The sequence below is a fragment of the Gopherus flavomarginatus genome, chromosome 8 (assembly GCF_025201925.1).
Source record: "Gopherus flavomarginatus isolate rGopFla2 chromosome 8, rGopFla2.mat.asm, whole genome shotgun sequence".
In the NCBI taxonomy this organism is placed as follows: domain Eukaryota; kingdom Metazoa; phylum Chordata; order Testudines; family Testudinidae; genus Gopherus; species Gopherus flavomarginatus.
In genome coordinates, this window is record NC_066624.1 from 71,249,572 (window position 1) to 71,393,750 (window position 144,179).

General features: G+C 42.5%; 2 protein-coding genes across 6 annotated transcripts in view; both read right to left on the bottom strand.

Moving 5' to 3' along the window:
• Positions 1–16,786: 16,786 nt before the first annotated feature.
• Positions 16,787–66,993, bottom strand: ITM2C (integral membrane protein 2C). Of its 3 annotated transcripts, none has more exons than XM_050964156.1 (6): positions 66,590–66,990; positions 32,405–32,545; positions 28,397–28,585; positions 25,942–26,052; positions 21,869–22,019; positions 16,787–19,803 (listed from the first exon to the last, which is right to left on the bottom strand). In XM_050964156.1, exons 1-6 carry the CDS (start codon positions 66,689–66,691, stop codon positions 19,712–19,714), a joined length of 786 nt encoding a protein of 261 aa, XP_050820113.1. In that variant the 5' UTR covers positions 66,692–66,990; the 3' UTR covers positions 16,787–19,711. The 3 variants fall into 3 exon arrangements, with proteins under 3 accessions (XP_050820113.1, XP_050820112.1, XP_050820114.1); XM_050964155.1 differs by having other exon boundaries at positions 28,397–28,594; XM_050964157.1 differs by lacking the exon at positions 21,869–22,019 and having other exon boundaries at positions 28,397–28,594; positions 66,590–66,993.
• A 60,392-nt stretch (positions 66,994–127,385) lies between these two features.
• CAB39 (calcium binding protein 39) overlaps positions 127,386–144,179 on the bottom strand; it is a 65,945-nt gene continuing 49,151 nt past the window's right edge. For all 3 annotated transcript variants that reach the window (XM_050964108.1, XM_050964107.1, XM_050964109.1), the window contains exons 3-9: positions 144,089–144,179; positions 139,639–139,757; positions 136,647–136,815; positions 135,810–135,869; positions 135,049–135,114; positions 131,787–131,930; positions 127,386–129,955 (exon numbers count right to left, since the gene is read on the bottom strand). The exon at positions 144,089–144,179 is cut by the window's right edge and continues 74 nt beyond it. In XM_050964108.1, the coding sequence (XP_050820065.1) occupies positions 129,767–129,955; positions 131,787–131,930; positions 135,049–135,114; positions 135,810–135,869; positions 136,647–136,815; positions 139,639–139,757; positions 144,089–144,179 (838 nt within the window). In that variant the 3' untranslated portion in view covers positions 127,386–129,766. The remainder of the gene's footprint in view (positions 129,956–131,786; positions 131,931–135,048; positions 135,115–135,809; positions 135,870–136,646; positions 136,816–139,638; positions 139,758–144,088) is intronic.

Genomic DNA, 144,179 nt, shown 5'->3' on the forward strand with positions numbered 1-144,179 from the left:
AGAGATACATTTCTATTTTTGGAGAATAAAATTATTAAGCAGCAAAAAAGTGCAGAAAATTATGTGCAAAAGCCACAGGCAATGCAATACAAACTTTTAACATAAATAAATGGAGTGCAACTTTAAAATTGGAAAGGCGGCAAACATTTCTGCCCATTTCAGTGTACTAATGTCATCCTTTCTGACTATACAGATACCAACCATGGTTCTCACAGCTCACTGGATATGAAACTGTGGTTTTCCTTGCTGTCCTGGAATGTTAGGGGTAAGGATGTGGCCTGTGATGTCACGTGGTATGGTGGGCAGCATAGGAAGCTGCTACCATGGCATTCTCTAAGGACTGAGTCTGGGATTTTTAGACCTGTAGGTCAACCATTTCTCTTTGCTGCCTCAGACCCATTATGTCCTGGTGCATCTTCCCCTCCTTTTTCTGATGGGACTTATGGGCCTCCCTCCTGTCTGCCATGCTGGCCTTCCAGGCTCTTTGTTCATGGTCCAACAAAGCCATGACTTGCAGGATCACACTGAACATGTCCTCCCTAATCCCCATCTTTATTCTCCTCCTCAGAGTCAAGCATTCTGTGAGTGTGGACAGGTCAACCCTGAAGGCAACAAAAGCAGAAGCTACTGATAAAGGTAGACAGAAGTATCATGGGATTTACAGTCACAACGGAAGGGGGAAAAAGAAGCTTCAAAACTTCCTTCCCTTATTCTCATGAAACTTTTAATAAGATACTCTTATTGACACTTCAGTTTTGGATTGTCTCTGCACAGCACTCCAGTACCTGCCAGGGTGAGTATGGCCTGCCAGGGCAGGCAGGGGAGAAATTTCAGTTGCATGAAACAATATAATTTCAGCCCCTATTCCATGGGCACAAGTATAAGCCAATGCAGCTGAACACTGGCACAAGTTTGCACAGGTAGTGGTGGTTTTAGCTAAAGTCTCACTCCTGAGGGTAACAAAAGGCACAGAAAGCAGAGCTGTTACTGGTGTCCTGAAGCTGCCCAAAGCTGTATGCTACTAGACTGTTCACTGCAATGGTGCCAGCTGAATTCATTGCAGAGTGGCATGGGAAAGTGTCCTACCACAGAGGAAGAAATGAGGCTGCCGTTTCTAGAAACCTTCAGGAGCGGATTGCAGAGTATCAGTCTGAAAGTTGCACCAAGATCTCTCAAGAGATTACACAAACAAACAAACTGCGCTTCATGCACCACCTAACCCAACAGGGGAATGAAAAGCGGCTGCCAACTCCACCTCTTTGTTGTACTGCTACCTCTACTCATACAAGTAAAACAAAAGTTGATGAAAAGTCTATGTCTGTGTCTTGTTAACTCAGGCACCATCTTTACATTTAAACATTGCATACACACACCCAAGGTCCCTTCCCTTCATTGGGTTCGTCCATGCTCAGCTGGCAGGACTGGCTAGACTGTACTGGAGACCCTGGCTTGTGGCATGACTGGGTCCCACCACTGAATCTCTTCCCTCTTCCTTCTTGCTGTTCATGGCAAGGGTCTCTGTCTCAGGCTCCTCCAAAGTACTCATGGTAGTCAATGGGGTACTTGTGGGGTCTCTGCCAAATGTGGCATGCAGTTGATCGTAATAGTGGCAGGTCTGTAGCTCAGCTCCAGATCAATTATTGGCCTCCCTGGCATTGTGGTATGCCTGGCACAGTTCCTTCACTTTCACACAGCACTGTTGCTGATCCCTGTTATACCTTGTTGCCTGCATCCCCTACATAATCTTTTCAGAGATGTTCACATTTCTACAACTGGCCCATAGCTGTGCTTGCCCAGTTTTTTCATCCCGCAGGCCCAGAAGATGCAATACCCAGGGCTGGCGCTTCCATTTAGGCGGCCTAGGCAATCGCCTAGGGCGCCAGGATTACTGGTGGGTGGCATTTTGCAGGGGCGGAGGGCGGCAGGCAGCTCTAGTTGACCTGCCGCAGTCATGCCTGCGGAGGGTCCCCTGGTCCCGTGGCTCTAGTGGAGCTGCCGCAGGCATTCCTGCAGACAGTCCGCTGCACCCTTGGCTCCAGTGGACCTCCCACAGGCACGAGTGCGGCAGCTTCACCGGAGCCGTGGACCAGCGTGCGGGGCGGCGAAATGGCCGTGCGCCTAGGGTGCTAAAAACATTAGCACCGGTCCTGGCAATACCCTGTCTAGTCCAGGCAGGAGCGTATCTAGTTCCTCTCTGAGTGTGGAGCCGGGCTGGTTGGTTGGGCAATTGCGCATAAAAAGGGAGAGCTGCTGGACATATTCATCAAAGCAGGCAATCAGGAAAAGACATTTCAAAAATATGCTGAAGAGTGTAGTTTCCAGTCTCCATAACCCATGGGCAGTGGAGTTTATAACTATGACCAGGCTGGTCCCTGTCACAAGGAATAGTGCATTGTGGGACAAATTCTGGAGGACACAGGTCATGCAATATATACTCTTGCATTGTGTTGACCTCAGCTGATTGACCATGCGGTGACAAGGTTCTTACATCGGCTGGAGACAAATTTTACAAATGCACCAATAGATTAATGCAAGGCGACTTATGTCAGACTCACTTTGTAGTGCACACCAGACCTCCATGTGGCATTTGCTTATTTTACATTGTGAAAAATTTGGCTCACTGGTGAAAATAGCAAAATGACACCCTTCACTAGATCTGCATATTCTTGAGAAAACATGCACAGTTCTCAGGTTTTCTGTGCAGCAGATGCCATAATGGAAGGTGCCGCACTACAGCTCCAGTTACTTTGCCCTACATGGTATTTGATTTGCATTAGACACGTCTCCTTTGAGTTCTTATACTGCCACTGTGTGACAGTAAACAGTAATGCATATACAGATGGCCACAGCTGAACTGTCTTCTCTGTCAGGTGAGAACTCATAACCAGATGATGGTTAACTTATCGCCATTATTATTATTTGTATTATCATAGTAATTAGGAGCCCCAGCCAGGGACAAGAACTCCCATTCAGTTAGCCTCTGTACAAACATTGAGCAATTCAGCTTTCAGCCCCTGCGGTTAGGAGGAGATAAGGAGAAATGAGGACTCCAAGGGGAGAGAGAATATGGGAGGTCAGCCAATAGGGTAGCAGGAGAGAGAAAAAGGGAAACACCCACAGGGTAGGCCTAGAGAAGCCCGGAGAGAACAGAAGAACAAAGGGACGCTAGGAAAAGGAATTCCTACACAGTGCCCTTCCCACTGTTCAAGGATAGGGGTGAAAATACCCAATGCTGTCCTCTGACATGTTGCTAACAGCAGACGGGTGACTAGTTTTTTCTGGGTGTCTCCAGAACCAGGCCCTCAAAAAGCCCAAGGTCATATTTGCATACATGTGAATGCCAATTCCTACCCTCGTTGCCCCAATGGCAAATGAAGCATATTTTCACCTCTGTATCCTTGGGGCAGATGACAAATGTGCTCCCTCCCCCACACACAGCAGCCACAGGGCAGCTCATTCACTGTCTGTGTGAGGCAATGCAACTCCCTCACTCTTCCTCTGGGTTTCTCTTCTCTCTCCCTCTTGAGTTCCCTCATCTTACTGTTAATATTATTATTCATCATGTATTGAATGGTAGCATCCAATTACCTCTGTCAGGATCATGGCCCTGTTGTGCTGGGAGCTGGAAAAATATGAAGAGGCAGTCCCTTCTCTGGAGGGCTTCTTCCTCTATTTCTCTGTTCCCTCGCCCTTATGTCTAAATCCCTGTTAATTATATCCATCCAATATTATCTCCTGTCCTTTCCCTTCTAGCTTGCTGCCCTCACTGTTTATGTTCCCTGGAGGTCTCTTGTCTTTGTGTCCCCTCTTTGAGAACTAGAGACTGAAGTGGGAGATGGGGATCAGTGTTGTTGATCTTGTCTCCTCCTCATATGCATCCACTGCAGGCTGTGTGGCTGGCCAGGGAAGGGAGAGGGGAAGTTCCTCTGGCCTGCCCAACCAGCATCCAGAAAAGCCTCTAATGACAGCCAGTAGGCAAAGCACTTTCAAGAAAATCCATAAAAGAGCCAGAAACACTGCAGTAGGAAGGGCTGTGGGCAACCAAAGTTAAGATCAGAAAGCTGAAGTCTCCAGCCAGATGCAGAAGTTAGATAGCTCTCCGTTCCCCCTTCTAACCTCCCTACTGTTACCCAAGGGGAATGAAAATGAAGAAAACCCTTCAGCTCCCCTCCCAATATCCTTCCAGTGCCCAGTGGACAATATGTGAAGAGAAGCTCCCAATCTCATAGGACCCTGACCTGGTACCTCTCCTCCTACAGATGCTGACACCTATCTGAACATCCACAGGGTCCTTATCCCAAAATATTTCACTCACTTTGGAAATCTCTTGGTGGGCCTGGAAGCCATTAAGTCTTTTCAGGTATTGCCAGCTCTCATGAGTCTCACAATACTTGGTGTTTTTCTTAAGGACCCCAGCTCCTGGAGTCAAGGATTAACCGTAAATCTCAGCTTTCATTGAAAAACAAGTAACTTTCTACACATCATAGTTGCAGAGAAAAGCCTGAAAACATGGCTTCTAATGGTTCTAATCAAAGCAGATAAAAAGAATCCGACGTATTTTTTTTTTAAATCTCATGATTTTTAAACCAATCTCCTATTTTTGGGGCCTGACCAATTGAATGTTTGAGGTTAGCAATACAATCACAGAAATTATGACAGGAAGGGACCTCAATAGGTCATCTAGTCCAGTCCCTGCACTGGGGCAGGACTAAGTACTATCAAGACCATCCCTGGCAAGCATTTGTCTAACCTAGTCTTAAAGATGTCTAATGACGGAGATTCCACAACCTCTGTAGATAATTTATTCCAGTGCTTAACCACCTTTACACTGTTAGAGGAGCTTTACTTAGGGCGAAGGATTTAAAGTGATGCTAATTTCCTGGAAGTAGTAAGTTTTCACTCTGTGCCATTTTGTATTTCTGTTGTTTGGCTAGCACTCTTTGGATCTCACTCCCACTTCCTGGACCATCCTTGGAGCAGATCTGCTGATAGAAGGGGCAAACATACTCAGTCTTATTTTTACACTCATTCTTGTATAACCCTTCTGCCTGTCTAAGTTGGCAGGAACAAGGGCCGGGTTCAGTATCTAGGGGTTCCGTTTCAATATCACAATGCAAAACCAGCTCGAGCCCCCACCCAGTGACCTGTGACAATTACATACCACCGCCTTGGCGCCTCTAAGAGGCAATACTTCCCCTTTCACAAACACAGAGTCTGAGTGTAGCAAAATCTTTTTAATAAAGGAGGGAAACAATGTGGCATTATGTTGGGGAAACACCACAAACAGGATTCAAAACACAAACCATGAGCAAAAGATCCACTCTCAAGTAAGTTTGGCAGTGTCCTTTTCCCCTCAGGGTCTCAAGTCCATCAACCCCAAAATCATCCAAAAGTCCAACAACCCAAAAGTCTCTGTCCCTGGTCAGTGCAGCCCTAGAGTTCAAAAGTTTATCTGCAGTGTTTTACCTCCCATGAATCCCGGGTGGAAATGGGAGGAGGGGGGCGCCGGGGTGTTAAGGGGCACCTTATGTGGTCCGAGACCGACTGCTCTGCCTCTCCGTGGGGTTCTGCTGCAGCCTTCACTGCGAGCCACTCTGCTCCACCAGCCATCCTGTGAGCTGTTCCAGCCATCCCGCAAACTGCTCTGCTCTGCCAGCCACTCCACCAAACTCCACTTCACCAGCCATCCCATGAGCTGCTCCAGCCATCCTGTGAACTACTCTGCTATGCCAGCCTCTCAGCAATATATCTTCAGCACCCCCCATCCCCACTCGGTGATTTCAGCTCTTAGTAATTTTAGCTCTTTAGTGATTTCAGCTTGTAGTAGGGGAGCCTCAGTGCTGGTGCACCATTGGCCCAAAGTGAATTCAGCTCAGCAACCTGTAACTAGAACCCTAATGGAATCAAAATTAGCGCTGATATTCCACAGTGGAGAGAGAAGGAGATGCAATTGCTGTTTCAGGCCCTCAAAGGGGGCCCATACCATCCAGTAAAATGCCTGTCCCCAGCCTCTCTCAATTCACTGGGTTTTGGACCCCATGTCCCTTGTCTAGCAAGTGCTACTTAGTTGACGGCGAGTCCCTCTGTCATAAAACAGTTCCACTGTCATTGATTCAGGTAATCAGGGTAATACCACTTTATTCTTCCTGCACCAACAGAGAAACCGGGGATCCTACAGCAGCCAAAGTGACCATTTAGGACTGCTGTGGGCTCATGCTAGGTGGGGTGGGTGTGTCTATGCAAATAAGACCAGCCCCTGGAGTTCTTTTCCACAACTTGCCACAATTCACCACCAGATTTAGGGCAGAGCTAATCCTGACTCTGCTTACACTTGCTTATTCTATTCTTGCACGTTATCACCACACTATAGGGACTATTCCTCCTGCTGTCTCCATCAGATGATTAAACAACACACTAAACTACAAGCTAGGATGCTAGGAAATCTGCTATAGCCCTGCACTTTGTTGCAATGGTCCTGTACATTATGGTATTACTGTTAGTGAGTCACCCTTAAGAAAAATTGTGACGTATAGGGAAAGGTAAGAAGGCGTATGTGCATATGTCTGGCCACAGGAGGGCAGTGTTACCTAGGCTTGACAGGGGTAGTGCACTAGTGTAGCTGTGTGAAAAATGCATCTTTACAGTAAGAACCCCTATACCTAGGAAGAGTGGCTGTGTGAAAGGATTTAACAAACATATTACCACAGGGCACAGGCAAGTGGTATTCATGGGGTTCCAGTAACTGGCTGAAACTTCTGTCTTTAAGGAAATTACTCCAAGCCATTGGTAATCAGAAGAGACTTTCCTTTTATATAGAAATAGCCTCTTAGAGAGACAGCAGAAAAAGTCAGCACCTCTTTACAGTGAATTTCTGCTCAGAGTGAACACTTATTTTCCATGTGAACACTTATTTCAGACATCCAGGAGCTCCAGAGACACCCAATGTGACTGAGAATGTATTCTAAAAACACCATCACGGGCCTTCTGAGAATGGCAGCAGAGTCCTGCTCTGAGCCTCTTCAGTTAGTGCTTGGACAACTCAGTGGTTCTCAATCTATGGCCCATGGGCCACTTGCAGCCGAATCAGCACAGAGCTGTGGCCCATGTAACATCCCCAGGGCCATACTGGTAGAATTGGATGCCTCCTACATAAGTTAACACACTGTGGTCCACATATGCAGCCCACAATGGTAAATAGGTTGAGAACAACTGGCTTGGAGCAAGTCAGTCAGGTATTACCAGAAGGGGTCTCATGATGTCATTAAGACAGTTCTGCTCTGATCTCCTACCTCTAAAGTGTCCACAGCTCCAAAATGATACAGGCCAACAGACAACTCCTGCAACAGAGTCTTATTTAGATCATTGTTAAACATTTATCTGCTTATCTTTCACAGGCAACAAGTGAGATCAAACTAGATTTTCAAGGTCATGTCTAAGCCCTGAAGCAACAGAAGGGACACAGAGGCTGGCATCAGGGACTCAGGACCATGGGAGCGGTCAGAAATAATAATGAAGAGGCCCAATTAGCTCTCTCCCCTAAATGTATCCCTATTTTTGGGAATACTCTTTAATTAACTGTAATATTTTCATGGCCTTTGTAGCAGAAGCTGCCTTTCTAGTCATTTTTTTAATATAAATTAGAATATCATCAAATTTAGAGATGGGGAACACATTAACCCCTTGCTCGTGCCACTACAGGATTGTTCAGTACAGTATATTCTCTAGTTCCTTGTTCAGTCTAGTTGCCTCTTAAGCAATGAGATTTCACCACTTCCTTTAGAAAAGTCAGTTAAAAAATAATTTTCTGAAAAGCAGCCTAATTTATCTGTTCCTTAAATTCATCACATCACACCTAATTATAACCCCCTGGAACAACCCTAAACAATTCCTATGTACATTTTAAATACCTTGTAGTTAGGGATGTTGTTAGGTTGGGTTCACTTTCAGATATTTTGTAACTACAAGAATCCATGTTGGTTTATTTCTCCTGAAGTTCTAAACAACTTCCAGTCAGAATGGTTTTTTTTCTCTTTTCCTAAGGGGCTTCCCACCTTTTCTAAGGGGTTTCCTGGGCAAGCGTATAAAAGGCTGCCCCGGACAGGGCCTCAGGGCTGTCCATCTGAGTGGCAGTCAGGAATGGTCACAGGTCTTACCTGCAGGCATTTATCCATCCTGGTGGTAGAAGGGTTAGGGATTTTCTCCAACAGTTTCCTCGCCTGTGAAAAAAAGAGAGAAAGAAACAGCATCTCCTGAGTGTCCCATCTGTTCTGCTTTCCTGTGATCCCAAAGGAACATCAAGGGACTCCTTGGAGCGCCTCTCCAAAGGCTTGCCATTAGCCAGAGGATTGAGGTCCCAAGCACCTGCTGTCACTTTGATCTATGAAGATTTTTTAAAATTTGTTTATAAGGTTGATTTTGAGGGGGTAATCACTGTATCGTGCCATTTTGCTGTTTATTCCCCCTTTTATCTGCACCACTCTTTGTTAGGAGCCCTTCAATACACTTTATTTGATTTTACCTTTATGAATTGACTCTTCATTATTTAGGGTGGGACGGGTCCTCTTTGCAGGGGAAGGGATCCTACCAGATGACAGATGCTGGACAGGGAGGTCGAACCTAGGGACACAAAAAGCATAAGGGTCTCTTGTCTTTATACACACACACACACACACACACACTCCTCCTTTTGCCTTTCCGTCCTTTTTCCCTTCTAACAATGTTATTTGGCAAAGATACATTTCATTAGCAGTATATGGGTCAAACAGTAAGTATTCATAGTCAGGATATAGTTTTCAACTCCAGGTATGTGAAATATTTAGGGATTCAAGATTCAGATCAGGATAACAACGTAAATAATTCTTCCCAATAGGTCAATGAAAACCTGTGGGGAAAACCACAGAAAACACAAAGATCAACACCCCACCATCACCCCTTCCAACCATGTATAGATCCCTGGGTACGGAGAAAGAGTACTGCTCATTTCTTAGGTGGGGAAGTGGGAAGCAGCACATCATTATTTTTATTGTGGGTACAAGGACACATAAATTCAACTTCAGAGGGGAAAGCTACACTACATGACTGGGGTTTAACCTTGTGCAGATGCCACAACTCAACTATGCTAAAAATCCTCTGAGTCACACTAACTGGGGAGGAAAGGGCCAGCATTAGTGTCAACCAAAAGATGTGACATACAGCTTTGACCACAAGTGCGACCCTTCGGCCCAATCTGTAATTGGGTCCAGTGAAATAGCTGAGCAGAATTCAACAAGTTATGTCTCAGGACCATCCATGGAAACATTTGAGTGTCCATCCAATTCTCTCCTCTTTCTGCTCAGAAGGGGGGATAAACTTACTTCTGCCTAGCAGTCCCCATTGTAAGTACTCATTATTTCAACTGGGGCATCAAGGCCATCACCACAAACAGCACATAGATCAGTATCATTTCTAACAGGAGTCCAAAGAGGAAAAGATGGGTTTGTGGGCAGAGCTTGGGAGAATACCACTAACTCTGTATATTCATGCCACTAAAATGAAATGCTTCTCACAGTACCTTGTATAGATCTTCATAATATGGTTGGCCCTTTTATTTCTTGGGAGTTTTGATCAGCAGGGCAATAGTTAACAATACTGACATATAAAATATCATAATTATGCTTCAGAACCATTGAGATGAATTGGAACAGTTCAGACCTCTCAATGTGCAAAATGTACATTTAGTGTGGGGTTTGCTTTGAGCAGGGGATTGGACTAAATGACCTCCTGAGGTCCTTTCCAACTCTGACATTCTATGACTCTAACAGGATTTCACTAGTTTTGCATTGATGTGGCATGTCAGATGGTGATTTGTGTCTCATGTAGAGTGGATAATATTAGATCAGACAATGGGTATTGTCTTGCAGTTCACCACTACATAATCTCTTCAACTGAATGGGTCCTGTATACTTCCAAAGAAGAATAATTTTCAATTTCATAAACTGAAACATCACGGACTGCTCAATTTTCACATGTGTATTAGGACAGCAATTTCACAGGTTAATTATTTGCCACACAATACATGTTCATTCTTCAAACTGCCTGAAGGACCCACATCCTTCACCCTGAAAACAGATGGCAAAATTGGGGGAAACAAACATGCCAATCCATGGAGAAATGCTACAATGATATCATTATACATCAGACTTCTGACATAATTAAGGCCTTTTTCATATGCAAATTCTTTAGAAATGAATAGCACTTCTATATGATGGTAATTGGGTGCTTTATAAATGTCTAGACAATCAAAAGAGATATCGCAGTGGAACCTGTGACAATGAAGACCACGTACTAGATTTAATGAAATCTAAATTAGTATTGAACTGGACAGGATTTATAGAATACACCAGTAAAAGGACTTTAATGAAACACTATGAGTTCACATTTTAACAGAGACACTGCTGAAGTTTCTTTGTCTTAAAATTAATCTTGTTGAACACTTATCTAATTTTGAAGCTCTACATAAAGGCTTCCAAACCAAGCTGGAGTTTTTAAGCTGATACCAGTTGCAGTGCAAAAAACTTAAACAGAAGCTTTAAACTCACTTTGCATTGCACTGCAGGGGGAAGTGACAATCTCCAATTCTTATTGCAACATGTAGTCTGATGGATCTATTAATCAAAGGGTAAAACAAATTGGATTTTAGCTGTGACCATACTAACCCTTAGTTTTAGTGTTTAAATTGGCCTGTTGAATGCTTCAAAAGCCATCATGGTAGATTTGCTTCCTATCCTTTTCCATGTTCCTGCTGTTAGTTCAGATAAAGCAGTTTCCATCTGGCAGACACACAAATTAAAAAGTAGAATTGAGTTAGAGTCTAAAAGTAGCCAGGGGCTATTCACCACAATAGGGAACCAAGCCTGAATGTTCTAAGAAATCACTAAATGAAAATACACTTTAAGTATATTCAGGAAACACCAAATTAAAGGTATGTCGCATCAGCACATCCATATTTAAATGGACAAGGGAAAACTATTTACCCATGTAACTGTTTCTTTGAGGACAATATCCTCACGGGACTCCCACTCTCAGGTCCCAAGCCTTGTCAGGAAAGCCTAAAGTGAGATGGCAGCACCAAGCCCACTCCACACACACATACCCATTCCAGTGGTGAGTGGAACGGCTCAACTGCCTCCACCAGTCAGTTCCCTTATCGAGTTAAAGATTGAAGTGCTGATCAAGGCCAACCTGTGTTGTTAGCCGTAGAGGTTGTAAGCATAGCAGCATATCCCCAGTCAGGATAAACACAAGGCAATACATGATATCTGTGACACATGACACTCCCTCACAGGGCAGAGCCCCCAAATGAAAGGGAAGGGAGTCATTTTTCTTATTTTAGAGATATCATTACCCCAGGATTCTCACTCTTGAAGAGTAAGGTCTGTGAGATTTCCCACAGGAACAAAGTAAACACAAGCACAACCCTGGGTGGTATGAGGAAGGCAGAAGTCAACATAAAATACTTTGTTTTGTTGGTTGGCTAGTTTCTGTTCATCTGCTTCAGAAAGACAGAGGCCAAAGGACAATTCTTTGCTATAGGTTGAATCCAAGAAACAGAGTTTGGTCAATTTTGGAGCACAGACTTCTTGGCAGCCTGCAACTGAAATGTCTCTGAGGAAGGATGCTCTTCTTTGGATAGGAAGAGACTCAAGATGACCCACGGAGTTTAAAGTTAACCAACTCACAGCACTGCGTAATGAACAGAGTCAGTCATCCAGATGTGCTCATCTCAGTGACAGCACTGCTCTGGGAACTGGTGCCAAATGAAAAAAACAACCAACCAAAAAACAGAGTGAACTTTCTAAGGGCTTTAGTCCACCCCAAGGACCCTTAAAGTTGAGTGTAGGTTTGGAGGGCTGTACCACCTCCCCTCCATATGCCCTCCAGTACCTACATATTCCCATGGCGAGGAGTACAGTCCAACTGACATTGCCACCAACTGTCAGTTCCCTTAGCGGGTGAAAGGTTAAAGTGCTGATCTAAGCCAATTTGTGGGGTTAGCCGTGGAGATTGGAAGCATGGCAGCAAGTGTCTGCAGTTGTATATTTGTCCTCAGCGAGGCAGGTGTCAGGATAACATTGGCAGGTCGACAGGGTTGCCTTGGGATACAAATCCCAGCTGAGTCCAGAGCTTCAACCTATCCATGTCAAGCTGGATATAGGCTTCACTAGGGCCTGGCTCACTCTGCCAGATGGCATCACTGCCCCCAAGAAAATGCCCCCCCCCCCATGCTAGACACTCAGGCTCAAAGGAAGAGTGGTCCAAAGAAGCTTTCCTTAGCTCTACAAGGACCACACATTAATACCCCACAACACAGGCTGGGGACTTAAAGAGGTGGGGGTCCAAAAGCATCAAGCCTGCGTGAGCCTGCACAGGGTGATGCAGACACACTTCTCCAGCCAGTTCCTGCTAAGGTGAAGTTGCTGCCAAGTGTAGCTGGCTGAGGGTATCCTGGAAGACAGCCCCAGAGGAGAAAGGGGGCTTTGCATGGGAACTGACAAGCAACCAGCAGTCTGCTAGAAATGCTGCAGGAACCTTTAGGAAGGAGTAGCGAGAAGTGGGAATGGCTGTGGCTGCTCCCAGGGGCAGCCAGAGGGAGCTCCTATCCATCAGTAATGGAATGGGAACTGACAGTTGGACCATACCACTTGCATGGCAGTATTAGAATGTTCCAGCAGCTGGGGGCAGGGGGCAGCCACAACCCTCACTCCTCTCCCAAAAACTAGAGATGCCACCCTTCAAGTAACAGTCCAAACCCTCAGTGAGATCTATTATTCATTCCCTTGGGGGTGACAATGGAGCCTCCAAGCAACTATTTGACCATTCCAGCTGCTCAACAGATCAGTCTAGCACCTCATTTCCCATTCCAGACACAGAAGCTACTCTGGCCACAACTGACTTCTCACTTTGGGAAAGCTTCTGGAATGTACATTGATAGCTTCCCTGTGTAACCCCAGTCAAAATCCTTGTGTATTACCATTCATCTGCTCACATTCCCAGATAAGCAGCTATTCTAAACCGGAGTTAAGGTTGAACATGTGTGAGTAACACATTTTGGGGATCACTAGCATCAGTATACTTATGAGTAAGGTAACATTTAAAACAAAACAAAACAAAACAAAACATGTTATGGTAGGGAAATGCTCAGTTAAGGCACTCAAACTGTAACACTACATTTGCTTGGTAAATCTCTTTTACTTGCTCCCTTCCCAATTTTTCTGTCCTGCATCTTTCCCTCCTCTCTCTCACAGTACAGCCTTCATCATCCCCAGATCTCTTAATCCATGGACCCCAGTCCAGTGTATACCATTTTCCCAAATTCCCCTTATCCCATCTGCCCCATTCTTTTCACTTCATGCCCTTCAATGCTCCATGGTCCATCATCTGTCTTGCTCTCTACCTATATTTTCTTTCCCCTCTATCTTCAATAATCTCTTACCTTCTGCCCTTACCACTTATTACTCTCTTGCCTTCTGCTCCCCCCTCCCCATCAAACCTACCCCCAACCCTACCAGGCCATCCAGAATCCCCAGGTCCAATCCATCCACCTCTTGTCTTTCATCCATTTTCTGTCCTTTCAACCTCAGTAGTCTTCTGCCCCAACTAATTTTGTCCTCAAATCCATTGTTTTCTCCACAAGCCTCTCCATTCACTTCCCCCCGCCATAAGAACACAATCTAGCTTCTGTCTTCAACTCTCCAATGCATCTTCTTTCCCTGCAGTCTTCCCAGTTCCAGCTCTATGCCCATCATTCAGTTCCCTCCTACCACCCATCTGAATAATTGTCAGGCTCCCCAGATCCTCCAATCAAGTTCTGCCTGAGACAGCCCCCTACTCTGTCCTCCCCCTCAGCCTACAATCCGCCCTCTAGATTTGGCCCATTCTTTGCCCATCCCCCAGCTCTGCCATTCAACAGATGCTCTACTCCAGGTGTTCTCTAACTGGGGGTCAAGATGCCTCAGGAAGTCATGAGGTTATTACATGGGGGGGGGGGGGGGTCACAAGCCTCCACCCCAAACCCTGCTTCACCTCCAGCATTTATAGTAGTGTTAAATTTTTTTTTTAAAAAGTGTTTTTAATTTATAAGGGTGGTCATACTCAGAGACTTGCTGTGTGAAAGGGGTCACCAGTACAAAAGTTTGAGAACCACTGTTCTACTACATCTCAAACCACTGCCTCCAGTCAGCACCCCCCACCCCTCAGCACTTCTCTGGCCTTCAGCATATCCTCCACCCTGCCAGGCCCATCAATCCATAGTCTGGTCCCCACTCAACCCATCCTTTGTGATGGGTTGAGTGGGAACCCAAATGCTCACTCAATCCATCCTTTGTGACTCCCTGCCCCCACACTGTATATGTCTTCTCAGTCTCCTGGAAACTGATTCTTTTCCTCCTGGCAGCCTCCTCATCAAATTGATTCTTCCTTCCCAGGCTCCACAGGACTTCCTACAATTGGATTTCCCCTACCTTTCCATTCACCACTTGGGGGAAGGAGGGGGTTCCCCATAAATAGATTTGATGGTTTAATGCGATGACAGCAATCCTGTGCTGGACCCTAAGTGTCTTAGGCTCAAGCAATGGAGCACTTCTTCCCCTACCCTGTATGGAAAGGGGCACAGACCATCTCCACAAAGTTATGAGCCTGGTAAAATCTCTGCTCCCAGACCACACAGGGACAACTCATTGCTGTTTAAAAATCTATGGATATTCATCTGATCATTCCCTTTGGCCATGTTTGCACCTCCCTTCCGTGTTTGTTTTCTGGTCCACTTCGCAGGCACGAATGTTTGGATGAGAGTGAATATTGACGCTCACCCTGTGCAACCACATAACTCATCTGACCAATCGCAACTAAGCAACACAATTCAAATTTGCAACATTCCTAACTTGTACAGAGAACTACATTCAAAAATACATTTGTGGAATAAATTCAGACATTGGGATTTGCTTGCTGATATTCTTTGAGCGAAATGGTTGAATTTGTTGAATTAGTTGTCTTGTGAATTATATACTCTCTCATATTCTTGACAGACTCATTAAAAGTCCATTGTAACAGGATTTTCCAAAATTTCTTTCTTTATCCTTCAAATGTCATTCTGCCAGCCATAAGATTTAAGTAAAGGCCATAACAGAGAGACTTCCAGATGCTATGAAAACAATCAGAACATACTGATTTCTTATTTTGGTCAATATTGAGATTTATTGTCCCAAGATACAAATATTGACCTCCACTTCTTCTCAGTCAACAGTTACCTTAGGACAATAAATTGATATTTGTCGTAAAATCTCTCATTATAGCGCACAGCCCAGACTTCAACTTCCACTAATAGTTCTCTTTTTCAGAACTGCAGGAATTTCCTGTCGTCTGACCGCAAAGGAATGCAGTAGAAAGCTTCATCCAGAGGAATGCCAGAAAGTCAACTTTGTAAAAGTATAACATTTTAGCCTTAGTTTTGGAGACTGCAGTTGTTACAAGATACATCTTTTCTACTGAATTCTCATAGTTATAGTGAATAACCTGGTGAGGAGCAGAGTAAAAGAATCTAAATGGAAGAGAATAAAAAAAATCAACTACAGTACTTCAAAAATTGATCAGAATTTGGATTTAGAAAGAGGAACAATATAGTGAAATACAATTCTGGACACCTCATTCAGGAAATAAATTGGATAGAGTTCAGAGAAGAGCAATAAGAATGATTAGAGAGCCAGAGCAGCAGTGTCCAAATATGAGGACATATATTACAGAAAAGTTAGTTGGCCACAATCAACACTTGAGGCAGATCCTCTGCTCTGTTGTTGTCCCAGTGCACTACACAAGCAGGAAGAAGGGAGCAGAAAATACCTCCAAGTCCCATTGTTGAGGATTCCCTTGGTAAAGTCCCCAGCAGGTGTACACAGAGCCAGCACAACCAAGTTCCACGCCACTCACCTTGCAGTTCCAGGAGCTGGAGATGGGAAAGTGAGCTAGAGTAATTTTCTATTCTAGCTATCCCCAGCTGGCACAAGTTAAAGTAGCCCCTAAGACTGGGGCATACTATCAGGGAGACATAATTGGTTGCTACTCCACGACACTCAGCTTCTCTTCTTTCCCTGCTCTTCTGGGCTACCCTTTCTCATCCTTTGTCAGGTGCTCCGTAAATGTCAGACAGAGCCAACTGAGCTCCTACCTTCGCTCTTACCCCACTGGTAACTGTATTTCTCAGTCACCCCTCCAAACTAAGGAGGGTGGCGCATTGGTATAGCAGCTTCCCACTGCTGCTATCTGTGCTTGATCTGTTCTGGGACAAAATACACCTCTACTCGATACGTGGTCCTCAGGAGCCAAAAAATCTTACCGCCTTATAGGTGAGATGGTGTTATATTGGGTTTGGTCCGGTATGCCATGCCAGACTAGACCAGCTTCCTCTGCGCGGATTTAAAGGGCCCGGTGCTTCAGCCACTGCAGGGAGCCCTGGGCCCTTAAATCACTGTCAGAGCTCTGGCACCGGCGCTTGGGCAGTGATTTAAAGGGCCCAGGGCTCCACATGAATTCAGATATAATGTGGTAAAGCAGCGGGGCTCGGGTGGCGCTTTAAAAGGGCCCGGGGCTCCCTGCTTCTTTATTGTGTTATATCCCAATTTGTGTACTATCGGGTTGCATTCTATCAAGGTAGAGGTGCAGGTGGTTTCAGTTTCCATAGCTAACAATCTGGTACCTCTCAAACAACCGCGTCAGAGAACAACCCAACCCTGTAAATAAAAAAACAACTAAGAAATCAGAGGTAAAAGATTTTATTAACAGGTCAGATTTCTCTAAGAGACAAAATATACAAAGCATTTTAAGTTTTGTTACTAGACAACTGCTGTTTTGATCCTATGAACTGTGATTACTTTAGTTCACGCTAAAGAACTAAGGCCTTGTTCTTAAGTTCACGGATTGCACATAGTTAGCATATTTAATGACCAGTTAAAACATGCAGAAACAGAAGGAAGAGGAAAAAAAGTTTATATTTCCACCTGAGTGCAGGTTGGCTGAAATTCCTAAAAGCAAAAATAAATGCAGGGCTTAAATTTACCAGTTTGCTGTATTTGCATCAAGCAAACTGATATCTGCTCGTTTCCCTCCCCCACTCCCAATATACATTAGTGATCCACTTTGCAAAGTAGGGTTAGAACAAAAGAGACAGAATTTTGTTTTTTGAAAATTTAATTATACATAAAGCTCATACCCTACTGGTGTTGGGGGAAACATACCTTACTAAGCTGTGTGAGTTGTACAAGACTTTTCATTTTCCATAAACTTAAACATTAGAGTAAGTCTAAAAAGTCTGCATTCTGATAGGTTAAAGTTTAACAATTCCTTTCATAGGCTTATATAAAAAATAACCCTCAATCTCTCAGGACAGACAAATTACTGTTGTGCTGCATGCTTGCTGAAAACTTCTGCTTTTGGTTTCATATAATTAAGTCACAGCATTACTACTTTAAAGTTGTCTATCACAAAACATCTCTTTTTCTGGTTCGGCTGAGTTAATGATTGTACTTGCTTTTACTTTATCTTTCCTCTTTCTAAAACATCAAGCTCATTTCAACAGATGGGGAACAAGTCCAGATTTGCTGGAAACCAGTTAAAAAGATGGTGCCAATTTGAAATTCACTCCATTCACACAAGCAAAAACAAAAACCTGTCTGCGTTTCAAGGGCCTACTTAATTATATTCATGGAGCAGAGGGAAAAATACATAATCAGTCTACAATTTTTTTCTTTTTGCTGATCAATAGACATGAGTTCAGTTCATACTATTTCTATGCATATATTGATCAACCAAATCTTGGTCTTGTTTCAATGTCTATGCAAGGATTCCATCACATTTGTAGTTCAACATTTTAAATATAGGTGTTGAGTGGTCTCTTAACATGCCAGTTAATTCTGCAAGATTGTACATGGCTAGACAATACTTATTGGCATAAAAATAGCCCACATAAGTGCTTGCGATGCTACAAAAGGAGGACTGTTTCACACTATACAAGAGAACTCTCTCAAAAAACACAGACTGTTCACGCTGATGTTGCTACTTCTACAAGCTCTGAAGCTGGGGTCACTGCTTGTGCTTGTAAAGGGCCAGGGAACATTAAAGATCCTGGGCAGGTTAAAGTAAGGAAAATGAATGTAAATAAACCACCACTGAAAAAGCTGCTTAACTAGTATATTAAGATCTTCAAAGTCCCCAAACAAGCAGACCCCCTTAACATGCCACTTGCATAGAAGTGGAGGCAGAGAACTCTGCCAAATTTCAATGAAGGGCTGTTCCTTGCTCCTAGCATACAACCAATTAGCTGGTCTGCCTCCACGTCCCATGAAGAAGAGGAGTACCCCATAGCTCAGACTGTCAGACAGAGAAGGGACATGTGAAATGGGATAGGACCACAGGCCTGATAGTGTGAGACTAGTGGAGACATTGAGACAGAAAATTGGCCTGGAATCTTTAAAAAAAAAAATATGGATTTTAGTAGTTAGAACTGTATGCGGCACGTTCTTAGCTGGTGTAAAGTTTCACAGTTCCATTGACTTCAAGGATCAGTTAAAAGGACTGCAATGGAGTGATGGCAGTTTACACCAGCTGAGGCTCTGCCCCTTTATTTACTTCAGGAAAATATATGGAAAGTGAAGGCCTGTCTGTTCAGTATAAAAATATAAATGTCTGTGCTCAGTATGTCAGGCTAACTGCTGAAGAAAGTGTCCTCCTGGTGAAAATATCACAACGTGCTATCAAAAGTCACCTGAAGTTGGGCCCATTATTTTGCTGGGATATATACTTGTGTACCATTCACTTCTTTGTGGTCATGAAGCAATGACACTTGAATCAGTCTCCATTCAATTTAGTCACTCTTTTTTGCCTTTGGCTCCTTTCAGAATCCACCCTCCTCCTCCCCACTCTACCCCTACCTGCAGATCAGCTGAGGTGCACAGAATGGTCAAAGGGTACAGAATCAGATAGTCCTTGCTCAGAAAAGTACACTGTGAGATCATTTCAGAGCAATACGCACAAGAAGTGTGTAAAGACTCCATCTGGTGTTTGTGAAATAGGCTCTTAGCAGGCACGCTCACTGGATGACTTAGAACAAGAATTTACACTAAGGGTAATTAATTAGTTTGGCAGAAATTCTCTATGTGCAGAACTTCCCTAGATGCAGCATTTGCAAACCTCAGACCTGTATTCTTACTGCATCTAACAGCATTCTGCTAGTTACTACATCCAAATGGTAACCCACCTTTAATGGCATTATTTTACTTTGGCTTTTCTGTGCCAACATGATGTCTGCATGAAACCACCTACTGATTCCAGCAGAATGAAACATTTCTACATTGCAGGCTATTTCTTACCCTCCGTTTCCATCCCCACACTTCCCGGAGCACGCATCTTCCATGACGGGATTCCTGTCCTGCTGTGTTCACAAATGGCTGAGTCTATTCTGAGTTGCATTTTGGTTTACTGTGTAAATTTAAGCCCAACAAAGAGTCCCAGGTAAGTAGTACATACTGTACAGAGACAAGAGTCCAATGTATAATCACAAGGGATCTGAGAAGTTAGTGCTGCCCAAGCAGGGGAGAGAGTGAAAAAGTAAGACAGATTATCACTTCTAAGGACATGATCCATTTGTGCAAGCAAAGCAGAGGAGGGTTATATCTGAAGAGCTGCTTCATGACTTTTTGCAGATAACAGTTTCAACCACAAAAGTGTTTTCAAAGTGGTGAATGTGATTACAGTTTCCAGCCTCACGTCGATTGATACCTAAAAGAGACCAAAAACAAAAGCCAAGTTAGGATGGTTGCATTATGTAGGTGTGTCTGGGATGGGACAGAAAAAAAAATCAGATGAGATGCAAACGACTCTAGCATGCTGAAATATAACAACTGTATAGCAACAAGGAAAGCCCTGCAAATTCACTGCCCCTGGAAAACAGATTGGTAATAACCAGCCCACAATCCTGCAATAAGAACCAAGTGAGTGGAATCGCTTCTCAGCTCCTTAGAGCTCTGGCCAAGTGTAGTATCTGTTTTTATTAGTTTAATCCCTGCACCGGAGTGAAGCCCTTACTACCCAGTTCATTCACTAGACTAGCCAGGGAAAGTGACAGGGAGTAATGTGGAAAAGTTGATTTCAGTGTACAGCTTCTTAATATTAGCTCAAGAATCAAGAGATAGTATGACTCAAAAGAGACAGTATGACAGGGCATCCAATGAAGCTAATAGGTGCTTAAATAACTGCCACCCCAGTTTAAGTTTCCATTAATTCAACTGTTCTGGAGTAAGTTTGAGTCTCCTCAGAAAACAAATATTGCACACTCCAGCATTCCTAATACCTTAACAGTCTTCTGCACTGCAGAAGCTATTTTCCATTATAGTTTTGCATGCCAGCTATCCACACTGCTGCAACAAAGCATGTGATTACCTATTTTTGTATCTATATCTATCAGCATTTCTAGAATCATAGAATCATCACAGTACCCATTTACCCTTGTTGGTGCAGTAAGTTAATTGAGATAGGAAGCAGGAAGTGATAAGTGTATTTTGTTCCAAAAGAAGATGTCAAACAAATATTTTAACGCGTAGATGAGGGAAGAACCAAGCTGAGACTCCCTGGGATAAATGGAGCCTCCAGCTATGGAGATTCTAACCAACATGCTAAAAGGCTTGCAAGCCTCCTCTTTTCCAGCCTGTCAAAAATCTAATCTGATCCAATCAAACAAACATATTACAACTGTAGGAGAATAAGGACTTTGGATAGTGAGGCCTTAGCTACACTGGTGTTTTACAGCGCTGTAACTTTCTCGCTCAGGGGGGTGAAAAAACACCCTCCTGAGTGCAGCAAGTTACAGCGCTGTAAAGCGCCAGTGTAAACAGTGCCCCAGCGCTGGGAGCGCGACTCCCAGCGCTGTAAGATAATCCCCTCAGGGAGGTGGAGTACCTGCAGCGCTGAGAGAGCTCTCTCCCAGCGCTGGCACCGTGACCACACCTGCACTTCAAAGCACTGCCGCGGGTGCACTTCCGCGGCAGCGCTTTGGAGTTTCGAATGTAGCCAAGCCCTGAGTAAGTTAAAAATGCTGGGGTTAAAAAGCTTTTGTGGCTACATTAGCTTTGAATATAAGGCACTCACAGATGAATTTCTTCACATTGCCTTAGGGACTAAAATAGTTTAAGGGCTTGTCTATACCTGAAAATAAATCCAGAATAAGGTTGGGTGTGATTTTAAAGCAGATTAACTATTCCTGACTAATTTGGTGTACAGAAGATTTTATTCTGGGATCAGTATGCCTTACTCCAAATTAGCTTAAAACACTTCCAAAGTGGAATAGTTAATCAGGAATACCTATTCTGGAATAAATCCCAACACAGACAATGCCTAGTGCTCCCTATTCACCACTTCTTCAGTCTCACTATTTTATTAGAGGTGTAAACCCCAGAGTAGGGCTCAGTTAAAGTCTATTTGCAGATTTTATCTGCTCTCAATAGCTACCACTGAAGTGGGTTTGTATTAGAGATGCATTGCTAATACTAGTTCAGTCCCAGAAGCTGTAAACAGACAGCTGGCTCTTACAGGCATTTTATCAATTTCTCTATTAGGCTAATACACACACTGGTAAAAATTCCTGCAGCAGCCAGTACACAATTACACTGGAGCTTCCAATGTCACTAATGGGGTGGAGATGCACAGGTATTTGCAACAGTGGGAAAGTTTTGAAAAGCTTGTGGCTATTCACAAAGAGTTTGTACCTCTCATCACCATGAGTCAATCACAGCAGTTGTGAAACAGTGGAAAACAGGGTTAATACAATCAAGCACCACAAGGATCTTACGTCTCCTAGCAGTCCTCCGCTTCAGCCTGTAAGTCTCTTTCCCGCTGCACAGGCGGTAGATAAAGGAGCCAAGCTGCTCCATGTCATTGACATGCTCTGTAACGATCATCTCCTCTTGGATTATGTATGTCTGAGGCAGGTACGTTCCTTTCTGAAATTACATTTTTTTCCAAAAAATAAATAAAATCAATTTGATAATCCAATCTGAGCCCCTGCTGCCTGATTTTTAGCGGATTAATATTAATGTTTTTTATAATAAAGATAATGGGCTCGCCAATTGATCTGTTCAGATCTTGTCCCAAAACAGAGTTTTCCAAGGACCCTCAGTATGTATGACAAGGACACTGAGAACAAAATACAGCCTTAAAGACTTTTACTGACTGTCAAGATTTCTTTCTCCACTCTGAATTTATGGGTATAAATGTGGGGACCTGCCTGGACACTTCTAAGTCTAATTACTGGCTTAGATCTGGTATACACTGCCACCACCCAGAATTCCAGTGTCCGGGGCACTCTCTGTTCCCCCAAAACTTCGTCTCTTCCCTGGATTGCCTTGAGGGACTTCACCTATTCCCTGGTGAACACAGATCCAAAACCCTTGGATCTTAAAACAAGAAGAAATTTACCATCCCCCTCCTTTCCCTCACCAATCCCTGGTGAGTCCAGATCCAATCCCCTTGGATCTTAACACAAGGAAAAATCAATCAGGTTCTTAAAAAGAAAGCTTTTAATTAAAGAAAGAAAAGGTAAAAATTATCTCTGTAAAATCAGGATGGAAAATGCTTTACAGGGTAATCAGATTCCTATAGACCAGATGGGCCCCCCCTAGCCTTAGGTTCCAAAGTTACAGCAAACAGATGTAAAATCCTTCCAGCAAAAAGAAACATTTACAAGTGGAGAAAACAAACATAAGACTAACACGCCTTGCCTGGCTAATTACTTACAAGTTTGAAACATGAGAGACTAATTCAGAAAGATTTAGAGAGCCTGGATTGATGTCCCATCCCTCTCAGTCCCGAGAGCAAACAACAACAACGATAAAAAGACAAACAAAGACTTCCCTCCACCAAGATTTGAAAGTATCTTGTCCCCCTATTGGTCCTCTGGTCAGGTGTCAGCCAGGTTTACTGAGCTTCTTAACCCTTTACAGGTAAAAGAGACATTAACCCTTAACTATCTGTTTATGACACTGACATAAATGGAATAGTAATCAAATGGAAAACAAATCAACCAGAATGAAAAAGGAAATAGTATTGTTCTAGAGGTACATGGTATTATTTATTATATAAACTTCCAAGATTAACATAGTCATACCCTTCCTTAATTACCAGGTGGTAAGAAACAAAAGGACCAACCTCGTCTCTGGCATGCCAAAAGAGTGACAGTTCAGGTTCCTCAGTTCTCAAGTGGAAGATGAAAAACTCAGGAGAAGTGAAAGAGCTAGAAAGCTACAGAAAAAACCAAGAAAACCTAACCTAAAACTAACAACTCAACATGGTGGCTTGCCCCTCTTATAGAGCCTGAGCACTCTGTGCCCCCGTTTCCACGTCCAAACTTAATTTCCTCACCCACATAATATTGGGGGGCATTTAATCCATAAAATGGCATATTCGTACATATTAATGACAATTAGTTCCTTCTCACATCTGTTATTTCTAGCCTGAACTAGGTTGTGGTGGTTATTTCCATGTTCTTTGTGGTGGACCTCTTAAGTGCAATTGGCAGGTCACTTATCTAAGCTAAAGGTCACAAATGTATGTATGCTAACCTGATTTAGCTCATACAGGATGTGGCATGTATGTTCCTTGCATTACTGCCAAAAATACCCTAATGCAAAGCTATACATCTATTATAATAAAACAAACAACAAACCCATACAAAAGGATATAATAAAGCTACACCCCCTTTAGAGACAGCCGTGATATCATATTGAGGAATGATCAGGTATTTGTGTGAGAGCTATATTGGCAATATAAGAGATCAGGAGGAAAATTTGCTTGGGAGCTTCAGAACACAGACTCAAAGTTAACTGTGCCTTTATTTGAAGATTAATTTTTCATTCATTGTGACCTTTCACTTAAGTCCTTCATTCAGTCTACATTAACTCTTTTTAAATCCTCTGCTCGCCATCAACCCTTACTTCTACAAACCTGATAGAGGCCAATTTAAATGTGGTCAGAAAAAAATCAAGCAGTGATAGTGAGTTTTCAGATCCTAGGCCTTTAATTACCACTTGCCAAAACACTGGTTATCTCCTTAGAGAATGAATGGGAAACAGGTCATCTTAACACAGTGCTGTGCTGCTGGACTGGCACAGTTTACTGGATCAATAAAACTCTCTTGCAATACTGCAGTATCAGTCATTTAGTGGAAGTTCTTAAATGCTAACACAACAGTTCTATAAAAAAGTTAGGTTATTGATTCACCTGCATTAGAGGAAGAGAAAGAGACTGCATGACGGGTTCAATTACTGGCACAACTATCATGTTAGTATACAAGGATGGAGAGCAGAATTCCTCTTGTCCCCAATGTGTGGGAAAGAGACAGTCAATCTAGTTTCTTCAGTTTTTAGATTTAGTTATTTGTGGGAGCTAAAACAATTGAGCACCATTGTTCCTCAATCCTAGGACTTAATTATGAGGCCATGACATTGTTACCCATTTCTTTTCAAAGGGCTGCTTATAAGAGAAAAGACAAAGACAGTTTTATGCATCTTGCCGTAGGAAAAACAGATCATCAGGAAATGTAGCTATTCTGAAGCTTTCAATATGCAACCACTTGGACTGACAGGTTCTTTGTTGGTTCATCTAGATTGATCACTGCAGCATGGCAGGGGTACTTTGCCACAGACATTTCAGTTCCGCTCCTCTAACTAGAGGAGGGTTCTTAGATTTTCTCTCTCTCTCAATCTACACACACTGACCTGGAGAGACAAACAGAGAGGACACAATGATAATTTCATCTCTTTGCCCATTCAATCCTAGCCTATCCTGTGAGGCAGCCAATTAGTGCCTTTTTGTTGACTGATTTTCACGTAGACATCAGTCTAGGAACCATACTGGGACCCCCAAACTTGTTTCACAGAGATCCAAAACAGTCATCAGATAACAACAAGTTTTGGTCAATGACGACTTCAGCTGGACTCAGATCAGCAGACCAGATGTAAAAGGCCGTCCGCCCCAGGACCAACCTGAGTCATCCAGTTCCCTCAGTAAGGATTTTGAAAAAGAGAGAGCTTCCTGGAAGGGAGGGGGTGTTCCAACATTTATCAATCCAATAGGTCACCAAGACAGGTGCTCACCCAAAAGGGAAGGATTTAAAGCTGGGCAAACCTAGGTCTATATTTAAAACACACGTAGGGCATCATTTTAAAGATACACGTGCAAATGCACATACAAGTCAAGCATCTATCCGGGCAAATGACTGATTATTCAGCTAAAACAGAGTTTTACACACAAATATCCGATTTGCACATAGTTTCATTCACATCTTGAATGTCAGACCTTTAATCTTGTGTAAGAAAAAGTATGTTACTGCCTCTGTAATTTAGCTATATGTAATGTAATTTGGCATTTTCGTTGACTAGATTTAATACTAGCTTTTCTGTTTCTCTATTGTTTTGTTATGCAGTCAACAATGCTGGGTCCTCCTTTTCCTTAGACTCTTATCAACATACGTAAGCTTGTCTTTTCTGGTTTTTTTTCTACCCTTGGGACTGGTTACATTTAGTGATAAGAGAATATAATAGGGAAACAAACTAAACTGTCCTTGAAACCTGCTACAATTATATAATCCATAAAGGGTATCAGAGCATTTCCTCTCTGCTCTTAACAGATACAAACCTAAGTAGGGGGAGATAAAAATAATCTTATACAAATTTATACATGCCTGAGTTACCACACTGTCTGCAAAAAAAATAAGGTTTCAGTTAAACTCTGAAACCGTAACTGTACACAGAAATATAGTCATATCCGACGCCTGTTTTCACAGACACAGCAGTTTCTTTTCAAGGGAAAATTCTAATTGACGCACAAGAGCTAATTCAACAGAAGTCTGTTAAAAAAAAAGCATACCTTCATGTTAGCCAGCAATTCCCAGAGATTGCGAGGTGGCATCACAATAGTGGTGTTCAGTTCAATGACATAGCATTTATCCAGGGCTATGTCATGATAGGCAGTCAACCCCTAGATCCAAAACAGAGAGATCTTTCTGATTAGTCCAAAGGGAGAGTGAACTAAAAATTACAAAACCCTACAAAATGGGGTGGAGTAGTGGCATCATCCACCAATAGGATCCATTAAAGACTAAATTCATACTATTTAACAACAAAAACAAAAAAACACCCACTTACCACAATGATCCCCTTTGGGGCAAAGCCCCAGATTCAAGTTATCTAGAAAAATGTTACTTAAAATAGACATTAAGTTTTTGCCTCTCTATATATCTTATCTGTCCACAGCCTTGACAATCCCTTACTACACTTCCCTTCTATAACATCCAGCAATAAAGCCCTTACGCACGGGCGTAACTTTAAACATGTGCTTATACCTACCCCTGTTCAGCAATGCACTTGAGCATTCACCAATAAAGAGCACAGAAGCTTGGTTCAGGTATACAACAAACACATTAAAGTTAGGCAACACTAGCTCCTGTGGTGTTTACTAAAATGGTATCTTCCATGCCATCAAAAAGCACCTTATCTCCATGTGCAGTTACTATTTCTTTAAAGCTTCAGCAAAAAGTGTAGCAAACCAATGAGGCAGAAAAGAAATGTCTAGCTTCTTCTTAAGGCAGAATTTAAGTGCATGCATATGTTGGTGAAGAGGGGGGTCGAGGTGGGTAGCAGTAGGATACTATGGACTACACAACCTCAGACAAGTGTTATGTGTAGAAAAAAAACAGATGTCAATGTCATTATGTTCCTCTGGACACTTACAGATCAGATCCTCAAGCTATGGTAAAGCAAAGCTCTAATGACATCAATGGACCTACAGTGATTTACACCCACTGAGGATCTGGCCCTTTATCCCTTGAGTTGTTCCGGAAGTTGCTCCTTGAATTAAGTCACCATTTAGGTAGAAGGGAATTAAAACAAACTTGCAACACACTGCCAACACACTCAGCCACGAAAACAGTAACAATGTGAGTATTAGGAAGGGCAACAGTCCCTCTCATTGTAACAGTCACCAGAAGGAAGCTGAAGATACAATACGAGGAAAGGACGGCAAGTTGGAATTGAGGATGTGTTACTGTAAAAGGGTTATTTTGAACCCTGCAAAACTAGGAATTCTGCGAAGAAAACTCAGCGCATCCTTGTGGTGCGTTATGCTATTACACACACTAGTGGAATGCAGGCGAGTGTGAGAGCAGCCTGGGTTTATACCAAGTCATTAAACTTCAGATATTTGACATCACTGCTTGTGCAGCTACCATACCACCTGCTGCATTAGCTATTTGAGCAGTAATTACATAAAAACATGAATATCAGAGGGACTCATTGATCCCAGACCATTCCTAAGCCTGACTTCTCCCATTACTCCACAGAACACGTCTCTATTTGGTCTCTCTCTGCACTGTGGTTTGATCTACATACTCAAGCAGGGCATGGCTGAACCAAACACTTTCAAAGAGTTAGCCTTATATACTGTATGTGGGAGGTTAGTGAACTGGATCATTACTGAATTTATGGGATTTAGAGAGACCCCATCTGTACAATCTAGTCATCTGACTCATTTAACAGCGGTGGCTTTGCACAGCCTTATGTGAGATACAGATTCAATGTCCAGTTATGTGTTACTTGTGCTGCTGGGGTTGGGAGTAAAGCAGAAGCGACTCACTTAAACCTCAAGAAAGAGGCTATGCAATGCAACACTTGACAGGAACCTCTGGTCAATTATGAACTGATGCCAATGGACTTGAAGGATTCCTGCCCAGTAACACTCAGCTGAAAAGATGGTGGTTGTGACAGTTCCTTCAGCAGGTAAAGCAATGGAAATATTGGGGGTTCTTAGAACTCCAACAGAACCTGGAGGCACTTAGACAAGAATCCAGAGTGTGCAGCTCCTATGAATATGGCCACGATGCTATACTTAAGTCTTAAAGGTGCATTCAGAAACCAAAGCTGAGTTATGCACTCAAACTCATAACATCAAAAGTAAAAATATGAAAGATAATAAATTACTTTGAGCACCAAATTAGGCCATGGAACTCAGTGCTCAGGACATTGAACCAAACAGCTTGGGACATTTCACATAAGGTCATACGTAGGAACAATATCACTTCTCGTTCTTCAGGGCATAACATGATTACCAGCAGATGATTAGGAACATCAATGATCAGGAACAAATTTCCTGCATGGTTTAGTATTACACAATTAGGTGATTAATATTTTCTGTGCCTTCCTCTAAACTCCTGACATTTCCCACATTCAGGGGAAAGAGTCTGGTGGATGATTAGTCAGTGCTGGTACGGCAGCTCTCATGTTTTAACAATACTAACGAAAAACCATTGCCTACAGAAATTCCTCACCTGCTGGAAATCGTGGATTATATCTGCAGGGTCACTCCCCCCAAACTGGGGCACTGGGATGTTGATCTGCTCATAGTTCTCCTCAATGTAAATCTTCACATCCTCATGCAACTCCAACTGCCCCTTAAATGGTGAGTAGAGAGAGTCTTCGAAGAGGACCCCACAGTGGAACACGCTCTCCCGGGGAAGCTGTGGAAACTAGAACAAAGTGGAGATGGAACATACACAAAACCCATTATAAATCTCATCAAGAAACAATGCTTTGCATGGCACTGAAGGAGGGCACAAAGAAACACCACTAAGCTTGTTTCAGAGAACATGTCCTTGAGAACATTTAGGAACAAGTCTGTCAATGTGTTTTATTGGTCGGGTCACTGAAGTGCAAAAACACCCCTCATTAGTAGCTGTTTTCTAGTCCTATAGAAGCACCAGAGCCCTCCCACCCATCATACAAACCCAAATGGAACAGTTTACAGCAGTGTTATCTTCCTCCATAGAACATAAGCAGAGAGGTTCAATCTAACTGGACTTGCAGTTTGCACACTGCAATGCACCAAAACCATTAGGAATTTTCGACTTCACTGTAGACATGGTTTCACTCTACCTCAATTCATTACAAACAGGCACCACTGGACCCCGTTTGTTCATTAACCCATGGCATATAAAAACAAAAGAAGGATAAAAGGATGTCTGATCACCGTGACCAGATGGGCAAACTGCAACCACCTAAGACATTGCATACACAGCCTTGATGCCAGGAAGCACCACTGTCAATGTTCAATGGGCTTCTCTCTGTTATTGGATATAAACTATCCTTTGCTTTTGCATGCAGCCAGGGGCGGCTTCAGGCACCAACACGCCAAGTGCGCGCCCGGGGTGGCAAGCTGGGGGGGGCGCTCTGCTGGTCGCCGCAAGGGCGGCAGGCAGGTTGCCTTCGGCAGCATGCCTGCGGAGGGTCCGCTGGTCCCGCAGCTTCAGCGGACCTCCTGCAGGCGTGCCGCAGAATCTGCGGGACTGGGGACCTCCCGCAGGCAAGCCACCGAAAGCAGCCTGCCTGCTGTGCTTGGGGCAGCAAAATACCTAGAGCTGCCCCTGCATGCAGCACACAATGAAGATGTCCAACGTAAAGCCTTGAATGGATCATCTTACACTTAGTGCTATTCAGCAAGCAGATCACCTCCTTTTGTTCAGATGTTGTCCATCACCCAGTCAATGGTCAGCTTAAATGTTATGCGACATCAGGCTTTTGGAAACCAATCCTGACGTAAAAATAACCCCAGCAACTGTGTCTACGGGTAAGATGTGAAAAAATGGTCAGAAATTTGTCACAGGGTTTAAAGCTCACTTATAAAGACAGGTGGAAATAATTTATTTGTATACCTGAAAATGAAGATTAAAAATTAATTTTGCAGCAAGGAAATGTATTGAGCAAGGGAGCATACAGAAGACTAAATTGCTGAGTGGATAAAAGCTGGACACACAGATGCTGCAGTCCTCAGAGAATTAATTTGGTAATAGCTGTTCAACAGACAGCAGGCCTCATCACAAAGCCCTTATACAGCTATGACTGGATGTATTTTTGGCTAGAAGTTCAGCTAGCAAGAAAGCTATGCACACTGCCTCTTAAAATGAGGGCAAGGGATTTTTCTTTTTTAAACAAAGTATGTGAATTCAGTGCTAATGAAAATGGTTGGGGGAGGGGAAGTCCTCCTTTCTGCTTCAGCACAAGCACAGAATGTCCCACAAGAGCTCCATCAATGCACTTCAGTCTGGAGTCTTTGAGCAGAAACCATCAATCACACACAGATCTGCGTTCTTATTTTATATGGACAGCTTAGATTGTGACCTGAATGGGGATCTGAATCTGGGTCTGGGGCACTAATCTACTGCAATTTCCCCTCACCCTGCCTTGTCGAGCGTCTAACCCTTATCCAGCCATTGCTGTCTCCTGAGCAATCACCTCTGTCCTTTCTTCCATGCCACATGCTATGTGTGGTCTGACCCACCTGAATTATCCACAAGGCTCTACTCCCTCAACTTTTAAGATCTCTTTTTCAAAATCCCACTTTGAATATGCTACCTACAATGACTAGATGATTTGTACAGAAAAATCCCTTTGTTGTTCCTCTTCCCTGACTTCATTTACTTGTCTGTCTCATTCATTGACTGTGACTCCTCAGTGCAGGGGCCATCCCTTCCTGTATATTTGGAAAGTACTTAGTACATCAGGGCACTACCACCAAGCAGCAACAACTGGCCACCAATGGGGTAAAAATTTTCAAGTCAAGATTGAAAGAGCTGGCAGGTTTTGCCCTAGAACTGTAAACTGTAAATAAGCTACATTCCCTCCTTCCCCAAAGCAACTGAATTCTGGTTGGCCCACCCAGCACACCATCCTAAAAGTCAGCAAACGTTATATTTTACAAGTCACATTTTCAACAAAAGAATATGATTAATTCGTCATCCTCAAACATTTCTATGGAATCATTAGATAATACTACTTATTTGCCACAATATAGAAGAGCTGAACATTCAAGAAGTTTCAGAAAGAATCCAGCTTTCATATTAAATAGAATTATATTGGGAAGCAGTGTTGCCAAGTGGTTAGAGCACTCAACTGAGACTCCAGAGGTCTGAGTTCTAATCCAAGCTCTGTCACTACCCTGCTGAGAGACCTTGACCAAGTCATTTCACATGTCTGTCCCTGGTTCCCTTGTCTATTTAGATTTAAGCCCTTTGAGGCAGGCACTGTCTCTCTCATTATGTATCGATAAAGTGCATGGCACAATGGGGTCCCTAGGAATTACTGTAATATTAATAATACACCAATCTCTTTCTAGAGTTGAGGGCAATCTGACCTACATAACAGAAAACTCCTCTCCCCTACCCCCACCCTCAGATGCATTTTTAAAGGGGCCCTCACGTGTATATTCTTTGAAGTGTATTGAACAGCTGCTGTTTAACTGCTGTGCACTTAGACTAGGAAGGAGGCACCTAACAGAAGGCACTCAATTCACCTAACTCCTGCAGGCTTCATGGAAAACCCACACTGATTTTCCAATAGCATTTCCTATTGTGCTTTAGTAGTAGTATTTACTATGTGTACTGCAGCAGGGCCAGAAACCCGAGTCCCATTGTGCTAGGTGCTGTACATACAGAAAGTGTCTCTTAAGATCTGTGTTCTTTCCAACCTCTTCTGTTCCTTCCTAGCAAAAACACACTTTAAAAATGGTTTATGACTAAGACCAGTAAACTTATCTTTGTGACATAGGAGTGACAGGATATTTACATATACCCTGGAAAAACAAAAGGCTTCTGGACTGTGTATTCCTGCTATTCCGTATACAGGTCAGATTGTATAGAGCCATGCTTATTTTGTGTCCACCCAAGTAAGTGCATTTGTAGGTGTGAACACACACACGCAGCCCAACAGGAATCAGCAAAAGCCATGTGCATTTGCATATAAGCCCAGACTAGCTTCATATATTTGCCTATGCATCTACTTTGCACATGCACAATCACATGCAGACAAATGCACGTGAATCTACTTGCTAGAAATCAGTCTCAATTTTGAACGTAATCTTAAAGCAACTTCGTGTATAAAAGACATGTACTGCTCCTGCTGTGTGTGTACTGAATGATACAATGGGCTATATCAAATGTAACTGCTAATCACAAGACAGAGATATGGATAGCTTAAGCAAAGCCAGTTATATTGTGACATAGTACAGAAAAATCAAAGAGAATTGTGTTAATGTTTTATGCTGCAAGAAAAAGTTCTGTTGGTTTTGAAAAGTTTTCATGTACTCTTCAAAGCAGGGACTGTCTCTTATTGTGTGTCTGTGTAGTGCCCAGTGCAATGGGGCCCTGATCTAGGCTGGGACAGATAGGTGCTACCATAAAAAAGTTTGTTTGTTTGTTTTTAAATAAATGAGGCAGGTGTTGTGGCTGCTTAAATGTATTTGGGGAAGAAGGCAGGAGAACTGGAATTTTCAGATTGTATAGTACCTGGGTAATGAAGAAATATCTGTAGACATACATGGATGCAAAAACAAGGCCCAGGAGCAAAACAATGAGGCCCACAGTCAAGTAGCATAACCCACTGAGAGACAACCTCCTTGTTTGCACTGGGGGAGACTGCTCCTCCTCCTGTGAAAAGAAAGAACAAAAACATTAGTCAGATGATGTAGGAGGCTATCGGAAGAGCAACAACATGTTGTTTAAAGCCCACGCATGGTAATATGAAGCACAGCTAATAAATGCAGATCAGGGTCTTTCAAGGTAATCTCACATGGGTATCCTGGGAACCTTATGTGACAATATCATTCCAGTAGGGATGACAAGGGCACATTTCATACTGTTTCCTATATATATGTACACATGTACACACACATTACTCTCAGCAAGCTGGACAGATTTCTAGGGATTCACCTTTTTTATTATTTGTGGTAAGTCTCAACAACAAAGCAAACAGGAAAATTATATAACTAGAAGTTATGAAATAAAATGCCTGATAAATGTAAGTGCATTTCTCCCATATTTGTGCACAAGTTCCTTTTAAAAAATATGAAAATCAACTGAAGAGCTGAATTTTTCAGGGACAGTCCTTGGAGTAAATAAAATAGAGGACAGCGGATACACTTGTTTTAAGGAGCTGCTTAACGATAGGGGTGCAATGATTTTATCAACCATCTGTGTTCAACACATTATCCTAGCTCCCACGAATCATATTCCAACACACCTTTAACACACACTCAAGGTACATGGGACTTGGAACAAAAGAGAAAAGTGTTTGGAAAGGAAATAAACTCATGTTTCAGGGCATTAGTCAATCTCTGACAGAGGTCGGAATAAACTTTCCCTAAGTATAGATTATTCAATTTCCCACTTCAAGGACTTTAGCACTTTCCTGTGAAGCAGCTGGCTCTGGCTGCTTTTGGATATTTGACCTGATGGACCAATATTCTGATCTTGTATGACCACCAATCCCTCCCTCCCCACTCCCCCAAAAAATCTCTAGAACCTTAAGATAGAGGACATAAGGACACTTAGAATCCTGAACCAGGGGGATGAAAATTGACAGGCAGGTTTAGAGGTGCTCAGATTTCCAAAAGGAAGAATGTAAAGCTACATTCCAGGTAAACAAGCAGATAATGCAGATTGGAACTGTGCACACACTTTATTTGTGATAAGGAAGGGATGGAATCTCTCAACAGAAATAAAAACTGATCCTAAGCACTTAAAAAAGGACTGACTTTGGTTGGTCTGAAGAGTGTTACAACTTGTAGGGCAATACGAGACTAATTATTATTATTTTTTAATAAAAATCTAGCCCCTTTTTGTATCTAGAACCTAGACAAAATCATAGAACATCATGCTCTGTGCTCCAGGGCTGGTTGTGCAGAAGAATGACCGAAATCCTACTGACAAGTACGTGCCAGCATTTTATATTCTCTCACATGTTGTTTACAATCTTGTTTTATGCAAAATGTCATGTTAACTTCAAAATCCATTACAAATCCAAAGGGAAAAGGTGAGATTTACCAAACGGTAGTTAGTGGGATGATTAGCCATGCAAACAGAGGAGTTGCTTCTTCTTTTGTATGGCTGGTATAGGGCACCAACTACAATGTCACCTGAAGTTGATTGTGCTAGATGACTACACCAGGAGTAGCAGAATTTATTGCAGAGATGACCAATATGTCCGTGGAATGTCAAACCCAGGAACCTTCTATGTGGGATCCAGCACAAGGTACTTATTTTTAAAGTCTTGTTTAGCCCAATCTGCTTTCCAAGCCTTAAGTCCTGCAAGTCTTCATGCTTCATGCAATCAGGCTGTGATCAGAAGGCAGCTTGAAAAGCAGATTGGGCTAAACAAGCCACAGCAAGAGCTGTCCAAGTTCCTTCTTCCCCACCAGAGAAATAAAAAGCATTTTGACTTTGACTTGAGACCCATCCCCTCCCCTTCGTCCACTACTGAACTGCAGTAGAACCATCTCAAGCCTTGAACCCATAGATCTTCCTTCCCCAAAGGCAAAAGTGGTCTTCCTGGGCAAAACCTTTATAGGCCTGGATAGCAGCCCTCTATCTTAGTTCAAGTCAGTGGGGCAGATTCTCTGCCTCACTCTGTTCCCTTTGTTCTGCTCAGGAAGGCTGCCCCTTCCTAGCTGGAAATTCCTTTGGTATAGCATAGGCCAAATGAGATGCAGAGACAGTGTTGCCAGTTCCTACACCATCCTCCCCACAACCTCCAGTGCAGAGGGGCATGTCAGGAAGAAAAGAAGGACAGTTACTATCTGGTGTATGTTAGAGCAGCCTCTAGGCTGCACTAACTTGTCTCCAGGAAAATGGCTGGCCAGAGAATTAGGGAATTGTCACCGGCTCTGATAGTCCCACCTCTACCATGCCAGTCAGCAAATAATCTGCCCTTATGCTGTTAACCTCATTTTTATACAACTTCACTGCACGATTAATTCCCAGATGATATGGATCAGACAGATTTTCTACTTTTTTAGTATTATTACAGGTATAGCTGCAAAGACAAGAATGTGAGTGGCGTCAGATGAACTGCAATCCCCAAGCACCTTCAGGAGAAGCTAACCTAAATTTGTTTTCCTCGTTTGCACAACACATACAACTTCGCAATACATTGCCAACTCCTAACACTGTGGGATCAGCGCATAATCAATTCTGCACTGCTTCTTCATCAAGAGAGTAAGGAAGTTGAAGAAAATTTAAGCTCTCTCCCGTGACAGAGTGAGCAGTTCAAAGCAGTGACTATTCAAAACCAAACAATCACATTTATAAGGAAGTTAAGGGATCTCTACCAGCAATGCTAAGGTGGGAAAAACATGCTACATGGCAACGGCCTTGACAAAACACACTTTGCTGATTATTAGTGCTCACGGTCATGATGCAGAGAGAGTGAGGGTGGGAAAAAAAATGGTGGTCCTGTTACTAAAACTTGAGCAACAACAGCCAAGAAAAATGTTAATGCTTATGGGTGAATTACTTGAAACAAGTGCCAGGTTCCTGTAAGAGATAATGCATCCATAGCTTTCTCAGCAAGTTGCCTCTTGGAGAGGATGAGCTGGAGTGTGAGCATTTGGAGAGGATTCAGAAAGATCAAAGCACATAAAACTCAAACTTAAAGAGAGTGTTTTAACGTGAAAAACAATTGAACCGGGCAAATTTCCCTCATTTGCCTTTTCACAGTGCAGCGAAAGTAGACTTGCCCTGTGAGAGGAACAGTATAACAGGCTGCTCTCTCTAGTGCAGAGGTGGGCAAACTACGGCCCACGGGACCATCCTGCCCAGCCCCTGAGCTCCCGGCCAGGGAAGCTAGCCTCGACCCTTGCTCCGCTGTCTCCCCTCCCCCACAGAGCCATGCCACCATGTGGGCAGTGCTCTGGGCAGTGGAGGTCCCGGGGGCAGTCAGGAAACAGGGGGCAGTTGAATGGTTGGGGGGGGCAGTCAGAGGACGTGGAACAGGGGGCATCGGATGGGGGTGGGTTCCCAGGGGGCGGGGATGTGGATGGGGTTGGGGCAGTCAGGGGACAAGGAGCAGGGGGGTTGGATGGGTTGGGGTTTCTGAGGGGGGTAGTCATGGAGTGGGAGGAGGTGGAGGCCAGGCTGTTTGGGAAGGCACAGCATTCCCTATTCAGCCCTCCATCCAGTTTTGCAACCCCAATGTGGCCCTCGGGCCAAAAAGTTTGCCCATCCCTGCTCTAGCATATAACACAAAATGGAATTCTGATCTCTACAACGTATCCCTGTGGCAAGATAAAAATGCTTCGAATTTTGCAGAAGAAAAAAAACTAGCTTGATTTGGGAAAAGCAAAGAAAGAGCAAAGCCAGAGAGTAAATGAAGAAAGTAAGGGTACGCGAGGAAAGAAGAGCAAGGCTCAGTCAGATAAGTTAAAGATGCTGCTTTTCAGTTAAAGGAGAACTATTAACCATGACAAAATACACTGTAAAGATCACTTGCCCCACCTATCATCTCAGCCCAGAAGATTAAAAACTTGCAAGGTGAGAAGTAGTATTTGTCACCGTGAACAAACTGACACTTATTTGCTTTTAAATTACAATCTGCATTTGAGCCTCTGGGCCAGAGGCAGAGTCACTTATGAGACAGATAGAATGGAAGCTCTTGGAAAAACTGGTGTACAACCTGCTTTAACCACATCTTTAAACTTCAGAAAAAGAATCCACACCTGCTATTGGGCTGTCAACTACTAGAGTCATAAGGTATGTATGTTCTCAGTAACACCGCTACTTCTTGTATTACAAAATGAAAATTGCCCATTACACTCTAAAAAAAGTCATCGCAGTTGATTCATTAACAGCTTCTTGCCCTGAGAACGTTTGACTCTCTAACATGGAAGCAGTTTTTCCTTTAACTAATCTTTTAATAAGAAAATCAGTCCATTTCGAAATTAGACATAGCACATATCTCAAAGGGAAACAGCACACTATTGGGAAGCACAGTAACATATCATACAGTATTCTTTACTGCAAGTTTTGCAGGGCTAGCATCCTCCCCACCTTTCATAGTTCTAGCATTGGGAAGCATTTTTTTTTAAATAATAATAATAATAATATATAAAAAGGTCTTCCAAAAAAAGAACCACTCTCTTGGGAGGTCAATATAATAACTCGACAAGGTTAAAAATGTGTCAATACTTTGTGTGCAAATTTCTGTTCATCAATATTTATTTTGCTGACTCATGTAGGACATCAGACCAGATGCTGCTCATTAGCTCAAGCCCAAGAGCAGTCTGAGGGGAAAAAGTGACCTAGGGGCAGCAAGAGAAGGGCCTTGAGGGAGAAGCCTTCCGAACAAGCCAAGTTCAGGAGAAAGCTGAGACTGAGAGTCAGTTTAATGGAAAGGCACACCACAGGAAGGGGACAAGAGTTGGACACTAACCCTGGGCATGGCTACACTTGCAGATGTAGTGCGCTTTGAGTTAAACCAGCTTTCGCAGAGTGCAGTAGGGAAAGCGTTGCAATCTGTCCACACTGACAGCTGCAAGCGCACTGGCGTGGCCACATTAGCAGCTCTTGCAACAGCCACAGAGAGCAGTGCATTGTGGTAGCTATCACAGTGTGCAAGTGGCTTCAGCGTGCTTTTCAAATCGGGGGAGTGGAGTGTAACAGGGAGTGTGTTGTGTGTATGTTGGGGGAGAGAGAGTGGGTTTTGGAGGGGCTGAGAGCATGTCAGCATGGTGTCTTGTAAGTTCAGACAGCAGCAGACCCTCCCCGTCCCCAAACCGCCTCTTTCTCTCACACACAGCATTCCACAGTAATTGCTGCTTTGTCTCAAAGCAGATAAGCATGCTGGCTGTCCAAAACAGATCTTTCAAAAGGCATATCCATATTCCTGCAATGATTACAAAACATGATAAGAGTGGCCACTTGAGTTAAGGGGATTATGGAACGTTTCCGGAGGCTGATCAGAGCCCAGTAATGCAACACCTCATTCACACTGATGCCCAGGCGTTTCAGCCAAGGCGCACCAAGCATTAATCTTCTCGCTGAGGTGGGATACCAGGAGTGCTCTAGCCCTGAAGTCAGAGCGCTCTACCAGGGCTGCCCAGAGGACAGGGGGCCTGGGGCAAAGCAATTTTGGGGGCCCCTTCCATGAAAAAAAGTTGCACTATTATAGAATATTATATTCTAGTGGGGGCCTGGAGCAAATTGCCCCACTTGACCCCCCCCCGGGCAGCTCTGCGCTCTACGTGCCATGCCAGTGTGGACGGGGAGTGAGCTAGGGCTTTAATGCACTCTAACTCACAAGTGTAGCCAAGCCCCGAGAGTGTGTGGTATGAGGGCTCTAACCACTGACAGTAAATCACATGAGAAGCGTCTGGTGTGTGACATTACATCATTGTCCCCAATGTCCCCGGGATTTCACTACATGCTGATAATGCTAATTTAACATTATAACACAAGGCACACAATCTAGTAGTACAATGAAAGTCACTGTAGTGAGCAAACCACACATTTAGTACTGACAAAGAATATTTAAACACAGCAGAGCCCAGGACACCCTAACTGAAATAAGAACCAGCTAATCTGAGATACGCCTGCTTTATGGATTTAGCAGTAAGCTCACACTGCTCACTGTCTGGAGCGGGGAGGAGCACAAGCACATTTTCCCATGTGGGGGTAGGGAACCGTCCATTACTAAACAAGGGAGACTGTGTCCCTTGGCTTTTACCCAAGTATTCTAGTGAACAGGCTGCACAGCACAGGGGGAGAGAGAGGCAGTCTAAGCTAGCGGGCCTGAATAATAAACCTCGCTGAATTTGGTTTGATCTGCAGGCCTGCATGCACTGAAGATATTTCTAAGTTCCTGCCAGCAGACAGGGCATTGAAACATACAAGAATTCCTGTTTTCTGATAAAACAGGCTCTTTTGTATGGTTCAGTGCTCTGCCTGCTCACAAGAACAGAGCAGAGGAGCAGCATGCGTGTACAGAAGGTCAGATATCCTCAGCATCTCCGATTTACTGTCAGGGCAGTTCCATGGACACGAAGAAGTCACGCTGCAGGCTGATTGGGAGAACGTGCTTAAAATTAAGGCAGATACAAAAACCCTCTCTCTTTGTTTGGGGTTTTTCTTTTAATTTTAAATAAACAGCAGGCTTAAGAGAGACAAGATCAAGATCAACAGTGTCCTGTTTAACTATTTACGAACACATACAGGAGTTACACCTATGGGCTAAACATGTCAGGGCTCGTCGTGCTAGGCGTTGGACAGAATCTGTGAACACAGTGAGTGACAGATCCAAGGTCTAAAGAGTATCAAAATGGGGAAACAATCAAGTAGAGCGGGTGGTAGGTTTTGTAGGGCCTGATACAACATGCAGGACCTCAGGTAGACTTCCATAAGCTGCAGCACATATCTGGGATGGGAGGGTTAGACAGCTGAATAGGCTGGGTTTGCAGCACTTGGAAGAGTGGAGTCAGGGTACTTCCTATTACTGAAGGGAAGGTAGGGGGAGCAGAGAGAATCAGCTGGTTAGGGAGGCTTCCTGCAACTGGGAGAGGTTGGATCTTATGGAATTCTTTAAGGTGAAGGGTGTTGCCAGGCTATTTGAGAGGGGGAAGTCCTGGGTATAAGTTAGGCTCCCCCAAAAGCATGGGGATTTATTGCAGGTGCAAGTGCAGCATTTGCCTGGCCCAAAAAATAAATATCTAGCTACAATGATTTTTAAAATAAGCAGCTCTTTGGGGCACACACTGTCCTTTTGTTCTGTTTGTACAGCACCTAGCACAACAAGATCCTGCTCCATGACCAGGCCTGCTAGGCACTACCACAATACCAATAAATAGTCATAACAATACTAATACAAACATGCCACACTCACAGTGTGCACCAACCTGCGTGCTTGAAATGGAAACTGAAAATGGAGATGAAGCTCCCCAGCAACACAGGAATAGCTGGCAAGTTGCAGGAAGGGAAATAATATCCATTTCCTTACAAGTGCATCAAGCAGACATACATGCTTCCACCTCTGAGCCCCAAGAGAGGGCATGCAGCAAATCTGTACTACCCTTTCTCGTTAGGCACGCTTCCAAGCGAGTGGCTGTTTGCATCATAGAGCTCGAGGGGCTTGCATGTTTCCTGTACATTTGCACCACACACAAGGCTGCGGAAGGAAAGGACATCTGGCAATACAGAATAGGGAAGGATGCATAAAGGAAAAGGAGAAACAGAATACAAAGTCCAACAAGGTTTCTGCTAACAGGGGATCAGCAGAGTATTGCAGAGACAGAACATTCATTAACTCACGTTACAAGGCAGCCATACACTCCAGGTTTCCGATGCCTGATGTAGAAGGACTCTAACATGACTCAATCCTCCTTGGGTGGGAGAATGATGGAGCTAAAATCAGGCTTTATTAAGGCAATTTTGGGGACTGAGGCTGAAGTAAGAACAAGCAGAACCAGGAGAGGAAGCTTGTCAAAGCTCATGTCCTTGTGGAAAAACAAGGTGGTAGGGTCAGAAAGATGGATTTGTAGAAAAGGCACAGGCTGGAGTCGGATGACTTAGATTTTATTACTGGCTCTGCCGGTGAGTTTATGAGTGACCCTGTGCGTGTCCTTAACCTTTCTGTGCCTCTGTTTCCCCCATTTGATAACACTTATATCTCAGGAGTGTGGAGAAGTTTAATGGAAAAGGAGATTTTCAAAAGCACAAAGAGCAGTTAGGAACCCAATTCCTACTGACTTTCCCTGGGAACTGTACACTTAAGTGTTCCTTGGGCCTTTGAACATCTCCCCCTAAACGTGTGTAGCATGCTTTGCAATCCTTGGCCTAGAAAACTAGAGTATTATTAACGAAGCACAGTAATGGCAACCATTTAGCCTGGTCTTTAGCTTTGCTTATGAATACTGCATCAGGGTTATGAAAAAAAGATACCAGGTCTGATCTCTCCTTCCTAATGACCGTGTGATGGGAATGATAAATGGAAGTGAAGGAACGGAAGTTGTGCAATGTCACACTTTACAGCTCTCAAATCATATCACACCTGAGTCCTCTAGCTGAGATGGATTTAACTCCTGCTCTTTTCTTGTACCTGTCTCTTTGGCTTTTAAAATAGTTCTGTCTGCCTTATTTTGTCAGCTGCTGCCAAGAGATCAAAACATGAGACTGTAACAACCTTCCCAGAAAAGTGTTAAGGGCATTCAGCCCTTCAAAGCTTATTGCTCTTTAGTACAGCACTCTATTTCCACCAGAATGGCATCTAATTACATAGAAGAATGTTATTATTTATCACTTTCTCCTGAAATCTTCTGCGTGGGATTCAAGACATTCCCCTTTCATTTTGGTGTGATCTGCAATTACTTTAAAATAAACACATATTCCTGTTGATAATGCAATACTAAAATTAGCTAAGGTCAAACATGCTTATATGTATTCAGCTGTTTAATGGACTTGTCCATATCTATACCAACTCTTTTCTTTGCTTTTATGCATGTGTGCGCTATTCAGATTTGGAATCCTTTGTCCTAGATTTTTCAGGGATTAATGGGTAAGAGAGACTGCCTGACAAATATTCTAAATATGCATCCCAAAAGTGGGGCATATTTGGGAGACTAAAAATAATAGACGTTATTTTGACATTCTAAACTGAACTGAAGATAAGAAGTAGAAACTTAGGAGTAGAAGCCTGAAGTGAAATGCAGCTTTAAGAGGAAACTCTACAGCTAATAGATAATCTGAAAGGCAGAGCAGCATCTACAATAATGCTGGCTATCTTCAGAGAGTTGTTTGTTGTTTTAAAAGAACTGTCTGTATTCTGGAAGTGTAAGGCATGGTAACAGAGCTATAAACACCACAAGCAGACTGCAAACCTTGAGAGCACATAGCAAAATGAAATTCTGGAAACAAATACAGATTTACACAATGGTGCAATTTTCTAATTCTGGCAACCAAAGGTCAGTGTCAATTATGGGAAGAGATAAAAGGGTCAAGCTACCTGTATTCAGGATTTGCAATCATCATCATGTGCCCAATTTGTTCAACATTAGCAACCACTTAACGGAATTTTAAAAGGTCTGTATGAAAAGCACCTTCGACGACTTTGGGAAGAAATAAAATATACTTAACTTCTTGTGAGTTTTCTAGCCACGGTGTAGTGCATATAGGAGCAATGGCCAGAAATCAGAAAAGGTTCAGAAAAGCTCTAGCATACTTACAAAAATCTTTTAGATCATCTTCCTAAGGAAAAAAAAAAGTCCCAATTGCTACATCAAAATGCACCCCGCCCCTCCCTTCTAATGCCAAAGCATACTTCCCTTCCACCAATCCCCCAGTCCATTGCCTTCATACCATGAGACTCCAGCATCCAGTATCAGTGCCTTCCACATTTAGAGGCATTACGGAGTTCAGGGAAGTACCAAGGAGTCACTTACACCGGCGTCTCAAACTCAAATGACCATGAGGGTGTCATAAACAGATAGCTAAGGGTTAATGTTCTTTTACCTGTAAAGGGGTAACACCAGTAACCTGAAACACCTGACCAGAGGACCAATCAGGAAACAAGACTTTTTCAAATCTGGGTGGAGGGAAATTTGTGTGTGAGTTCTTTGTTCTTTGTCTTGTGTCTGTGCCCTCTCGGCTATGAGAGTGATTTTTCTATCTCCAGCTTTCTAATCTTCTGTTTCCAAGTTGTAAGTACAAAGATAGGAAGACCATAGGTTTATATTGTTTTCTTTTGTATTTACATGTGTGTAGTTGCTGAAATGTGTTAAATTGTACTCTTTTTGTATAAGGCTGTTTATTCAATTTTTTCTTTTAAGCAAATGACCCTGTATTTGTCACCTTGATACAGAGAGACCATTTTTATGTCCTTTTCTTTCTTTTTTATATAAAGCCTTCTTTTTAAGACTTGTTGGAGTTTTTTCTTTAGTGGGGACTCCAGGGAATGGAGTCTGCAGCTCATCAGGGAATTGGTGGAAGGAAGAAGTCGGGGGGGGGGGAAATCTCTTTGTGTTAGATTTACTAAGCCTGACTTTGCATACCCTCTGGGTGAGGGGGGAAGAGAGATTAGCTCTCGGTACTTCTGTTTTCCAGGACTGGAAACAGGGAGAGTGGAGTCCCTCTGTTTAGATTCACGGAGCTTGCTTCTGTATATCTCTCCAGGAACCCAGGGAGGGAACGCCTGGAGGGGAGGACGGGGAAGGGAAATGGTTTATTCCCCTTTGTTGTGAGACTCAAGGAATCTGAGTCTGGGGGTCCCCCAGGGAATGTTTTGGGGAGACCACAGTGCGCCAGACACTGTATAGATTCCTGGCTGGTGGCAGCTTTACCAGGTCCAAGCTGGTAACTAAGCTTGGAGGTTTTCATGCTAACACCCATATTTTGGACGCTAAGGTCCAGATCTGGGAAAAATGTTATGACAGAGGGCCACATGAGGACTAGTATATTGGCCTGAAGGCCACATTACTGACACCTTCACCCCCAGCCGCCCTCGGCCGCACCCCAACTCTATCCTTTACATGAGGTCCCACCCTGCCTCGCCTCTTCCCATCCCTTCCCTGCCCCCATTCCAACCTCTTCCCCAAAATCCCCACCCCAACTCCGCCCCCTCCCTGCCCTTAGGGAGTGCAGGAGGAGTGTTGGGTGTTACAGGGGCTCAGGGTAGGGGGTCAGGGTGCAGGAGGGGTGCAGCAGGGGGCTCAGGACAGGGTGTCAGGGTGCAGGGTATGGCAGGGGGTTGGGGTGTGGTGGGGGTTCAGGACAGTGGGTTGGGGTACAGGAGGGGTGTGGCAGGAAGTCGGGGTGCAGGGGCGACAAGGGGCTCAGGGCTGGGGGGTCGACTGCAGGAGTTCGGGGGGTGGGCTCTGGCCTACCATGCACCGGGTGCAGGGCAGGCTCCCTGCCTGCTTGCCCGCCCTGCCACCACGCCGCTCCGTGTCTGGAACGTGGGGGAGCAAGGGCATAAGAATGTGTGTGTTGCTGTTGCTTCAGGCACCGCCCCCAGCATCTCCCATTGTCCGGGATCGGGAAACCACAGGCAATTGGAGCTGCTGCGGGCGGTAGCTGAAGCAACACCACCACATACCCCTGCATCTCTCCTCCCCCAGGTTCTGTCCGCTTCCAGGAGCGGAGCAGGGGCAGGGCAGGCAGGCAGGTGCGCGTCGGGCCAGAGCCACGCTAGGTAAATGCTGAGGGAGGGCACACCGGCTGCAGAAAATAACCTCGCGGGCCGTGTGTTTGAGACTTCTGATCTACACCATAGGAGCTCAAACCAAGTACCTCCTGGGGGAAGGTAACAGCTAACAGTGGAGTAGTCATCCAAGCAGGGCTTTGGAGCTGTGCTCTGGCTCTGCTCCAGCTCCAAGCAAAAACCTGCAGCTCCACTGCTCCGGAGCTGCTCCGCGCTCCTGCTCCGGTCTCCACTCCAAAGCCCCGCATCCAAGGTTTTCTGGTATATTGGGATAAGTGCTCCTGCTTTCTATCATAAGAATTGGTTATAAGCAGGTAGGAGAGGCCAGTGAAATAAACAGAAATGGGAAGTGATATATAAGCAGGAGATAGTGTCTTGAATATGGCTAGGGGTGCGAATCAGAGGTGCTATGCTGCAGCAATACTATGAAGGGTCCACGAACATCATTTCCAGTAGCAAAACAAAGAATCCGGACATCTTATGAACTGGGAAGCATTTTTAATGCTCTGATTTAGAAATGAAAAAATATTGCATCATGGTTTCCAAGGCAACCAGTTTTCCTGTGGAAAACACTTATACAGGGTGTTTTTACAGGGCCCCAAAAGTAGCATTTCCACTGAGAACACAAACAGTGGCTTTTTGACTCAGAGATGTAGGAGACAAAAAGAAACTGCTATAATTAACAGACTATCACATTTAAAGACAAAAAGGTCACAGTTAATTATTCTAATCACATCTTCAAACAATACAACCCCATGTGACTAGAAACAAAATTTAACTGCTCGTTTCTAGCTTTTTTGCAGCAATGTGAATTAGAATATCAACAATAACTGCTAATGAATTAAAACACAGTTTTGTGGCTAAATGACAAAAACAGAAGGATGTTAAATATGCAGCTTAATGTGTGAGAGCATTCAGAGTTCTGTGATCATGTTTTCACTCTCTCCAATCAGTAAAACGGGGTATTCAACCCTCTTTCCCCCAACCTGTCTTTCCTTCAAAGATTTAGGGACAAGGGGCTGTTCCATTTCCCCTCTTAGTGAAGGGTAGGGGATACATATTTATATAAATTAAACAAGTATCTTTGGCAGATGCATAATAGCTTTCAACTGAAGTTCTTCCAGCTTTCCTCATGATTTCTCAGGAGGAAAACCATATAAGGCATTAGCAGCACTAACAAAGCCTATTCTGGTAAGACTCAGCTAGATTTCCAAGCCCAAGTAAAACAGAAGTGAAGACAGAAGAGAATAAATGATTGTGGTGAAGACGTAGGCACAAATTTTCAAACTAAGTGCTTACAATAAGGCTCCTAAGGCCATATTAAAGCATTTAAATAAAAGTGGCCTGATTTTCATAAATCAACAGGAACTGCAGGCACATAACAACTCTGAAAAATCAGGCCAGTTTTTTTTAGATCCTTAGATATGGATTTCCGAGCATGACTTTGCACACTCAGGTTTGAGAAATTTGTCCTTAAAAAAAAAAAAGTGAAAAAAATCCTTATCTAGAACATGTAAAACAAGGAAACAAAACTATTCAATGCCACAAAAGCAAAATAAATACAGATCAGTCAGCTATTTGCAGAGACCTTCCACAAGGACTTGGCTACACTGGTGCTTTACAGCACTGCAACTTTCGCGCTCAGCGGTGTGAAAACACACCCCGAGCGCAGTAAGATACAGTGCTGTATAGTCTCAGTGTAAACAGTGCCGCAACGCTGGGAGCGCAGCTCCCAGTGCTGCAAGCTACACCCGTAGAGGATGTGGTTTACGTGCAGCGCTGGGAGAGCTCTTCCCCAGCGCTGGTGCTGCGACCACACACACACTTCAAAGCGCTGCCCCGGCAGCGCTTTGACGTTTCAAGTGTAGCCATACCCCGAGACAGCCTGGCTAATCTCCTTTCAAATACAAATGCCACAATGGATCATGTACAACTCAGATAGAGGGCTTGTCCACATTTAAAATGCTATAGCAGCACAGCTGCAGTAGTTCTTCAGTGTAGATGCTATCTATGTCACTGGATTTTTCACACCCCTGAGCGATGTAGCTGGGTCAACCTAATTTTCCAGCGTAGCCGAACCCAGAGAATACCAGCCTTTTTTTGTCTGACTGTACAAGTAATACCAAAACAAAAGCCAAGTAGGTTATTGACTTACTATGATGTGCTAATGAATTTTACAAAAGAAGATAAGGCTCTGCAGTCTTGACATGTCTGGGAACAGACAACATTCCAAAAACAACTCCCACCATTGAAAGGTTTTGCATTTCGTCTGAAGTTATTCATCTCCACTAGCGTTTTTGAATCCCGGGGGAAATTTTTATTTTGTACATTAGCAATAGGGCATTTCATTGCTTTGTTGCATCAATGAAGTTAGTAATGCTTTCCCCTTGGACTCCAAGTCCCATTAGTACACACTTCAGGCCCAAATGTACAATTTAAGAACAATACCAACTTTTTGAGCTTCTGTAAAGATACAGGCTGAGATTTGCAAAAATGATTAATGATTTTGGATGCCTCTGTTTTTCAACACTCAACCTGAGACACACTAAAAAGGGGCCCAGCTGGGGCCACTCCTACCCCCAACACTGTGCAATGGAGACTCTTCCCAAGTACAGTGTGGGGGCAGTAGGTCTCGGGGCATCTCCCCTCCTCTCCACCATGTGGGTTTAGGAGAAAGCTGCCAAGCGGAGCCAGCCAGAGGTTCCAGCTGCTAAAGGCAGAAGCAGCCAAAGCAGGGGCCTCTGGGGTTAGGGCTGCCAGGCATCCATTTTCAACTGGACTGCCCAGTCGAAAAGGGACTCTGGCGGCTCCATTCAGCACCACTGACTGGGCAGTTAAAAGTCCAGTCAGCAGCACAGGAAGGCTAAGGCAGGGTCCCTGTCTGCCCTGGCTCCACACGGCTCCCAGAAGTGGCCAGCATGTCCAACTCTTAGGTGCAGGGAAGGTGCCGTACACCGGGCCCACAGCTCCCATTGGCTGGGAACCGCAGCCAATGGGAGCAGCAGGGGTGGTGCCTGCTGGTGTGAGCAGCGTGCAGAGCCCTCTGGCCCCTGCGCCTAGGAGTTGGACATGCCAGCAACTTCCAGGAGCTGCGCGGAGGCAGGGAGCCTGCATTAGCCCCACTGCTTGGACAACTGGGAGCGGCCTGAGATAACTGCCACCCAGCTGGAGCCCACACCCCAAACCCCTTCCTGCACCCCAACCCCCTGCCTCAGCCCTGAGCCGCCTCCTGCACCCCAAGCTCCTCATCCCCAGCCCCACCCCCGGAGCCCAAACCCCAGCCCTGAGCCCCCTCCCACACGCAAACTCCCTCCCAGAGCCTGCACTCCACACACACCCCTCACCCCTCCCCCAGCCTGGAGTCCCCTCTCGCACCCTGAACCCCTCATTTCTGGCCCCATCCCAGAGGCTGCATCCCTAGCTGGAGCCCTCACCACCTCCCGCACCCCAACCCCATGCCCCAGCCCAGTGAAAGTGAGTGTTGGCTGGGTTCTGGGGAGGAAATGGTGCAGGTGTTTTCGTGTGTCTCTGTATTGTTACAGACATACTTGCTGACAGGTATTTTGAAATCAATTACCAAAATATTTGAAACTGGTGTGATTATGTAGTGTTATTTTGACAAATAAAATTTGCAGAATGTTAAAATATTGTGTGCAGAATTTTACTTTTCTGGGCAAATAATTTTAAATGTTTTGGCACAGAATTCTCCCAAGAGTATGATTCAGGTTAGCAAGGACCCAGGCCCTAGGATCCTGTTAGGAGGGTAAGTCAGAGCCCAAGTCCCAGTCCAAACCCTCTCAGTTTGCAGCATGGACACAGGTCAAGGCACAGCCCCAAATCAGAAGGTCTGCGTAGTGCAGTGGGATGCATTAGTACGGCTGAGACACCTGGGTCCAGCAACTGTAAGCCCAGGTTTACAACACAGAATGGATGATCAAGTATAGGCCTTGAAACACCAAGTCCACAAGCAGATTTACAGTGCTGATAAACAGGGCCTTGGAGAACGTTCTACAGTTTTGACTGGATTTCTGTGCCCTGTGCTGACTGGCTGTTTGGTCCAACCTGCCCTCTCCCCCACTCACAGTCTCTTCACCTCAGTGTTACTCCTCTTACCATCTTCTCCTCTTCTCTGTGCCCCTGCACCCCCATCCTTCAATGCCACATATCCCTTCTCTTAACTGACCTCTCCTAAATAAATCCATCCAAAAAAACCCCACAAAATATTGGAGCATGACAATTGCTGCCATCACACTGTTCACTCCGCCTTGGTCTGTCTTGTCTACTTAGACTGTAAACTCTTCAGGGCAGCGACCATCTTTCTGTTCTGCATTTGCACAGTGCCAGCAAATGGGGTCCTGGCCCAGGACTAGGGCTCCTAGGAGATAGGGTCATAAAAATAATATAATAATATTTCAGACTATAGTGTGCTCAGTGCTTTGTGAAAATTGGAACCCTTTAAGATGTCTTCAGTTGGACACAAAAAACCATTACTCACTTCCAGAAATCTTGGCCATGACCCTGTCATAGGGCCATGCCACTTGGATCACGTTCCTGCGGCAAGCCACAGTACAACCAGCATGCCTGCCTCAGGTTCCCTTTTCAGAGTCCCCTGAAACAGTCAAGTCTCTTAGTGCCTCTAGCCCTGGTTAATTTATTACCAAAGAAAGCCCCACGTGCACACAACTCCTCCCAACTCCATAGTTCTAACACATTAAATATAGCCCCCGTGTCCCCCCACCATGCCTTGGCATTTCCCACCTTACCCAGCTCTCCAGTGCAACCCCGGCATCCGCCACCAGGCACACCCCAGCTCTCCAGCACAGTCCTTGCACCAGGACACGCACTCCAGCTCTTCTGACTGGAGTGAAACCCCACTCTTCCCTGCAAGAATCCCTACAGTCTCTCTGCTGGGAGCATCCTTGCCAGGGACGCATCCTTCACTTCCCCTGACCCTCTCATGGTTCCTTTAGGTCCAGCTCTCTGGTCCTGAAGATGTCAGTGGGTAAGCTCCTCCACTACTACTCTTCTGCCCTCTCCAGCCCCTAGCATGAGCTCAGAGCCAGCAGGCAAATCCCTCTGCTGCTGCTCCTGCTCCTGCCTCCAGTCCTCTCCAGCTCTCTGGCCCAGGCTCCTTGGCTTAGGGACGCCAGAAGCAAACCCCTCTCACTGCTTTCCTGACTTCAACCTTTTCTCAAGTCCCAAACATATAGTCTTCTATCCAGGGATGAAAGTAATTTACAGGACTTACCGGTACTGCCAGAGTCTTGAGGGGGGCATGGCCTCATCCGGAAGAGGCGTGGCCTCTCAAGATTTAAAGGCCCTGGGAACCAGCTGTGGCTGGGAGACCCAGAGCCTTTAAATCAACCAGGGACTCCCAGCTCGAGAGGTGACTGGGAGCCCCCTGGGGCTCAGGGGCAAATTAAAGGGCCCAGGGCTCTGGCCGCCATGTGGAACCCCGAGCTTTGTGGGGCTGGGGTAGGGATTTAAAGGGCCCAGAGCTCCTGCTGCTGAGGGAAGCCCGGAGCCCTTTAAATCCTGGCCCCAGCCCAGCCACCAGAGCTGTGGCCGGGATTCAAAGGGCTCTGAGCTGCCCGTAGCCACGGGGAGCTCTGAGCCCTTTAAATTCCAGCCGCGGCAGGGATTCAAAGGGCTCTGGGCTGCCCGCAGCCGCGGGGAGCTCTGAACCCTTTCAATCCCAGCCATGGAAGTCGATGCCGTTGGGTACGGCGTACTGGCTCTTGCCGGTATGCCGTACCGGACCACTCCGGCTTACTTTCACCTCTGCTTCAATTCAATTCCTCCCTCCCAGGGAGAGCCTGCAGAGAGCTTTCTGCAGGCCCTCCCTGGGGAGCTCTCTGCTCCAATCTCCTGACTGAACCCTGGTCCACACTACACAGTTAGGTCAGGATAAGGCAGCTTACACTGATCTAATTATGTCAGTGTACACACTACAGCCTTGTCCCGCAGATGTAAGTGCCCTACTACACTGACATAACTCCACCTTCATGAGAGGCATAGGATTTATATCAGGATTATATTAGGATGATACAGTGTCTGTGTAGATACTGCATTACTTACATGGGGTGTTAGCTGTCATTCTTGTCAATTTCATGGCTCCAAGCCAGGCAGTTAAAGCCCAACTGCCCCCAGCTTCCCACTCCCAGCTGGGATGCTGCCCAGAGGCCCCCTGTTCAGGGAGCTGAGAAGCCCAGGCACCTGCCCCCCGCTACTGGCTGAGAGTGAGAAGCTTGGGGGGCAGTTGAACTCCTGGCAGGAAACTGCGGGGAGCGGAGAGCCCTGGCTCTCAGACCCCCACACTGCCCCTTTTCATTCAGTGGAACTGCTCCTGGTGAGGATGCGGATGCACCCCACCGACAGGAGACTAGTGTGGACATCAGCCACACTATGTTAGGTCGACTTAGTGTAGACATGCCCTGACTCTCACCAGGCCTCTCCAACTCATTGAGACTCTCCCTAACCTTTTACAGCCCCCAGGTGCTGTCCTGCCCTCTTAATTGGCCAAACTGGGAGCATTTGTTCTGTCACAGAGGAGTTGGACGTGCTTCAGTTACAAGAGCCAGCCACCCTTTGACAGACCCTTTTTGTAATTCTCTGCGTAAGTTACACTGACTGCAACAGGATCTGAAATCTTGACAAAATAAGTCTTGCACTAGAAAGTTTACCACACATAGGAATTGTTTTCGGTTTTTAAAAACCCAGTGAGACAAACTCTGTCTTCTCAGGTTTGTTATTAAAAGAGTCTTGGGAGTTAGGAGATTAGGTGATAGCTCACTAATGATCTAGACAGCATAGGAAATAAAATCAGGGAGATTTTTTCTTTTTTAAGCTAGAACAGTATTTGCCAAAATTGACAACTCTGTGAGCTAGAATGCATGGCATTAGGAAAAAAAAATACTAGTCTCACAAAGGAAAATAAATCTTCCCTGTAACGTCATGCATGTGCAAACAAACAGCAAGCACACAAACAGATCACTTGCAATAATGCATCCTCCTCAGAAAGGACCCAGTTAGACTTTTTTCTGATCTAAAATCAGTAGTTTCTTGAATAGAAGAACTGCCCTCACTTGAGCAGCAATGTATTATTGTAATCAAAACAACTGACTCCTGAAGACATCATTGGCATATAGATAGATAAAAATATATAGTTGTCATAAACGGATAGTTAAAAGTTAATGGAACAGAAGTACTTCATATCTCTTTTGCCTCTAACATGTTAACAAGATCAGTGAGCCAGGCTGTCACCTGACCAGAGGACCAATCAGGGGACAGGATACTTTCAAATCTTGAGGGAGGGAAGTTTTTGTGTGTGCTGTTAGTTCTTGGTTGTTGTTCACTCTGAGGCTCAGAGGGACTAGACGTGCAACCAGGTTTCTCTCCAATCTCTTTGACACAGTCTCTTATATGTCCAGAATAGTAAATACTAGGTAGATAAGGCGAGTTAGGCTTATGTTTGTTCTCTTTATTTGCAAATGTGTATTTGGCTGGGAGGAGTTCAAATGTGTATTTGGCTGGAAGGAGTTCAATTTTGTATTTTGCTGAAAGGATTTTAATTTGTACTTGTATACTTAGGCTGGGAGGGTATTCCCAGTGTCTATAGCTGAAAGACCCTGTACCTATTCCATTTTAAATTTACAAAGATAATTTTTACTGTTTTTTCTTTATTTAATTAAAAGCTTTTCTTGTTTAAGAACCTGATTGTTTTTCTTATTCTGGTGAGACCCCAGGGGACTGGGTCTGGACCCACCAGGGAATTGGTGGGGAGAAAGGAGGGAAGAGGGAGAGAGAGGTTAATTTCTCTCTGTGTTAGGATTACTTTCTCTCTCTCAGGGAGAATCTGGGAGGGGGAGAGACAAGGAGGGGGGAAGGTGGATTTTCCTTTCTGTTTTAAGATTCAAGGAGTTTGAATCACAGTGATCTTCCAGGGTAACCCAGGGAGGAGAAGCCTGGGAAAGGCAATGGTGAGGAAAAGGGTTTACTTTCCTTGTGTTAAGATCCAGAGGGTCTGGGTCTTGGGGGTCCCCGGGCAAGGTTCTGGGAGGACCAGAGTGTACCAGGCACTGAAATTCCTGGTGGTGGCAGTGCTACAAGTACTAAGCTGGTAACTGAGCTTAGAGGAATTCATGCTGGTACCCCATCTTTTGGACGCTAAGGTTCAGAGTGGGGAATTATACCATGACAATAGTATATACCTAACTTTCTATGACAGATGAAAAAGACTTAACAAATAAATGAGGAGGGGAAAGAGCAGCAACAGCAGTGTTTCTATTATACGGGTCCCAGACCTGATGGAGAGATGGTGATCCAATTAACACCTTTATGGGACTGAACACAAAAGGCTTAATTTGACTTCGGGTTGAACACAGAGCGTGATTCACCATTCTACATGTCCCTTTTGAGAGACCGGCTTCCTCTTCAGTGTGATTGTCCACGCCCAACAGCCGTGTTCTACTGGAACCAAAATAACATTGGTCACTAGTGGGTGGCCCAGGAAGGCAAGAGACAGGAATGTCATGGGAGCTGGTCCCAGCCAAAGGAGGGAATTCATGTCCAGATGAAATAACTGAATAACCATTAACCTCACTGTGTTCAGAAAATACACAAAGCTCATCTCTTCCACTTAACTTTCCTGCAACAGTTTCTTTTCAAACATGTAGACAGACACACACTCCACTCACACAAGCCACTGAAAAAAATCCAACTACTAAACTTGTCAAGTTATTCTGCCTACAGGTAGGGAAAGGAGAGAGTGCCGTTATTTCTAAATACCTGGGAAGCATTCAAATACCACAATGACAGGTGCCATATAAGTACTGAGATAGAAATCCCTAATAAGCATTTCTAGCTCAGCTATTACTCCAGCTGTAATAATGCATGGTCATGAATGTAATGGTCAGAAAAAAAATAATGAGAGAGAGGTTTTAACAAGATATAACATGATATATTTTGATTATAGTTTATAACATAGGCTTAGAGAACCACAAGACTTTTATACCAGCAGAGACTATTCTCTGATATAGTAGTTGGAAATCTTTGTAGGGTGGAAAATACCAAAGAAACCCATCACAGCAGCATTCAAGTTTAAAAAGAGGAGCCTAGTTAAATGGAAATTAAAAGGAAGAGTCACAAGAGTGAAATGCCTGCAAGCTGCATGGAAACATTTTAAAAACATCACAATAGACTCATACTATATGTATACCCAAAATAAAATAATAAAAATAGTAAGAATACTCAAAAAAACCACCACCATGGAAAAGCAACAAAGTAAAACAGGCAGCTAGAGACAAAAAAGCATCCTTTAAACTTGGTAAGGCAAATCAAACTGAAGAAACTAGACCAGAGCATAAACTCTTGCAAGTCAAGTGTAAAAGTATAATTAGGCAGTCCAACAAATGTGAAGAGCAACTAGCAAAAGACTCAAAACTAACAGCAATTTTTTTTTAAGTACATCAGAAGCAGGAAGCCTGCCAAACAACCAGCAAGGCCATTGGACAACTGAGGTACTAAAGGAGCACCCAAGGAAGACAAGGCCATTGCAGACAAGCTAAATAAATTCTTTGCCTCCGTCTTCACTGTGCAATACGTGAGGGAGATTCCCACACCTCTGTGATTCTTTTTAGATGACAAATCTGAGGAATTGTCATAGATTGAGGTGTCAACAGAGGAAGCTTTGGAACAAATTCATAAATTAAACAGTAATAAGTCACTGTATGGGTCACATTCACCTCTCGCGAGCGCCCTCTGGCCAAGTGCATGTGCCTGCACACTCACTCTGTTTGTGGTGGGTCTTCAGTGACTCAGTCCTCCGGCCAAGTCATATACAGTCTGTCTGACAGCTATAAGCAACAAGTCCAACAGGGGCCTCTCTAAATACCCTCTGATGTCTCTCTCAGTTTGTCCCTGCTCCGGAATAAAGCAGTGCCCCAGGGCTCCTTCCCTGGAGGCAGTGTCTTCGCCCTCTGAGGGCCTTTCTAGCGCCAGCTCTTCAGCTGGGCGACTACAGTTCCCCTTCTGGGTTGTCTCAAAGTCCAGGCCACTTTCTCAGTGGCTGGTGATGGTGGGGGAGGGGACCCAGTCCCACCTTCTACTCCAGATCCCAGCCCAGGGACCCTATAGATAGCAGCTGTCCACAATGGCCCTTTAAATAAACGGTGTTACTGCTATAATTCCCTGGGCCACTGCTCCCACACATTCTTCACCCTTACCTCAGGGCCTTGTCCTTGTGGAGTCCCAGCAGCCAGCCCGGCACACCATCCACTCTCCTCCAGCTCTAGCAAGGAACTGAACTCGCTCTGGCCCTGCAGCTCTTATACTAACCTGCTGGGCTCTGATTGGCTGCTTCACACACAGCCACTTTAGGCATCCTGGAGGACCTCTCTACTGCCCTTTTCTGGGGCAGGGTGTGGCAGGACCTCAGGGCTAAGTCCACCCCCTCACAGTCACCAAGACTATATCGTATTCACCCGAAAGTTCTGAAGGAACTCACATATGAAATTGCAGAACTACTAACTGTGGTATCACTATCCCTAAAATCAGCCTCTATATGAGATGGGTGGAGGATAACTAATGCTATATCCATTTTTTTTAAAAGGTTCCAGAGGCAATTACGGCCTGGTAAACCTCACTTCACGACCAGAAAAACTCGCTAAAACTATAATAAAGAACAGAATTATCAGACACGAAGATGAACGCGATCTGTTGTGGAACACTTTCAATATGGCTTTTGTAAAGGGAAATCATGCTTCTTCAATCTATTAGAATTCTCTCAGGGGGACAAACAAATACGGACAAGGGTGATCCAGTGGATATAGTGTACTTAGACTGTCAGAACGCCTTTGACAAGGTCCCTCACCAAAGGCTCTTAAGCAAAATAAGCAGCCAAGAGATTGGAAAAAAAAAAAATAAGGTCCTTTAATGGACTGGTTAAAAGATAGGGGGAAAAAGTAGGATTAAACATTTTTTTACAGTGGAGAGAAGTAAACATCAGTGTTCCCCAAAGATCTATACTGGTACCTGTGCTGTTCAACATATTCATAAATGATCTGGAAAGGGGGTAAACAGTGAGGTAGCAAAGTCAGCAGATGATACCAAATTACCCAAGACAGTTAAGTCCAAAGCAGATGTGAAGAGTTACAAAGGGATCTCACAAAACCGAGTGACTGGCAGATGAAAACAAAACAAAACACCAGATGAAATTCAGTGTTGATAAATGCAAAGTAATACACATGGAAAACAATCTGGGGTCTTAAGTAGCTGGGATCTTGGGAGTCACTGTGGATAGTTCTTTGCAAACATCCACTCAATGTGCAGCTGCAGTCAAAAATAAGAAAGAATCTTAGGAACCATTAGGAAATGGATAGGTAATAAGACAGAAAATATCATAATGCCACTATATAAATCTATGATATGCTGTTGACAGGATGGTCAGGGATGCAAACAAATGCACTGCGTGTCCCTAAACCTCTGACTGCTAGAAGCTGGAACTGGATGACAGAGAATGGCTCACTGGAAAATTGCCCTGCTCTGTTCATTTCCTCTGACTCATCTTGCACCGGCCACTGTTGGAAGAGAGGATACTGAGCTAAATGGACCATTGGTCTGACCCAGTATGAACATTCTTATGTTCTTATGAAATACTGTCTTCAGACAGACTGGCAGAGAGCTTACTGCATCTCAAAAGAAATGTCTCAAACTTTAAAAAGAAAAAAAAAAATCACTCTCAAGCGCCCTGGGAGGCAGGGGGGAGGCAGCTGGATCACTATGTTCCACATAGAGATAAGCTTACTGCCTCTTTCTCCCATTCTTTCCGCTCATGCTTATTAAAATGACTATCCCTTTTTGAGACACTCAGCTAGATCCCCATGCTTTGGCACAATGCTTATTGTATTACCAGCTTCTCAAGGGGAAAGGTACAGTGAGGAAGGGAAGTAAATGAAAGATCTATTTTCATGCTAGAAATACACCTATTTGCAATTTTGTATTGACTTGGAATCCTGTTCAGTTTTTAAAACATGTACTCAGCTTGAGGGTTCACTTTTAAGAAACCAAAATTCACAGGCTCAGAAAGCCTCCAACACCTCAGCCTACATATCATTTGCTGAAAGAGATTCCCACATTTCTAACCCCAGTATTATTTAGCACTTCTGTTAGAAATAGCTATTTTACCTACTTTTTTCTCCTCCAGTTTTAGCAGCAGCCTATATTATCCTTGCTTAGAATATCCAGCAATAATGTCTAAAATCCAATTAAGATACTATCATTCCAGAAGAGTGGATCCCGCAGGAAATAGTTGCCATTTCTCAAACAATGCCTTCCCAATCCTCCCACCTCTGCCCCCTGACCACCCAGTCTGAGTGGGTGGCATTGCAACCTGGCATACAGGGTCAAAGCGCTGCTCAGGTTTGGCCTGGCCACCCCTCTGCCATGATGGTGCAGCAGACAGGCCAAATTTGAGTGAGTGCGATTGTGACCTGGCATAGGAGGTCAGAGCGTTAAGATCTGACTTGGCTGAACCTGCACCATGACAGGTGGGTGCCAAGCCAAATTTGAGTGAAGGGGTGGAGGAACTGGGGGAGGGCAATTTCTGCAGTGCACAGGGCCCCCAAATTCTTCAACCCAGCACTGCTGTTCCACAAGCCATTCTGCATAGAAGTCACACACCAGAGCCCTACTCTCACTATATGAGGCCTGGAACCGTACTAGCAAAATGACTTTGGCTAAACGCTGTGTAACTGCTAGTTTAGACCTGGTGTTGAGCAGCTTTTACAAGCAGGCAAAGCACAGTCCATTCCCATGTAGCCATCTAGGCTATCTTGTGCCACAGAAAATGCTGTATTAATTTAGATGGAAAATATAAGCTAAAGGTGTTAACATAACCCAGCTATTATTGAACATTAAATAAGCATTAAACAAGGTCTAGCGCTTGGTATGCAGAGACCTCAGCCTGTGTAGTACCATGGCAAACACACCATTAAAATTCCTGTTAACCTTTTATTAAAGATACAGAAAAGAAGGAAAACCAGTTAAAGCATTTGAAATGTAAAGCATTAAGCAAGGCATGCATTTTAACAACATTTCTTATTCCCTTTCCCTTCAGCTGCAGAGCATTTCAGAAGGAAAACAAACCCTTGTTTGACAGTCTCTTAGATGGCATTAAAGATGGTAATAACTAGGTAAGCAAAGAAATCAGTTGAGATGGACTACAGCTGCTGCAGCTGCTGCTGTTAAAATCCAATCCTGTTTTATCTCTGGTAGTAATTATGAGTCAGCTGGAGCCAGTAAGGGTGGCAAAGTCATCTGGATCCCTCTCTCTACCCTGGTCTCATCAAGATACCTCTCAGGATCAGGCTGACAAAGGCTCAGGGTTGCAGGAGACACAGGGGAGGGAAATGGCATGTATGATGGTGAATCTTGCTCCAGTAGCCTCTGTCTGTTCTTTCATTCTGGGTTTTTTTCTTTTTGTTTTTCTCACAAAATCTCTTCCTTTTAAGAAGCCACAAAGGGAGTGATGGGTGGAACAATCTATCTCCTCATTATTCTGTCCATTAGTTAGGGCTAATTCTGACATACCAATTTTGCCTCATTAATTTATAGCTCCACATCTGTTTTTAACAAGCATAATTTCAACAGTCCTTGAATCATATCAACTTGGCCTTTTTGTTTTGACTAATAGTTATTTTATCTCCCTTTTGTACCTTTTCTCATTGACATCTGTTATTTAGGTTGTTGAAACATCTTAAGAATTTTTACAGAACAGCGGAGTTCAGGTAAACTCATAGTCGCAATTTGTACAACATACCCTAGCACTTAATGTCACCTGCACCAGAATCACATTGACAAGCACTTCTGCCAATGTGGCTTGGACACTGCTCTTTTGAGTCTTCATTGTAGGTTTATACGAAAGGAGAAACCTCTTCCTGACATAGAAATAACTTCTATAATAACTGGAGAGGTCAAGAGAAGTGCAGATTGAGAAAAGCTATTATGTTTAAACATATCTTTGCCACCTCTACTTTAAACACAGATCGCCACGAAAACAAGGAATGTTGGCTACATGTAGTAGGAATCACAGCCCCTTGGGAACACAATGCCCCTGCACATCACATATGAACATAAGAACGGCCGTATCAGGTCAGACCAAAGGTCCATCTAGTCCAGTATCTCTCTCCCGACAGTGGCCAATGCCAGGTGCCCAGAGGGAGGGGACCTAATGATCAAGTGATCTCTCTCCTGCATCCATCTCCATCCTCTGACAAACAGAGGCTAGGGACACCATTCCTTACCCATCCTGGCTAATAGCCATTTATGGACTTAACCACCATGAATTTATCCAGTTCTCTTTTAAATGCTGTTATAGTCTAGCCTTCACAACCTCCTCAGGTAAGGAGTTCAACAAGTTGACTGTGTGCTGCATGAAGAACTTCCTTTTGTTTGTTTTATACCTGCTGCCTATTAATTTCATTTGGTGACCCCTAGTTCTTGTATTATGGGAATAAGTAAATAACTTTTCCTTATCCACTTTCTACACATATGAAACTCAGTCACCCTCACAGCAGCAACTTTATAAACCTCAGATGAACCTCTAATCTGAGAGAGACAGTCATTGGTAAGTTCAGGGGAAGAGCCGGATTCAACTCTCCCTGTCTGGAGCATGAGGGAAAAAACAAAAAGGAGAAGAAACCAGAGTGGATGTGGTGGCTTGATGTTCAGTCCCTGCAATAGGAGACAATGCTCACCTCACGCTATGGCACAGAGGACCTAACCTTCTGCATTTCAAAGTGACCTTTTGCTTTTTATTGGGAAATCTGATTATGGCAGTCACTGAAGTAGGGGAGGGTCATTATTGTGGGAGTGATGAAATACAGTGCACCCAGGAAGAAAATCCCCAAGGCCCCATAATTGCCAGAAAAGAAATTTAGGCCTTTTTACACTGTTAACTCCTTTAGAGCCAGGTAACTCATGCTCACAGTAAGTACTCGCAGTTACTCCAACAGCCAGACCTATTCTTCTTGTGCTGGTTGTAATCATCATCAGAGCTGTTACAGTGGATGCTAGCAACTCTGCAGGGAGAAAATCAGGATGCCACAAAATGAAGGTCCATCTGATATGAGGGAGGCCACACAAAAAGAAGCAAGGATTCAGGCTCCATCAAGGGGTACAGGATGATCACAGGGCAGCAGACATGGCCACTCAATAAGCACTTTCAGCATTGCACAGTGATGAACAGAATAGTCATGACTCAAAGCCCACTGAAGAGAACAGAAAGATTCCCATTGATTTCAGTGGACTTTGGACCAGGTTCAAGATGAAAAGCATGAATACTAATTCAATATTTTAGGTCCCAATCCTGCTCCGACTAAATCAATGGCAAAATTTCCATTTGATTTCAATAGGAAAGGGATGAGGCTGCTAGCTCTTCCAATGCTGGATAATTCCCTACACCCACACCAAGTTAACACATTGCCCATTTTGTGACAGGAAGATTTTTTTTTTTTAAACATTTAAAAATTTCCCCTTCCTTAATTTCATCCAATTACTTCCAGCTGTATCCCCCTCTGACATCCCCAGGTCCCTCAGTCCATGCTAAGTATTTCTGCTCCCTCTCTGTGTTTACAAATATTTGAAAGGTGTTGGTGAATATCTCACAGATTTAATCATTATTTAACAATGCTCTTCAACCTTTCATCTTAAATCAATCCCTCAAGCCCCTGATCATTTTATGACTCCTTTCTGCATTCCCTTCAATTGGCATCTGTCTCCCTGGGAAATTAAAAGCCCACAGCTGAAAACAGTATTCCAAGTGCAGTCTTACCAGAGCCATACTAAGCACTATTGCAGTCCTGCTTGCTGACACCCAACACTACATTTGCTGGAAGTGGCATTTTGCTTCGCACTCAGCAAAGTGGGGAGCTCAGTCATAGTTTCTGACCTGAACTGCAACCAGGTAAAAAGAGGGCTGGAAATTAGGAATACCTTCTTCCAATAGGGTTGCCAGGTGTCTGGTTTCCGACTGGAACATCCAGTCAAAAAAGGACCCTGGTGGCTCCGATCAGCACCACTAACTGGGCTGTTAAAAGTCTGGTCGGTGGCACAGAAGGATTACATTAGGCTCCCTACCTGCTGTGGCTCCATGCAGGTCCTAGAAGCAGCAGCATGTCCCCTTTCTGGCTCCTACATGTGGGGGCAACCAGGGGGCTCTATGCACTACCCTCTGCCCCAAGTGCCGGCTGACGCTCCCATTGGCCGTTATTCCCAGCCAATGGGAACTGCAGGGGCAGCTCCTGCAAATGCAGCAGCACACAGAGCCACCTGGCCATGCCTCTGCATAGGAGCAGGAGGGGGGACATGCCGCAGCTTCCAGGAGCTGCCTGAGGTAAGCGCCGCCCAGAGCCTGCATCCCTTACCCCCTCCTACACCCCAAACCCCTGCCCCAGCCCTGATCCCCCACCCACAAACCCCTCGACCTGTGCCCGGTGCACCCTCCTGCACCCTCAACCCCAACTTAGAGCTCACACCCTCAGCCCTCACTGCTGGCACCCCGACCTCCTGCCCCTGCAACCTCCTGCAATAGCCCTGATCGCCCTCCCACCCTCCAAACCCCTCAATCCCAGCCTGGAGCCCCTCCTACACCCCAAACCACTCATCCCCAGCCCAACCCCAAAGCCTCAGCCCAGAGTCCCCTCCCATATACCAACCCCCTCAGCTCCAGCCCAGAGCCCCCTCCCACACCCACACCCAGAGCCAGAGCCTTTACCAACTCCTGCACCCCAACCCCCTGAGCCAGCCCAGTGAAAATGACCAAGTGAGAGAGGGTGGAGAGAGCAAAGGAGGGAGGGAGCGATTGAGTGGGGGGGGGGGGAGACAGGGCAAGGGTGTTCGGTTGACAACCCTATCTTCCAAACCCCCTTATCCCACTTTCCTATAAGAGATTTTTAAGAAACCCCTTACTCCAGATCTTGCACCATCCTTGTAGGATAGTTACCCATTACTACTGGGGTGGAGAGCTGAGGCCATCACAGGTTAGGTCTGTTAATCTTAAGTGCCTTTTTAAAGGCTGTCTAAACAAATAGATTCATAGACTCTAGGACTGGAAGGGACCTCGAGAGATCATCGAGTCCAGTCCCCTGCCCTCATGGCAGGACCAAATACTGTCTAGACCATCCCTGATAGACATTTATCTAACCTACTCTTAAATATCTCCAGAGATGGAGATTCCACAACCTCCCTAGGCAATTTATTCCAGTGTTTAACTACCCTGACAGTTAGAAACTTTTTCCTCATGTCCAACCTAAATCTCCCTTGCTGCAGTTTAAGCTCATTGCTTCATGTTCTATCATTAGAGGCTAAGGTGAACAAGTTTTCTCCCTCCTCCTGATGACACCCTTTTAGATACCTGAAAACTGCTATCATGTCCCCTCTCAGTCTTCTCTTTTCCAAACTAAACAAACCCAATTCTTCCAGCCTTCCTTCGTAGGTCATGTTCTCAAGACCTTTAATCATTCTTGTTGCTCTTCTCTGGACTCTCTCCAATTTCTCCACATCTTTCTTGAAATGCGGTGCCCAGAACTGGACACAATACTCCAGCTGAGGCCTAACCAGCGCAGAGTAAAGCGGAAGAATGACTTCTGTGTCTTGTTTAAATCTTTTGACTTTACCTGTGTGTCATGATCATCCACAAATAAAAGACAATAAGCTGTTTTGTCATCAGTGTATTTGAAAATATCTGCATATATAACTGTACTTTTCCACTTAAATCAAAACAAGCCTGATTAAAACTTATACTGAAAGCAGTTAAGTATGTTGAAATATATTTTAATAAAAGATAATACAAGTCATTCCGCTGACTACATAACCCCAAAGACTATTGAATCCACACTCAGCAACGCTGTTAAGAGTCTTCCAGGTTGTGTTAATGACAAGTAGATTGCTTTCACTACAAAATATTCAAACATTGTGATTGCCTCAAAATTATGTAGACTTTCTGATTGAGTTTGAATTACAGTGTCTCTCCAAATGAAACCAATCACCTCAACTGTGCAGCATTGTACCTCCCTGCTGCATCACTTGGGGTTGCTGTCAGACTCCTCTTTTATGAACTTTTTATAATTAGGGGTCTCCCGAATTCATAGCTGTGAAAATTGCATCACAAACTATGAAATCTAGTCTCCCTAAGGAAATCTAGTATACAGCCACCCAGATCTGAAGACAGAGTGGACAGTGGTGGCTACTGTCCCAGCGCCCAGCTCTGAAGGCAGCACCGCCAAAAGCAGCAGTGCAGAAGAAAGGGTAGCAATACCACGGCCCCCCTACTCCTTCCCCTATTGAATGAGAAACCCCACTGAGTAAGTAAAAGTTGTTCTGTTATACAAAAGGGAAATATGTCTCCCTTTTGGTCCAATTAGCATGAGTTACACACACACACAAGATAATATAATAAATATCTAATCCTTTAAAGTGTGGTTCTAGTCTGGAAAGTGACATCATAAAAATACCACTCTCTCACACGCTCCCTATGTGCATTCATTGTCACTGATTTGGTGCTGCTAACTTTCAATTTGATCAGAAATCTTGCAATATTTGGCGTTTTTCTTAAAGCCCCAACTGCTGGACTCCAGAGACTACTTAAGAGTCCCAGCTTTCATTTTTAAAAATGGTATATTTTTGGGGGGCTGGAGGAAAAAAATAAAGCTTGAAAACAAGACTCAAGTGGATCCTAAAGACTCAGAAACCAAAAGGCAAAGAAGAATGACCCAACATTCGTTTGTGTTTTAAATCTCATGAACTAAGCCAACCTCATGATTTTTGAATGCTTGGCGTTGGTAACACTGTTGAGTGAAGTAAGCTTTTGCTACTTTTTAACTCCTATTTTCAAAAGACCAGAAGAAGGGAAGATGACTCATGCAACATCAGTAAAATTATTAACTAAGTTCCAGTTGTAGAAATCTTTATTGCAAGTGACATGCGAGCCAAAAGAAACCCGCATGATTTTCCAATTCTGGTGGAGTTTTCAGTGGTGAAAGTTGAAGGGAGAAGAAGAAAGAGAAATAACCCTGAGCAAATTGGATCCGAAAATCAGGGAGAGACCATAAATGGTGATACTTTATATTAAGGTTCCATTTATAAATAGCTTATAAAAGGTTAATGATTAATAGATGTTTTAAGCCTGTTACACAGACTCTAGTAATACGTTTTATGTACAGTCATAAGCATATCAGTAGGGGGTGCTAGAGAAGATCACGGTTTTGATCAACCTATTGACCTGCTGGACTCTAAAAATTAAACAATTTATTAAACCACCTATTATTAATCCTTTATAAATGGAACCTTCACAGAGAATTGCACAATCTCGTTCTGGCAGACACTTCCCAGAGCCAGAATGCACTTCAGAACATCCAGCTTGGTATCAACATAGATACATCACAATTTTTCTCAACACAGTGGTATATCAGGATGTAATAAATAATCAAACTTTGCACACACTTTCAGGGACTTGTGAAGGGATGTAAAATGTTGTTTAAATGCCACCATCTGTTTCACAAGCATTTTAAATCAGATAGTGTTGTCAGTTAAGCTGGCCCTGATCCTGTAAGTTGTTCAGTTCAGGTAGACGCTCCACATGCACACCTGCATGGACCTTCATTAACTTCAAGTGGGGGTCCATCTCCAAAGAACACCTTGCAGGAGGAGCTCGTTAACAGTTCATGTGATTTGAGGAGTACTTAGATTCATATCAATATGTGACAATACTGATCTCTTCATCTAGGAATAGTTCTTCATTCTGATTGAGAGGTACCATATACACAGCCACTAGCATGCAATACGCACTGCCAATTACCGTATTACAGCATTCCTTGGTTGGGACACATCAGCATCAATTAGATCCCATGATCTCAAGAACAACCTAGTACTCCCAGGAGGTAATAATACACCCAAAACACCTCTGTGCCTGGCAGGATCCCAATCTCCACAGGACTCCCCTCTCCCCGCTTAGCAGATACCTCCTTTTGTGTCCCTCCCACTAGTCACCTCTGTGCAAGACCTTTCCTTTCTCAATCATCCATTACCGAAAGTAAATCAAAGCCAGCAAAGTAAATTCAAGTTGGGAACATCAACTCCTATCTTGGGAAAAAGTGAATAATCTGAGCACAACTGTGCCATGCTCTTAGTTACACTTTATCACCACTTCCTTCCCCTGGTTCCTAATCTTTCCAAGATCCCAGAATTTCCTCAAGACCTCAGATGTTCATTTCTCCCACTCTCTTCTCCACGCTAATGATGAACTTCAATCAAAAGACATTTTTCATTTGATCATCATCCTGGAACAATTAGCCCCAGATCACCTCCACCCAAGTGAATGCCCAGGGCCAAAAGGCATTTTTTGCTGCAATATTTGTATTTATTGGTCCCATCTTGTATCTTTATTGCCCAAGCAGGACCACTCCCTACAATAGTATGCCCAGCTGCCTCTCAATATGCCCATTTCTCATCCTAGGACAAATCATTGTCTACAGTGCCATACAGCTTTGTTCTTTTATGGTGTCTGCTCATGCAAGAAAATCACAAGCAGTAGCTATGCTGAGCCCTTTCACTCCCCTCCCCCACACTCCTGCAAAAAAAAAGCTTACAGAGAATTCACATCAGGTCTAACTTGGTGTGGGCAGGGAGGTGAAAAATGGGTATAATTAATATTAAAAGCTGCCCAATGCTTCTGTTTTTCCTTTGCTACCATCAAGCGAAAATCGGATGTCTCCCTCTCTAACAACCCAGCTTGTCCCTGATTGAGCCTACAATTATAATCTTGTACCTATGTCATCACAATCTGTTGCCATGGAACTGGCTGATGTCACATAATGCTGAATTTGTGACTTCGGGAACAGGTAGGAAAGAATGGGCCCTTGTTTCAATGGGTAGCCCTTTAACAGCAAACATAAGTGAGGCCAGCTATGGGGGTGGGGGGAACACATGTCAGGTAAATGAGTCCAGATGTCCCAGTAACAAGTCAACAGTGTGCCAAGATCTGCTGATGTCTTTTTAATTCCAAGTTGATCTACCGTCAAGACAAAGGGGGCTGCAGTTCACAAGAGTCAAGGACAGTTTCCTAAACAACAGGGACAAAGACATGCCCACTCAGGGACTCAGCAGGCTATCTGGACATGGGTTTCGGGTGGCTGAAGGAGGAAGTGATCTCCCTATACAGACTCAGCTATACAGAAACAAACTAACAGAAAAATCCCAAATGGTAAACAGGGCTCTGCATGCTCAAATCTGGCTGTGTTATTTATGTTCCATGCAGGCTTTGGAGGGAAATGACAGCCATTCCTTCTAGGCAGGAGGGAAAACGTGCAAGCGAAAGATCGCAGAGCAGAGGAGTGGAGTGATATCGAGGAAGTCTAAAACTAAGCAAAAGCAGGCACCAGAGCCATCACCAACAACATTTCTTGGTTCCCCCACACCACCACTGCACTACTGCCCAGGGGATGGAAGAGGGAATGCCTTCACAAGCAGGATTTCACTTTTAAAACCTCTGTAGCAAAATAAGAGGCTTACAAACCAGAGCAGGAGGCAGTGCACATTTTTTACCCAGTCAGCATGCGCTGTGTCCCAGCTCGCTGCTCTTTTCTCTACAGCTCTGGGGCCTAAAATGACCCCAAAGGCCCCGTGGCCACCCAGACTAGCAATACACAATGGGAGGGGAGTGAGGGGGAGATGCTCAGGGCTCCCCAGACTCACAATACACTGAGGAAGCAAGCACAGATACATTCGGTAAAGCCGCCCCCCCACCAAAATAAAAACAAACACATGACAGAGTGGGTTGGGAACCGGGTAGGGGATAGGATAACATATCTGGACACCTACACACACCCAGCTCATGGCAGGGGACAGTAGGGGGGGGCTGTCTGCCTGGAGCCCCCAGCCCCAGGCTCACCGGGCATGGGGGGCGCGGTCAGTAGTGTGGGGGCGGTGCCATGTCTGGAGTCCCCAGACCCAGGTTCACCTGGCATGGGGGGGGCATCAGTGGTGCGGGGGCGCTGCCATGTCTGGAGCCCCCAGACCCAGGTTCACCGTGCATAGGGGGGCGGTCAGTAGTGTGGGGGCGCTGCCATGTCTGGAGCCCCCAGCCCCAGGCTCACCGTGCATAGGGGGGCGGTCAGTAGTGCGGGGGCGCTGCCATGTCTGGAGCCCCCAGCCCCAGGCTCACCGTGCATAGGGGGGCGGTCAGTAGTGCGGGGGCGCTGCCATGTCTGGAGCCCCCAGCCCCAGGCTCACCGTGCATAGGGGGGCGGTCAGTAGTGTGGGTGCGCTGCCATGTCTGGAGCCCCCAGCCCCAGGCTCACCGTGCACGGGGGAGCCCCACACCCCAAGGCACAGGACGCCCGCAGAGCGGCCACTCTGCCTCCCCTGGCACCGCAGCGGCTGGAGGCGCGCTGCACCCTGCTGCTCCCCCGCCCCGGGGCGGAGAACAGGGGGCGCCCGCTGGAGCCCGCGCCCCGACTCACCCCGCACGGAGGCAGGAGAATTTCCGAATTGACCCCATCGCCCTCCGCCGCCTTCTCCGGCTTGAGTCCGGCCGCCGGCTGCAGGAAGCTGATCTTCACCATGGCTCGGCGCTGCGCCCCGGGACAGCCCGCTCACGCCGCCGCCGCCGCTCACACCCAGAGCACTAGCGCAGGCGCCGCAAGTCAGGCCCTGCAAGAGTTAATGGCCGCTCCGTGCTCCCCCTTCCGCACACCCGCGCCAGGTTGTGAAACTGGCCTCTCTGGGTGGAAACGGCGCCCCTGGGTTTCTAGCTGCGGGGGATGTGGGAGAAGAGGAGCTCCTTGCAACACACCTGCAGCGTTTCCTAACGCGCTGGGTTTGCGGGGCGCCTTTTGCGCTGCAGAAGCGGATCAGAAGCACATACATGAAAAAGTTACAGCGTCTGCAACAGCTTGGCCAGGAACGCTTTAGCCCCCTTCCTCCTTTTGCCCTTTTCTTCCCTCCTAGTAACCCACTCTCCCCCTTTCTGCATAAAATGACAAAGATTTGGGTCAGTTACGTGGATAAAGTATTTCCCCCATCATGGCTAGAATCATACTTGCCATGAATTAGTCCTAATACAACACACAACAGTAGAAGCTGGGATTTGTTTTCTCACTTCAGCATTCCAGTTTTAAAACAAAAATTCTCATGCATTTCTTAAATGTATTTGGAAAGCATCCACCACTGACCATACCCTGATGCCTTTCTTCGGGTTTAGTAATGCTATGCCCCAAGAGTAGTTTATTAACTCCAATGAGACCACTGATAGAGCAAGGTACTAGTCAATGTAAGAATATAAAATCTAGCCCTAAATGTTAAAATAGTGTAGCATCTGGCTTAAACAGGCAAACCCAACAGCTGAAAGTTAAGGCTGGAATTCATACTTGATTACCTCCATTGTTTAGGAATTGCAGAGATTTTTATATACCAGACATGGTACATTAACAATAAATAATAAAACGTGGCACTTCTATGACAAAACATCCTAGATTCAAGAGAAAGGATGGGGGAGGACACAAACTGTGCCTAACTTTGCTTTTCTCCATGTAAAAGACAACACTAGTTGTTCATGGTTTTATGCATTTAATTTACTCTCTTTTCAGGCTTGTAAGTTTAAGAAAAATGTTTCTCATGGAGGCATTGTGATCTATGGTATAAATATGCATTAAATAACTGAAAGGTATATACAGACCCGATTCTTCAGATACAGGGTGCACCCCTATATGCATTGCCCCTCATCCTTGTTCCACATAACATCCTCTCCTCATGTGAATCTCCCCTAAAACAAAAAATCAGTCCTGTATTGCCTTTGATCTACAAGAAGTGAGTTAATTTACCATTAATAAATAAGTCTAATGGAACAAACATGACGTGCCCGTAGCATAAATAAGCAACCACATGATTTTGTCAGTGTGAACCTTGTCTTTTCGTATTCCATTCCCTCAATTACACTCATTACTTGTGTCATGTCTAAAATTAGGCCCTCATCCTGCAGTCACTTCACCTGGACCTTAGGTTGCATGCTCTTCAGGACAGGGACCTCTGCCTTTGTGTGCCTAGCATGCCTTCAGGTACTGTATAAATAAATACTAACATTGTGCAGCACATATCATCCTATATTTTGGGAAAGGGGCTGATTTTACAAAACGTTTAGTAATGTGCACCACTGAAGAACATACTCAAGCTCTCAATGTTACAAGTTAAAAATCCATCCTTACACATATAAAGATGATTACTGCACCAGCCAGCAGTCACATTTTAAATGTCAACTATCTAAGAGATTTGTTTTCTAGAACACAACCACTATTGCTTATGTATCACTTGAACCATATGCATACAGGTCTCTGCTCAGGTTTGATAAGATTAGACACCCTCAGAAGGATGATGCGGTGGTTGCCTCAGGAAAAAATATGGCAATGTATTTCCCAATCCTGCGAAGACTTATGCACTGTAAGTAACCACAGGAAGTCAAGCCAGTAAAGTTAAACATGTGCATGTCTTTGAACGATCACACCCAATCATCTTTTCCTAAGGAAACCGCTCAATCAGTATAATCAGGATGTCTCTAAGATCATAAGAACAGCCATACTAGGTCAGACCAATGGTCCATCTATCCCAGTATCCTGTTTTCCAACATGGCTAATGCCAGGTGCTTCAGAGGGAATGAACAGAACGGGTAATCATTGAGTGATCCATCCCCTGTCATCCACTCCCAGCTTCTGGCAAATAGAGGCTAGAGACACCCAGTGCACAGGTTTGCATCCCTGACCATGAACTTATGTAGTCCTTTTTTGAACTCAGTTATAGTTTTGGCTTTCAGAACATCCCCTGGCAATGGGTTCCATAGGTTGACTGTGCATTGTGTAAAGAAGTACTTCCATTTTTTTGTTTTAAATCTGCTGCTTGTTAATTTCATTGGGTGACCCCTGGTTCTTGTGTTTCATAAAGAAATAAGTAACACTTCCTTATTCACTTTATCCACACCATTTATAATTTTATAGACCTCTATCATATCCCCCTTTAGTAATCTCTTTTCCAAAATGAAACATCTCATTTTAAATCTCACCTCATACAGAAGCTATTCCATACTGCTAATCATTTCTGTCGCCCTTCTCTGTACCTTTTCCAATTCTCATATCTCTTGTTTGATATGGAGTGACCAAAAATGCACACTATATTGAAGGTACTCTTTGTTTTCTGTCTTCTAACCAGTTTCTGATCTAGGAGAGGACCTTCCCTCTTATCCTATGACTGCTTACTTTGCTTAAGAGCATTTGATGACGGACCCTGTCAAAGGCTTTCTGAAAATCTAAGTACATTACATCCATTGGATCACTCTAGTTCACATATTTGTTGACACCTTCAAAGAATTCTAATAGCTTGGTGATACATGATTTCCCTTTACATAAGCCATGTTGACTTTTCCCCCAACAGATCGTGTTCATCTATGTATCTGATCATTCTGTTTTTTACTATAGTTTCAACCAATTTGCCTAGAATTGAAGTTAGGCTAATAAGGCTCTTTACAGGATCAACTCCTAAAACAACAGGTGTAGAGGGACAGGTGATTCAATCATTATTTCTGCCAATATCAAACTAACATAAATGAAAATGTCTAATATTTCAACCTTTATTTAGTCAATTTTATAAATGTATTAAAGAAAGACAACTTGAAACTAATCAATTTCACCAAAACTAAGCCTTTTAGGGAAGTTAACTTGCCTGTGTCTACCCCCCACTTCCCAACTTTTTTTTTAAACAAAATTGATGTTTTTTTCTCATGTTGTGTAAGAACTTCTCATTGGTTTGCAGGTCCTCAAGAGCCAGTGGGGGAAGTCTCATGAGGCCAGGCTATCCTGTTACAAGAGCTCTGCAGTAGATGTAGACCAAGAGGATGGCAGAAGGGGACACTAAGAAAGAGAAAGTAGTTCTGGGGAAACAGGTGATATCTGGGAAAAAAACAGGTTACTATTTGGATCAGGGGGTTAGACAGACTTGGATTTGGGTTGCTAGCCTCAGAAGCTGTCATACCACATTGCTATTTTTACCATGAGTCTGTTTATACTGGAATCACAACTCCCAGGTGTAGTGTAGACATACTCTTTAGGGCCTGGAATCAGAAGCCTTGTAACATAGGGTAGAGCAGGGCTCCCTGACTCTCAGTGGACTAAGCCAAGCTCTGGAAAGAAATGTATCTTATAATCTGCCTCTACCTTTAGAGTAGGAGAGATAGTGGTAGGAAGAGGAGGAGCTGCTAGCCTTTCCTTGGTGTAGGGAGAATGAGAGCAGCCTGGACTCCAGGCTGCAGAGGAGAGTTGGGAGAAAAAACCCTCACCAGTTTTATTTCAGTTTTGTTTAACTGTCAGTTTATTTAAAACCAGCTCTGGGCTGCAGCCTGCTACGGGCCTACACAAACAGGGGGAAACTGATTCATTTTCTAGTGGCTGTACCGAAACCATTTGTCATAAACATACAGCTAAGGGTAACATAAAATCCCTCCTGAGCAGCTGTACTGAATCTTTACCTGTAAGACCTCAGGATTTTAAAAGGATACATTTTTTCCTTTTGGCTGCCTGAAAACCAGGGAAGGTTGTTTTTTTTTTAAAGGTCACTTTTTTTTTTTTAGCTGAGAGCAGCTGGAGGTTTTGTTTGTTTGTTTTTGTTTTTCTTTGCCTGAAGGCAGAGGAGTTAAGCTACAGCAAGGAATTCACAAGCTGGTTTTGTTTTGTTTTGTTTTTTTCTAGCTCTCGGGCTAGGCTGTGGTAAGGGCAGGAAGGTTATCGAATATGACAAAAAGTGAGATCCAGAAAAAACTAGAATCAGCCAGATGGGAAGCTGAAGAGGAAAAGAAGGAACATGAAAAACAACTGGAATTCAAATGAATGGAGATTGATGCCCAAGTGGCAAGAGAAAAAGCTGCTAAGGAGGAGAGGGAAAGAGAGAGGCAGCATGCTCAGTAGGAGAAGGAAAGAGAGAGGCAGCATGAACTGGAAGTGATGGAATGGAGAAAATGGAACCCTTCAGCAGCTGGCTCAATTTCCCCAAAAATCCACAAATGTGAGTGGCTATGTCCACAGTATGATGAATCCAGTGATATTGCTAAATATTTTATCACCTTTGAGAGACTGTGCATCCTCCATGCAATTCCTGAATATCAAAAGATGACCACATTGGTAACAAAATTGACTGGAAGAGCTCTGGATATATTCAACAATATGTCTATTGAGGGTGCTTCTGACTACAGTAAATTTAAGGATTTGGTTTTGAAACAATTTCAAATTAAACCTGAAACTTACAGAGTAAAATTTAGAGCCCTTAAGAGAGGGACTAGACTAAGTAATATGGCTTATGTAAACCAGATGAAGGATCTATTAGATAAATGGGTCAAAGGAAGGGGTGTGTGTAACTTTGAAGGGATGTGTGATTTGGTTGTACAGGAGCAGTTCCTGACTATGACCAATTATGATGTAAAACAGTGTTTATGGGATAAAAAAATGGAATCAGCAAAAAGTCTTGCTTCTTATGTTGATCAATACAAGCAGTTCCAGACCGTCAGAGAGGCAGGGAAAATTGGAACAAAACGGGTGGAGGTAGCAGAGAGGAACAACCCTGGTTGCAGTTTGGGCAGATACCAGGAGGGACACCCTGCCACTGGGGGCAGCCCAAGGTACCACCTACACCTCAAGGAAAACCCTAGACACCTTATTGTCCCACCACACCATTCTCCAGCAACCCACTTCACTCCAGTGAGCAGTCAGTGGGGCAATGTTTTAAATGTAACGAGCTGGGGCATGTAAAGGCCAACTGCCCCAAGAACCGCAACAGATTGCAGTTCATTGCTCCAGGATCACAGAAAAGGTCCTTAGGCCCGATGCCTCCCAGATACTCTCAGAGTGAAGGGAAACTGTGAGTGTGCGCAGGAAGAAGGTTATCACGTGGAGCACAGGTGTCAGCTATCCACCAATCCTTAGTGGTCCCAAATTCATCAACCCAGAGGCCCAAGTGATGATTCAACCCTTCAAGTCACTCTTTTGACTTGCCTACAGCCAAGTTGCCTGTCCAGTACAAGGGCTGGTCAGGAATGTGGACTTTTGCAGTCCATGATGATTATCCCATTCCCATGGGAAGCTAGTCAAGAGGGTGAGAATGGTTACCCGCAGCCAGGCTAAGCAAGCCTTCACACCTAGCTCTGTTCCTTATCCTTCTACCAGGGCCCAGTCTGTGTTACCAGTGACCCAGACTGAGGTGATGGAAATGGACCCCATGCCAATGTCTGCAACAGCAGTAGTGGATCCAGACCCAGAGACCCAGCCAGAACCAGTCCCAAAGCCGGAACTGGCAGAGCAACCACCACCAACACCATTGTCAGCACTCAATCCAGTATTTGTAACACTGTCTGCAACTCCAACGCCAGAGGGCACCACCAAGCCTGCACTGGCAGCAGCAGCTAAACCTGCACAAGAGACTCAGCCAGAGCCTGAAATACAACCTAGTGCACCAGCAGAAAGTGGTTCACAGACAACGGAAACAACCCCCTCGCCTACATCGCTTCCAGAGGGACCAAGCCCAAGTCCATAATCCAGTGAGGAACTACTGTCTCCAGCATCAAGGGAACAATTCCAGGCAGAGCAGAAAACAGATGAAAGCCTCCAAAAAGCTTGGACAGCAGCACAAAGCAACCCACCGCCTCTCAGCTCATCTAATCAATCCTCATTTTTTGTAGAAAGAGGACTTTTATACAAGGAAACTTTTTCTGGTGGGCACCAGGAGGACTGGCATCCTCAAAGACAGTTGGTAGTTCCAGCTAAGTACCAGGTAAAGCTCTTAAGCTTAGCCCACGATCATCCTAGTGGCCATGCTGGGGTGAAAAGGACCAAAGACTATTTGGGGAGGTCATTCCACTGGGAAGGAATGGGCAAGGACATTTCTACCTATGTCCGGTCTTGTGAGGTGTGCCAAAGAGTGGGAAAACCCCAAGACCAGGTCAAAGCCCCTCTCCAGGCACTCCCCATAGTAGAGGTTCCATTTCAACGAGTAGCTATGGATATTCTTGGTCCTTTCCCGAAAAAGACACCCAGAGGAAAGCAGTACATACTGACTTTCATGGATTTTGACACCAATGTCCGGAAGCAGTAGCTCTAAGCAACACCAGGGCCAAAAGTGTGTGCCAGGCATTAACAGACATTTTTTGCCAGGGTAGGTTGGCCCTCCAACATCCCTATGGGATTGGGAACTAATTTCCTGTCAGGGACCATGAAAAGCCTTTGGGAAGCTCATGGGGTGAATCACTTGGTTGCCACCCCTTACCACCATCAAACCAATGGCCTGGTGGAGAAGTTTAATGGAACTTTGAAGGCCATGATATGTAAATTTGTAAATGAGCACTCCAATGATTGGATCCTAGTGTTGCAGCAGTTGCTCTTTGCCTACAGGGCTTTACCACATCCCAGTTTGGGCTTTTCACCATTTGAACTTGTGTATGGCCACGAGGTTAAGGGCCATTACAGTTGGTGAAGCAGCGATTGGAGAGGTTTACACCTTCTCCAGGAAATAACATTCTGGACTTTTTAAACAACCTACAAAACACCCTAAGAGACTCTTTGGCCCTTGCTAAAGAAAACCTAAAAGATGCTCAGGAAGAGCAAAAGGCCTAGTATGATAAACATGCCAGAGAGCATTCCTTCAAAGTAGGGGACCAGATCATGGTCTTGAAAGCGCTCCTGGCCCATAAGATGGAAGCATCATGGGAAGGGCCATTTACAGTTAACAGCTCCCAGGAGCTCTTGGACTATCTCATAGCGTGCCCAACCTCAATCCTAAAGCCTAATGTGTATCATATTAATTCTCTAAAGCCCTTCTATTCCAGAGAGTTAAAGCTTCTTCAGTTTACAGTCCGGGGAGAAGATGATCCTGAGTGGCCTGAAGGTGTCCACTATAATGGAAAAAGTGACGGTGGTGTGGAAGAAGTGAACCTCTCCATGATCCTTGGACGTATGCAGCGACAGCAGATCAAGGAGCTGTGTGCTAGCTTCACGCCAATGTTCTCAGCTATCCCAGGACAGGCATACCACTCCATCGACACAGGTAATGCTTGCCCAATTGGAGCCCAACCTTACCGGGTGGCTCCTCAAGCCAAAACTGCTATAAAATGGGAGATCCAGGACATACTACAGATGGATGTAATCTGCCCCTCTGAAAGTTCATGGGTATCTCCAGTGGTTCTAGTTCCCAAACCAGATGGGAAATATGCTTTTGTGTGGACTACCCAGGGCTGGCTCTACAGTTTTCACCTCCCCAAGCAGCAAGCCGAATTGCCGCCGCAGACAGTGGGAGCAGTCCGTGTGCCCTTAGCGCGGCAGGCGCATTTCCACGGCGGCGACAATTCAGCGGCAGCTTCTGTGTTTAGCTGAAGCCACCTCAGACAGCTAAACATAGAAGCTGCTGCCGAATTGCCCTCACCACGGAAACACAGCTGCTGCCCTAATGGCGCACGGACTGCCCCCACTGTCTGCGGTGGCATTTCAGCGCGCTGCTTGGGGGCAAAACAACAGGGACTGCCGCCCATTGCAGAATGCTGTCCCAAGCACCAGCTTGGAATGCTGGTGCCTGGAGCCGGCCCTGGGACTACTGTAAGCTGAATGCTGTAACTTGCCCAGACAACTATCCAGTGCCATGCACAGATGAGCTATTGGAGAAACTGGGACATATCCAGTTCATCTCTACCTTAGACTTAACCAAGGGGTACTGGCAAGTACCGCTAGATGAATTTGCTAAGAAAAGGTCAGTCTTCATCACCTATAAGGGGCTGTATGAATTTAATGTGCTCCCTTTCAGGCTGCAAAATGCACCCGCCACCTTCCAAAAACTTATGGATAGTCTCCTAGTGGGACTGGGAGAATCTGCAGTCACCTACCTTGACAATGTGGCCATACTGTCTGATTCATGGGCAGAACACCTGGAGCATCTACAAAAAGTCTTCGAGTGCATAAGGAAGGCAGGACTAACTGTTAAGGCTAAAAAGAGTCAAATAGGGCTAAACAGAGTGACATACCTTGGACACCAGGTGGGTCAAGGAACTATCAACCCCATACAGACTAAAGTAAATGCTATCCAAAAGTAGCCTATCCCAAAGTCAAAGAAACAGGTTCAATCCTTCTTAGGTTTGGCCAGGTTATTACAGGCGATTTGTACCACACTACAGCCAAATCGCTGCCCCACTAACAGACCTGACCAAAAAGAAACAGCCAAATGCAGTTCCGTGGACTGAAGAGTATCAGAAGGCCTTTAACCAGCTTAAAGCAACACTCATGTCTGACCACGTGCTAAGGGTCCCAGACTTTGACAAACCTTTCCTAGTAACCACAGACACATCTGAGTGTGGTGTGGGAGCAGTTTTAATGCAGGAAGGACTGGATCAAGAATTCCATCTTGTCGTGTTTCTCAGCAAAGAACTGTCTGAGAGGGAAAGCCACTGGTCAGTCACCAAAAAGGAATGTTACACCATTGTGTATGCTCTGAAAAAGCTATGCCCATATGTTTGGGGATGGCGTTTCCACCTGCAAACCGACCATGCTGCACTAAAGTGGCTTCATACCGTCAAGGAAAATAACAAAAAATGTCTTTGGTGGAGTTTAGCTCTCCAAGATTTTGATTTTGATATACAACACATTTCAGGAGCTTCTAACAAAGTGGCTGATGCATTCTCCTGTAAAAGTTTCCCAGAATCAACTGGTTAAAATTGTCCTTAAAATGTGGGAAATATTGTTAGTTTTTATATAATTAGTAGTATATATAGAGGTACATGTGTCTTATTAACTCTGTTTTCTCCTAGAGCTCCAGGAAAAAATCACAGCCAGTGTGAAACTGGCTGTCCAGTACCGTCTATGATTTGGGTGGAGGGAGGGGCATGACATAAACATACAGCTAAGGGTAGCATAAAATACCTCCTGAGTAGCAGTACTGAATTGCCTTAACTGTAAGGGGTTAAGAAGCTCTAATAACCTGGTTGGCATCTGACCAAAAGGACTGATAAGGAAAGAAGATACTTCAAATCTGGGGCAGGAGGAGTTTTGTTTATGCTCTCTTTGTTGTTCCCTCTCTGGATGGAGAGAGAGAAACCAGGCAGGAAAAACATCTCTTGAAAACATACCTAAAACGATCCATCTGAGATTACAAAAATTGTAAGTAAGGGCAAGAAAATATGTTAAGATTATCTTTTGTTTTAGCTTGTGAATTTTTCCTGTGGTAAGAGGGAGTTTTATTCCTGTTTTTTGTAACTTTGAAGCTGAGCCTAGAGAGGACTCCTTTGTGTTTTAAATCTTTTTATTACCCTGTAAAGTTACTTTCCATCCTGATTTTTGCAGGTGTGATTCTTTTGCTTTTTAAAAAAATATATAAGTTCTTCCTTTAAGAACCTGATTGATTTTCAGTGTCCTAGAGACAAAGGGTCTGGCTGGTACTCACATTATTCTCAAGCCTCCTCAGAAAAGAGGATAAAGGGTCTTGGGGGAATATTTTGGGGAACTAGGGACTCCAAGTGACCCATTTCCTAAATTTTTGTCTAAATCACTTGGTGGTGGCAGCAATACCATCCAAGGACAAGGAAAGGATTTGTGCCTTGGGGAAGTTTTTAATCTAAGATGGTAGAAATAAGCTTAGGGGGTCTTTCATGCAGATCCCCACATCTGTACTCCAAAGTTCAGAGTGGGGAGGGAACCCTGACACTGTTTGTACACAAAGTGCTGAGTAAAGAACTGTAGATACTAGCCAGTGTGCTAAATAAAGAAATCAGAAAAAAATATACTTTCTAATCTCTTCAGTTATAGTAATGTTTGCTCTTACTTGTAACAATAGGCTCCATTTTCAGATGGAAGTGAGCTTACATTGCTGTCCCTTATAGGCTATGTCTACACTTTGAGCTAGAGGTGTCAGTCCCCTGCTCATTGCGCCAGCTCTCACTGAGCAAGGACGAGTGTAAATAACAGCAGAGCTGGGGTAGCATGAGTAGGGGCAGCAGCAGCATGGCTTAGCTGGGCTGGGTACACACCCACTGCTATTTATACTCATGCTAGCTCAATGAGAGTATGTGTACACAAGCAGGGGAAATCACACTCCTAGCTTGTAGTATAGACATAGCCTAAGTGTCACATTTATTTCATAATAAATGTGTTATGTACATTTTTAAAAAAATCTAATGTGATTAATTCTGTGACTCTCTAGGGCTCCAGTTGATGACAGAGTGACTTTCTGACTGTGAATAGCTGAGTGTTGCTGCTTTAGGTAATATTATGGACTAACCCAGTGCTGAACTTCATTTGCAAAAGGAATTGTTGGCTGTGATTATAACCTGAATTGTAACAATCCCAATACTTAGCACTTAGCTTCCATTTTACAATTCTTAAATGTAACCCTTCTGCCCCTCTAGTTGGCAGCAACAAGGGCCGGGTTCAGTATCCAGGGGTTCCGTTTCAGTAACACAATGCATAACCGGCTCGAGCCCCCACCCAGTGACCTGGGACACTCACATACCACACCCCCCTGGGCGCCTCTAGGAGGCAATACTTCCCCTCTCGCAAGCACGGAGTCTGAGTGTAGCAAAATCTTTTTAATAAAGGAAGGAATCAATGCGGCATCCCATTGGAGAAACACCACAAACAGGTTTATAACACAAACCATAAACAAAAACCCACCTCCAAGTACGTTTGGCACTGTCCTTTTTCCGCTTAGGGTTTTAAGTCCAATCACCCCAAAGTCCAACAACCCAATAGTCTCTGGTCAATGCCACCCCAGAGTTCGAGAGTCTATCTGTAAAGGTCCCTCCCCCCAGCCTGGGTAGAAAGGGGCACCTTACGTGGTCCAGGGCCAACTGCCCTGCCTCTCCGTGGGTTCTGCTTCCGCCTTCTCCACGAACTGCTCCGCTTTACCAGTTGCTCCACTCTGCTCCTCCAGCCGTCCTCAGAAACTGCTCCGCTCCACCAGCTGCTCTGCTCCATGAGCTGCTCTGCAAAACTGCTCGGCTCTGCTCACTCTGTGGGCCGCTCCACCTGTCCCACAGCTACTCTGCTCTGCCAGCCGCTCTGCTGCCACCAGCTGTCCCGTGATCCGCTCCAGCCGTCCCCACAAACTGCTCCACTCCGCCAGCTGCTCCGTTCCACAGCATATCTTCAGGCTCCCCCACTAGTTAACACAATGCTCAGTGTTCTCAGCTCAGTCATTTCAGCTTTTTTGTGATTTCAACTCTTAGTGGGGGAGCCCCAGCACTAGTGCACCATTAGCCCAAAGTGCATTCAGCTCAGTAACCTGTATTTAGATTCTTGAGGGAATAAAAAAAATCAACTCTGACATTCCACAGTGGAGAGAGGAGGGGGTGCAACTGGTGCTTCTGGCTCCACAAGGAGACTGCACCACCAGGCACAGATACCTGTCCCCAGCCTCTCTACTTCACTGGGTTTTGGAACCCATGTCCCTTGTCTAGCAAGTACCACCCAACTGAGGGTGAGTCATTTGTCACCAAGCAGTCCCACCGCTCAGCAGTCTGGGATAGGGTAGGCGTGCCTATGCAAATACACTCTCTGACATTCTTTCCACCAGATGTCAGGGTAGAGCTTATCCTGACTCTGCTTACATAAACATTATACAGACATTAATTAAACCTCACAACATCCCTGTGAGGCAGGTAGATGTATCAGGATCCCTGTTTTAACACACAAAAAGTTTAAGGCCACAGTTTTCCAAGGTAGCCTCTGACTTTGGGAGCTCAATTTGAGACATCATGGACCTTGATTTTCAGAGGTGCTGTGCAGGCCCCAGGCACCTCAAGCTGGGCACTCAAAAAAGTAGGCACTGAAAGAAAACAGTTGAAAATTTTGCCCTAAGTGACCCTACTGAGGCACGTCAGCGATGCAACCAGGTTTAGAGTTCAGGAATTCCTGTCCCCAGCCCTATGTTCATGCCATTAGGCTGCACAGTTTGAACAAAATTTCTGATCTTGCCAATAATTTAGCCTTTTGCAATTATTTTGGCCCTGCTGCCATATTAATAAGTGCTCTTGCTGATAGAATAACCCCCTATAGTGGTAACAATGCTGCTTTATTTGTCCCCACTCAAGTGATAAAGAAACTATCCAACGTGTCTCCCTCTGTCACACAAGAAGTCAGAGATCAAACTCAGAACTCAGGGATCAAAACAAAAATAAAGCTAAATCTCTCAAGAAATGCTGATAAATGACAGGGAGCGTAAGCAATGCCCTCTGCTTTATTTAAGGCCAGGCACTGAGAGAACAATCTTCTTATTCCTATTTTGTTATTATTTTTGAATACCACAGTTACACCCAAAAACCCAAATCCAGATCAGGGCTCCATAGCCCAAGGCTCCATACAAACATACACCTCTACCCCGATATAATGTGACCCAATATAACACAAATTCAAATATAATGCAGTAAAGCAGTGCTCCGGGGGGCGGGGCGGAGGGCTGTGCACTCCCGGTGGATCAAAGCAAGTTTGATATAATACGGTTTCACCTATAACAGGGTAAGATTTTTTGGCTCCCAAAGACAGTGTTATATCAGAGTAGAGGTGTATATGAAATTATGGTCCTTGCCCCATAGAGCTTACACTCTAAGGCACCAGTCCTCCAACTTTATCCGCATGGGGAGAATCTGCCTGCATGGATCTAATTGCAGGAGTGGGGAGAGAAGTAATGGAGGTTTTATAACATTCACACTGGAGAAGGATGGTGACAGAACTAAGCATGAGGCTTCTGAAGCTAATTAAAGAAGTCCTGATAGAATTAGTTTGTTGATTTGCTAGGGGGAAATGTAATGAAAAGTAGCATAAAACAGTGCTTTGTTAGCACAAAAGCTCCCTATAGTGATAATGTTTCTTTACTTCTTATGCAACTCAAACACTATCGATAAAAAACTGAGTCAGCCTGACAGCCTCCTGTGTACAATAGTTCATTCTTTTTTCAAACTGACAGTAATGCTGATCCAATGTGTCAGACTGACAGCACTGAAGGATCTTGTCCCCAATTCACAGAACAGGTACTGTGGCTGAAGCCAACGTTCCCAAATAATCTATCCATTCTCTGTTATGAATAGGGCCCTACCAAATTCATGGCCATGAAAAACGCATCACAGACCATTAAATCTGGTCTCCCCTTGTGAAATCTGGTCTTTTGTGTGCTTTTACCCTATACGATATACATTTAACCGGGGAGACCAGCGTTTCTTAAATTTGAAGTCCTGATCTAAAAAAGGGTTGCAGGGGAGGGTTTCAAGGTTATTTTAGGGGAGTCACAGTATTGCCATCCTTACTTCTGCATTGCCTTCAGAGCTGAGTGACGGGAGAGTGCCAGCTGTGGGCTGGGCACCCAGCTCTGAAGGCAGCACCCCATCAGCAGCAGCGCAGAAGTAAGGGTGGCAATACCATATCATGTCACCCTTACTTCTGCACTGCTGCTATCAGAGCAGCTGGATAGTGGTGGCTGCTGACTGAGGGCCCAGCTCTGAAAGCAGTAGCACAGAAGCAAGGGTGACAATACCATGCTGTGCCATCCTTACTTCTGTGCTGCTGCTGGCAGCGGCGCTGCTACCTTCAGATCTGGACTCCTGGCCAACAGCTGCCTCTTTCCAAGTGCCCAGCTCTGAAGGCCACGTCGCTGCCAGCAGCAGCGTAGAAGTAAGAGTAGCAGTACCACAACACTCATACAATAACCTTGTGACCCCCCGCCACACACACAACTCCTTTTTGGATCAAGACCCTACAATTACATCACCATGACATTTCAGATTTAAATAGTCAAAATCATGAAATTTATGATTTATAAAATGCTATGACCATGATATTGACCAAAATGGACCATGAATTTGGTAGGGCCCTAGTTATGAAGGACTCATGTCTAGGGCTGAGTGGGTAGTTCAGTCTCCTTGCCTCCCGCTGACTCTGTGATAATGTCTGCAATTTGGAAAGACTGAAACCAACAACTGTGTAAAAGTCCCAAGTTTCCAGCATGGAGTGGGGAAAAAACCACTGTGTTGTGAGTTATGAGGTCTATCTCCAGTGCTTAATTTGAGCCAGGGCTGAGCCTCAGATCTCTAAGTGTGGCAGTTCATAGCCCTGGCACCTCTAGGTTTGCTGCATCAGTTATGAATGTAAAAACATTGCTTGAGTCCTGGGAGCTAATTGCTTGAGCCCCTGCACCTCTTTCATTGCACATTAAGCACTGTCTGTATTATCAGTCTTCTTTCTCCCTGGTTCCTGGATGGAGCCAAAGTCAGTACAGTTCTGCTTAGGTTTATTTAATCATTTATGCGGTTGCGCCAATGGGAATATGCACAGACTCCAAAACTGTTTACTAGTCAGAAGCACTTGTGAAGATAGCAGCAGAAACACACAGAAATGGTGGCAGAGCTGGAGGTGCTTTATTCTCAGTTACAGTATGATGAATTAAAAATAAAACAAAAAACAGTCTTCACAAGTCACTGGCTGTTTCCCTAGAACAGATTAGGGTCTAAAATCCTTAACTGCTTCAGTTATTTTAAGTCAAAGCTTTTCCATTCTACACAATTGACAAGTGTCATTCTGATAAACCTCCTCTTTTTTTTTATATACTTATATATCTAGCCAAGTGATTTATTTAAATGTGGCCACCATATGCCAAGTTTCAGGGTACAGCAATTTTTCATCAAGAAACACACTTCAGCTACAAAACCCATTCGTCTGATTTTTTTATAATATAAATGCTGACAGAGACTTAACCTAAAGTGGATCAGCAGCATAGTTTAAGAAAACATGGTCCTTTCCTTGCATGGGAGACCTGGAGGTGTTTCATATAAAAGATGTAACAGAAACCTACCATCATTTTTATTATTCAGTGGCAAGTTTCAGTTTAAAATTGCCTCCCCTTTCACTTTATTAAACAGCTCTGATACTTTATTAGATCACTATAACAAAGTTTCTAATCCCCTGTATGCAATTAAGTTGAATCCTAGGAACAATTAACTTGACGGATCTTTCATTAAAAACACCAGCATGCTAGCACTTCTGAAGTAATGGATCAGCAGGGACTTTATAAACCTTTATCAAGGAAGCAGCCCATTCTTTGGCACTTTTTCGCCTTTTTAAAATGTGCTATGTAATGTAGAAACCAAGGAATCCATCTAACTGATTAGAGCAGTACAGGCAGCATAAGAAAGCAATCTTTAATATATCTTGAACCAGCTCGGGTTTTTTGTTTGTTTGTTTGTTTGGTTTTTATGGAGTTGTTTTTACAGAGCAGCCGTATGTATCACATGGATGGGAGAAAATGTTAATTTTAGAGCCATTAAATAATTCAGTTTTCCCATTGTATCTCCTACAGTGGCTTCTGCTAAATGCTGTACTGTAAAAATGTGCAATGCTCAATAATCAGCTGATTGTATTTATTCATTTTACATTCCTGTGATACATTGATTACACATTAGCTGGGATAGAAAACCTGTAGGGTTCCTGGTAAAGATCCATAATGCACTTTTTAAAGGAATACACACTGAGATAGAAAGTGCACCAATATTTTTTACTTGTTCTTTGCAACATGCATACCTGTAATTAACTTGTTTAATCGGAAGAGACAGGGAAATTACCTGTAATTTAAGTATATAATCAAATATAGAATATAATCTCACTCCTAAATCACACCCCATTAGATTTCATGACCAGTGAGAACACTCATAATTTAATAGCCCTACATTCATTAATTTGCCTCACCAGTAGGTGGCGCAAGCCCAACCCTGCTTAAATAGTACCATGACCCTTAATAGCTCCATTCTTTTGTGCTTCCTACCTTTGGTTCAGAAATGGAACTAATGGTTAGACAGAACAGAAGGCACAGAGTGGGGATCTATTAGCATTACATACTTAGGAGAAAATTATTTACCTGCTATTCTTAAAGGATAAGAATAGAGTCTCACTCCTGGAGACTGAAAAGATGGAGCCTGGTAGTATTGATCTTCTACACTGCTAGATACTGGTCTCCAAATAAATGTGCCCTTAATCAGCATGGACTTTTGAATGCTAGGAACATAAAGGTTTGGTATATGACCACTTCAGCTGCCTTTAAAAAGGCCTGGATAATTTTATGAGACTATGGAAGTTTATACTGAAATTGTACACACAAACATACACATGCACTTGTAGTTAGTGAAGACAATGGCAATCATATCTCATACTACAGGGCGTAAGCTGATCACCTGGACGGGACCAGAATGAACCTTCTCCACTATGTACAACATTGTAGAGTTGACCAGATACATTATATTTGGGCCAGGCCACGAACTCCATTTTTTTGAAGCAGCATATATAACACTTGATGCACAATGGTGTGACCCAATATAGCATTTCCTGATTTCCTTTTCTTCTTTGTTGTATTTGCTCTTCTTTCAAGCTGGCTACTGGTGAGGACCAGAAGCATTGTAATTCTGCAAGGAGGTGCTTTAGGGCTGCTATGAGTGAAACTGACTAAGCTCAGCATGGGTAAAATGCTTCCTTACAGAACACTCTGAAGAGAGCAGGTGCATGAAACAGAATATTAGCACCAACTCTCCAGCAGTTTTGAGTTGGAGAGGAAAGACCAACTGTATAGAGCCTGCAGCAGGTAATGTCCTGGTTTCCACGACCCTGGGATTGGTACTGCAGTGTTTTTACAACAGGGATGAATCCAAAAATGAGTTTTCTCCCTTTCACCAACTGGCAGATCCTGAGGAATGTCTCCAGGTTTTGTACTGCACTTAGGAGGACTCATTCTGACATAGCAGGAAGTGGAAATTTAAGTCCTCGGTACAGCTGTTAGTGGAAGTGAAGGACTATCACAGGACACCACACCAGTAGTTACTAACATACTGTAGGGGTGGAGCAGGAATCTCTAAAACCCCTCTAGCTACCTACAGCTTTGACTAGTGTTAATTCATTGATCAACCATTTATAGGATTTAGGACTGTTGTTTCCTCTCTCACCACAACTGGGGGTTTAAACACACAAGCCTTTTTGTCTTCCTTCAAGTGTTTCCCTTCACTACAACCTACTGCTGAAAAGGGAGGGATAGCTCAGTGGTTTGATCATTGGCTTGCTAAACCCAGGGCTGTAAACTCAATCCTTAAGGGGGCCATTTAGGGAACTGGGGTAAAAAAAAAATCTGTCAGGAGATTGCTCCTGCTTTGAGCAGGGGGTTGGACTAGATGACCTCCTGAGGTCCCTTCCAACCTTGAGATTCTATGATTCTAACACACCCTATATGCAATTGTGATCATTGAAATCCTGGCCAGCCTTTCAGAGATGTAATGGTCTGTTTTATTCTAACAATGAGAGCTGAACAATTGTCTGAGCATCCTCTCACACTTTCACCTTCCTGTGAGGGAAATGATTCAGTGAACAATCTTTTTGTTCAGACACTTGGAAAATTGTTTGTTTATTGTACCTTAACCTACTGGAAATTGGAGCACATGGGAATAATCATCAGTCCCTAAGTGCATTCTCCTAGCAACATGCAGCATTCTATACATACCAGGCACCTAATTAATAGTCAATAAGATCTGTGAATTTCATGGTTGACACAAAGCTTTCTGGGCGAAGGAGAATCACATTTATTTATATTGTGAGCACATATCACAAAAATTCAAACAAGCTACAACCAGCAATTAGCAGAAATCAATCTAGCCCCTACCATTTAAGTGTCTCTTGGCTGACAGCCCAAATGAAATAAAATCCAGGGCAAACAAATTCAGCTGCATCCTAAAAATCACCAAATTCTCATCTGGGTAGGCCACACAGCGTGAAATCCAGAACTAAGGGACCTTCACCAAGAATACCTGTCACTCACCCTCTTAAGTAGTTCATTCCTGAAGACAGCCACTAAGAGCATTCTCCAGGACACAACTTCATCTAGGAGGTGAGGAGGGAGCAAGGGGCTTTGAAATTGTTGGCTTCCAAGTCACAGTCGATTATAACTACTTCCTCCACCAGTAATGATGCTGTGCCAGCTTTGAATGACCAGTCATCCCCTTCATTCTGCACTCACTTTCATGCCACCATTAAGCATGGAACCCCCTTCCCCAACATGAACTGTAAAAATCTCTGTGCTTCCCTCCTTCAGATCCCTTCTAGAGACCCAGTGATCCCTCACTGCCTGTGAGGAACTAGCCAACTGATAAGGTTAATAGACATAATTGCAGGGTAGAGGAATTAAAATGTATTGTGATAACTCTCCTGCAACTTTCCTATGTAACTTCTCTCTTAAAAAAAAATGAAACTTACAAGACATATGCCTATCACAATGCTAACTTTTTTTATGTATGTTGTATCCTAATCCTTTCATTTGTTTTTCTCCTTGGGTTTTTTTAGACTTTCAGGCTTTTTGGGGCAGAAGCTGCCTTATGGCATGTTCATAGAACACCTATGCGTAGAGTGATTTGGGGTGAGGTCTGGAAAGAAACCAAGGGTGGAGTGTGGATCATGTGTGAAAAAAGGTTGAGAGCCAGGGCACTAGAGTATGGTATCTATGGGGAAAGTAGCTATCTTGGTATCTACCCCCACCAACACCAAGTATGCAAGCTAATTGCAGTGAATGAAGATTTAGACATTTGATTTTATTGAAAGTTGTGGCACAGTGCAAGGCACTTCAGGCATACATTAATATTCAGATATACAGTAGTGTTTATAAACACTTTCACCAGGCACACCAGATCAAAGCCAAATTGTCACCAAAAATCTCAAAGGGGCATTCCTCAAGGAGAGCTTTGTTGGGGGGAGAGAAGCTATCAAGATTGTTTTTTTATTTATAATGGCAATTACTTACCACTCTCCTTGTTCTCAAGCAGCTGACTATTCGTTATGCAAGCTTTTAAAAAAAATCCTTGTAGGCAAACCCCAAATTTAAGAACCTTCTCCCTGACAAATGAACATTTTGGAAAACTGTGAAACTCAAAAAGAGTTTAAGAATAATGGAAACACTCATGCAACCTTAACTATAAAGGGTCACTAACACTCCCCTTACTTCTGTTATTTTTATATCAAAGATTGTATACAAATGCGAGGAGGGTTCTGAAACTAGGCTCTGTAATTGCAAACTGGACTTATATTCCTAAGGAAAAAAGGGCAAGTCTTGCAGACAGCCTCCTCAGATCCTGATGCTCTGCAGAATTCAGTCTTCAGAGATAATCTTCTAGGGCTCCATTGGCAGCCGGAAGATCTTGTATACTAATCAGACGCCTTTCAATACAGCAGCAGAGTCTCCATCATAAATAGGCTTAGGAGAATTCAATGTTTATGTTTTTATCATTTTGACAGATAATATCAATGTTTATTTTTAAGCTATTTTATTTTTATCTATTTAAATTGTCAGTTGTGGAAAATCATGGGAGGGGTCAGACAATAATTATGTAATGACAGTAGCCATTAAGATTGAAAAAGTTAAAGCTTGATAACCATTAAAAACAATTTGTCAGCATCACATACCAAAATATACAAAGTAAATATCATTCAGTCAAACTCTAAGTTCTCAAGAAGCATTTTTCTTACTTTGTCTCCATGCAATTTTTGATTATCATAGATGGAAATATATTTGCTGGTTTGTGTGTATTTGGTGACGTTGACATTTACCGACAAAAAAATCTAATCTTTCCATGCCTAATCATAAAGACAAGTTGTGGGAAGATGGGAAAGAACACTGGGACCCTTCTAGGCACAATCTGTTGCCAACCTGTGTTTCAAGCTGACTGGCCCAAGCTATGACATATTCGTAATCCCTTATTGAACAGCAGGGATAGTTTCATAGTAAAATCTTCAGGTCAAGTGGAATAATACCACAGTAGTTAGTAGCCAGAAGTGCCAATACACAAACACTGAAAAAGCAATTCAATACGCTCTGTTTCAGCTAATTGAATGAGTTCTAAGAGTCAATGGATGAAACAAACAGTAATAGGCAGCTGTGTTGCCTTTTTTCCAAACGCCACTACCCCGAATTTAGCATTTCTGTGCAAAAGGAATGTATTTTACAGTTATTTTATTTAGCGTGTGCAAAGTCGTCTAGCCAAGCGATGACATCTTCAGTGGTGTGATGCAGTTCTTCTAGGCCATCGCTGAACCTAGTCAGCGGACATTCATTGACAATGTGTGTCATCATCTGTGTTGAGCTGCAGCTGCACAAAGGGCTGTCGTGAAGCCCCAGTGATTCTGGTTGGCTGTGCAGAGACCTTGCCAGTGCAGAACCTGTTCAACAAGGACCATTGGGAGATTGTGGGGTCAGCGACAAGGGACCAGTTGGGGATTATAACAGATACCCATTCCTCTTGCCAGAGGGTTTCCGCCCTAACATCCTGGCATGGTGGATGAGACCATAATGGGCGACGTGGCAGCAAATGTGCATCTGGTACTTTAAAAAGGTCATTGTGCAGCAGCAGGCTTGAATTGGCGCATGCTTTATCCAGTAACTTGCCAGTGGCCACCTCTTCTCTGATATGAAGAGGATCAATATTGCTCAGAATTGGGAGCCATGGAAGTGGAGTTGGACGCAGGGTGCCGGAGATGATACTCATGGCAGCATGTAATTGCTTATCCACCAGTTTGGTGTGTGACGATCAGCTCCTATTTTACAGTGCACAGTTTGAAATCAAATTGTCTGAAATAAAACCTTTCATTATGGCCTTATTTGACCTTTCCTCAAACTATTTTAAAAGTACAGTAGGTGGTTTAATTCAATTATAGAGAGGGAGAAGATTTAAACACCTTGCTTGTAACTTCGATGCTTTCTGTTTGTTAAAATTCATATTTAATGAGTAATGCCATTGTCAGGTTACTATAGCAGCAAGTTCCATTGCCTAGGTGACAGAGCACTTATGATGTCAACACTATCCCGTCCCCCACAGTATGCACATTATCTAATGTACATTTCTTGGACAATTGTCTTCAGAAGCAGATGTATAGTTACAGATCATGGACAATCTCAGTAAAAAGTGAACTTTTCTGATATCACACAGTTTAATATGTTTAGAAAGGATATTTTTAATACAGTACCCAGCAATTAGTAGTAAATTCAAATAGAAAGAACTAGGCTAAGATCCCGATGACTAAAGAGAATGCTTTAAAGGGTGTAGATGTGTCTTAAGATATCTTATCGGGTTGTGGCCCCTTTGGCTTCTTGTTATGCAGCCCAAATCTGTTCCAAACACAGACCTTCCTTTGGGAAAAGGCTTGGTTAGAGAGGGAAATGCCATGATCTCTCTCCAAATGGCACACTTTACAAAAGCTGCAGACATTTCAGCATGCAGCTCCCAAGGTCAACATGATAAACTTTTAAGTTGTTATAGTGTGTCTCTGTGATATCAATTGTTGTACAGCATGAACTAGTCCTAACCAAACCTTTGACTTTTACTAGTAATATTTTCACTGGTTTTAGGGTTCTCAGTGACAAATACTGTGCAGTTTATTATATAAGCTGTAGCACTACTTTCAAGTCTGTGTATCAGAATAAAGATGTCCAATACTGCCTTATAAATCCTTTCACAATCTTGATCCAGGCAGCTTAGCCACTGATTTGGTTGTTTTTAATGCTCACCAGCTCCTACAAGAGCCAGTCAAGATTTGGTGTAGCTGGTTGTTTAACATTTGCCAAAAGGGGCATCTTTTTGGTAATTTTCTGCTCCAACAATCTCAAAGGAGTTGCCACTTACATGCTTTTAAAGTGCCCTGTAAAAACATTTAAAAATGTATTTGTACTCTTTTCTTTATTAAATGTGTTTAAGGAAAAATTTTGGCTTTTTGAGGTTTTATTAAAATTGGAAATTCAGGCCTATTCTGCTTTCCCTGGAAGATTCTGTGGATGATCAAAGAACATTTAGTATGATAACTGACATGCCATCTCAATGAAACTTAAGGGATTTTAATAATGGTTTTAGCCAGACTCACTATTTTAGTCAGTTTAATATTTTTAGACAGACTGTTCTAAAATGGTTTCTCATTTGTTTTGGCTAATGCCTATATATAACTCAAATGTCTGAAAAGCACTTGGGAGAAATGGTGTCTTTGTTAAAAAATATATAACATCCCATCTCTTCAATTAAAGGCTGAAAAGGCTTATATCTGAGATTCCCAACAAGTCCTTCACCAAAAGCAAGGAAAACAGTCATGATTTTCCTGATATTTTTCATTGATTTGGGGTTGGGAGGCTTTGTTTTTTGTTCTGCCTTAAAAACAACACATTCTGGTTAATGAAAAGTATTCGAGCTGCTCTTTTATGCCATAAAGAATCTAAAAAGAGCACAAATCCATTCCTCCTCATTAAAAGCATTGGCTCATTTATTTTCCATTTTGCTTTAAACACCTAGCCAGCATTGCAGTTCTCACTAGTATTCTACCTCTTCTGTGCAGCTCCTGAGGAGGAGCCATAGGAGCTGAAATTTCTCTGTTAAATGTTTCCTTTGCCCTTTCAATACAGCCCTCTTATTCAAATGCAAGAGAGCACTCTGACCTTTAAACACCACTTCTTCCTCTTGCCAGGCATGCGTACTTGAAGTGCCAGTCTCTCCTTGATTATTCTCTTCTAAATGGTAAGGGATTTTTGACTTATGTTATCTAGGCACAAATGCAAAAATGCCTAGTTTCCCTCAGCAAGTTCTCTACTCTTTTACTGTACACCCAGGTTACAGACTGGTCCAGATCCTGAGCCAGTGTAAATTGTCTTAGCTCCATTGATAGCAATGGCTGTCTCTCCCCTTTGCAAATGAAAGCGGTGTTTATTGACAAGAAACAGGGCACTCTGTTTGCAGAAGTCTTTGTTCTGAGATTTCCCACAAAGAAATACATATATATTTCCTTTTGCGGGAAATACACCACACACAGCATAGCTATGTCTATATATAGATCAATATATGGCAAATAGTCATTTTGAATTTTTCCAGTGGATTGAACCAAAGAGAACAGGATGTGCGTGTCTCTGTAATTAATAGGCCAAGGAACCCTCTGCATTTTGGGTGAAATAACGTCTGTAATCAATAACCGTAACATTCCTCTTAAGTCAGAAGATTTCATATCCAAGGTCAGCATGTTCTTCTAGGGAAGAGATTGACTTTAATTAACTTTACTGAATTTTAAACCACAATTGTAATTAAAATGTGTAACTTGTTTAGGTGAAACATTCAGAACTTGTGAGGCTAAGGAATGCTGCACTCAGTGCAAAGATAAACAAGATAACACTTTGCACTTGCATCACCCCCAGGATTCAAAATTATTTAAATTCCCTGCTAGTTTATTAAATATTTATAAGTCAGTCAAAACCTTGACTTATAGTTCATCTTAACTGGAAATTCCAGAACCTGTAAAAGCCGTAGCAGTACAAATCTAGACATTTTGTTTTATCGGTATCATGTCTGGGGCCTTAACCCTTAGGTGCTACTGAAATATGATAGGAATATTCAACAACAAAAATACTACCAGCCAAGTTCTCAGCAAGTCTCCCTGGAGGACAAAATAGGCTCCTTCTATCCTATATCTAAGCTCTGTGGAAGCTTTAAAGTTGAATTTGCAACAGAGGGCAGCATTTCAGAAACAAGATTGCATTAATTCCATTTGGTTTGTGTTTGATATGGCCCCTGCCTAACAACTCAATCTGCAAGGTGCTGAGTGCCTTCAACTCCCAAGCTATGGGAGTTGAGACTACACAGCCCTTCATAGGATTGCAGCCTAAGCAAGTACATGTTGTTTCGACTCTCATTATCATCCTCCACAGTAAGATTGGACAGCTGCTCATCTACTGAAAACTGAATGAATTGGAAGAATACCTTTATGACAGAGTAAGCCAAGAAGAATCTATTTGTAGTCTGAAAGGTCAAGGTCCAGTCATGAGAAAGTCCAATAGACAGGGGTAGAACGTTCATATTTCACGGAATGACAAACAAGAGGAGGAATTTTATTCAGCTGCTATTTTGGTGAGGAAGAGTTGTAGTACAGAAAACTCCAAAGAACATAACATATTTCCTCAAATACAGCATCAAAGGTGACCCATAAAGGAAGAAAATCAAAAACTTGGACTTGTGCCATTTTTGCTTCTTTGTGATTTATACAGTAGGCACAAAAGGTTCCAAAAAGTCTCTTCTCTTCCCCCTCCTGCCTCCCCCCACTCTCCTTCTTGTCTTTCATATTAGAAATGCAAGTCATGTCTGCAATGGAAAACTCTAGCTAAGGCAAGAATGTCAAACACACAGCATAAGATGAGATGGAGAATGTGTGCAGCCACTCTGTACAGATCATTAAAGCTGCTGCATGTAGTCATAGCAAGTTGTATATTGTACTAGCAGGGCTGTCAATTTAAAATTTTAGTACATTGGGGCATTTTAATCCACAAAACACTGGGAAGCGGGTTATTGAATAAGAAAAATGTACCATCTTTAGATTAATGTGCTCTAATAAAAGAAATGATGCCCTCGGGAAATTCATATTCATCCTTTGGCAAAGGGTTGCAACCCTCTAGATTTGAGAAAACTACAGATAAATAAAACTCTCCTTTCCATTGCAACTTACAATGGCATTACACTGGCTGATAATCTGATCCGTAGTTGGACATTCATTGTGGTCTGGCCTGTGGATAATACTTCCAGGCCTGCCTAGTGGAAATGGTCTCTCTCTCTAGGAAATAAAGAACTATTTTCTCATCCATTAGTAGCTCCTAGACTATTGGAGAAAACAAGTTGGCCAGAGTGGGAGGACTGTTCACAGAAAATCCAAAGTTAACATCATGGAAAAAATATCAGAAGCAGAATGAAGTAGAAACAGCTATAAGATTTTCATGTGTATGTTCATCTGCTGAAAACACTGCACTTGTTAAGTTTCTTTGAATACTAATAGGTATGACAGGTTTTTTAATGTGCTAATGTGGGTTTAGGCAGACTTGTCTGAGTTTTCAGTGGAAGATCTAGAAGCATGACACTCTAGGTTGCCTAGGGAATTGCATTCTGTAATTATTGTTAGCCTGAAATATACCAGTAACTGGAGACTGTACATTGAGTTAAATGTTTCCCTAAATGAAAATGACAAATTTATGTTTGTAGGGCCAGATCCTCAGCTGCAAAGCTGCTCTGAAAGTCAATGAAACACTGATATACTCCAGCTTCCACAGCAGCTGAGGGGATTGGGTCACAAGGGCACAATGTGGAGCCCTAGGAAGAGCATAGTGTTAAAAACAGCTGGTGTACACAAAAGATTGATGTTTACACCATGGGCCTCTCTGCTTTCTGCCCCTACCTGTACACTGAAATGGTATCAGGACTGGCTGGTTCCCATTTGCAGAGAGTAGAGAGGGAAGGAAGAGAGGGGGCTCAGAGGGGCCTTGTTTCCTCACTTCAAATGCTGGAGCAGGCCACAGGATAGTCCAGCCTGAGAGGGTACAATGTCTACACTGCAATTAGACACTTGCAACTGGCCAGAGCCAGCTGACGCGGGCTCACAGAACTCAGGCTAAGGGGCTGTTTCATTGCAGCCCAGACAGCTAAATTTCTGAATTGTTTTTACTATTTCCCTGCAAAAAAAAAAAAAAAACAACTACGTTAAAGGACTGTTAAAATTGCGGAAGTGAAGCACTCAAAAGTTAGAAATGCCAGAATCAAGGTTCCCTGTGCAACCTTAGCACCCACCCACACATCTGTGCATTATGACAACAGATTTCACACAACATAACTTAGGAAGCCTGTGGCAGAGCTAGGAATAGAACTGTGCTTTCCTGGGTCCCCAGGCAGTGCCTTAACATAAGAGACATCCTTTCTTTTCATGTATTACTCTCCCTCACTTGCTGCCTAGCCAGTCTGTGGAATGATGCAATGGCAGAAAAGCTAGGGGGACAGAAGGGAGGAACAGGCTAAAAGAATAGTAACTCAATGGAAGACTAATTGGGGAGGGGAAAGAAGGGTGGACACTTACCTGTAGCCTTTTATCCCTATTCTTTCCCCACCCCTTGATATCCTTTTCCTCCACGGAGATTGACAGGTCACATGCCAGTTTCAATTTGATCAGACCTGTGGCAAAACTTAACACCAATAGCACCCCCAAACATACTGCCATGGCTCTTGCCTCCAGGTTTTTTCTCAGACTGTTAAGTGAGTCTCCCCAAGTAGATTTTTCTTTCTTAGGCCATGGCTACACTGGAGAGTTGCAGCGCTGGTGGTGGGTTTACAGCGCTGCAACTTAGTAACTGTCCACACCTGCAAGGCACATCCAGCGCTGCAACTCCCTGGCTGCAGCACTGGCTGTACACCTGATCTGCTTGGGGTATAACGACTGCAGTGCTGGGGATGCAGCGCTGCTCGTCAAGTGTGACCACCCAAAGCACTGTAATTGGCCTCCAGGGTATTAGGAGGTATCCCAGAATGCCTGTTCACAACAAACCGGAAGAGTGGCTGAACTCCGGGCACCCCGGAGCTGCTTATCTAAAAAAGAAACACAGCTGCTCTTTGCTTGAGCGAGCGAGGGGAGGCAGGCAGGGGAATTGCTTTGGAATGTTCACATCTGTTTGCTTGAGGAGAGAAGCCACACAGCGGAGGGGGAGGGGGAGAAGGGAGTCCATGTTGAGCAGCTGCTTATGTGGTCTGAAGGCTATTCAGGAGTGCATAATTTGCATTTAGTGAATAAGAGGGGTGAGGGAAGGAGTCAAAACTTTTAAAATGATTGAAGGTAGGTGCTGTGTATCTTCCAGTCCTTGGAACTTGCAAGGCAGGGAGCTGACAACAGTGTCAGCTCCAAAAATCCACTCTGTCTCCCCCACGCTCCCTGTCGCACTCCACCCTACCCCCCTCTTTTGAAAAGCACGTTGCAGCCACTTGAATGCTGGGATAGCTGCCCACAATGCACCACTCCCAACAGCATTGCAAATGCTGCAAATGTGGCCACACTGCAGCACTGGTAGCTGTCAGTGTGGCCATACTGCAGCGCTTTCCCTACACAGCTGTATGAAGACAGCTGTAACTCCCAGCGCTGTACAGCTGTAAGTGTAGCCATACCCTTAGTTTAATGAGTTATTCAGTCTCAATTAATAATTACTTTTAGGCACTTAGGGCAAAACATTGCTAGCAAGATACAAACAAGAAATTCACACACATAACTAAAGGACGTACTTTGAGTATTTAAATTAATATAACCTAGCTGTCAGTGTGACAGGATGGAAATACATATAAGAGAGATCTTGTTACTTTATAATGAAAGCTGATATAGAAGTGGCTGCTTTCAATTATTTTTAACAATTTATAATGACTTCCCTATCCTAGTTTAGATAGGAAAAAATGGTGCTTTTTAAAATTAAGTTAATTAACAGGATATGAAACACCGCTCTACATCTAATTCATCTTAATACATTTTAAAATAAAATTAAGCAAAATCACAAAACAGATGAGAAGTGTGGCAGTCCTCAGAGCCTCAGTTATTATTCGTTGCTGCTTGTTGAGTCTCCCCCCTCCCCACTGTTGTGTAAAGCACAATCCTTACTCATCCAAGCCATACTCACAAATTGTTTGGCTTGATAGTGGCTGGGTGCAGATGCGGCCTCTCGGCTCGACTGCTGTTGACAGTTCTCATGTGTTTCTGCCAACTCTGTTGTGGCCTGCCAATTGCTGTTGCAGGCTGCTCTGTCCACTGATGTTAGCTGTATCTGATCTATTACTATCTGACTAGGTCTTCCTGGCCCACAGCTGCCAACTCCTGTCTGTTGCATGGGTAAAGCCAGATTTAGAACTCAGGTGTTCCTGTTTCCCAGGTCTGTGTACAGTCCACTAAACCAGCACTGCTTCTCAACTGTTACCAGGTTTTGCCTATTGATGCACTATGTGGAATTAGTAAAGTGAGTACAGTCTGGGCAAGGATTAACTAGGCATGTATGTGCACTCTTACTCTAGATCCCTTCTAGGATGCTAATAGGGAAACTTGAACTTCCAATGCCATCGGTGTATTTGTTTTACAGTGAAGCGAAGAATTTCAGTTTGCAGGACTCTGCATCTTTCACTTAAATTCAAACCATTTTACAACTATTAATTAATTATTACCTGGTTGGATCACAGAAAGCCCATTGGGAACTGCCACCTCATGTACCAAGGCTACTTCTGCTCCTGCTTTCCTGCCCTGGGAGCTTAGGACTCCAGCAACCTGTCTTCTTGTGCTAGACACACCAGTCTGCTCCAACCCAGACCCAGGGTTGGAACCACGTGCTTAACTGAAAGTAACCTACAGAAGTGTTCCTTTCTTTAACACCCAGGTGCCCAACTTCCAATGGGGTTTGAACCCCAAATAAATCCGTTTTACCCTGTATAAAGCATATACAGAGTAAACTCAAATTTTTCGCCCTCTGTAACAATGATAGAGATATGCACAGCTGTTTGCCCCTCCCCCCAGGTATTAATACATACTCTGGGTTAATTAATAAGTAAAAAATGATTTTATTAAATACAGAAAATAGGATCTAAGTAGTTCCAAGTAGTAACAGACAGAACAAAGTGAATTACCAAGTGAAATAAAATAAAACATGCAAATCTAAGCCTAATACAGTAATACAACTGAGTACAGATAAAATCTCACACTGAGAGATGTTTCAATGAGTCTTTCACAGACTGGATGCCTTCCTAGTCTGGGCACAGTCCTTTCCCCTGGTACAGCCCTTGTTCCAGCTCAGGTGGTACCTAGGGGATTCCTCATGATCGCTGCCTCTCTTTGTTCTGTTACACCCATTTATATATCTTTTCCATAAGGCGGGAATCTTTTGTCCCTCTCTGGGTTCCCACCCCCTCCTTCTCAATGGAAAAGCACCAGGTTAAAGATGGATTCCAGTTCAAGTGACATGATCACATGTCACTGTAGACCTGTCCAGCACACAGGTATACAGGAAGACTTACAGGTAAAACAGAGCCATCTGCAGTCAGTTGTCCTGGTTAATAGGAGTCATCAAGATTCCAAACCAGCATTAATGGCTCACACTTCGCATAATTACAATAGGCCCTCAAAGTTATACTTCATATTTCTAGTTTCAGATATAAGAGAGATACATTTATACAAATAGGATGACCACACTCAGCAATTATAAGCTTTGTAATGATACCTTACAAGATATCTTTTGCATGAAGCATATTTTAGTTACATTATATTCAAACTCATTAGCAGATTTTCATAAAATCATATAGAGTGCAACATCACACCCAGAACTAGGGCTGGTTGAAAACTGTCTATCAAAAAACTGTTCTTTCACAGAAAAGTGGGTTGTAAACTACAAAAATCTGTTTGTGAAAACCATCTACTTTCCACAGAAAATTTTAATTTTTGTTGAAAAACAAAAAAATCAACAAGATCAAAAACTTTGGTGACAATTTTTGGTTTTTAATTTTTTCAGCAAAAAGAAAACCTTTCAGCAACCCCCCCCCTCCTTTTTTCTATGAGGAGGAGAGGGGGAAAGAATCATTTTCTGGCCAAGTCTACTCAGAACAACCCAGTAAGGTACGGAAGAATTTTTATCACCATTTTAAATAAAGAGAAACTGAGGCACAATGGTTAAATGATTTGCCCAGGCTTAAACAAGAAAATTTCTGGCTCAGATGAAAACACAATCCAAATGTCCTTAAACACTAAAACTATCATTTCCCTCTATGTATGTGCAATCATACTGCTGAGGAAATGGATGCAGTTCCATAGACTTTAAAGATACTGCACTCACTTACACCAGCAGATAATTCAGCCCATACTATTTATGGATTAAGGACTGTAGCATTTAGCCCAGAGATAGTAATTTACAAAATGTATTGGCACTTAACTACCTGTATCATCTTGTTTTCAGTGTAATCAGAATCAATGAGGCCTCTCAGTTACAAATATCAATTATTAATGACATTATGCTCAGGCTGTCTGACCTTTTGCAACAATAGATGCCATTTCACCAATTTTTGTTCACACTTGTATGAGCATAAACTCAAGCATAATTGTCTTTGCTCACTGAATGTAGAAATCACGATGGTATCTGGAGCAAGTACATAGACATCAAATCATGGACAGTGAATTTGAGAGAGAGAGAGAGATGGCACCTTTCAAAACCTAAGTTACCAAAGATAAACATGACAGAATTTTCCTTTAAGGAAACACTTCCTGAGTACTTACCTTATTGAAAAATTCCATGCAGGGTAAATTTAAAACCCAGCCATGGACAAAGCACAAATAAATGGTATCTGTAATTGCAAAATTAGAAACTACCACCATTTTTAAGTGAGAGGATTAAAATAAATCATAAAGATGTTGACATCAGGCATAATGCGGTTTGGGAAAATCTCTGCTTTTTTATTTTGTTGTTGCTGTAACTTTTCAAAACATTTCAAATGCTTGTTAAAATATAACAGTAATAATTTATGTTTTGTTTTTAAACATATCATACATGTTATCGTTGACTTGAATTATAATATTTTGTGAAACTGAAAAATTCTCAGCTGTGTTCTTTATTGAGCCGTTTGTCAAGTAACATTAAGTTACCCCTCTGCTTGAAAAAATTCAAAATAGAATTATGGTATAATACAGTATTATCTTTTCTGCAGAAGTTAAGAACTTCTGACAGGCCTAGATTGACTTTACATTTCCAAAATCAAAGCAGAGCATGTCAAAAGTCTCTTTTATGTTTGACATATTGTGTATTCTGCACACAAACTACTGTTTAGCCTTTATACTAAAGTGTGTATATACAGCAGCACCAAATTAAGAAATTATGTAATTTAGCTTCCATTTATTCAGATTCTTAATTTTTTTCTTATTTTCATGTTAAAACATGGTGAATGATACATTTCTAATTTAGTAGATGAACTTTTACTTGTAATCTGTGTCAGGCCCTATCTGGATGAAAACGGAAATTCAATTCAAACACACAAACAGCGTTAGTTTTCATCTTTAAAAATACTACCCTAAATGTGCTTGTTACAAACTTTTTTACTTACCAAAACATTTTGCATTTAAAACTGACTTATTAAACAAAGGAAGTATTATCTGTAGTTAGTGTATTGAACTGATTGTTCTGGTTACCATGTCTGGCTAGATTGGCCTATGTGTGGAATTGAGTTTAGTTTATGGTATGTTATATTTGTATATTGGCATCTAGGAGCCCTACTCATTGACCAGGAACCCATTGGGTAGGTGCTGTACAAATATTGAACAAAGACAGTTCCCGCCCTCAGACGCTTACAGTCTATGATGGGCCTGATTCTGATTTCACTTGTAAATCAGGAATAGCCCCACTAAACTCAATGGCATTGTAGTTGTATAAACCTGAACTAAGTGAAATCAGAATCAGGCCAATAGCATTAGAGTGTACGGATATAAATAATGAAAGCAATGCTTGTAATCTAAATTCAAAGGGGGAATATTGTTACTAATGTGTGTACAGATCAGATTGAATAGAAAGTCGTTGAAAGCAATCTTATCGAAATATTTCATTGAAAACTTTCCTGTAGGAAAATATTTCAATTTTCCAAAGCAACATTTCAAAGTAAACCAAGTTTCATTCTGACATGTTGATCTGGAATGAAAATACAAGTCACTGACACATGGGAATGGCATTTTGGGAAGGAGGCGTTGGTTGTTTTTTCCCCCCCATGTTCATAAGCAATGTCTAAAATGCAGATTTTTAGAGGAGAATGAGTTTTAGTAATGTAAATAAAAAAGATAAACTCAACAGGAAACTGATTAAAAAGTTGGATTTGGAGATACCGGACCAGGTTAGGTGCCTAAATACCCTTAATCTAGCCCATTAGTCTTTTTACAAGTCTCTTCAGAGGTGTTCTTTTCTTGTGGTCTTTTGAAAGGACAAGCTGAAGTCACCACTACAGTTCTCAATTCTAAGAACTTGTTTTGCTGAATAAATGCATAGATCCCTGTTTGCCAGAAGCTGGGAATGGGCTACAGGGGTCGGATCACTTGATTATTATCTGTTCTGTTCATTCCCTCTGGGACACCTGGCATTGGCCACTGTCAGAAGACAGGATAATGGGCTAGATGGACCTCTGGTCTGACACAGTATGGCCATTCTTATAGATGGGATTTCTTTCTACAAAGCCCTTTGAAGTCAGAGCAATGGCGTTGATGGGATTTGACTCACCTCCAGTAAGAGCACAATCAATTACCCAATTTCATGAAAGTCAAACACAGGAGAGCCAATGTGCATAATGGGAGGAACATTCCTTGGGGCTGTGTTGGATATTTACAAATCTTGAAAAGTTAGCTAAAAGTAAGTGATTTTAAAAAGAACACCTGTTTTTAGAAGTTAAACAATGGACTGCAACGGGCCTCAGGGTCTACTACATAAGCCATCAAAAGGGCAAGCAGACCCTAACAGGTCTGTAACGGGTTGGGAACTCACCACCTGGCACCTCCTGCTGGTGACTCTGGGAATTAGCTCTGTCCAGCAGAGCACCCCCTCCTGGTGGTGTCCTGTCCATCTTTCTGTCCTCCTTTGGCATCTCTGGACCCACATTGCTCCTTGCTCGGCAGCATCCTCTTCAAGGCCATTGCCCTCTGGCAGTGCCCCTTAGTCCATCTGCACCCCCTTCTGGGGGTCGGTAATCAGCAGTCCTACACCCCAGCCACCATGACTAACTGCCCTGAGTCTAATCCCTCTTGTCAGGGATCTGGCGTAGTACAATGGCCACTCCCTACGGCCAATGGCTGGGTGTACTGCAAGGGAGGTAGGGGGGCACCCAGGCCTGCCTTCTACTTTGGGTCCCAGCTCAGGGACCCTCTGGCGGTAGCCTCTCTGTCCTCCTCTCCCCTCATCTGTCTGCTTCCCTGGGCTGCTTCCCTTACAGCCCCTTGCACACACTAGGTCCTTCCCTTCAGGACTTGCAGCCTGGTGGCTATGGGCTCAAGTTCTCTAGCCTCCCCGAGCCTGGGCAGCACTGCACTGTCTGCAGTGCTAATCTCCACCCTTGGAGACTGACCTTCCTCTGTCAAAGGCCTGGGACAGACAGACTGCTCCCTTCCTGGGCAGCCTTTATATATGGTTGAGCCTGGCCCTGATTGGCTCCCCATAAGCCCTTTTCTGACTGGCTCCCTGTCTGCACAGGTGCCCTGGCCTGCCACAGCCCGTTCACACAGGAAGTGGGGCAGTCTACTCCACTACACATCCTCCCCCTTAAGAACCCTCTCGGGGAGGGGGGAATTCCCTATCACCCTTGTGCCCCTTGCAACTGGGCCTTCAGGGAATCTCTTTCATAGTGCAGGCCCTCCACCAGCTGGAACCACCTGCTTCTCTCTTCAATTGTCTGGGTCCTCACCGTAGACTTCCCTGGCCCTACGTGGGTTCCCACATTTGTTTGGGTTCCCACCTCAGCCCTCTTGGCCCTTGTGTGGGTTCCCTGGTTAAGGTGGGGCCTCTATGCCCCAGCCCCCTTCTCTCTGGGGGCCTCAATCTGCACTACCCCGTCCTGGCGGCTAGTCCCAGATTGAGCCTTAGCTTCTGACTCTCCCCCCTCTGCCTCAGAGGGCAATGCCTCTGTATGTGGCCCTTGGTGTGGCAGTGGAAGCACCCTCGGCGGCTTCCCCTGCTACGGCCACAAAGTTGCTTTCTAGAGACAGAACATCTGTGCAAAACTCAGCCTGCCTCTTACAAAATAAGTAATGGGACCATAAATGAGAGGAATCTGGGAAACCTAAAGCACAGTCCAAACACAGAGGCGAGACTGAAATAATGGTTTCTATTTTCCTATCCAAAATGTGGGTATGTAATACATTAACTGAAGTTAGCAAGAATGATAAATTACTGAGGGAAGTGATGAGGAAATTCTGAGTAAAACCCTGGGGGTCGGTGTGGGGGTGGGAGAGAAGAGCAGGGGCCAAAGACAGGTATTAGTTACCTCTCAGAGAGCAGCCTCTCTCTTTTTCCATTTTGGCAACACTTGGAAAGAGAGAGAGCAAAAGAGAGAGTGTGTGTGAGAGAGAGACTCAGCATCTGTTTAAGAAGTCCTAGCACCATCAAGTCAACACTGCCACGTCAGCCTCATCTCTGCTTCTCCTGGGTTTTTTCATCCCCCTCCTTCCAGGGATTGGATGGGTGACAGGGTTCCCCCTTCCACACTGTTTCATAGGGCAGTTTAGCACTGTGCAACTGGGGAAGAGTGGGGAGGAGTTGTGCTATTGCTCATAAGTGGCAAAGGAAACTGCCCTAAACTCTGGAGTCTTTAGCTCCTCCCCTCCTGAATGGCTTGAGGTTTGCTAGGGCGTGTGGTGTGGTGTGAGAGAGCTCTTCATGTAGCGCTGATTGGTTGCTCAGTTCAAGGGTGCAGGCAGCCAAGCAGAGAGGGTCTCTCCCTCTCATCCTCCCCTTGCCCTTAGCAAATTTGAAAGCTGGAGCTTCTCCCAGCATCATGAGACAGGCTCAAGCCCCTCACTGGCAACAGTGGGCCTAAAACATGCTATTACTGAACACAGGAGTACAGCACCAGTCCATAAAAGTAAACTGCAAACAGCAGACCTATTAAAACCTGTAAGCATTGAGGTTCACACTGATTCAACTTCACTGGGAAAACAATGCTTCAAACCTCTTTCCCTCCATGCAAATCCAAGTCACTGTGTGTATAAACTTTCCATTTGTGTCCTTCAGCTTCTGCTTTTCATACAGGTGATCTATCACCTCATATTAGAGTATGCGCTTTCCAAGTTTCTCATTTTTGAATATTAAGTCATACGGGTAGAATAGTAAAACAGAAGTGCCACGCTAACACATCCCCATACATTTCAATAGGACAAAAAGCATCTGGTGCAATATAAAGGAATCATCAAATGGCAAAAACAACAACAACAACAAACAAACCAACCTTTTTTGGTGAACAATGAATTCAAATTTTGATCACTGCATTAGAACAAGGTATGATACTTAACATTCTGTCTCCAGCTCTCCCACCCAAATGCAGATTCTCATTTATGTAAAAAAACCTAAAGTGTATTGAAAATGTAATACTATAAACTAAATTAATTTCTGAACATTAAGAAGGGATTAATGTAGTATTATTCCCCATATTTAATTTACTTAACTACTTTTGAATTTTCCTGTGCTGGCATGCTACAGAAAATCAGGGGGGGCCTTCCCTGTTTTTTGCCACTCTTACATAGGGGCCTCGCATACCAAGTGTGCAGAAATTAGTCTCTGCTTCTGCAAAACTCAGGAGATCCAAAGGAGTGGAAAATCTACAGCTGACTAGAGGCCCGTGGACAGTAAGCAAAGTGGCACAAAGTGACCAAATAAAGTCCCACTTGTGTGCACCTAACAAGCACAAGAAAAACTTTATACCTTGATGGAGTGGTAAGTTCTGCATCTTCATTTCAAAGTCCCACTGCAGTCTGCCACCAAAACAAAAAACAACAAAAAAAAGTGATCATAGAGAGCAAGAGAAAAATGAAACTTGCACCATTACAGATCAGCTAATTCCAAAGACCATAATAATAAGAAATAAAAATCACAATTAAATGTAGTGAATCTTAGCAACTTTATTGGAATCCAGAGACAGAGTGAGTTGAGGCTAATCCTGAATTTATTAACTTTATTAAATAAATTATGTTAATAGATACAGAGTTACAGAAAGTAAAATAAAGCATGATGTTTGTGACAGCTGCAGTTAAACCTATGAATTTAACATGGAATATTGAAAGTTTTATCAAATAGCAATAACCGATCCTTGTTAAATCATTTCACAAGTGGTGATTTTAGCAAAATAATATTTTCAATACAGAAGAGAATTAATTACTAAAATGAAGACTCTTTTCATACAGAGCACTGTTCAACACTTAACTGACTGAACTGTTTTCTGCAATTATTACACTTTGAGCTTTTTAAATGTTCAAGGGATCCCTAAAGTGCTCAGGGGCCTGTGCAAGTGCTCAACTCTTAAGGGTCTCTGTGAATATAAATTCTGCAGAGCCCTTTTCATCCCACTTTGGAATTAGTCAAAAGAGTAAGAGAGGAGGTAACCTGGCAGGCCTGGGCCCCTACTGATCTTACAGTTAAAACTCTGCCACTTTCTGAAGAGAGAAGTATAAATAGTGTGCACAATGGCAATATAGGCTCCTCGGTGCCCTCTTTAGGGTGGCCACAAGGCATCTTGGTTCTTTCTTATCCTTTCCAAATGGTTCTAGCCAACGGACTAAGATGGCTGTAAAGGAATGGTAAAGGTTACATTTCATAAATTAAACCCAAAAGCTCTGTCCTGCTTTTTTTACCAGAATGTGAAAACATGATGCACAAAGCATGCTTTATAGCAGGGGTGGGCAAACTTTTTGGACCAAGGGCCACATCTATGTGGGGAAATTGTATGCAGAGCTGGGGCAGGGAGTTGGGGCGCAGGAAGCAATGCGGTGTGCAGGAAGGGGCTCAGGGCAAGGGATTGGGGCAGAGGAGGGGTGCAGGCTGTATAAGGGGGCTGGGGGCAGGGGTGCAGGAAGGGTGCAGAGTGCAGGTGGGGCTCAGGGCAGGGGTGCAGGCTGTATAAGGGGGCTGGGGGCAGGGGTGCAGGAAGGGTGCAGAGTGCAGGTGGGGCTCAGGGCAGGGGTGCAGCCTGCGGGAAGGGGCTCAGGGCAGGGGGTTGCAGTGCAGGAGGGTTGCGGGGTGCATGCAGGGGGCTTATGGCAGGAGTTGGGGGGGTAGGGTGCAGGAGGAGTTCAGGCTCTCTGCTTGCCCTGTCTCCGGCCCCACACCACTCCAGGAAGTGCTGCAGCCCCTGGGGGAGGGGAGGGTGGAGGGGTCCGCATGCGCTGCCCTTGCCACACTTCCAGGTACCTCCCCGAAAGCTACCATTGGCTGTGGTTCCCTGTTCCTGGCCAATAGGACCTGCAGGGGGCGGTGCCTGTAGGCAAGGGTTCAGGGGCCACAGGAACATTGGGCCGGCCACAGCTGAGAGTGGCGTGGGGCTCGTTGTGCTGGGGGGGGGGGAATCCCACGGGCTGGATCCAAAGCCCTGAGGGGCCAGATCCGGCCCGCAGGCTGTAGTTTGCCCATCCCTGCTTTCTAGGTTGATTGCAAAGACCTTTTCTTGGGAGGCCACATATACTATCAGATAAGGTGTATTATCAGTGGTCTCTCACATGGCAAAGGTAGTTATAGAAACAGGGAAAGGATGCAGCAGGAAACTCTTCAATCATCGGTGCTGTGGTTCATCAACAATTTTCTTTTACTATGACTAATTACTTGAGATTCAGTTTGTTATACACTACTGCCTTTTAGCAGCATTTAATAGGTGAGAGATATGAGTCACTTGTTGAATTTATACTTCCAATGCATTTAGATGCTACCCTTATAAACCTGAAGAGAATTAAAAAAAGAGGGGGGGAGGTTGCTACAATACTTACAAAACTTACTAGGAGGTACATAAGGAATACTTAATATTGCTTTAGAAACTCCATTAAGGAATTAAGTTAGTGTAAGTTTTATTCATTGAGTGAGATTATTGTATGAATTATGCTGGAAGTATCTCATAATTACGGGGATTTCCAATTACTCTATGCTCTCAGCATGTATTTCCCTTCTACTTTTCCATAGTTCCTTTTCATTCTTTTTTCCTACTTTTTAGTTGGGGGTTCCATCTTGTCCAGTTATCCCTATGATGCAGGAAAGTTTTAAGAAAACTCCAAAGCATCTGAAAATTCTCAAAACAAAAGCCAGAAAGAAATGATTAAAAGCAGTAAGAACTGAATTACAAAATCAAAGGAAAAAAGGATTGTATACAGATTCATTTATTCAAATAAACCCAAGGTGGTTTAAATGCTCTGAAATGGACACAGTCTCTGAAAAGTAAAACTGAGGCAAAAGCAATGACTTATAGCAGCTCTAAAAATCACAGGCAACACCAAAGGAGTGCCCAGGAGGCTGTAACACCAAAGGAGTGCTTAGCCAGGAGTCGGCCCAGGATGTAAGAGACAAATGATAAATAACGACTATAATATAATTTAGAGAAAATAACTCTGACAAGCTAGTTAAATTAGCACACTACCAAGAAAGGTAAATCACACAATATTACCAAAAAACGCTACCTCAAAGATAAGAGGTTCAAATCTCCCCATCACAACTCATACATAGCCCAGTTCAAAAATATGAATACAAAACTTAGCAAGATCACTAAAGGATTGTATACAGACATGCATCCGACGAAGTGGGTATTCACCCACGAAAGCTCATGCTTCTATACGTCTGTTAGTCTATAAGGTGCCACAGGACTCTTTGCTTCTTTTACAGATCCAGACTAACACGGCTACCCCTCTGATACTTAAGATCACTACAGACACTGTGAAAGAACTGACATATATTACAAGATCAATGGCAAAAAAGAATACTTATACTGATTGATTGATTCCAGAACTGCCAAAGGAATCTCTAAAAATAACCAGCAGCTGCTGCAAAATATTTTGTCTCCAACTCCAAGTGGGGAAGAAATCACAAAGCTTGGCTGCACAGTCCCAGGCAAGCTGGGAAAGAGTGCAAAGGGCCAGGACTCTGGACATAGTTTATTTGGATGGGGAGGGAGCATGAAATTCATCAACGTCATTGCCTTTGAATGCACAACACCCTTACTGGTTCTAATCAATTTTATTCCAAACTGCCAAAGGAACCTCTCTTTTGGAACTTACCAGCAACTGCTGCAGAACGTCTTGTCTCCAGCAGTGAAGCGGGTTAAAGCCATGAGGCTTGGCTGCGGAATTTCAGACCGACCGGGACGGGAGTGCAATGGGCCGGGACTCTGGACAGAGTTTCTCGGGGGCACAACAAATAGTGACTGAGGAGGCTTGTACCCTACTGACAGGGTGTTCATCCTGACCAGTGGGTTACAGCAGCATAATGTCAAGAGACTGAAGGGTAGGAACTCGATTCCAAGTTCACGGAGGTCACCGTGCTCAAATTTCTAAAATGCCCTAATCCCCTACCCATGTACAACAAGGAGGGAGGCAACCTAGACCCTGAGTTACAGGGTGATCAGTCAAATTTTCCAGCTAAAGGTTCACTAATGCCAAGTGAGAAGGGGCAGAGATCTTGCCCTCAATTATGGGGGGGGTGGGGATGTCACACTGCTCAGGGTTCTAAAGAGCTCAATATCCCCCATAAATGGTAGCCAAGTAATTTACAGACTCCTTAGAGGATAGTCACTCTCACTAGCCAGCCACAAGACATTAATAACAAGAGGCCAAAAGTGCCAACTTGAACCCTCGTTTCAGGGCAGTCAAACAGCTCAAGGTACCAAAGAGCTCAATATTCCTCAGAAGTGAGGGGGAGGCAACATGCAGCCTCATTACATGCTGGTCGCTCTCACTAGCCAGCCACAAGTGGATAATATTAAGAGGCCAAAAGTGCCGACCTGAACCATCATTACAGGGCAGTCATACAGCTCAAAGATATGTCCCCTGCCTAAGCAAGAGAATGACAACTCTTACCCTAATTACAGGGTAGTCACTGTGACTAGCTGAACAAAACAGCATAACTGCAAGACACAAAAGGAGAGAGACCTGAACCCAGGTCACAGGGTGGTCACACGGGACATGGTACAAAAAAGGCCATACGCCCTCATTACCAGGAGATGTGACCCTAGTTACAGGGTTGTCACGCTGGCTAGACTGCCAACGGGGCAAAATGCCAAAAGGTCAAGAAGGTGGAGATCTGAACTCAAATTACAGGCAGGTCTCAGTACCAATGGCACTAAAATATCCCTAATCCCTTATAAACAAGAGGAATTTGACCAGCATCTCTATTACAGGGCGCTCCATTAAGATTAGCTTGCTACAGGGGCTGTCATAAACAGATAGTAAAGGGTTAACAAGTCCAGTAAACCTGGCTAACACCTGACCAGAGGACCAATCAGGAGACAAGATACTTTCAAATCTCAGTGGAGGGAAGTCTTTGTTTTGTGCTGCTTTTTTTGTTCTCTGTTCTCTCTTGGGATTAAGAGAAGCCAGACATGTAACCGATTCCTCCCATCTTCTGAAACAGTCTATTCTGTTCAATTTAGTAAGTACCAGTTAGAAAGATGATTTAGTCTGGGAGGAAGAAAGGAGGGGGGGAATGGTTTATTTCCCTTTGTTGTGAGACTCAAGGGGTTTTGGGTCTTGGAGTCCCCAGGGAAGGATTTGGGGAGTCAGAAGTGCCCCAAAACATTATACTTTTGGGTGGTGGCAGCTGTATCATTTCTAAGCTAGTAATTAAGCTTAGGGGGGTTCATGCTGTGCTGGTACCCCATCTTTTGGACGCTAAGGTTCAGAGTGGGGGGTTCATACCATGACAGGGGCCTAAGGCCAAGAGACCAAAGGACAGAGCTTCTCCTGAATTGCAGGGGGTCCACACACCTCAAGGTACCAAAGGCCTCATTCTGTCCCATAAAAGTGAAAGAGGCTCGTGAAATGCACCCTGGCTATAGGGTTGTCATGCTGACTAGACTGCCAACAAGTCATAATGCCAAAAGGGCACGAGGGCAGAGACCTTACCCTGGATTACTGCTCAGGGTTCCAAAGAGCTCAGTATCCTCCACCTGAGCGACAGCAGCATGACTTGCACTCTAATTACAGGGTAACCATTCACACTAGCCAGTTAAAGGATCATAATGCCAAGAGGCCATGAGAGCACAGAATTGAACCATAGTTACAAGGTGGTCACAATGCTCAAGGTATTAAAAGGCTCAGTAGCCCCACATGACCCGAGCCTTAACTACAGGGAGCTCACTTTATCCAAAGTCCCTTTCCTTCTCTTCCACCTATAGTGACTTGCTTTCTTTCCTTCTATTTTCTCGCCGCTTCTTAAAGGCTTCCTTCTTCTTTTCTTTCTTGGAGGTGCTGAAAAGAGAGAGACAGAGAGGCTAAGACCACCTTGGGACAGGGCTCAGCAGGCTCTGTGTCCTCAACACAACCTGAGTGTGAACGAGTGAGGCGGCCTTGTTTTCCCTGAGTCTGCACACAGCCTGGAAATCTGGCTCCAAGAGAGTTCCATGGCGTCTTCATACTCTGCACTGGGATTCCACCACCTCCCAAGCCTCCCATGGTGAGAAAACTACCTAATAAAGTCCTACTTCAAAGATAAGATCTCCAGATCTTCCTTTGACAACTACTACACTAAGCTTCTCTGAATTGTTAATACAAAATTAGTAGCGGTCAGGTGATTAAGGCAACTTTGAATTAACTGACATCTATAACTAAGTCAGTGACTAAGGCAATATTTATGCTTTCCAGCCTGAGCCTCCACCTCAGTATTTTCTGAATTTGCCTGGTTCCCCATTCATCTCCTATGTCAGCATTTTCTTTCTTCAGCCTGAGATGCCCCAACTGCTGTTGTGTTAACATTTCCCATCCACCCTGGGTCTCCATCCCTTCCCTGACCTTAGAAATTCCTGAGTCAATCTGGCCCTCTGCCCCTTCCCCTCTCTCCTCACCACTAGCCCTGTTCCAATCTGCTTCAGTGTTTCCTGCCTCAGAGTTAACCCCATTCTCCCCAACCTAAATGTGAGCCCTATACTCCCCCGCCTCAGCGCTTCCCACCTCATTGAGTCCATACATCCTGCCTGCAGAAAACACTGAAGAAGAGGCTGTTGGGGTTGCTTCAAGGGCTCTTGCTCCCCTTCTTCCCCTTCTTAGGCAGGGGAAGAGTGGTGAGGAGCAAAACTACTCTCTCTCCACTTATGAGAAGGGCACCCCTGAGCAGCTGGGCTCATTAACTCCCTCTGAGCCCTGCCCTCTAATGGACAGAATTGGGTCAGAGAGCTGGAGGAGCATGGCCTGGGGCAGGGAACTCCATCCATCCCCTTAGGGGATGAGATGGGGGTTCCATGACTGGGCCCTGGGCCAGGGTGGCAGCAGGGAAAGCCCTGTGCAGAGGTGTGAGGGCAGAGTTGATCCTGACCACCACATCTCTTCTTGCAGAGAACCAAGCCATCGCCTACTGCCCCAGCATAGCTGCCCACCCCACCTCTTCCTTCAGGACTAGGCCATTCCGCGCTATCCCAGCCCTCTACTTACAAGGACTGGGCCATCACCCATTGTGTCCCAGCACTGAGCCCATCCTGCATCTTCCTTCAGGACCATGCCATCCCCTGCTGTGTCCCTTGCAGTCCTTGATTCATTTGGGCAATGATGATGATGGATTCTGGAGAGTGTCCTTTGCTGGCTGCCCTCTAGAGTCAAGTATGACAACTATTGTAACTGTGCCCTGAAAAATCAAAAAGCTAAGTGTTGTACCCAAGAATAAAAGGTATCAAGTGTATTTAGGATATAGAGGTAAAATATAAGAATTAATGTTTTAACACAGAGCCTACAGAGCTCACACTTGTATAATATTTACCTTAGCCAAATTAGCATTTAGGATAAATTAGCTATATTGCAAAGATAAATTAACGTAAGTAAGTTAATAATTAAACTTGCTGCGCTTGTGTCTATGTCTGTGATATGCTGATGTTTTGAAAATATCAGCTAAGTTTGGATAATAATGTCTATGAGAGATCAGTAGACACCAAAACATGACTATTGGTAGCAGGGTGAAATGTCAGAGACTGTTACTGTGGTGATACGGTGACATAATTGCTAATGATCAGAAGAGAAATAAGCTAGCCAATGAAAAATGGGGCACCCAAAAAGGAGTGAGGTGTGGAGGTTCAAATAAGGAAAAGGAATTAAAACGTCATAAATATGGATGAGCCCCAGTTGGTGTTAGCGTAACACATTATAAAAGCTGAAACCTGGCCCGCATGCCTTGGCGGGGAGACACCAATGATGACCACCACTGGTGGTGCTGATCATGGTGAGAATAATGACAAATACGTCAGGTTTTTCCACAGGGCATGCCGTAAATAATGCAAACACAGTGGAACTTGGTTTAACTGATGTAATTGGGACCGGGGCCAGATCGGATAATCAAAAATTCAGATAATCAGCAGAATGAGCAAAGAGGTTATTTTAAGCTGAGGAGTTGCTTTAAAACTAGCTGACCCCTGCCAGGCAGCAGGGCTCAGACTGCGGTAACTTGCCACAGGAGGCTATGAAGCTGTGGGGCCCTGGGCAATTGCCACAAAAAGGATGAGAAACACTATTCCTGTTTGTGCGCTGGTGGTTTGGTTAATACATTGAGCCAGATAATGGAGGCTTGGATAAATAGGGTTCTACTGTACTAAAATAAAACTAGTGCAAACACACAGGTAGGGCTACAATTACACATCACAAGTGAAATCATAATTATACTTTCACCACAAATTTCAAGTAAGGGCATGGAAAAAGAGTCTTTTCCCTTCTCCTCTCCAAATATATACTAAGGGTGAAATTTTGTTTTGGCCAGAATTAGCACATCTCCACAAGCACGGGCCAGTGGAAACTCGTTTCTATTTGCACTAGCATAGGAAACAGCTGAAGCCCATCTGCTCCTGTTCTTTACCAGTGCTGAGCAGCAGAGAGAGAAAAGGAAAGCCTTGGCAAAAAAATATATATATTACTCCTACCAGGCTCCTTCAGCACAAACCCTGCTCAGCTTATTCCATCTAGAAGGTTGAATACGTCAGTCCAGAAAACCAAAGCTGCTTCTTTTCCCCTCCAACCTCACTACCAACTTGTAAGATCCTGGCTAATTTGAAGCAGTTCATTGGACTAAGCATCCCATCATGCAGATAGGGGCTGATCCTGTTCTTCTTGAAGTCAATGAAAAGACAATAAGAGCTGGATCTTACCTTCAAATAGCACTACAAGAATGTGAGGCGCCTCCAGGAATTAATATTGTACCTTAAAACTAAATGGTATTTCTGCTGTATTTGTATGAGAGAATTTTCAAATGTTCACTGTTTTGTCACTGTAGTACTTTTTTTTAAAATGTACCAGAACAGATACTACACATTAAATATTAGTCACATGCCAAATTCCATGTTTCAAGATTCAGTTGTTTTGAGTTATTTCAAACATATACAAGTGACAATAATGAACAGGAAATGTATTTTCTCCTTTTCATAATTAAAAGGTCAAAATGTCTTTTTGCTCAAACTTTCCAAAATATTCACCTCTGTGCAAAGATCAAAAATGGAAAATGTGTGCCTCAAAGGTGAATATTTTAGTAAGTTAAGGCCTTTGAAAATGCTATGTTAGCAAGGAAGTGGTTTGCAACCTTAACTATGACATTTACTTGCTTTCGTGTTTTAAAAAGAAATATGCACCACAGTTCTTAGGAACACTCATACCAATATCTGTTCAGCGATGGGCCTGGGCCACAAAGTTTAGATCTGGATCTGAACTTATTATGGGTTGTTCCATTTCAGGATTTTGGTTCAGTGTCCATCTCTAATTTCAGTATGTGAGTGAGTCTGTTCTCTATCAGGAAGAGATGTCATTTTGATGCTACTGTTAAGCAAGGATTCTATGTAATTGAAAGTACAGTAGGATTGAGACATAGCAGCACCATTAGAAAGCAATTTAAATCAATTCTAAATTATTTAATTTAGAATTTGATTTTATCATTATTAAATCAGCCATTTTCTTTTCAATTATAGGTCTTCATTTATAACTCTGAACCTTCCTAATGTCAAGTGTCTTCACAGTTTTCTTTACACTTGTATACACCTCTACCTCAATATAACGCAACACGATATAACATTAATTTGGATATTACGTGGTAAAGCAGTGCTCGGGTGGGGGCGGGGGAGGGGCTGCGCACTCCGGTGGATCAAAGGAATCTCGATATAATGCGGTTTCACCTATAACACGGCAAGATTTTTTGGCTCCCAAGGACAGCGTTATATCAAGGTAGAGGTGTATTTATACTGTTTGCAAGGCAGCATGACAAGCATCAGACAGGACATAACATTTTCAAATGCTAAAGCCAATTCTTTCAATTCAGCTGTGTAGGAAACAGACACCTTCCAACGACAAAGTGGATATTCACCCACGAAACTCATGCTCCAATACGTTTGTTAGTCTATAAGGTGCCACAGGACTCTTCGCTGCTTTAACAGACTTGGGTAACCTAAGAAAGCTCTTTATGGGAAAAACTGAGAAGGTGCATAGCCACAGTTCATCAGGAAGTAGCCACCACACTGAGTGGTCCCTCGCACCCTTACTATCCTAGAAACAAATCAAAGCAACATGCACTTACAAGGAATGCTTACCAAATACAATGCAGTCTCTAGTAGACAGCTAATTCCTGTCCATGCTAAACAGTAAAATAAATAAATCAGATTCAGGTACAGGTACTGAAGGGAAGAACATTTTTTTATTTGTTTCACTGGCAGGCAAAGCGAGAAGAGACTTTAATGCAAGGGGACATTCTATTTCCCCTCTTCTATTTCCAATCTGAGGCATTGGAACCAGGTATTTCTTAATTTTAACCACCTAGATTTTGGGTTAGCTGGCCACAAGATCTGGGGTTTAGCCTGCTGGTCAGAAGGAATGAGGATCTAGCATTCTGATCAGCCACACCCATACTAGCCGGCCTCACTTTATCCAATACAACTCTCAGAATAATAATGATAAATAATAATAATAATTCCAGATCTGAAATATTTTGATTTTGCTTAGCTCTTCAAGATGGACGCACAGCCTGGAACACACTGAAGCCACTTTGAGGACACATGAAGAAAGTGACCACCTACGTCTCGTTTTTTAAGTGCTTCCTATGGTTTGCAGTCATAAGGCCAGATTGTCCTCTACACTGGAAAAGTACAGGAGACAAGATTTTATATGCTGAGTTTTCCTATGACTTTTGCACAGCTTTGCCCCGTATGGGCAGAAATTTGGCTCCATACACCCTCAAATCCCATGCACAACAATGCATTCTGGTATCACAGCATTCATGATGACACAGTTCCTAAAGGACAATTTTTTCTCTTAGAAATGTACTAGACTTCACTGTGTTACTTATCTTTTATAAATCTTCCCCAGAGTAGTCATTCACGGTACTCATAGATGGGCTTCATTCCCCATTTCTTCTACAAATTTCTCCATCTAAAGATCAACAAGAATAAGTTATTTTGTGTGCAGAATAAATAGTGTCTTTTCATTACCTACGAACTTAACATAAAAAAGTCTCATAAAAGCTCTCCAATTCTCTCTTATCATAGAAATAAAGATACTAAAATACCATTCAGCTATTCATATAGCAGATGCATCAGTACAAATTTGTTCAAATTAGAAAACAGAGATTCAAATGACCAGATTGAAGTACTACAAACTTTACTAAAACACATAGAGCAGTTATTGCTTTGATGAGTTTGAGGAAATATTTTGCTCTGACAAGATCCTTTATTTATAAAGACTGGATCTGTGGTTAGTATAAATAGAGATTTCAAATTTCTGCAACACCATCATGTTTAATATGCAGCTAAGTAGCTGATGCAGGCACTTACCCAATTTACTGTTTCCTCAAAACCTTGAAATGTACTTTTGCAAGGGGGTGATGTTGGAGTCAAGCTCTGAGTGAGAGAGATTATTTTGGAACCCCAGAGCTACATGAACGTCTGTTTGTTTGGTAGTAGAGAGCAATATATGAGGAAAAAATGAAGCAACATTTCCATTTGGCCAAACTATCAATAATCCGAATTACAGAAATTAAAGATGAAAAAGAGCTAACTGTTTAGTTTACCTCTTGTCAGGGCAGGATTCTTCCCAAATGCCTTTAATGTAAAACAAACAAAAGCAGCAGTAGAAAAATGTATTTGGTGGTTCTAGGTATCAGTATCTTGTGATAGTGCCAGATTTGCAAAAGCTGGCCTCCCTTTTTATGATGGCAAATATGGGGGCACTGGGTTACACACCTAATTTGTGCCATAACTATGCATGTGTGTAATTATTTGGGCACAATCATTGTCACATGGATGTCTGAATACCTGACCTGCAGGAGCAATTAGATATTTAGACATTCAAGTAATGTTAATGCAAGTATAAATAACTAGGCTGACAACTTTACAGGTGAAAAAAAAAAAGGCTGGTAAAAGCCAGGAAGAAAATGCTGGTAATTACTCCTTAAAACTAACTTAAACACAGCACTAGAAAATAATAGTCCCATATTAGTAGGAGGCTAGACTACATGGTTTTAACAAGTCTTTTCCATCTCTAATATATCAGACACACCAATTTAACAACATATTTTTGGCAAATATTCAGTAAAATTGTATTCTGTCTTGGTCAGTGGTGCAGTTATTAATTGAATTATATTCATTTTGTTCTGTCACTCCATTTGCTAACAGACCAACTGAATTATACTTACTGTACATTAAAAAAAATAAAAATCAAACATTTGTCAGTCCAAAAGCCATGCACCAGAAAGCCTTTTAAACTCTGAAATGTCATATACCAGCCTAAATACATTGTCAGTGTCTTTTGGAAAAGGAAAAATGGTTGAACGCCACCATTCTAATGCCACTGCTGGAACACACACATGATGATCTTTGTACATGGAAGACAATATCATCAAATAGAGATTCAGATAGATCATAATTTCAAATATTCATTTCAAGAGAATATTAAGAGTGCTAATGTCCGCTATATTTCCATTATAGACAAAAATTATGTGAGCAGTTATGTAGTCAACCAACACAAATAGTGGTGTATCCTTGCTGCTAGGAAGCACCTCAATTCAAGGCACTGATGCGCAATAATGAGTTGCAAGACAGAGCTTTATTGATCATATCTACACTAAATGAGCATGCACATGGCACTGAATACATTCCCAAACTCTTCTCCCATCATTCATTGGGCTCAATGCAACACCTGGAATAGATTTTCTGAGGGCAGATTCTTCTTTGGCTGGTCAGGAACTGGAAGGAGCTACCCCCAGGGCATTATGAGTAGACAAAACAGATTTGATTTATTCAGATGTTCTCAACTGGCTGAAAATCAAACAAAAATACTTCACTAAAACCAGTCCTTATAATCATCTGCCTTGATTATTGCTGTTTGGTAAATAATGCTCAGAGGAGAAAGAACACTCACCAAAACATGCCATTTTCTCTGCTACTTTGGATGAGCACAGGAAACTCTCTTACTCTCAATTTTTCAATTAGAATTTGTGGAACCAGAAATATCCCCAGCATATTTCTGTTATGTTTGCATGTAACCTACCCTTGTACAGTTTTATGGATCTCTTGACTGACCTATTTATATTTCACTGGCCTTCAACTGAGGTCCACACTGTTAGGCTGAGGAAAACATTTTAATATTTATTCTAAAGATGTTTATTAAAGCCATTGTCTGAAGAGTGACCACTTATTTTTAAAGGAAAGTGACCTGTTTATCTGCAACAAGACATTGATTTCTACCTTGAATTTCCAAAATCATTCTATTCATTTAGGATTGATTTTGTTAAATCTTACATGGCAGAGTCAGGCCTGTCAACATTTATTGGAGGCCTCCAAGGAAAGCCAAAGTTGTTGCAGGAAGTGGTATTGGCAATTTAGAAGGTGTCATTCTCCTTCTAAATCAGGACTGTCCCAATGCCCAAGCACACTATAAAGAAATATTGTGATGCCTTGCAGACGAAAGGCAAACCCACAGTGCTGACTATTTCTGGTTATTAAATCAGAGAGGGTCTACAGTGAGAATCAAGGGCTCTCAGCACCTCTCAAAAGTTGTTTGGTATCTTCCAGAATCAGTCCTCACACTAGATTTGATCAGAGGAAATACACATATTACATAAGACGAAGGAAAAATGAGGAAATAATGGGCTTAGAAATTACATATGGGGTTTAATTTTTAAAAAATATTTGTTTTTATCTTGCTGTTTTTCCCTACTGTTGTCTAAATTTATATTATCTTCAAATTCTCTAACTATTGTTATAGTTTATTGATAAAATAAATTAATGGAGATATCCTATCTCCTAGAACTGGAAGGGTCCTTGAAAGGTCATTGAGTCCAGCCCCCTGCCTTTACTGGCAGGATCAAGTACTGATTTTGCCCCAGATCCCTAAGTGGCCCCCTCAAGGACTGAATGTTTAGCAGACCAATGCTCAAACCACTGAGCAATCCCTCTCCCCTACTTCAAGCTACTGTTTCTTTTTAATTCTCAGGTCAGGATCTGTTGATTATCACCCAATTTTAGTTCCCAGAACAGAGGAAGCACATGGAAAATGCAAAAGGGAAGGTAAGTGAATGGGAAGGAAGGTCAAGTGATTAATAGGAACATACTGAGAGCATGAAAAGAAAATTACACAAAAAGATGTATACATGATTCCGGTTGCATACCCTAATAAAAACTTTATGGACTATTAATATGCTTAACACATGTGCACACAGATTTTTACTTAAAAGCATTAGTGGTCTTCACAAATGCTATTGATGTGGCTTGATAATTAGGTGGTTTCTGCCAAGATTTTGTAGATGTGGAAGATTTGGGGCAAGGATGTGCTTTCATCTGCTGGAATTGACACAGCCTACAGAAAGAAGGAAGTTTTGATAATATTATGGAAGTTAGAGGTATAAATTAACTATTAGATCATCAAATCCACCAATCCTACAGCTGATGCTACAGCTAGAGGGCACAATTCTCTGGTGGAACTCTCTGCGACAGATATGGCAATTTCCTGCAATATCCTTGAAAAACCTTATTGAATTAAGTTTAAGTATGTTTGGAGTCCATTGTATTAAATGCAAAGGTTACATGTTAGTGGATCAAAGGACTATATTGAACAATGTGGTATATAACATCTTTTGGGACAATACACATAAAGTGGATTTCCTGGGAAATATTGAGGAGGCGATGAATGGAAATTCTCTACACAAGGTTATGCAAAAAAACAGCCTTTTTAAGCTATGCTCTGAGGAGCGGGCCTTTGTCTGTGATGACCTGTCACGACGTCAAGATCAAAGGCTCAAACTGCATAAAGAAAAGACTGATCAATTAATGTGTGTGCTTATTCTGAGCTAAGACTGTATGAATGGGTAACCACAGGAAAAAACCCTATATGGGGTTTGAAGGACTGATTTCCACCAGAGCCTTTGCGATCTCTGGTAAGTTGTAGGTTCTTTATTGTTTCAATATGCTTTTGCTGTAATGCTCTCACCGTAAGAATAAATGTGCTTGTTTTTAACAAGCCATGTGGTAACTCATCACCATTGGCAATTGCATTGTTTGTGGCCTTCTGAAGAGAAAGCAAAGTGAAGACCTGGCCTATATAGGCAGTCTGACTTGCTGAGAATATCATGTTATAGGCAGGGGTCTGTGCAGCCTGGAAAATCCTGGTTAGAAGGGAAAGAGACATGGGTCTCTGCCCAAGAGAGATGACAGCTGAGGAGCTGGGAACCTTGTGGAGGAAAACAGTTGCAGTTGTCCTGAACTGTGACACTTCCTACCACCAGAAATGAGGATGAGCCGATGGCTCAATTCTGTCAGACCAGGGGTTCTGAAACTTCATTGCACCGTGATCCCCTTCTGACAAAAATTACTACACAATCCCAGGAGTGGGGCAAAGGCCTGAGCCTGCACGAGCCCCACTGCCCTCGGTGGGGGGACCAAAACGCAAGCCCAAGTCAGCTCCAGGCCTCAATAAGTCTAATGCCAGCCCTGGAAACCCCATTAAAATGGGGTCGCAACCCACTTTGGGGTCCCGACCAACAGTTTAAGAACCGCTGTGTTAGACCTTGATTAAGCAAAGTACTTAAACACATGCCTAATTTTAAAGAAACAAGTAGTCCTACTGAACTGAACCATGCTGACTAAAGACCTTACATTGCAATGCAAAGCACATCTCTTTGCACAATCTCCCAATAAAATAGCCTCAACATGGCCAGACAACTTTCTTCACCCAAAGATATCTTGCCCTAAAGCATTCCAAAGCACTGGGGGGAGGGATAGCTCAGTGGTTTGAGCATTGACCTGCTAAACCCAGCGTTGTGAGCTCAATGGGGGGCATTTAGGGATCTGAGGCTAAAATCTGTCCGGGGATTGGTCCTACTTTGAGCAGAGGGTTGGACCAGATGACCTCCGGAGGTCCCTTCCAACCCTGATATTCTATGATTCTATGAAAAAGATGCAAACTAATGAAAGGAGAGGAGACAAATAATCAGCTACACTTTCTCTCTCCAACTAGGTTCTCAGTTGCACCCATCTTCAGAGTGTCTTAGTGCCTGACTAGAGAGTAACTGTCTCTGGTCTTTGCCCAGATACTTCAGTAGGTTAAAAATATCTAGGTGATAGGCACAGTAGAAATACATAGCTAGACAGCTACTAAAAATAGGATGTGGAGAAAGGGCAAAGGAATGAGACTTTTTGATCCCAAGTCTTTCAGCTTACTCCTCTTTCACACTAACTAAATGAAAGAGTTATTAATATATTGTACATCTTAGATTATGACTTGCTAGGAAAGGAAGAAGCCAAATTTAAAGATCAGCCACAAGAAATATAGATGGTGTTGATGTAATATATTTAAACTTCTATAAGGCATTTGACTTGGTACTGCATGACACTTTGATTAAAAAAACTAGAAAGATATAAAATTATCATTGCACATTAACTCGATTAAAAGCTGGCTAACTGAGAGGCCACAATCTAATTGTAAACAAGGAATCCTCACCAAACAGATTGGTTTCCAGCGGGGTCCTGCAAGGATCAGTTCTTGACCCTAACATTTTTATAAATGACCTGGAAGAAAACATAAAAAAGTTACAGCTAAAGTTTGCAGATGACAGAAAAATTGGGGTGGTAAATCATGAAAGGGACAGGTCACCTATAAGAGCGATCTGGATCCCTTGATATGCTGAATGCAAACAAACAATATGCATTTTAATAGGGCTAATAGAAATGTATACATCTAGGAAGAAAGAATGCAGGCCATACTTACAGGATGGGGGACTCTATCCTGGGAAGTGGCATCTCTGAAAAAGATTTGGAGGTGTGGTGGATAATCAGCTGAGCATGAGCTCCCAGTACGATGCTGTGGCTAAAAGGGCTAATGTGACCTTTGGATGCATCAACAGGTGAATCTCAAATAGGAGAGAGGTTATTTTACCTCTGTACTTGACACTGGTGCAACCATTACAGGAATACTATGTCTAGTTCTGGGGTCCACAATTGAAGAAGGATATTGATAAATTGGAAAGGATTCAGAGAAGAGCCACCACAAGGATTAAATGATTAGAAAACATGCCTTATAGTGACAGACTCAGGGAGCTCAATCTATTTAACTTAATAAAGAGAAAGTTAAGGAGTTAACTTGATTACAGTTTATAAGTACCTACATGGGAAACAAACATTTAATAAAGAGAAACATGTAACAGCCAAATGGCTGGCCGCTGAAGCTAGACATATTCAGATTGGAAATAAGGTGTACATTTTTAATAGAAAGAGTAATTAACTACTGGAACAATTTACCAGGGGTTGTGATGGATTCTCCATCACTGACCATTTTTAGATAAAGATCAGATATTTTTCTAAAAGATCTGCTTTAGGAATTATCATAAGTTCTATGGCCTGTATTGTACAGGAGGTCAGACTAGATGATCACAATAGTCCCTCTTCTGGCCTTGGAATCTATAAACCTAAGAAAGAGCAGGAAGCAGCTGGAAGAGGCTGGGGGAGAGGAGCACTATCCTTGCTGACCAGAAGAATGGAGGGGGGTAGTCGGGGCGGCTCCAGGCCCCATCAGCCAGGCGCGTGCTTGGGGTGGCAAGCCACGGGGGGCACTTTGCCGGCACCACGAGGGTGGCAGGTCCACAGCTTCGGAGGACTGCCGTGCTTGGGGCAGCAAAATGCCTAGAGTCACCCCGGGGGGTAGTAATATCCCATCCAGCCCCAAAGAACCCTCTTTTACCTGGACTGGGCTTGCACCCATGACATTTGCAAAAGGACCAGTTTTCCTCATGACCTACTGTGGGCATTAACCTAGTCACCCTTTTTCCCCTGAGGGTCTGGGAAGAACATTTTTCCCTTACAGTGAAATTGGTGGAGGCCAGTGGGGAGAGGAAGGTTTGCATTCCCCACAGAATGTCTTGGACTCAGGGGTTAGGTTCTAGCATTGTAACTTAGTATTTAAAACCCATGGCAGATGTCCAGTACAGGTACTCCTTATGAAAGGGATACAGTTATCAGAGAAAGTGGATCAGAAAAGGATTTGAAAGAAAGCATCTCTTAAGGGAGTTGAGGGAGGTTGGGGCCCTATATCTGGAAGCTGACTCCCTCCTTTTAGAGCCCCTTTTTAGCTCAGACAAAGGCAGAGCAGCAGGGCAACAGCATTCGGATGGCTGGGACCAGGTTGCTGATTATGCAGAAATGATTAAGGAATGTTGATGCCCTGCACTGTACAATTAATTGCCAGGTTTTTCCAGATATTTTAAGAGAATAAACTTGCAGCCTAGTTAAACCACATCCATTGCCTTCTGCCTTTCTTCCAGAGCAGTCAGACAAGTTGTTCCTTCTTTGTTCATTTGTGCTCATCTCAGTGAGGCACAGGGATAAAATCCTGGCGCTGAGTGATCCTGCTGATAAATGGGATAAGAATAGCATGTTTGTTATGTGAAATTTAAAAACCAAAAAGCACAGACAAATCATAGCTCATTCATGGATAGGGCCTTCAGCAAGAGAATATGGTATGTGCCAATGAAGGTGTCCCCAAGAAGATGGACAAGGTGGGGAATGGGGGAGAATGATACATAGATGACATGCAAAGTAGGAAATAAGTTATCCATATTTCTAATTGCCTTCTAAATTTTTCTTCTAAGGTGAAACTCCCCAGGTCTAGTATGGGGCCATGGAAAGCCCGGTGTGAGTGATCCCAAAAGGAAAAATATGCAATGGGTTTTCAATATGGTCATGGATATATCAAAACTGTCAAAAATATCCAGAGTCTGCAGCAGCCCCCTGAATACCATGGAGCCAAGCTCCATGGTGACTCTCCCTATAGAGAGCAAATTATTGTAGGGGGGATTGGGTAAGTGGTAGGGGTCAGTCACCACTGGCCACAAACCCTGCACAGTGAGTGTGTAGAAAGCTATGTCTGCTACCAGACCACAGGATATAGTAATGGACACAGGCTGGCTAGGCAAGTGCTTCAAGTCCAGCCTCTGGGCTGGGAGAAGGGAGGATTCCATCTCAGTTCCAATATTTGTCCTCCCTGTGCAAAGCCTGTTTACTTGGGCTTTGGGGAGAGTCATAGTGGTTACCAGAATTTCAGCCCTACTGACTATTATCCATCTAACATCACTTTTCTCACAAGGAAGAGGAGATAACGACAAAGAAAAAGGAAATGGCAGGGGAGCTCATTAAATCCTCATAATAGCAACCCATTTCTCCTTTTATTAAAGTCACCCTTCTCATCTGTTTTTAATTAAAATATAAAAAATTAGAAATAGATTTGATCTCTTAGAATAGTTTCAGAAGAAAGTTCAGTTTCTGGAGTCTAGCTAAACTCCCCCTCCCATTCCACTATGAAAAGTTACATGCTATACATGCAACAAACCAATAGAACATATTTTCATATTTAAAATATTAATTTACTTGGCATACTGTAGATCTATCTTCCCTGTAGAATCTGCAGTACATTTAGTCTGAGAGAACCAGTCACTGTCTCTACTGGTTATTGAATCATATACCTGAAGCTGAATATTTTGAGATATATAGACCATCTTCTTGCCCACATCAGCTGAGCTTGGTCTTTGTACACATAGTGATCTAGATCAGGGAAACAAAAATTGTTGGAATAGTATATTTCTTTATTTCCACTTACCCATCCTCAGAAGCTAATATGATTTAATACTATGAACTGACAAACATATCACATAGGTTTGTCATTACAGCTCCCAGTAAATGGAAGACAAACATTTAACTGAAATCATACCACTGATGTTTTATTAAACTTTTTAGACATTTATTTAAATATATAATGTACTGTATATGTGGAGACAATAGACATTCGATGAGCTGCAGAGCCATATCAAAGAACATCGAACCATGGTGATAGCCACGTGATAAATGTTATGAACTAATTAAAAAGTTTGCAAAACCTATTACATATATCCAGGGAAGATTCTAAAAAACTCTGTCAGTTAGCTTCTCTGGGTTTAGAAATTTTGTTGTGGCTCTTCAAGAGACTGTACGCAGATTCCTCCCACTAAAGTATTATTAGGAGACTAGCTGAATTCTGTCATGTGTGGAATTATCCCTTTCATTATCAGACATTTACATCACAAATTATTAATCAGATCACTTCCAGCTTTCCTTTGGGTAATTTGGCAAATGAAAACAGACAGCTTGATTCACATGTTTGTTCACACCTCCTGTGTGTGCACATAAACTCAGATAACATTAGCCTTATTTCAAGAGGAGACTATTATTTCTCATTCAGTTTCTGTAGAGCAAATTAACACGTACCCATGGAATTATACTACAAGTGCGTATTGAATCTTTATTCCTTCAGTGTTAGTAAAAATGAGTACTGCTTGTCCTTGATAACGAACTGGGGAAAATACAAAGAGCCACACCGTATAAATAGATTTGTTTTAAAGCATTAATGTTCATTTAGAAGTCAATTAGGAAATACACACACACACGTTAAAATGCAGATTTTATTAAAGTATTTGATATACTCTCTCATGAGAGGTTATACACAAATACACTCAAATACATTCAAATTTGGGATTAGAGGACAGTCACATGGAATGAAAACAGACTGAAGGAACAAAAAAAAAGGGTAAAGATAAGCACCAAACTATTGAATGGAAGGATGCATCAGGTAGGATACAGCAGGGATACAGTACTTTGTCCTGTCATATTTTAAATGTTCTCTAATGCTCCAGAAAAGGGAGTAAATTGACATTAGTACAATTCGTAGGTAAAATTACATTTGAAGACATTGTCAACATAAGTTAGGACAGAGCAATACCACCTAGCTCTCAAGAAGACTAAAAATGTGGCCAAAAAAACCAAATACTAAAAGATTCAACTTAGAGATACAAATTAATATATTGGGTAAAATGATATGGAACATATGTTGAATGGGCAAGAGCAATATCAAAGAAAGTAATGGCAAGTAATATAGGATTTTGAATTTTTTTGTCTTCTAATAAGTCTACAATGTGACATGGCAGCACAAAAAGACCAAGGCAATTTTGAGCCGCCTACACAGAGGCAGAGTATGAAAACAGAACCAAGTCTCTCTCAGTATTACTCTGGCAACACCACACCTGGAGCATACACTTGGTATCTCAATACCAGAAAGATATAAAATTCAAAGACTGCATGGTAGGAAATTCAGAAAAGATTAATCAGAATTAATAGGCACCAATAGGTTCTGATTTATAAGCAAGGCTGGATTTTAATTGTCACTATTAACCAAACAATCCTTTATAAAGTGCTAAACATGTTTTCATTGCACACCTGAAGAGACAAAGAATGTCTACTCACAATGTTAGCTTGTGGGAACTTTACTTTGAACTATTCAAAATTTGTGTATAATTTGTGACTAACTTGCTTTTATTAAAATTGGCTGCGTTTTGAAACCAGTTAAATGTTCTGGAATGGCTTCTTCAGGGAAGTTTTTGTTAACTTGGAAGTTCATTCAGTTCTAGCAATCTTCATAGACACAAATTGCCTGGTTTTACATTCCTGCAGTTATCATTTAGCAATGCAGAATAACACGAGAAGAATATTCTTGCTCTGTGGACTACCTATGCAGAAAGACACCTAAATGCAACACATTTCCAAGCTGGACAATATTGCACAAGAACCTGAGAAAATAATGTTTATCTTTTCACTGAGTTCAGCTGAGCTGTTTCTTGAATTTCTGGCATATAAATTCTAAGGTAGGCTTTCCATTGGACACTGTCCTGAAAGGTTGATATGCTAGAACAGATCTGATCCCCCAACTATAAGTATTTGAAGCCTTGGCAGAGTTAAAATCTCACTGCTTCAAAGAACTTTGCAGTTGGCAGATTAAAAACGACCATTCTGCTCCTGACCAAAGCTTCTGGGCACAAACATGAGGGTATTTGCTGGCTCTCTACTTAGAAGCCTTCCCTGTGATGGTTAGTAAAGAGCAAAACCCAGTACCCTGTCATTCACAGGTTGAGCTTTCACTTGGTCTTCCTCTTACTTCAGATGTGTGCTGTGCTAACTCATTAATGACATTTGATGTTTTATGATAGGAACAATGTCACATTGTCGGAGGTGGCAGTCTCTTGGCAAGAGATATAGTCAAAGTGGAGGAGGGTGGGGGAGAGGAGGAACATTCAGAGGGGTGCAGTGAGGCCCGAGCCGGCCCCCACTGGGGCAGGGAGGACACACTGGCCAGCCTGGCTCTTCCCCTACCTCTGCTCCAGCCTCAGCCCCTGGCCGCAGCTCTGGCCCCGTATCTCAGCCTCAGCTGTGGGTCCTGTTCCCTGCCACAGCTCTGCTCTCAGCCCAGGCTCCGGCCCCTGACTACGTCTCCGCTCCCAGCTGCCAACCCTGGCTCCTAGGGGAGCACAGACAGATTCCATTTGGGAAAGGAGGGACACAACAAACATTTTGGGGACCATGGCTTTAAGAGCTTATTGATCAAATAGACATAAGAAATATTTTGCCTTTGGATGCTAAAACTTTGAATTACAATATGATGAAGGGCTAAAAAAAGGAATGCCTACATCCCCTTTGTAGTGTCACAAACCGGGACTGGACTGCAGCTGCAAGCTGAACCATGGCTGGGAGCAGAGCTGGGTCAGGGAGCGGAGCCAGGACCGCAACTGAGGCCAGGGCCGGGGCAGAGCTGGGGGCATAGCAGGACAGGGTGGTGCTCCCTCCCTACCCCCTGTGGGGGGCGCCCCGATGTTCCTTTACATTCCCTGTGGGGGGTGCTACCCCAGTTTGGGTTCCACTGGTCTACAATAAAGGACAACCCAGAGAAAGCAGAACATGGCCTTGGCTGTGAGCCAGAATAGCAGCAGGAGAAAGTCCAGATGAATCTCCATGTTGGAGCTCTTTCACAGGCTGCAAATTCAGAGCAACTGTACATAATGAAAAGGTTCTGGTCACTGAGGCAGTGGCAGTCGGTGGCACATACTGACCACTGAGGGAGAGAAGACTTGCCATTTGGCTACCACTACCACTGCTCTAGAACTTTAATAAAAATAGTGAACAGCTAAGGACTGGAAAGCAGGAGACTAGAACAAAAATCCTGAGTGAGTCTAACTAGGCCTTCATTGAAAGGGACTTTTTTCCCCCAATATGGTAGTAAATACTGAAGTTTGGCCGAGGCTATGTATGACAAATGCACAAAACCATGTATCCAAAAACTTGGGTGACATCCACATTAGAAAGTTTCTTAACTATGAAATAATCAGAAACAAGCTTCACATTTGTGATATGCTCCATGCAGCTTTTATTCTGATTCTTAGTGATTCCAAACGATAAAGCCAATTCATTCAGTAAAAATCTGGGGAGAACACACATTTTAAATTAATACAAAAACCTCAACCTCCCATCCTCTCCTGCCTCCCTTCGCTATCTCATCCAAATACTTAAATGGAAATTTTCATCCAGGCGGCTAAGAGGACATCTGTCCATTTTTAAAAGTCATTCTTTTAATTTGTGATCTTAATCTATAAAGTATTATAATATACTGTATTTTAAGGGAAAAGCTTGATCCTAAAATTGAACCAATATAACTTAAAAAGGATCTTGTGTGTGTGTAGATTGTTGACCAAGAGCTGTAACATGTTGAATAATTCTTTTAATGTGACATGAATATGCTGCACGTGGAAAAAAATGTAAAAATAGATTTTCCAGTAATTAAAGAGAATAGCTATATATCTGCATCAAAAACCCTGCAGTTTTTATTTGTATTGCATTGATTTAGTAGACTGGCAAGTCAGCGTCCTTTAACTGTTAGTGGTAGGCATGAAAAATGGACATAGTCGAAAGCAAAAAAGGTTTAAGCATAGAGTGTACAAAAACCAAAGAACCAACTAGGAATAAGAAGTGATGAGTTCAGTGGAAATAAACCCTAAATTGTCTCCAGGAAATATCCAAACAATATACAGAACAACATGCCTTATAATTGTTAACTCAATGCTGAAATTAACACTAAAGGCCTGGTCCAAAGCCTGAGACCCCCATTGACTTCAGTGGGCTTTAGATCAGGCCCTACGTTTGTAACAATCAAAGGATCACAGAAACCAGGCCGCTATTTGCAAATACAAATCAGTTATTGTGTCTTTTGTACAGCACTCCTTTGCACCTTTCTCAAGAGTGGCTTTGAAAGTGCCATTTAGGATCATTCTTTTATAAAAACGCAACATAAAAACAGCCATATCGGGTCAGATCAATGGTCAGTCTAGCCCAGTATCTTGTCTTCTGACAGTGCAAACTGCAGACACTTAAAAGGGAGTGAGCAAAATAGGGCAATTTTCAAGTGATCCATCCTCTCTCTCTCTCTGTCCAGCCGCAGCATCTGGCGAGGCTTAGGGACACCCAGAGCCTGGGGTTACATCCCTGATCATCTTAGCTAACAGCCTTTGATGGACCTATTCTCCATGAACTTAACTTGGATTCAAAAAAGAATTAGAGACAGTTTTGGCCTTCAGAACATCCCCGGTAACAAGTTCAGCAGGTTGACAGTACATTTTGGGAAGTATACTTCCTTCTGTTTGTTTTAAGCCTGCTGCTTATTAATTTCCTTGGGTGATGCCTGTTTCCTGTGTTACCAGAAGGAGTAAATTATACTTCCTTATTCACTTTTTCTACACCAGTCATGATTTTGTAGACCTCTGTCATATTCTCCTAGTCTCTTTTCCAAGCCGAATTGTACCAGTTCTTTAAATCTCTCCTCAGATGGAAGCTGTTCGATACTCTCTTCTCTGTACCTTTTCCATTTGTTTTTGGACATGGCAGCCAGTATTCAAAGAGTGGGCATACCATGGCTTTATATAGCCACATTATGATATCTTCTGTCTTACTCTCTCTCTTTCCTAATGGTTCATAACATTGTTAGCTTTTTTGACTGACACGGCACACAGAGAGCACATTTTCAGAGAACAATCCACAATGACTCCAAGATCTTTCTTGAGTGGTAATAGCTAATTTAGACCCCCACCACCATCATTTTGTACGTATATTTGAGATGTTTTTCAATGTGCATTACTTTGCATTTATTAACACTGAATTTCATCTGCCCTTTTGTTGCCCAGTCATCTAGTTTTATGAGATCCATTTGTAACTCTTCACAATCTGCTTTGGATTTAACTACCTTCAAGTAATTCTGTTTCATTTGCAAACTTATGAGTCAGAAGTGATGCACCATGTACTCCTTTAAGGCACTAAAGAGGTGAGTGTTCAAGTCCACATTTTCAAACACAATAAAGCACATCATAGATTTTCTTCAAAATTTTATTTCAATTTAAATTATGGGGCCAGCCAGATTTTCTGGTAAGAAATGCATTTTTTCTCAGAAGAAATGAAATACTTTCATGGAAGTAGAATTACAACTGTATACATCAATATTTAAAAAAAACAACAACCTCACATTAAATAACTTTTAGTAATATCTTTAAGCCTTCACAAAGATGAGTAGAAACTACTTCCAGTACAGCAGATTTTTTTTTAATATGAATAGCATGTCAAATGATCTTAAATTTAAATACAACTTTTTCTTGAACGCCAACATTCAAATGCTTTCATGTGTTAAAAAAAAGTTATCATATCCACTGTTTCCCAATCAGAGAGAGAAAAACCAATACCCCAATCCAAATTTCTTCACTTCTTTACATATATAAATTTTAGCATTTTTCTAAAGTGGAAGCCTTGTTGTTATGGAGAATAACTTGGCAAATAATGTTTTCTTCCACTCAACTATGATAAACCAAAACATAAGACTGCTAGTACTGAACTATAATACCATCTAATGGCCAATTTTGCCTGCCTACCGAAATGATTTTAAAAATAGAGATCTCTCATTTTCACTAAGATTAATTTGCTATTTTCCAGGAGACAATATGAATCAGTTTGCAGTGGACAGATTAAGAACCTTAAAGAGATCAATGACAATGTTAAGAGCCATTTTATATTACCAGAGTGAAAACACCCAATTTTCTGGAGCTATTACCTGATTTCCCTCACAATGGCTTCAAAATTAGCTAAAATGTCAATCAGAGGTTTCATCTTGCTATCCGAAAATAATTTTCATTAGTAAGAGGACAGGAAGCAATGAGCAATTTTATGGCATTCTCAATCAGGTTCAGTCATGCAGAATTTGAACGTTTAAACTCCAGCTCATAAGTTGGTTGTGATTTTAGCATAATTATAAGATGAATAGATACAATTTTAATAACATTGTTTACAAATATTTAGTAGATGTTGTTATGGTCACAGTAACAAAAGCCAACATGGTGCAAAATCAGTTTGTTTGTTTTTTATAAATACTGATAGTTTGCAGCATTTAAGAACAGGACTTGACAAAATTAAATCATTTTGTTACAAGTAGGCCATCTGTGAAATTATTTTTCTAGAAGTCAAGGGGAAATTATTCACTTTGATAACTATTGTACTGAGATATCTACTGCAAGAAAGCAAAGATGGTCTCTGTAGACTCCCCAGAAGAAAAAGGAATCAATATTAGTTTATCATAATCTTGACCATTTACAGAACACAGCACTAATTTAAGTGAATAAGGCCAATATTAACCAGTAAGAATACAGATTAAAGGATTCCAGTTCTATATTTTAGCCTAACCTAATTGATGGCACCCCATTAGATAAGTGAATACATATAAATTGTTTTTTCCTTTTGATGCTGCAGTATTTAAGAAATGTTAAATCAGCATTCTCAGATGATCTGAAGTATTCAGCTACATATGAGCATTCATTTTGCAGAACTCAATATTAAGTAATAGTTACAGACTAATACAATAACATTCCTCTGCTGTACAAATTAAATCATATTTTTAAAGAAATGAGCAGCCTAGGAGTTATATACAAAAGAAACCAGCAAGCATTGTTGAAATGAAATGCAAAGTGTCACTGCTAGCTCTACTGTTTGAAATACCTTCAAAGTAAAATTAACAAAACCCTTAGAACATATTTCCAAGTTTACAACTCAATTCTCAGAAAATCATATGTCAAAAAAAATCTATAAAGCAGTGAAAGGCATATTATATACATTTTCCTTATGAACCTCAAGATTTCACTCTTTAAAAAGTTGCTAAATTGAGTTTATTTGCAAGACAACTGTTTATCTCAATAAGCTCACATCTCAGATACATTTCCCCTTTGATTACAAGTAAAGCACTGCACATTTTTTTTTTTTTTGAAATCAAGGCATACAATTTTATACTATGGTGCCATGTATGCACAGGTCACATTGTGCTCATATCTCAAACAAGGTAAGTGCAAACATACGATTTAATCAGATTTGCAAGCATGCAACCTGTTGCTTAACTACATTAATACCTTCTTTCCTAAACCAAACTATCATCTATGTTTGCTTTCATGAATCTAGTATCTTTTTTCCCAGTACTCCTAAAACAAGCAGTGTCTTTGAATTCTGAAATGACACAAATATCAAGAAAGTCCACATTGTGCAAGAAAGCAGCAGCTATGCTTTTCAACTTGGACTAAAAAAGAAGAGAAAACAAAAACCGTTCACTGAACAGCAGATTAGCAGTAATGTTCCTCATGAATTGATAAGAGTGCCTGATGCTGAATATCTAACAGCAAATGCTGAATTTGGGTTTAATATTTTAGGGGTTTATTGGAGATTAAGCTTCTTGCTGTGCTGGTCTCTTCAAATCCCTGATCTGTTTAACTAAATAGGTCTTCTCATCATTAAATTGTTCATCCTCGGTCCTGTCATTCTGAAACTTGCTGAGGAACTCAATAAGTTTGGTCTGGTTTTTTAAGAGGATATCTAATATAGGCTGTGTCTTGTTAGGATTGGCTACAAACACCTGCAACAAAAGAAGAAGGATTTTAGCACAGATACAGGAAACAGAAGGCTCAGTTAAAATTATACTTAGCTAATAAAAAGTGAGATGATAGCGGTTTAAAATAGGGCTGTCAAATGATTAAAAACAAATTGCAATTAAGTCACGAGATTAAAAAGTAGTCACAATTAATCAGTTTTAATTTCACTGTTAATAACTGAATACCAATTTAAATGTATTATAAATATTTTTGGATGTATTTCTACATTTTCAAATATATTGATTTCAATTACAATACAGAATGCAAAGTGTACAGCACACATTTTATATTTTTTATGACAAATATTTGTACTGTAAAATGACAAAGATGGTATTTTTCAGTTCACCTCAAACAAGTACTGTAGTACAATCTCTTTATTGTGAAGGTGCAACTTACAAATGTAAAATTATTATTGTTGTTTTTTACATACCTGCACTCAAAAACAAAACTATGTAAAACTTGAGAGCCTACAAATCAAAGCATGAAGGCGCATGTGAATGTTTAGCATATCTGGAACATAAATACCTTGCACGGCCAGCTACAACAACGCCATACAAATGCCTGTTCTCACTTTCAGGTGACACTGTGAATAAGTAGGCAACATTATCTCCAGTAAATATAAACAAACTTGTTTGTCTTAGTGATTGGCTGAACAAGAAGTAGAATTGAGTGGACTTGTAGGCTCCAAAGTTTTATATTATTTTAGTTTTTAATGTAATTACGTAAGAAATAATAATTCTACATTTGTAAGTTGCACCTTCACAATAAAAAGATTGCACTACAGTACTTGCATGAGTTGAACTGAAAAATACTCTATTTTGTTCATCTTTTTTTTACAGTGCAATTGTAAAAAAAATAAAGGGAGCACTGTACACTTTGTATTTGTGTTGAAATTGAAATCAATCTGTTTAAAATGCAGAATCCAAAAATATTTATAATAAATTTAAATTGATATTCTATTACTGTTTAACAGTGCGATTAAAACTGATTAATTGTGACTTTTTAAAATCTATTTAATTTGTTTTGTGCTCATCACTTGAGTTAACTGCAATTAATTGACAGTCCAAGTTTAAAATTATGAATGTTTTCTCTCAAGTATCTGCACATGAAAAAACAAATGGAATATTTAAGAATATTAATCTGAAATGAAAACCAGTTTTATATGTTATTGAGGTAGAGACTGAGGGTCCAATTCTGATGTTAATGGGAGCTGCCTGGCCATGACATCCTGCAGGAGGCACTCAGCACCTCACAGGATAGAGTTCTGTAGCAGGTGCATGATTTTATGTATCTAGCATCATCGTTAGAGAGACTAGAGATGGTTTAAAACCTTTCTGCAGAGTTATTTCTGAATGGAACTAAATCCCCAACCTATTACTAACCATTAGTTTATGTCTACTATTAATAAAAAGGGTTACTTGTTTCAACAGACAACCATGATTTAGACTTTTCAAAACTGATCAGTTGATTTGAAATACTAGATGTATCCTCCACAGTACAATGTAGCATGACAGACCTGTTTAGAATCCTCAGAATGATGTTGAGTTATGCTCAGAAATCACAGCAGGCATTCATCCCCTTTCATCATTCTCAATTCATACAGAATTTTAGAAGAGGAAGGTTATGCTAACAATAACCATACAAAACCATTTAGCATTTCCTGAGCAAGTACTTTTCAGCAAAAGAAAGAATCAAGTAGTTTTTCAGAGCAGATAGATCTGAGGTTTGCCATCATTATTGACTAACCTCACTACCTGTGTAAATGAGGCACACTACAGAAGCTATTCAATGGTTTTATGATTTTTGGTGCCATACCTTAAAGACATGAAAGGCCTCAAACTGAATGTTGCGACTCTTGTCTCGTAGAAGGTTCATCATTAGTTTCAGATTTTCAGGTTTACTGATGTATTTTGTCATAATTGTAAAGTTGTGTCTGTCCAATAGCAATTCACCAAGCAACTAAGGGTGGAAAAATGTGATAGAACGATGAAGTATTACAGAAATCTTATGAGTTCAAATACAATTTTTTTTATCATAGGGGTTGTGAAGCACTTTGAGTAATTGACATCTGTCAATACAAGAGGCGTAACAAACTCTTGGTTCTCCTGACTCCCAGTCCAGGGTATTTTGATGTGCTGCTTTTTCCACTCTCTCTCTCAGCATGGGTGAAAAACTGCCTACCTTTCTGTCTCCCCTTAGCTTGTGACTCCACTACCACTTTTGTTGGTAAAACTTTTGTCAGTCAGGGGAGTGAAAAAACACACCCTCTGACCATCACAACTTTCACTGACAGAAGTGCTGATGTGGACAGTGCTATGTAGGCAGAAGGGGCTCTCAGTACCCCCATAATGAATGTCCTTTTCTAGGTGATAACTAGCTACTGTACCATATCTATGCTCAATATGTCTAGTATCTGAAACGGATAATTCGATGTTGTCATAAGTCAGCTACCCATAGTCAAGGTATCCTCCTCCCCCCCCGGTTTTAAAAATAAGGTAAGAGAGGATCTGACAGGTTGCACGAGACCCTTTCTGCCAGCTCAGTCTCTACTATAACAGCTATAAAAGAAGCCATGCTATTTTGCACAAAGATCAGGCCAAATCTGTGTTCTTGGCTCTTGCATCTGTAAAACAGGATTATCCCTACATGGCCATCTCTACAAAGCACTGACACAGACAGAACAGTCTTTAATTATAAAACCTGATACTATACGTAATGGTTTTGTGGTTAAGGCACTGGGCCTGGAATATTGGAGGAACCAGGCTCTATCCATGGCTTTACCATCCCTGTGTGATGCTGAGTAGGTACTTTTCAGGTAGTGGTCACTAATGGTTACAGTCTTTTTATTTTAAATTAAGATGATGCAAAATAACTAAAGAAAATGAAACAATATAAACAGTAATTAGCACTACGACAATTATGCTAGTGTGTGATGAAAGATCAGCTCTGCTTTGTAGTCCTTTGTTCCACTTTTGAGGTTCCCAATGCACACAACCTTCAGAAATTAATCTTTTCTACTACATCTGTTTTATAACCACTCAGAAAAATATTAAAAATTCTCTAGTAAAATGATTACAAAGTGAAAACACTGACCTGATCTTCTATACATATTCCAAGTCTGAAATTACCACCCGACCATGCAAGCATATACAATAATAATGGAGGGGAAAAAGGAACCTGTCTCTTATAATCTACTTACACCATACACAGTTTAAAAAATAACAAAAGAAAAGAAAATTCCAAAAGAGAAAAAAATAAATAAAAAACAGTTATGGTTGCTTAACAGGAAACCCCCCTACTCACAGTGGTGCTGGAACACCTAATAGTGGGGGTGCTGAAAGAAGTTTTTATTTTTTACCTAATGCCCCCTTTATTCCTCTCCATGCTGCCCCAACCTCCAGAGCTGGGTCCGGGAGCAGAGCCATGTCTCCGGGAGCAGGGGATCCGGGCAGGGCTAAGGGGGCCAAGGCTGGGGCCACAACAGGGCGGCTGGGACCATGCATATGGGACCCAGAAGCAGAGTCCTGGGCATGGGGCTGGCAGTCAGGGACCCGAGAGTACAGCCCTGGCAGTGGGGCTGGGAGCGGAGCCAGCAGATGGGGCCCCAGGAACAGGGAGCTACCAGATGGGGCCCCAAGTACAGGGACAGGGCCCCAAGCCCTGGGTGTAGGGCCCCAGGAGGGCGGCCGGGGAGCGAAGTCCCAGGTGCAGGGCCAGCAGCTGGGACCCCACATAAAACCTGAGGGTGCTACAGCACCCCTGGCACTCCTAGTTCCTGCGCCTATGCCGACTCAAACACTTAGAAGCAAGCATGTGTGTCCAGTTAACATGTCTTTCTTTAAGAAATCAATCCCCACACACTGCACTCACCCATCTACAAGCAAGTCCCATACACCTCCAACATGCACTTGTAACTGATTGCTGACAATTGTGCAATACTTTCACTTCAACCTCGTACTTCCCTATGAAAAATTAACACATCCCACAGCTGACCAGCATGGATGTTTAATAGATATTTATGCTGATGTTGCTGTGGTTAGCAATTATATCTATTTAAGTGTATTTTATTAAATTATGTACCTGGGCCCTAAGCTTTGCAGAAATAAGTCTAAAACTAATCAGTACTTATGCTAGTACAACTATTCCCTCACGGATAAATTGTACCAGTATAAGGCACTGTCACATCAGTGTAACGGCATCCATGTTGCTTTACTGGTACTACAGCTTTATAAAATCACACCCCTGAGGATATATATTATCCCAGTGTAAAAACTGTGCGCAGACCAGTCTAAATCATTCCTTGGACAGTTTCACCCAATACCCTGACTGTAAGCTCTTTGGTACGTGTGCTGTCTTCACGTGTGTTTGTACAGTGCTTTATCACAATGGGGCCCTCATCCCATTTAGGCCTTTGGGAGTTTCTGTAATATAAGAAGATTGTTTTTTATGAAGACCGGCTATTATTCAATGAAAGATCTCTCTTGCATCCTCAAACTGGAGAACTGTGATTTACTGTCAGCCAGTTGTCTCCAACATTGAGTTGTTTCTAGCTACAAAATTTTCAGAATTTTCAAAATTTTCAGTCAAGAAATATCACTCTGTACAGATACCCCACAAATAGGGATGGATGTAAGTCCTGGGGAAGCCCCGCTGCTACCAAATCTGTGCCTCTCAGATAGGTAAGGGAGCCCCTATTGCCACATCTGGGGGACAATGGGGGCCCCCTACACTGCTCCAGCCTCTTTGGTTCTGCCTGCTGTCCCTGCTTCCCTTGGACTCCATCCCTGCAGTCCTAACCCGAACACCATCACTCCAAGTGGAAGATAGGGCTATGCTCCAAGTTCCTGTGCGGCCCAGATTGCTTTGATTCAACCATGCTCTCAAGTGATGAAAATAAACTCTTCAGCAAGTCCACAAATAAAACCTTATTAAAATAGTTATTGAAATCAACTATTTTTACTGTTTTAAATTGGGATTCAAACCAGTTATTTAAGTCATTGTGATTTAAATCACTTCACCCTGAAATTTAAGTAATTTTCTTGGGGAAAAAAGGGCACTCAAAGTAAAACTACCTTACCTTAAGTGACTGCCTTTTCGTCACATAATTTTCTGAATGAAGTAACTTCTCATACTCACTGAAGAACTGAATGGAGAATGAAGAGGAAAATCAGGAACTTTCCAAGTGGCACAAGCTCTGCTTCTGAATGAATTTAACGCGGGGGGGTGGGGAGGGATATCCGTAATAGGTATGTAAATAAAAACTTAGAATTCTACTGAAACAAGGTTTGCAGTATTACATGACAGGTGTTTACAATTCTAACAAGCTTTTTTAAAACTCCATTTCTTTGCTATTTTGGGAACTTTAAACATTTGGACTACCATATAATGAAGGAAGTTATTCTTTAAGCAATAAAATTTTGAAGACTATGAAATGATTTAAGCTTTTATTAATATCATAATTGGCCAGCAGATGGAGCAAAACTATAAAATATACTTTTGTGACTAAGGCCTCATATAGACAACAGAAAAAATGGGGAAAGGTTCCCTCTAAAGGAAAAAGCACTTTCACAAAGCATCTTTTCAAAATCTTAGTTTAAGTTTCTGATGTTGAAATGCTGGGAATTTTAAAACAAATTTATATTTTAAAAATACTATGGCACAAAAAAATGCAAACCTAACTTTGATTAATGCAACACATAAACTTGTCCTTGGTAATTCTTAACTAAGAATCCAAGCAATACGACACACAGAATGAAAAAGTATTTAACTTTCAGTCAAATGAAAATTATTCTGTATCAAACATTAAAAAGTTCTGAGGAACTAAATATATTTACTCACCCTATCATAATGCTGTTCCAAAAATTCTGCACTCAGTAACTTGTGTCTAGTAAGTAAATCCTGAAAAAGTATGTCATGTTTAAGTAATATTTTCAGATTTAAAAAAATATATTTATTCAAATAATAAATATTCATTCTTGATGCCTCTGAAGAGTCTAATTAATCCAAAGAAGGATTTTGATATACTATGGAAATAAAGAAAAAAAGTTGGAATATTGGTGGATCCTTGATTGTGGCTGTGAAAACTCATAGCACAACTTAGGAAGGGGTCTGCTATATGCTGTACTGGTTCTCATAGAGAAATCAGAGCAACTTGAAGGCTCTTAACTTGTGTTGGCTTCCAACAGCTTCAAGGGCTGATACAGCTGCTTGGATCACTGGGGCACAGGGAAACTCAGGCCTACTCCCTGCAACAGGAATGACACATACCACCAGAGGGGCTCTACAGCACCAAAGGGTTCACTTATACTATTTATTATTTGTACAGTGTTAGCACCTAGAGGTCCCAATCATGAATCAGCACCAGTCACGCAAGACACTACACAAATAAGACAGTCCTCCCCTGCCTTGAAGAGTTTACAATCTAAGTAAAATTATTAAATTTTAGTTCTGGGATAAATGTTACCCTGAACATAGCACATGTATCTGAAGCAATATCTTATCACCATGTGCTTAGAAGGAAGAAATGTTCAGTTGATCCAGCCCCTTTACAGAGAATGTCACAGACTTTGTTCTCTGTCTCCATATGTGACTAACACCTGATATTTGGGATTATATACTTGAGATGCTAGAGAAATGTATGCTATTGTAACTATTTAGATATGGTATGCAAATTACCTTGAATGTGGCAAACGCATCTGAAGCAATGTCAAACGTTGACATTTCCACATATCTGAAGAAATCATAGAACTGTTCTGACCACAAGATTATTTTAGCAAGTGGTTCATGTCTAATGCATTCTCTTAACATTATTCCACAATTTAGAGCAATTTCTGGAGATTCGTACCTGCAAAATGAGAAGTCTGTATAAATACCTTTAAAATGTGGTATTGTAGTACCGCAACTTTATATATAATTAACAATATGCTATATTATGTTATCAAGTCAACTTAAACATTTCAATAATTAAAAAGCATTTATCTGTATATTAAGTTCCACTTTCAGATGTTTTATGAAACACTACCAAAATCAGATGATCAATCTGTTGCTTGTATGAATCTCTTGTATAAAATGGGAGCATAAGAAACATAACTTTATGTTCATACTCAAAATCAATGCCCTCGTCTCGTAACTGCAGGTGGAACTTGATTCCTATCAGGCTTTTCTAAATGTGCAGTAGGTGCTCTGCAAGTTGGGACAGCAGAAGTCTGCCCTCTTGTGGTATAGACAATTCACAACTCCCAGTATACTGCCAAACTTGTTCATTTTCTATGGAATATTTAGTATGACTTTTTAGGTGAATTTCATAAGTGAACCAACAGACCGTTCCATGTGGTCAAAAGAATAAGCATTTGCACTGCAAGTACACTGTCAAAATTTGAAAGTAACATCACCTGAAATCTATGGGTCTCTTGTAGCTCCACATATTTAAATCAACAGGATTCTGGGAAATCATAGACCCTTTTCAAAGCCTAGATCTTTTGCTAATAGTTGGTTCACATTCATCATAATGTCTTAAAATTATGTAAAATTTGGCTATATCAGATGTATCATATGTAAGACATACAACAGATCAGTAAGTATTTCTATAAATTAAAACCAACACCTATTTCAAACATCTTTACTCATGCACACACAAAAATGTTTCATGGTGGTTGTCCTAGGTTATGCTGTCCTAAAAATCAGTAATGTGGTCCACTGAACATGATCCTGGATTTGAAGTTAGAAGAGTCTGCCACTGACAAGTCTGACAGTTTGGACAAGTTATTTTACCACTCTGTGCCTCTGTTTCTATGCCTTCCTTTGTAAAGCACTTTGAGAAAGCACGTATAAGACTTTAGTATCATTCATTTGTTCTTACTTTTATATTATACTATGGTTAATAATAACCTTGCCTTTTGAATCTTTAAGATATCTTGGGTTCTGTCAAAATGAGACTGTAGAATAGGAAAAGTTAAAAGTACTCTGTGGAACTGAATTTCTTTAAAATTGCAAAGACACATTTTGTTGTTCCTCTAGACTGCTGGGGGGGGTTCTTAGTGTTCATGAGGAAGCCGAGGATTAAAACGTGCAAAGTTCCTGCTCTAATTGTAAAATAATTTTTTTTCTATGTATCAATACACTGCTGGCTCAGACAAGTGGCACAGATAAAGAGAATGAAGAGACAATGTGACATAAGCATGACACCACACATTTGGTAGGCTTCAGACTTGGCAACATCTCTAATTACTATGTAATGCAAAAACTTCAAGGAAAAACTAAAGAGCAGATCTTTTGTTAAAACATCCAAAAACCAAAACCTGTTATTTTAACATCTTATTGCTGTTGTCAGGATGTGGCAAACAGCTATTCCAAGGGATTAACTATTTAATCTACTACTTTATCTTTTCTATAGAATCTTATACCATATCAATCACTGTAGCATTTGAGCACAACTACAGTATACCCGTTTACTGAAACCTCATTATCCAAATCCCTTTCTTGTCCCCGAGCACGAGATACCTGCCCTCTGCAGCATGTATCTCATGCTGGGGGACAAGGAAGGGATTCAGATAACGTGGAGATTTGTAAAATAGAGCAGAGACCTCTGGCCAGTACTGTGAGGAGCAAGATGAGCCCTCAGTTGTGGAGAAGGGAACCCCACTGCTCAATGGCTCAATTGTTCCTGTTCTCCTGATTATCCGAACTCCCAATTATCCAAATAAAATCAGTATTCTTCAGTCTATTTGGATAATCAGAAGTATACTGTACATCATGATGTATGAGAGCCTATTTGAACAATATCCATCAGTATACATGCTACAGCTACTGATAAAAATTTAGTGTTTGAAATGTTAACATTTTTAAAATGGTTTTATGCAAGATATTAGTGAACTTCCCCCCCCCCCAAAATGATAAAATGGGATTGCAACCTCTAATATTTTCTGTTATTTATGGCACAGAATAATAGAAATGTAAACAGTCCATTTTAAATTAGGGATGTTTGTTCCCTAATTTAAAAAACAAAGGCTTTTTACTTAAATTTCTGTTTTCATAAGCACTTCTATTTTGGTATGCAGCTGTAGACTTGCTACAGTATAATTGATTTGGCATGATTCTGTGATGTAACAATGCAAGTAATACAAAACAGAGCTGGAAACAGCAACCTGGCATGCAGTGAATACACTGAATCATATCTAGAAAAGTTGGAGCTGCTTGATGTCTTTGTAGTTGTATTACCCAATAACTATGAAGCAGGAGCTGCACAGTAACTCAGAGGATGGGACAGCAAGTTCATTGAGCCAGAGGTTAGAACAATCATTCAAACACTCGGTAAATAACTAAGATCAGGAATAACAGTTTCAACTCTGGACAATGAAGTAAGTTCAGTGAAAAGGAACAGATTTTATTGTTACATTATCCCAACAAGAATGTTTTTAGCGCAGTATTAGTTTTCAATTCTCACCCTGTCACTCTTCAGATTAAAGGATTCATATTTTGATGTTCTATTGCTTAAATTATCCACTTGATTTAAGTTACTTTAAGGGAAGTTACAGGCCTTGTGGCAAAATTATTTAAACAAATTGCAAAGGAAGAAGGGACATTTCACCACTCTCATTATCCTGCTTTTTCCTGAAAAAACCACTCCAATACTTCATATAAAACTATTTACACCGAATACCGTACATACCCTTTTAATAACATGAACAATATATTTTGTTGAGTGCAGATGTATTCCACTGTGGGAGTTCTTGTACCAATTTGCCTTCTGAGAATGTTGTTGAAAATTTGAGCGACATCTTTTTTGCCCTGTCAAAAACGTAACCAATTAAGCATATAACATTTAGTACCAGAATGTACAGCTAGAGTTAATACATACATTAATATACATACACATAAACATGACCATTTCACAAAAAGTTCCCCAAATACTTTGTTTCTCTACACCTATTTCAAATCTGTCACAGCATTCAATACATCATTGTATCAACTTACATTTGGATAGCTTGAATAACCTACTGATAATGTTTAAAACAATAAAAATCCTTTTATATTTCATCTGATACTCCTAGAGTTTCTCTGGATTCATTTCATACCAAAATTATGTTAATACTATGCCCATTTTTAACAATGCCACAGCCCTGAGTAAGATGGAATTCTTCAATGTTCCACTCTGTCACCTCTCATTTTCAATGTGCATGTGATCAAGTCCTTCTACTAGGGAAGACTGAGAAACACCTTGGGCCGCAATACTAACAACATACACACTGCACTCCAATTTACAATTTTTTTTATTGTGTGTTTTTATTTATGATGGAAAACAATAACAATTATAAATAAAGTCAAAGGTAAGTATAACATAAAGGCATATCCCTCATATCATATGATCTAGGATAACACAGTCCCCCCGTTTTCTCAATACTTGATAGAAGTGTGGATATGGGTAAGAGCACTATGCTCAAGTTCAACTTAAATTATCTTAAATGAAGCTGGTTGACAGCAGTAAGAAGCACTGGAAAGAAAGACAGGAGCTCTGCATGCACCCTATATTGGATGCATGTATCTACCATTTGCCAATACTGTTTGTATCTTTGGAATCATATTCAGTTCATCATTACTTCACGCCAGTTAGCAGGAGTGCCTAACAGTGCGTGCGAACATTATTTGGAATTACCCTTGAAGAGGACTTGGAAGTTATTTGTTTCTATATGCAGCTCAAGGAGCTGGTTACCACCTTGGGCAGAACAGATTCTAGCTACAGTTCCTGAGCTGGTAGTAAAGATCTGTTAAGTAACTCTTAATCATGGTTACTTGAATTTTATAACCTGAGACCAGAAGCAAACCATTATTATTGATGATCCTTGTTTCTGGAACTTATTCTGGCACCATCTGAATCAGTGTGTAGCAAGCTTTAAGGTAAAGAAATAGACCTCACACTTTTTGGAGACTTCCAACAAATATGACAGAATGACAGCTTATCATTTTAGATTTGTTTTAATTATAGTATTGGACTCCTGACGCTGTGACAATGAATGCTGCATGAGTAGAAAATAAACCATTTTTTAGAAAATCTCAGGAAGATCATAGTCTTTAAAAAATGACATTTTTGTTTTTTAATTAGCATGCAGAGTTTGCCGCAGTATTGTTGTCAGGATATAAGTGTTAGTTTGTTTTGTAAATGCTTGTTTTCTGATTTATAATTCCACTGAAAGCCTGCCCAAAGCAGCATCAGAACCCTTTGTTCTGGTAATGAGTAGAGCAGTGTTTTGAGAAATATAGCCATCAAGTCTCATCCACTAACACTGACAATTTTGCCCAGGATCTCATTATTCCCCGTTTACCGCCAGCAACAGCTCCCCCTCTTTATTCATATAATTGAGCTGGTGGTGGTACACAGTAATTACAAATCTAGTTATTGTTAGAACCATCTATTACTTCCAAGTGATGTAATGGTCTATTTAACAAGGACACACAAATTCTCATGCCAACAGTCATGATTCCCAGAGGTGAAGAGTAAAAGTGTGGCAGCATTGTCGGATTCTATCTCTCTGATGCAAAAAGATTTTGTTTTGTTTTTGTCTTTTTTTTTTTTTTAAACTTTTCAAAGGATGAAATTACTCCCACTAACAGATACTTTAATACAAGTCAGCAGGAAACTGATTGACAAATTATTGCTCTTTGAACAGTTTTGTTGATTGCCTTACATGAAAAAATGTTTCTACATATACACAATTCCAAACAAATGTTAATATTAGAGTAAAGACTGGATGTTTCAGGGCAATTTCTTAATGAGGATCTAAAATAATTTCATTTACGTTAGGCGGCCCATCACCGTGGTATTTAGATTCAAATAGATTGTAGACAAGAGTGCAACAGTCAGAAAAAAATCCCTCTCTATCATCTCAATTTATAAAGATAACTCCCTCAGGAACGATCCATAGTTAAACAAATACTTAGTCAAAAATGTGCACTGATCCATGCACAAACCACTTCAGGTTCTGTCATACCGCCAGAAGGAGCCAAGAAACATCAGCAAAAGCATCTCATCTGTCTTCAGCTCTGGACTTAGTGGTCTCAAAAAATAGTAAGGTCCAATCCACACAGGGTTTAAGAGACTAAAACCAAGATTTTGAATTGTGCTCAGTAAGTGATGGGAAGTTAGTGCAGGTGGTGGTGCATAGGTGTGCTGACATCAGCCCACAACATTAGGTAAACAAATTGCCACATTCTGCATTAAAGAGCATTGCTTTAGTCCAAGATGAATGGCTCTTAACAGGACCTGAAAAAGAGCTCTGGAAAGCTTGTCTCTCTCACCAACAAAAGTTGGTCCAATAACAGGTATTACCTCATCCACCTTGTCTCTCTAATATTCATCTCAGCAAGGAAAAGCCACATCCTTCTCAGGTAACAGAGCAGTTGGGAGTCCAAAATAGAAGGCTATTACCAACAATCAGCAGCCCCCTCAGACTGAAATATACAGCTACCTTTAATACAGAACAATCCTACGCAATCCCATGTCATTACAGATCTAATAAAATTAATTTGTACACAGCCATTTTCCATCACCAGAAGAATGCTTCCCAAATAACCAGAATAACTAAAAACTGGACTGATAAAGATCTTGAAAGTCAGCAGAATCCAGATGTAATTTCTCAGTATCTTATCCTCAATAACCAGGGACCATCTCAATTGCTTTCACTTTGAATTTCCTTGGGTTTTTGTTATATAGAGACAAGTATGTGGTGAGAAAAAAAATTCCCATCAGTTTTTATTTTCAAAACCCTTTTTTATGGGGTACAATTTCTAGTTAAGACTTTTCTTTTTAGAAACATTGACAAGTCACTTTTAAAACAACTACCTGCGGACTCATAGCTTGAAAATTCAGGTGCAGGCTTCTATAGGACATGTTCAGTTTTATCTTTGGATTAATCTACTCTGGAATGTACCTTATAGGAAATTCAGTATATGACAGATATAAAGAACCAAATGGTCACAGAATCAAACAACATTCTGGGATGTTGGGGAAGAAAGTTAACTTAATTCTGGAATGTAACACTACAACATCCCTTTAGACTGTTGTGTTTGCTTGATGGTCAACTTTTTTATGAACAGGACATTTTATAGCAATCATAAATAGCAGGATAGCCTAGTCAAGACACTAGAATTCTGAGCTCTATTTCTAGCTCTGCCATAGACTTCTTATGCAACTTGTAGGTAAGTTATTATTGGCTTGTCTACACAGCAGAGGGGCGTGGGTGTGTCACCCGAAGGGTCTACATGGAGCAGTCAGAGCACAACACATTAGTGTACTCTACAATTCACATCTCATAGTCCGCACTCCACTACCATGTAGACAAGCCCTAAATCAGACCGTGCCTCAGTTCCCTAGCCATAAAATGAGGATGATGACAATACTTCTACACTTCAGAGTGGTGTTGTGAAGACATTAATTATTGTGCATGAAGTGCTCAAATAAATACTGTTGAGCAACAAATGAAAACTTACAGAAAGATAAAATTAATGTTCATATTTTGGAGTGATCAATAAAATCTGACTTTCCTGTCTAAACAGAAAAATGATTAGGGAAAATGTAAAAAAATATACTTTAATACTCCTCTCCCTATAGGAAACAGAAGATTTTAAAAATGGCTAATTAGTGGCAGTATTAATGAAAACTTTTTAATTAATTGATAAATGAGAATAGTCATATGACTCAGTATTATACTGTAATAACTCAAAAGGGATTTAAATAAGACTATGGGCATTCTGGCATTAATACAATCCAAGATTTTAATCTCTCTCTGAACACAGCAATTAAATACATTAAAGATTAAGCAACACATCTTAGAGTTCTAGGATAAAGATTTGAGCAATTCATCTACTTTTCATTTTTTATGTGATCTATCCTTCCAAACTCCTCAGAAATTTAGTCTCTCGCATATGGTTAAATTACCAAGTAGTTCGTATTAATGTTTCCCAATTAAATCTTAAAATACAACTGCTATCATTAGCAGCATTGAAAAAATAAAAATTGCGTAGCTAGGAAGTGAACCTCTTACTTCAATTAAATAGGAATTCTGATGGTCAGAAAGCAATTTACCATGTGTGTGGCTCATGAAGTTTTGTAACTATTTGCTTACCTCAAAATCAATCAGTTGTAAGTCAGCTATTAGGGTGCTAAGAAGACCACTGTTGTACAGTTCTTGAGCAAGCTGTGCCACAGCTTCTGTT

What these genes read in the sequence shown, in the direction of transcription:
- ITM2C (XM_050964155.1), bottom strand. Translation starts at nt 66,691, where the DNA reads ATGGTGAAGATCAGCTTCCTGCAGCCGGCGGCCGGACTCAAGCCGGAG. An exon ending in TAATCCACGATTTCCAGCAG is followed by an intron (nt 26,053 to 28,396) that starts GTGAGGAATTTC and finishes TTTTGGATCTAG; the next exon opens with GGGTTGACTGCCTATCATGA. An exon ending in GCGGAGGACTGCTAGGAGAC is followed by an intron (nt 19,804 to 21,868) that starts GTAAGATCCTTG and finishes GGTCTCTTTTAG; the next exon opens with GTATCAATCGACGTGAGGCT.